The sequence below is a fragment of the Geotrypetes seraphini genome, chromosome 3 (assembly GCF_902459505.1).
Source record: "Geotrypetes seraphini chromosome 3, aGeoSer1.1, whole genome shotgun sequence".
In the NCBI taxonomy this organism is placed as follows: Eukaryota; Metazoa; Chordata; class Amphibia; order Gymnophiona; family Dermophiidae; genus Geotrypetes; species Geotrypetes seraphini.
In genome coordinates this window covers 38211552-38355730 of record NC_047086.1, presented here as the reverse complement: position 1 = coordinate 38355730, position 144179 = coordinate 38211552, and positions in this window count along the sequence as shown.

Below are 144179 nucleotides of genomic sequence, written 5' to 3'. Positions count from 1 at the left end.
TTGTACCGTCTCCTCCTGCTCCCCCAATCTCTTTTCAGTGTCTTCCACTCTGCCCAGCAAGTCAGCAAAGTCCTGCCGGATCTCTTTCACTGCCTCTTTAATTTTTCCTTTTACAGCTGCCACCTCCTCTTTAATCTCAGTAGCCCACATTTGCAGATCGGCTCTTGTAACAGCCGCCGCCGTTCCTGCACGCCGTAGCCGCGGGGAGGCACCGCGCTCCGAGTCATCTTCCGACGCGCTGTCTCCCGACTAGCGCGCGGACATGCCGGAGGTCCCTCGCACGTGTCGGAGGCCTCCCTGCTCTCCTCCGCGCTCCGACGCTCTCCCTGTCTCCATTCTTTTTTTGGACGGCATCTCGCAACCGCGCTGGGCTGCACGCTCTCCCCGCGACTCGCTCACTCTCAAATTGCGCCTCCCGCCATGGGAAAGGTAAGCTTTACAGAGTGGAGAGTCAGAGCAATGTCTCTAACCCTCCATCTTGGTTCGTGACGTCACCGGAAGTGCCAAGAGGCCCAATTTTAACTCTTGGTAAAGGCTTTGATTCTGGGAATATTGCATTACTGTAATGTTTTACATTTGCCATGTTTGGCTTCAGTGATTAAAACAGTTACAGACTTCAAAATACAGCTTTACGGATAAACTTCTCATTGAACAAATTTGATCATATACGGTAACTTCTTTTTATGTTTTCTGTACAGGCACAAACTTTGTTTAAATGTATTTTTATATAAAGTGCTGTATGGGTTAGCTTTCTCCTACCTGGTTGCCCGATTTATCTTGACAGAGGTGGTTAGATCTTGGAGAGTCCAAGGTATCTTTGCTTACCACCTAGTTAAAGGGAAGAAGCGATAGAAGCTTTTAGAGGACCTATTGGCATATCGGGCAGCTAGGTTAGATGATGAGGTCTCTAGAACATTACTCATTGTGAGGGTCTACAGAGCTTTCCAGAGGGAGATTAAGATTTTGGTATTTCATATGTGTGTGGGTATCTATTAATTGATGATTATATGCTTATTATGGTTTAATTATGACACCAATTATGACACATTTTTTTAGGATTTAGTGCCTGGTTTACAAGGCTTTCTATATGAGAATTCCTATCTATCTTTCAGATAAACTTGAAGAACTTGGAGATGTTCAGTTCTCTTTTTTATAAGAACATAAGAACAGCCCTAGTCTTTGTATTTTCGACAGTGTGAAAAATTGATCCACTTGACTTCAATCATATCTCCCTTCAGCCGTCTCTTTTCCAAGCGAAAGAACCCTAACCGTTTTAGTCTTTCCTCATGCGAGAGGAGTTCTGTCCCCTTTATCATCTTGGCCGCTCTTCTTTAAATCTTATATAGAGCCACTATATCTTTCTTGAAATAAGGAGATCAGAATTGAATGCAATACGCCAGATGAAGTCGCACCATGGAGTAATACAGAGGTGATATAACATTCTTATTCTTGTTAACCATTCCTTTTTTAATAATTCCTAGCATCTTGTTTAGTTTTTTGGCCGCTGCCACACACTGGGTGCAAAGGTTCATCATATTGCCTACAAGGACACGCAGATCCACCTAGAACTGTGAGGTTAGGGCATAAAATAAGTCAATAAATGTAATGTAAAACATTGAATGCTCTGATAAGATGGAGCTGACTGAGAACTTGGTGCTGTATGTGTGTGAGTGATTGGGCTATGTATATGACAGACCTCTGCGAATGAATGTATGGACTAGTGCACTTTGGATGGAATTCTGTGTCTGCAGCTAGCACATGGAATGTTTCTGGAAGTGAGGTCACCAGAAGAAACCATTGAGACAGTTGGAGCTGGGTTAAGATAGTAATTTTAGACTGAAAGCTCTTTTGAGCAGGGGTAATCTCGTGCATGTTTAATGTACAGTGCTGAATGTATTTATTTATTCAATTTTCTATACTGTTCTCCCAGGGGAGCTCAGAACAGTTTACATGAATTTATTCAGGTACTCAAGCATTTTTCCCTCTGTGTCCTGGTGGGCTCACAATCTATATACCTGGGGGCAATGGGGGGATGAAGTGTCTTGCCCAGAGTCACAAGGCAGAAATCAAAATGTAGTAGAAGTGAGCCAAGTATAGGACAATGAAGCCATTGTGACATCACTGATGAGGTTGGCTCTCATTGGTGGAATGAAGCATTATGATGTCACAATACCAGCTCTGGTTATCAGAGGCTGAAACTTTTCACACAGTTTATTTATTCAATTTTCTATACTATTCTCCTAGGGGAGCTCAGAACAGTTTACACGGATTTATTCAGGTACTCCAGCATTTTCCCTGTCTGTCCTGGTCAGCTCACAATCTACCTAATGTACCTGGTGCAATGGGGGATTAAAGGGCAAATTCTATAAGAAGCGCCCGAAAGTTAGGCACCTACTTAGGCACTGTTCAGCGCGATTCAAGTAAAATTGGGTGCTGTTTAGTGAATCACGCTAAGCAGCACCTATTTGGGCACATATTTTGGAAGCGCCCAAGAAATAGGCCAGCTCTAGGCACAATTAAAAGTTAGGCGCCCATGTGAGCGCTTAAGCACGCTTAAGAGCAGCGATTCTGTAAGAAGGCGCCTAACACATAGCCACGCCCACACTTAACATGCATAGCACCTATTTTTTTGAAGGCCGCCTAAATTTTTAGAGGCGCCTTGTTACAGAATCGCGCTTTCTTGATAGGCACCTATGTTTCAATCAGTGCTGATTAAAGAAGCCTAATTGAACTTGTTATTCAATTTAGATAGTCGCCTATCTAGGTGGGCGCCTCCGAAATAGATGCCTAACTTTGGGCGCTGGTTACAGAATTTGGGCTCATCACTGTGGAACCACAGGGTGGAAGAGGACGTACACAGATGGATCAAACACTGGTTGGCAGGCAGGAGGCAGAGGGTTGGAGTGAAGGGTCACTACTCGGGCTAGAGGAAAGTCACGAGCGGAGTTCCGCAGGGGTCTGTACTTGGAATGCTGCTGTTCAATGTATTTATTAATGACCTGGAAACGGGGGACGAAATGTGAAGTTATAAAATTTGCGGACGACACTAAACTCTGTAGAAGGGTTAGAACTACGGAAGAATGTGAGGACCTACAAAGGGACCTAAACAAACTGGAGGAGTGGGCGAATAAATGGCAGATGAACTTCAATGTAGGGAAATGCAAGATCATGCATATAGGGAGAAAGAACCCGATATTCAGCTACCAAATGGGGGGATTAGTATTAGAGGGAAGTAACCTTGAAAGAGATTTGGGTGTACTGGTGGACACAACAATGACGTCAACGGCACAATGCGCAGCAGCCGCGAAGAAGGCTAACAGAATGTTGGGTATTATTAAGAAGGGTATTACGACCAGAACAAAAGAAGTTATCCTGCCGTTGTATCGGGCAATGGTGCGCCCGCACCTGGAGTACTGTGTTCAGTATTGGTCACCGTACCTTAAGAAGGATATGGCAATACTTGAGAGGGTCCAGAGGAGAGCGACACGAATGATTAAGGGCATGGAAAACCTTTCGTACACTGAAAGATTGGAGAGACTGGGGCTCTTCTCCCTGGAAAAGCGGAGACTCAGAGGAGACATGATAGAGACCTACAAGATCATGAAGGGCATAGAGAAAGTAGAGAGAGATAGATTCTTCAAATTTTCAAAACATAAAAGAACAAGAGGGCATTCGGAAAAATTGGAAGGGGATAGATTCAAAACAAATGCTAGGAAGTTTTTCTTTACTCAGCGGGTGGTGGACACCTGGAATGCGCTTCCAGAGGACGTAATAGGGCAGAGTACGGTACTGGGGTTTAAGAAAGGATTGGACAATTTCCTGCTGGAAAAGGGGATAGAGGGGTATAGATAGAGGATTACTGCACAGGTCCTGGACCTGTTGGGCTGCCGCGTGAGCGGACTGCTGGGCACGATGGACCTCAGGTCTGACCCGGCAGAGGCATTGCTTATGTTCTTGCTTAAGTGATTTGCAAGGGTCAGAAGGAGCAGTGTGGGCTTTGAACCCCCCCAACCTCAGGTTGCTGCCACACTCTCCCCTGTGTCTGGTAGTGCTATAGAAATAATAAACAGTAGTAGTGGTAGTTAGATGTGTTTGGACACTGTGCTTGAGTTAGGCGTAAAGTTGATGGAAAATTGTTTGGCAGCGCTTAGTTTCATGGTGTTTTAGTGGTTTATATGCCAGAGTAGTCAGATGCCATCTGCTAGCGCAGGGGTGTCAAAGTCCCTCCTCGAGGGCCGCATTCCAGTCGGGTTTTCAGGATTTCCCCAAGGAATATGCATGAGATCTATTTGCATGCACTGCTTTCGTTGTATGCTTCATTGGGGGGGGGGAAATCCTGAAAACCCGACTGGATTTGCGGCCCTCGAGGAGGGACTTTTGACACCCCCGTGCTAGAGCGATGAAAGCTCCTGAATTCGGCTACTAAGAAAAACTGTGGGGGGGGTTTTTCTTTAAGGTTAGCTCAGTTTGATGATAGTGCTTAAAATGTGATGGGCTTGATAAACTCAAGCCGCTAGTGGATTTTGAGAACATATTCCTGAGTCTGGAAAGGCAGAAATCAACTCTTAGAAAGTTGAGCCTGTTGGGGATAGCCCTGAGCAAGTTAACTGGCTAAGGATGAAACCAATGCTGAGATTCAGAATTGTATATTTTATCCTGGGTCTTGCTGACTTTGTAGTAGACTAGTATTTTTCAAACCAGAAACAATCTGTTTAATGTCCAGAGTGGAAGTGAGGCAGACAGAACATCTACAGAGCTATTTCAGCTGCAGAGCTGTCTAAAGTCTGCCTTAAAGGAGAAACATTTATTGAGCTTAATTAATGTCTCTGTAAAGCAGTGGCAGTGTTGGAAACTAACAGCTTTGGGAGTTTTTCAAGTGAAGTGGTGTATGGCAAGAGGTGTGTTAGAGGTTGCAGCGCTACTCCGGTTTGGAAAACAGTGAGTTTGGGTTTATGACTGCGAAGTCTGTTATGAGGGACAAGTCTCTAAGTCAGTGTATCGCAAGCTTTGTGCCGCAGCAGATTCTAGGTGTACCCCGACGAGACGCTGGTAAGGAGGAGAGGCACCGGTGCAGGACGACTGCTTATAGAGAGGCACGTCCTATAGCAGGGGTGTGTCAAAGTCCCTCCTCGAGGGCCGCAATCCAGTCGGATTTTCAGGATTTCCCCAATGAATATGCATGAGAACTATTAGCATACAATGAAAGCAGTGCATGCAAATAGATCTCATGCATATTCGTTGGGGAAATCCAGAAAACCCGACTGGATTGCGGCCCTTGAGGAGGGACTTTAACATCCCTGTCCTATAGGCAGTCAGCCGGTGTCGACGACTCTTCTCGCCGGCATCTCTCCTCCTTTCCCCACACCTCCCCTCCTCCAGGATCCCCCGGCGAAGTGACAGGTTCAAGATCGCAGCCATATGTGCGTATGTTGACGTGATGATGTCACACATGTGTGTGATGTTATCGCATTGATGTTTGCACACTTCCGGGTGCCTTCCAGCCGGGGCACTGAGTTTAGTATGTCTTCCGGCCGAAAGGTTTGCAGGACACTGCTCTAAGTCATGACTCCTGTGCCTAAGAAGACACTGAAATGGGAATTGTAAAAGCCCATTCCTAAACTCCTGGGTCAAAACAAAGAGCCAATGGTGTGCCCTCACCTGGAGTATTGCATCCAGCACTGGTCGCCATACATGAAGAAGGACACGGTACTACTCGAAAGGGTCCAGAGAAGAGCGACTAAAATGGTTAAGGGGCTGGAGGAGTTGCCGTATAGTGAGAGATTGGAGAAACTGGGCCTCATCTCCCTTGAAAAGAGGAGACTGAGAGGGAACATGATCGAAACATTCAAGATAATGAAGGGAATAGACTTAGCAGATAAAGACAGGTTGTTCACCCTCTCCAAGGTAGGGAGAATGAGAGGGCACTCTCTAAAGTTGAAAGGGGATAGATTCCGTACAAACGTAAGGAAGTTCTTATTCACCCAGAGAGTGGTAGAAAACTGGAATGCTCTTCTGAAGGCTGGTTTAGGGGAAAACACCCTCCAGGGATTCAAGACAAAGTTGGACAAGTTTCTGCTAAACTGGAACATACGCAGGTGAGGCTGGACTCATTTAGAGCACTGGTCTTTGACCTGAGGGCCGCCGCGTGAGCGGACTGCTGGACACGATAGACCACTGGTCTGACCCAGAAGCGGCAGTTTTTATGTTCGTATGTTCTTACAATAAGCATCCTTAATCCTTAAATCCCCTGCCTCCCCCCAAAAACACAACCCATAAACCTTTACCATCCCCCTACCCACAGAAATCAGGAGGTGACTTAACTGTTATAAATTCAAACCATTATATTCTTTTCTAGTATAGCAGATTCTTCCCATATTTTTTGAAATGCAGATATCTGGTTTCTTCGCATAGCTGTTAGTTTAGACATATTATAAACAGATTTTACCGTACATTGAACTATCTTAATCAATGGTAAGTCTTTTTTCTTCCAATATGCAGCTAATACCATACGTGCTGCTGTCATTACTAAACTAATCCATTTCCTATGATGAATTAATATCGCTGATGTAACCATATTCAATAAGAGCAGATAAGAGCAGTGACACCATTAGGTTTAAAATTTATTTCCTTAATATCTTTTTGAGATGTTTAAATATTTTAATCTTAACTAGAGAAACAAATTAATTATGTCATTTCCAATAGAGACACTCCGGAAATGATGAAAAAAGTCTTTAAAACTAGAAGTAAGAGGGCTCAAATCCGTTTGCGTTCTAGAAGGCTTTCTTAACGGTCAGAACACGCCGTGGTTGCCTCAAATGGTAGGTAGGTACTTTTACTTTCTAAAATAAGCCTTTTCTGAACGATAATAATAATAATAATAAAGTGTTAAAAGTTCATAGATAGCAAGAACGAGTAGGTCTTGATTCAAAATCCAAAAATTATATAAATATAAAACTATAGTTTTAAGACATGTTTAATACACATTATCGTTCTTTTCCTTTATGTTCCTTTTCTTTATTTTTGCAGCAAGTGCAATCACAAAATGTCTGTTTCCTGAAGAAGCTGTTGTTTTCAAAGATAGAGCAAAACGGAGATCTTCCGTCATATCACTTCCGGATGGCCGGGTAGAAAACTACACCCGAGCTAAGTACTAATAAAATTTAATAGGTGCATATAGAGATAATCGTATCCAAAGAATAAAAAAGAACAACAATATAACAGAAGAATAATAAAAGTTTTCATATAAAATATTGTAAAAGTAAAAATTATAAAAAAAAGAGACATTTTAATCAATGATAGCCCACACGAAGGTTACTAGCCAAGACTAATTCTAACGGAAAATAACCGCGGGCACTTGAGATCTCTAGTCTCTACTATTTATTCCTAATATTGTTTATATAGACATTTCATCACGCGCTAACCCTCGTGGCAAGCCCAAAAACTAACGCCTCGTCAATGGAGGCGTTATCGACTAGCGCGGCAGGTGGTTGAACGCGCGTTAACCGCCTACCGCACCTTGATAAAAGGAGCCCTCAGTACTTGTTCCCAAAAAGTTTGTACCTTAGGACAATTCCACCAAATATGAATGAAGGAACCTTGAAATCCGCACACCACTACCATTGATATAGCATTTTGTAACCATTCTCCACCATATTAGTTGAGATAGATGCACATAATAGGGAACCCAATTGCTTATTCCAGTTATTTTGTTCTTAAGTTTTCCCAAGTATCTCCTCCCCAGCTGCTTTATATTTTGAAGAAAGTAGGACAGTTTGAATAATGGCCCCTACTTGCTCCAGACAAAAATGCCTTCTCTAATAAAGTAGGTGGTTGATTTAATCCTTGCAATACTCTCTTATGATGGAAATCTTTTAATTGTCTATAGTGAAATAAGTCTCGATCCACCAAACCATATTCTGATTTCAAACAGGCAAATGAAATTAAGGCCTCCTTTTACTAAGCTGCGATAGCGGTTTTAGCACACGCGCTAGACGCTAACGCCAGCATTGAGCTGGCGTTACTTCTAGCCAAGTAGTGCGGGTTTAGCGCGCGTGGCAATTCAGCGCGCACTAAAAACGCTTAGTAAAAGGAGCCCTAAGTTTCCATCCTTTGCTAATTGGCCTAAAAATCTTAAACCTTGTTTTTCCCAATAATAAAAAGCCTTATCTATTTTCCCAGAGGCAAAAAAGGGAGCATATCTTATAGCTGACTCATACAAAAATTTCGAGATTCCATCAACTTAGTTCCTAGTTTAGGTTTAGTTTAGTTTAGTTTAATCCATAATGTCAAACTATGCTGTATAATAGGATTGATATTAGAGGCTAACTTTTTCAAAGACTCATTAGGTAGCCATGGAATTACCCATAGAGGAGTTTCTTCTAATTAGTTTTGCTCCAGAGTTACCCAGCCCTTTTGAGACTCACACTTCCAACTAATCAAATATTGCAGTTGTGCTGCTTGATAATATGTCTGGAAGTGAGGAACCGCTATTCCACCTAATTTTTTTGGCTGATAAAGCATATTATATTCCAAATATACTGTAAATAAAAAGTTTTTTCTCCAATCCTTTAAAAAAGAAGGATGGGATTCATACCGGAATTGCAGAGAACAAATACAATAATTTGGGAAGAACAATCATTTTAATAGAATGTACTCTTCCTAATCATGAAATATTTAAATGTTTCCATCTATTCAAATCATTCATGATTTTTTTAAGTAAATCTGGATAATTAGCTTGGTACAGTTCAAATAATGTTCTAGTTATATTCACCCCCAAATAACGCAAATGATACTCTGTCCATTTAAAGGGAAACTTTTCCTTTATATATAATTTTTCCCTCTTATTTAAAGAGAGATCCAAAATCTCAGACTTATTTGCATTGATTTTAAATCCTGAAACATGGGCAAATATATCTAATAACTGCATTACTATTAACAAGGAATCACCAGAACTGGCCAAAGTAAAAAGAATGTTATCAGCTAATAATAATATTTTTTGTTCCACTCTTCCACATTTTATACCTTGTATATCTGAATGTTGACGAACTAATTTCCATAACTATGGAAAAAAGTATCAGGGATAGGGCACAACCTTGACGGGTCTTCCGTTCTAATTGAAAACTTTCTGAGTATATTCCATTTATCCTTAGACAAGCAAGGGGAGCTGAATATAGTGCTTGAACCCAGATCATAAAGGTCCCCATAAAGCCCATTTTCTCTAGTAGTTTAAACAGATAGGTCCAATAGACCCTATCAAAGGCCTTTTCGGCATGTATTCCTAGAATTAAGGCTGACTCCCCTGAATGTTGAACTTTCCACAGTAAATGATATACTCTACGCATATTATCAAAAGTGCATCTCCCCCTTATAAATCCAGCCTGATCATCTTTCACCAGCTGTGGCACATATCGTTGCAATCTATTTTTCAGAATTTTTGTAAATATCTTGTAATCCACTCCTAGGAGTGATATCGGCTGGTATGAGCCACAGTTGGTTCGATCTTTATCTGGTTTCAGGATTAAAGTGATTCCAGCTAATCTCCATGAATGTGGTAATAGAGAACCCTTCTCTATGTCATTAAAGAGGGCTGCAAGTGGTTTAACCAGATAACTTTTAAACACTTTATAAAACTTTGTTGAGTAGCCATCTAAACCTGGTGCTTTTCCAATTTTCATATCCTTAATGGCCCATAAAACCTCCTCTTCGTTAATTGGCATAGACAATTGTTCAAATTCTCCTGTTCAAAAAGTTTGGACAGATTATCAGTTGATGCTTCATATTCCGGAGTATACAATTTCTTATAATATTGTACAAAAGCATCTTGAATCTGAGAAGAAGTTGTAAATTGCTTACCATGCTGATCAGTTATTTTGGTGATATAATTTCTTAGAGTTTTCTTACATAGTTTATACGCTAATAGTTTCCCCCTTCTATTGGCTGATTCAAAATATCCTTGTAATGATTGCAATTTTACACTAATATCCAGATCCATCTCCTGTAATTCTGATTTCAATTGTTTAAGGGCTCCTTTAACAAAGGTGCGCTAGCGTTTTTAGCACACGCTACAATGCCGCGTGTACTAACCCCGTGCTATATGGGGTTAGCACATGTGGCTTTGTAGCACACGCTAAAAACACTAGCGTACCTTCGTAAAAGGAGCCCTAAGTTTCTCTATCCCATTTTTATCTATAGATTCTCTTTTTTTATTATTATTCGTTTTTTTAATACTCAAGTTCTAATTGATAAATCTGAGATAATAGATCCCTCTTTTTTTTCATTCGTGACTTGTAAATAAAGGACCCTAATGAAATAAGTTTCCCCCTTAATACAGCTTTCAAAGCTTCCCATATAATTATCGGACATGTAACCCCATCCACATTAGTCATTAAATAATTTTGCAATTCTTTCCCTATTTGTTCTATATTTTTTTAGAGTCTATCAAAAGGGAGTCATCCATTTTCCAATATTCAACTCCTTCTTTCCTCTGCAAAATCTGGACAGTGTTATCTACAGGAGCATGATCCGACCATGTTCGGGGAGCAATATTTGATCTATCCACACTACCTGAGGAGTAAGTTCCTTACTTACGAGCCAGAAATCTATTCTAGAAAAAGTATTACGAGGTTCTGAATAGAATGTATAATCTTGATCTAATGTTGAAAACACCAAATATCAATTAAATCCTAATCTTCCAGAAAGTTTTTCAGATGTTTCCTATCCTTCTTGCCATACATAACCACACGAGAGGAATTATCTCTCTCTGGTTGTAGGGTTAGATTAAAATCTCCCCCTATTATCAAACTACCCTCGGAATAAGATTTCAATAGATCACTTGGGGCTCCTTTTACTAAGGTGCACTAGCGGTTTTAGCGCGGGCTTAACGCACGCTACAATGTCACGCATGCTAAATGCTAACACCTCCCTAGAGCTTGCGTTAGTATTTTTTGTTTAGCGTGTGGTTAGCGCTTGCTAAAAATGCTAGCGCACCTTAGTATAAGGAGCCCTTAATTTATCAAAAAATTTCCCTTGGTTGGAATTAGGGGCATATAAATTTAAAAGGGTTACATAGTCACTTTTAAAGGCTATTTTCACAGCAATGACTGTTTTCACCTTTACCCCAGTGACATTGGTAGAAATAAAACATTGCTGTACGCCAAAAGTATTCTGATAACAAGTGGTCATCATAAACGATGTTATAATATACAGTTGTGGGGGTGCAGTAAACCTACATATGCCAGTTTGCAGCAAAGACACCCTATTACATTTATTCCTTTAGCCCTTAATTCTGTAGGCCGAAGTCAACCTGTCTTTCCATTCATCCCGGGTCTTTGTTAATCCTTCTACTGGTTTGGTCAGTGGGCCGACTTTATGAATGTAAGCGCCCCTATTCACCCGGTTGAACTCAAATTGCCCTGCTACGATAGAGTTGAGACTAAGTTTTTCAATTCAGAAGTTTTTATTTGGCAGATTTTAATATTTAATCAGTGGTCCAGCGGGTTAGTTATAGAACATTCGAATCCACTTCATACAAATGGGGTGGCGGGAGGAGTTTCTAGTTCAATGAGGAGCATGCGCGGTATATACGTGGGCGTGCTATAAGGAAATTTTTTTACATAAATGCTTTGTTCCCGTGCGTTATACACGTATGCGCGTTATATGCGTAAAAATACGGTACAATCTAACTCCCATTTTCATTTTTAATAAAAATCTACCTTCCTTATCTCTAATAACATCTTCCACTACAGTAGATAGTGAATTTTCCAAAAGAATTGCAACCCCCATTTGATTTAAATTTAATCGTGTTAGAGGCAAAAAAAAAAAATTGAGAATAGTTTTTATGGAGAAAAAGGTTTTTAGAGCTTGGGAGTAAATGAGTCTCTTGGATAAAACCTACTGACATATGCATACATTCAGCTTCTTAAAAAAAATTTGACGTTTCCTTGGGGAATTCAATCCACAAACATTGAAACACAATTTCGATATTTAAAAGACATATTCAATTAAATAAAACCACGTCGCAAATCTCATGTCGCTCATACCACTCTCAACCTCTAATGTCCCCCATGCATACATGTCACCTTCTGACCTCTCCCCCCACCCTAACCCCCCCCCCCACACACACATGTACATACCCTAATGCCCTGTTTCAAAAACCAGAAACAGGGCTCGACTTCAAATGACATAGCCAAAACAGAATTGTCAGGATAACCCCACAACATATTCAAATTATCTAACCCCAATTAAACCTAAATCTACCCTTCAACAAACCTTCTTCAAATCAGATTTATTACTTAGCCAATAGCCCCCATCAGTCAATAACTGCTACTCCGGTTTTCTATATAGCCGTTTCTTTTGATCAATTTGGTGCCACCTCTGACCAGATATTCCCTGAGTCAAAGAATTTGACTGATCCAGCTGTTGATTTTTCTCCTTCCCCAGTCCAGAGTTTGGCTCAGGTGAGTATCTGTTGAGCTTGTATTGCTGAAGTTACTTTATGTTGCTTATTTTCTATCATAAAAGATAACCCAAACGGGTAATGACATTTATAGAAAATGTTATTTTGTTGTAAACATTTAGTAACTTCTCAGCATTCCCGGCGGTGTTTTAAAGTAACTGGGAAATATCTCCAAATTCCACCTTCACATTATCCAACATAAGGTGACCAACTTTTCGTGCTACTTGTAGGACCCTCTCCTTCTGAGGGAAGCACAGAAAGCATGCTACTATATCCCTAGGCTTCTCAGATGGACGAGGGCCCAAAGCCCGATGAACACATTCAAATTTAATAGTAGATAGATTTGTATCTGGATCCTCCACTTGTAGAAACTTATGACACAGGGATTGCCCAAAAGTCACCAAATCTTTAATTTCTTCACTCTACGGGATTCCACAAATTCTCAAATTGTTCCACCTTCGATTTTAAGAAGTAAATCCTCCATCGTCGAATCCAAATGGCTACAATGTTTTTGAATGTTTTTGAATGGTCGTGAGAGATAACTCGCTCTTCAAATTCCTGCAAGTTCTGACCCATATCATCCATTTTCTTATGTAATCCATCAATGTTGACTTTTAATATCTGTTGTAAAAACTGTTAACGCTAATTTGATATCACTCATCCACTGCTGTAGATCTTCTTTATTAGTTAATGCAATTTCTGTGGGGGATGTCTCTAAGGATTCTGTCGAATCTTTACCAAGGGCGTTCTGGTCAGTGTCTGCCTGTATCACCGCCATCTTTGAAATCCATCAGATCTCCAGCATGAAATGCAAAAGTTTTAAGGTCCGGTCTTACTTTTTTTATTTGACACAACTTCGTCTCAGTTCCCAAAGTAGATTTAAAATATAGCAAGTCCGGTTCGAAACCAATGGGGGTAGAAGGCTAATTTCACCTCTTTCAGCGTGGAGCAGGTCCCTGTTCACACACTACCATTCACTTCAGCTACGTCACCGGAAGTCAACCTGACATAACATATGACACTTAATACACACTAAGGAAACACTTTTGTTTCATTGAGTTTGTATTGTAAGGATAGTAGATGCGTTGATCCTGAGTTGCTGGTTCCTTAACTGGAGAGTTCCTGATACCACTGAAGTCCTGGTACCCAATGCAAGACAGCAGCGAGCCAGGGAAGACAGAGATATTTTTATTTTGAAGCTATATTTTTCGTTTGGTGTTCACACTACTGTTTTTCTTCATTTGACCTATAAAAAGCCAGTTGTGAAAATAATGAGAGAGGCACACTGTCCTTTACAACATGTTGTATGATATGTTTTTATGAATGTATCTGCTGTCATTGTTATAGTCCACACAGAGTAAGGCATATTCATGACCTCAGCTGTGCCACTGTTTAAACTACTGGGTTTTTTTTAAACAGACTTAGGCACCAGCCTCTTCATTGGTCATCAGACTCCTTAGTAGTTATTTTCTCAATAAATTATTATTTCTCATTTAATCTTAATTAAATTTTTCAAAAAAAATAAAGCTTATAGAGAACTAGCTGATAACCCGGCGTTGCCCGGATATTTATTTATCCCAAAATGTCCAACCCCCTACATGTCCCACCCCCCTATGTCCCACATGTCCCACCCCCCACGTTACCCCCCCACATGTCCCATATGCCCCACCCCCATGTCCCAACCCCCTACCCTCCACATGTCCCAAAGGAATGTCCCTCTCTATGGGGCTGAACTTAGACTTAAACGGCATCGGGAGTGTCGGTATTCATCTCTGCGAGCCCGAAAACTATGGGTTGGACATTAATATCTGTCGCTTTTGATAATTTTAACATATCACCCCCTTCCCACCCCCACAGTATTTTACCCCGTCCCACCTGCACAATATTTTTCCCCAGATAGTAAGTCATATGTGTACCAAGTTTGGTTGAAATCTCTCCATGCGTTTCAGAGTTATGCTGAGTATTCATGTGTGAGCCCGAAAACACTATGGGGTAGATACTAAAATCTGTCATTTTCAATCATTTTTACATATCCCCCCCTTCCCACCCCCACAGTGTTTGTCCTCAGATAGTAAGTAATAATAATAATAATAATAATAATAATTTTATTCTTGTATACCGCCATACCCAAAAAGTTCTAGGCGGTTCACATTCATTAATTACAGTCCGCGGTGATACACGGATTTACAATATATTGATAAAATTACAAATTTACACAAATTACAAAATATTGACAAAATTACAAATTTACAGAGTTGTAACGAAGTTACAGAACTGTCAAAACTACAAAATTACAGAATTGTAACAAAAAATTACAAGCGATGAAGAGGGGGGGGGCGAGAGGAAAAAAACTATAGCTGAGATTTAGCAGGGGTAGAGGTAAGACAGAAGGAAGGGTTGGTACGCGCTAGCGAGTGTGAGATCAAGTGTGGAGGGGGGGAGAGTGGGAAGGGGGAGAAGCCGGTGGCAAATGGGATTGAGATCCCTGTTCACGGAAGAGGTGCGTTTTGAGGAGTTTTCTAAAACTAAGGTAAGAGGGGGCCTCGAGTATTATTTGGGCAAGCCAAGGGTTCAGCTTAGCCGCCTGGTAAGCAAAGGTTTTGTTGAGAAATCTATTGAAGTGGCATAATTTTATGGGTGGGAAGGCGAACAGCTGGGTTCTACGTGATTTCTTGTTGGTGAGATTCAGCGTGAAATGGTGATTGAGGTAACTCGGTAATAAGCCAAAAACTGTTTTGTAGCAGAAGCAGGCGAATTTGAATATGACTCTGGATTCGAAAGGGAGCCAGTGCAGTTGGTGGTAGAAAGGCGTGATGTGGTCCCATTTGTTCAGGCCGAATATGAGGCGGACGGCAGTGTTCTGGATCAATTTTAGTCTCCTCATGGTTTTCTTTGTGGAGCACAAGTAAATGACATTGCAATAGTCTAGTACACTGAGCACGGAGGATTGTACCAATAAGCGGAAAGAGGAGTCTTCAAAGTATTTTTTTATGGTGCGCAGTTTCCAGAGCACTGAGAAGCATTTCTTGACAGTGAAATGTGTATGTCAAGTTTGGTTGAAATCTGTCCATGCATTGAAGAGTTATGCTGGAACATACATTCATACACACACACACACACATATATTCAAATTATAATGTGAAATATTTGACAAAATGAATACAATACAAATAACGCAAAACTTGATTATAAACAACAATTTTAGTTTCACCTCCAGGAGCAAGAACATATAAATTCTTGGGTGAACCCACCCTTGAGCAAGCAACATAGAGTTGTGGGCTGAGAGACCCCCAGAACATATCACCCCAGGTAGTGAGGGATCTGCATACCAAGTTTCGTTCAAATCGGTCAAGCCGTTTGTGAATTACTGTGAGAATGGCAGCTTTTTACATTTTTTCCATTGACATGAATGGGTGAAATCTGATTTTCAGTTTGTAGCTCCGCCCATGTGTGCAGGTGGGCCGCGAGACCCCCAGAACATATCACCCCAGGTAGTGAGGGATCTGCATAACAAGTTTCGTCCAAATTGGTCACAGTGAGAATGGCAGCTTTTTACATTTTTTCCATTGACATGAATGGGTGAAATCTGATTTTCTGTTTGTAGCTCCGCCCACGTGTGCAGGAGGGCCGCGAGACCCCCAGAACATATCACCCCAGGTAGTGAGGGATCTGCATACCAAGTTTCGTTCAAATCGGTCAAGCCGTTTGTGAATTACTGTGAGAATGGCAGCTTTTTAGATTTTTTCCATTGACATGAATGGGTGAAATCTGATTTTCTGTTTGTAGCTCCGCCCACATGTGCAGGTGGGCCGCGAGACCCCCAGAACATATCATCCCAGGTAGTGAGGGATCTGCATACCAAGTTTCGTTCAAATCGGTCAAGCCGTTTGTGAATTACTGTGAGAATGGCAGCTTTTTACATTTTTTCCATTGACATGAATGGGTGAAATCCGATTTTCTGTTTGTAGCTCCGCCCACGTGTGCAGGGGGGTTGCGAGACCCCAAGAACATATCACCCCAGGTAGTGAGGGATCTGCATACCAAGTTTCGTTCAAATTGGTCAAGACGTTTTTGATTTACTGTGAGAATGGCAGCTTTTTACATTTTTTCCATTGACATGAATGGGTGAAATGTGATTTTCTGTTTGTAGCTCTGCCCATGTGTGCAGGAGGGCCGCGAGACCCCCAGAACATATCACCCCAGGTAGTGAGGGAACTGTATACCAAGTTTCGTTCAAATCGGTCAAGCCGTTTGTGAATTACTGTGAGATGAGCATGGGGCATTGACGCCATTTGTGAAAGCTTCAGGTTTGAAAATAATTCTACATGCAAAATGACACCAGCGCAAGGTTTTAAAATTATAACCAGAATTTATTGAATTATTGGTTCTATTTTCCCATTATTAGATCAAAAGAATAGCATAATTGCTTACGTTGCGCTCATGGGAGATCATCATCGTGGCCAAAGACTGGCCTTCTCACAATGGTCTCGTCTTTCTATCTCATTACAGTCTATTATATAACTTTTGGTTTAGTGACATCATCAAGTTTGACGACCAATAACATTTCTATGGGTGGTCTTAAAGTTTAGACAAAGAAACATTCCTCCATGTTTAAAAGTTATACAAAGTTTCAGATGATTTCTGAATTAACATTAACATTCAAAAGAATTCACAATTATTAACATGGTAAATTCTCAGTCCTTCCATGCTGACAAGTTCTGAGCCTTAAAGGAAAAAAACAAACTCCTAAGCTGACAGTTTCAAATTGCACAGTCTTACACAGAAATCTTACTCAGGAGAAAAAGGGGGGGTTAAATCCCCCTCTCCTCTTCCTGAAGCGTGTTTATGCTTATAAAACCATTTATATATCCACAATCATATTTTACATTCATGTCACCACATATCACATTCAGGGGCCCCAAACATTCATAATTTCATTCATATCTTGGCCATTCATACTTCATACATTTTATATCTCAGTTTGGAATATGGAATTTTCCTAACTAGCCTGAGCACATCTGTTTTCAATTAGAACCACGAGGCTAAAGGCGGGAAGCTGAACAAAGAACAGAAACTATTCACTGGCACAAGATGCTGGCCTAAGACAGGACAGTTATAGTAAAGAACCTAAACTGGACTCCATGTCTCATGTAGTCATGATTTCCACTATGATTTAGCTCAACAGCAAAATACACAAAAAAAACACCATTCTTTTCCTTATATTAATCTTTAGTGTGTTTTTCTTTCTTCTGGCCTTAGCTACATTATATTTAAATGTTTTATTCACCTATTTTTCGTACGCTTCTATTTGGGCGTGGTCCTTAACTAACACAGATGTTTGTCTAACTAGAATTACCCAGAATCATACGAAAAACTACAAAAATACTGCACTATCATGCTTCTGACCTCCATTGCATCGTACCATAAACAGCACGCTGGCCACGACGAGCCACGCGCCACGCGCCACGCGCCATGCGCCATGCGCCACGACTCAGTCCCCTCTTGAATATTTCTGAATTTATGAAGTAATATTCAGAATTGAGCTCGTGGTCTTATCTGTGGCGCTGGGGTTCACTCAGGGTACGGTTCTTCTTATGGATCAGTGTGTCTGTGCAAGTATATTCTTTTAATGCCAATTAGATAGCAAAAGCCAGAAAAATGTACTACCTAGGCCTGCAACGGCAGGTGCCTAGAAGATCTTACCCAAAGCTTACTTGAATTCTCTAGTGAGAATGCAAGCAAATCCCATCCACTATTCTAGATAAAACCCATTCAAGTGTACATTTATGTAAGTTGCTGTCTAAACCATATCATATAGGAAACTTACCATTCCAGTGGTAGTTAGACAGTGTCTGTTCTAGGTGCAAGTACAGTCCTAGAGCAGAGACGTCTGTTGTTTTATTCATAGAGGTATTCATGAAACTCCAGTACTTTTAAAGTTTAAAAGTCAGAAAATTTAGAGAAAGTATAGCTAAAGAAAAATAGAACCCTAGATTTCCCTAAGATAAAGAGAACCTCAGTATTACCTAATTTAATTAGTCCCTATGCTCAAAAGTGTTATGTTATAACATCTTGGAATTATATTAATAAAGTGTAAAATAATGCACAGTGTTAAGAAAACCCAAATATATGCTTAATATGGAAATGTACTCATGTGCAGATAATGCATGCACATTAGATATAAGTTTTCTTTTTCTGTGTGTGTTGCAGGAACTCATTTCTCAAATTTAAATTAAAATCATTAAAAGGACTGATGATATCAGCTGTTAAACCCAATTAAACAATATTGTGGCACTGTGTTACAGCTTAGAAGCTGCCACTGTGTATAGAAATACAGTCATATGAAATAAAATTTAAAATACAGGATAAACAAAATATTTTCTGAGAACAATGCATGAAGACAATGATAAAGAAAATACAGTTATTAATACAATATCAGAATAAGTCTATGAAATTATGCAAAAGCATAATTAAAGTTCAGAAGCCTAATTCAAATGAAGTGATTTAAAGTAACATGGTTTAAGATAAAGTCTGTTTTTTCCGTTCAAAATTTTTTATATGAGTCCAGAAATGTCTTTTGCAAATAGTTTTAGCAACTTGTAAGGTCGGAGTCTCTAAATTAATTTCAGTGAAATTTAAATCATGGCTTTAAAAAGTTCATGCTGCAACGTTTTCATAATTCAAGCTTGGCTTTTCTGTAACTATGGTACAACTGAAAGGTAAGCACAGCTCATTAGTTGAAGACAAAGGAACACTGAAATTCCCGCCGAAAATTCAGCATCGGAATTTTTCTCTGTGTTCTCCACAGCTCTAGTGGTGGTATGTGGTACTGCTGATCAGTGTAAATCCTGGAAGGAAAGCACATGTTCATTAACAAAAGAACAAAGAAAAAAAACACATAGCACTTTATCCCCTCTGCAAACTGTACTAATTCTTGTATTGCAGAGCCTTCTGTGTAGAATTGTTGAAAAGATTCAAAGAAGGTTCTTAACTGAAACACAAAACATACAGATTAAATAGACTTTTTTCAGGGTCCTGTAGTACCAAAATTGGCCACAGGAAAATTTAAACATGCAGACACATTCTCTACATGGTAAAATTAGACTTTCTTTTTTTTTTCTAACATCAGGGAATTATTCTCAATTTCATATTTTTTATTAGGTTCCTATCCTGAAGAGCTTACTTGTAAAAAGTAAGCAAAATTTCAATTCCGAATTCATCCACTTACATAAAAGTTTATTATAATTGTTCTTTTCCCGTTAACCAAGGTAGCAAGCCCTTTGTTTCACATTTATTTCGATTTTCAAAAAAATATAGGTACTTAACCTCTACTTTTGTTAATCTTTTTATTTTAAACTTCCCAATTTAATTTTAAAATGTATTTAAATTTAATTACTCCCTAATCATACATTTCGGACAATGCACAAGGTTAAAAATACTTTATAAACCATGCAGGGGTACAAAAATTCATATTCAAAATTAATTTGAACCCTGAGATAAAAATATAAAGGCAGGGATTTTATTTTTCCCTTATGCACACTTGCCTGCTTTTAAGCATGGTATCTATTTTTTGGAATAAATCTTTTTCTTTTCCACAAAATTATCCTTTCACTGTTGAATACAATTCCCAAGTCCAGCAGAATTCTTTTCTCTTCTCTCATCTTCCCTATCGAACTTCTCCATATCAGATCCCTTACAATCAGGTCATAATTCATAGCACATCCTTCCTTAACACGTCTCACAAAACTTTCTTCCACATTCTTGTACATTCGTTCTACAAACTATCTCCCTGCTTTGAAATCGCCAGACATTTAACTTTCTTTTCCTTTTCACTTATGGCAAAATCCACCTTGTTTAAATATCACATTCTGACCCAACATTTCTTTTCTTGCAACACTCTTATAACTCTTTTAAAAAATAAAAGAACAAGGGAAAAATTCAAGCTACATAACGTCCTTTTTTTTTTTTCTAGAATGGTTCTTGTACAGAGCCCTTAGGCTACAAACAGCTCTGAAGCTACTAAAGTACCTCAATTGTTCTTAACAGCACAGATCTACACTACAAAAACAACATACACAAACTTTCCGGAACTCTAAACAGCATGCTGGTAAAGTTTTATCAGAGAGAGACCACATTGAATCCTGATATTCACATTACATAAGCCACGGATACATAGGATTCAAACTACCAGTTCTCAATAAACCCTTTTAATATGCAAACAGACTTGCTCCGAGACTTCTCAAAAAAGAAGAATCAAATTCGTTAACTGACTAATAAGCAAATACCTGTTGGAAATCTGTAGCCCTGAGACAAAGGACTCCATTGCTGCTATTCCCTCCCCCTCTTTCCTCACGTGATAGCTCTGTGGAAGGCGAGGGAGGAAAAAGGTGGGGGTGAAAATCCCCCATTTGCAGCCCGCTCTTTCAAACAAAGGAACAGCATACGAGAGGACTTCTTGTAAAGAGAACCATTAACTTTTCTTTTCTTTTTCCAGAGACAAGAGAAAAAGTTAGGGCAGAGCAAAAAAGACAGAGAGAGACAGAACTGGAGTTTAGACAGACAAAGCTGAGAAACACAATTTCTTTTTTCTTTTCAAAGTAGTTACTTCAGATAGGCACTGAAAATGCAGAGGGAGACAAAGAAAGAGGGGGTGCCCTCAGCCCGTTTTTTTCAAACAAAGAGACGGGTGAGGGAAACTTTTCAAAGTCAGATTAAAACAGACAGTTTTCTTTTTTCACAGAGAGAAAGAGTTAGTTCAGAGACAAAGCTTAGACACACTAACTTCTGTTATCAGACAAGCAAAAACTTACGTTCACAGAGGAGACCTGCTCTCTACTGCACTGCTCAGTTTAAAAGCCAGATGGAAAAATGCCAGCACTGCAAGGTTTTTTCTTTCTTTTCACAACATTCTTTCTGTGTTACTTTTATTTCTAATTTTTTCCTTTTTCTTTTTCCATTAATATTTAATTTCCACTAACTTCATATAATTATGTACAGATATATACAAGCAGCATGCTCAAATAATTTTTTTTTTTTATTATTATTTTATTTTTTTTTTTTTTATTATTTTTTTAATTTTTAATATTTTTTTTTTTATTATTTTTTTCTTTAAACAGGCGTAATACTCACAATTTTCCAGTTTTCCGGTCCCGTTTTCTCTAATTTCCGCCATATTCCTGCGCAGCCAGTCAACCTGTGACCACCTTTTGTTACACAACCATGCGAAATCTCTAAAATTCCTAGAGGTTCTATGAATAACCTATAAGCTTTTTCAAGGCGTCAAATTAGTTCCCGGGTTTCGGCACCAATTGAGCATGGGGCATTGACGCCATTTGTGAAAGCTTCAGGTTTGAAAATAATTCTACATGCAAAATGACACCAGCGCAAGGTTTTAAAATTATAACCAGAATTTATTGAATTATTGGTTCTATTTTCCCATTATTAGATCAAAAGAATAGCATAATTGCTTACGTTGCGCTCATGGGAGATCATCATCGTGGCCAAAGACTGGCCTTCTCACAATGGTCTCGTCTTTCTATCTCATTACAGTCTATTATATAACTTTTGGTTTAGTGACATCATCAAGTTTGACGACCAATAACATTTCTATGGGTGGTCTTAAAGTTTAGACAAAGAAACATTCCTCCATGTTTAAAAGTTATACAAAGTTTCAGATGATTTCTGAATTAACATTAACATTCAAAAGAATTCACAATTATTAACATGGTAAATTCTCAGTCCTTCCATGCTGACAAGTTCTGAGCCTTAAAGGAAAAAAACAAACTCCTAAGCTGACAGTTTCAAATTGCACAGTCTTACACAGAAATCTTACTCAGGAGAAAAAGGGGGGGTTAAATCCCCCTCTCCTCTTCCTGAAGCGTGTTTATGCTTATAAAACCATTTATATATCCACAATCATATTTTACATTCATGTCACCACATATCACATTCAGGGGCCCCAAACATTCATAATTTCATTCATATCTTGGCCATTCATACTTCATACATTTTATATCTCAGTTTGGAATATGGAATTTTCCTAACTAGCCTGAGCACATCTGTTTTCAATTAGAACCACGAGGCTAAAGGCGGGAAGCTGAACAAAGAACAGAAACTATTCACTGGCACAAGATGCTGGCCTAAGACAGGACAGTTATAGTAAAGAACCTAAACTGGACTCCATGTCTCATGTAGTCATGATTTCCACTATGATTTAGCTCAACAGCAAAATACACAAAAAAACACCATTCTTTTCCTTATATTAATCTTTAGTGTGTTTTTCTTTCTTCTGGCCTTAGCTACATTATATTTAAATGTTTTATTCACCTATTTTTCGTACGCTTCTATTTGGGCGTGGTCCTTAACTAACACAGATGTTTGTCTAACTAGAATTACCCAGAATCATACGAAAAACTACAAAAATACTGCACTATCATGCTTCTGACCTCCATTGCATCGTACCATAAACAGCACGCTGGCCACGACGAGCCACGCGCCACGCGCCACGCGCCATGCGCCATGCGCCACGACTCAGAGAATGGCAGCTTTTTACATTTTTTCCATTGACATGAATGGGTGAAATCCGATTTTCTGTTTGTAGCTCCGCCCATGTGTGCAGGTGGGCCGCGAGACCCCCAGAACATATCACCCCAGGTAGTGAGGGATCAGCATACCAAGTTTCGTTCAAATCGGTCAAGCCGTTTTTGAATTACTGTGAGAATGGCAGCTTTTTACATTTTTTCCATTGACATGAATGGGTGAAATCTGATGTTCTGTTTGTAGCTCCGCCCACGTGTGCAGGTGGGCCGCGAGACCCCCAGAACATATCACCCCAGGTAGTTGGAATTACTGTGAGAATGGCAGTTTTTTACATTTTTTACATTGACATGAATGGGTGAAATCTGAATTTCTGTTTGTAGCTCCGCCCATGTGTGCAGGTGGGCCGCGAGACCCCCAGAACATATCACCCCAGGTAGTGAGGGATCAGCATACCAAGTTTAGTTCAAATCGGTCCCACAGCTTTTTACATTTTTCCCATTGACTTGAATGGGTGAAATCTGATTTTCTGTTTGTAGCTCCGCCCAGGTGTGCAGGTTGGCCGTGAGACCCCCAGAACATATCATCCCGGGTAGTGAGGGATCTGCATACCAAGTTTCGTTCAAATCGGGCAAGCCGTTTTTGCGTGATCGCGGCACATACATACATACATCCGATTTTATATATATAGATGAAAGGCAATACTCATCTTTGACAGATCTAATGGCAGGGGTAGATTCTCCAACACAGAATCTATATTTCACTACTGCTTTTTCAAGGAAACCCCTGTAAACCATCTAATCTTATCTAATTCTTAGTCTTATATACCGAATCATCTCCTTAAAATAGGAGTTCGATTAGGTTTACATAATTAGATCATAAAGAAAGAAGCACTGACATTCATTGGAGCTATTGCCTAAAAAGCGATGAAACATAGTGGTTTTAAGGTTTTGTGAAAGATCTGAAGAGATAAACACAATCTAATTTGAGGAGGTGGTCCATTCCATATCGCAGTTAGTCAGTATGGAAAGGAGTGTAATCACCCAATTTTGAATTCTTATCATAGTTCTCTACAAATGTTTCTTAAAAGCTGGAAATTATAATTAAACATGTATCATTCTTAGCCGTCACTACCACCCTTGCCTCTAGCTTTCAGCAAAGATGGCGGTGATGTTTTTTTACATCCTATCTTTTACTAATGCATAGCATGGGTTTTAGTGTGGGTTATAGCACCGGCAGCGGCGGTAACTGCTCCAACGCTCATATGAATTCTATGAGCGTCAGAGCTGCCAGCGCTAAAACCCACGGTGTGCGTTCATAAAAGAGGGGGGGTGCTTAACGCGCTAATTACTTGATCATTAAGCCTTTAAATAGGGCAAAAAGAATGCTGCCACCATCTTTGCTGAAAGCTAGAGGCCCAAACAATTCAGAACTATTTCAGCAATGAATATTTATCACAGAAACCTTGTAAAATACACGTGCAGTTCGTGTCAGCCTCTTTCTTTCCCTCTGAGCTCTCCATCTTACTTCCCTGTCATTCTCTCACAGTACCTACAGGAATCCAGCAGCAGACTCACTGCTGGGACATATTACATTCAGATGCTCCTTCCTGCCCAATTCTGTTAGATTCCTAATAGCTGGTCACATGAATGAAAGTCTTTATTCAGTATAAAAAGTCGCTGCTCAAAAACAATGTGAAAAAAAAAATCAACTTGGCAATAGTACCCTAGAAATACTCCACGCATTCATATCAATGTATTAGACTCTTAGGTATTTCAATTAACAATAATTGAAGGAATATCTAACAGGGCATCATTTATTGTCAGTAATGATCTTAATGGTCTCAGAATCACAGACAAAGTTGATGATTCAACACACTTTTTTCATAATTGTAATTTTGAAAAATGAACAAAAATATTAGTAAAAAAAAAAAAAAATTAAAATGAAGAGGATGAATCACATACCTTCCAATATTTCTAAGCCAGGCAAAATGAGCCCAGCAACTGCTCAGAAGCAGAAAACACAACAAATATATCAATTAATATCAATAAATAAGTATTCATTATAGATTGGGCATACTGTTCCCTTGAATTCTGCATTCATGTCCTCCTCCAAATCCCTGCCCATTACTTTAGGATAATGACATCAAACTGATTATTAGGTGGAAGTAACACTCATGGATTAAATTCAGATCATAATAACCAACTGGTAATTTTTAATCTTAACCCTTGCGAGAAAAGAGGAAACCTGAACTTTTACAAAGGTACAATATTTTATAAAAAAAAATAAAAAAAATAAGTTCCTCAATGTCAGTATCTTATTGGCCACATTACTAAGCTGTGGTAAGTAGCTAATGTGGGGTTTTCAGCATTTGCTGCCTATTGTGGAAATGAGCTGGATCTGGGAGTGACATGGGTGGAGTCTACACAAAGCAAACTCAGAAGCATGATGGCAGATAAAGGCCACATGGCCCTTCTGGACTGCCCATCAGCATTATCCACTATCTCCTCTTCCTAAGAGATCCCACATACCTGTCCCACACTTTTTTTAATTCAGACACAGTCTTTGTCTCCACCATCTCTACCAGGTGACTATTCCATGCATCTACCACCCTTTCTGTAAAAAGATTATTCCTGAGCCTTTCATCACTTAACTTAATCCTATGTCCTCTCATTCCAGAGCTTCCTTTCAAATGAAAGAGACTCACCTCATGCACATTTATGCCATGCAGGTATTTAAACATCTATCATATCTCCTCTCTCCCATCTTTCTTCCAAAGTATGTATATCTATCTATCTATCTTGACATACGCTTTATGATGAAGACTACCAACCATTTTAGTTGTCTTCCTCTGGACTGACTACAACCTTTTTATATCTATTTGAAGGTGTGATCTCCAGAATTGTACACAATGTTCTAATCTACGTAATCTAATTTTCCATTTGTGAGTCACATAAACCTATACAAGCTCAAGGCGACAGATCAGAGGGAAGAGGGAGAGGAAGAAGAAGGTGTGGGGGGTTGGGATTTAAGGAAGCTGAATGATGCCTCACCAGAATCTTATACAGGAGCATCAGTGCCTCCTTTTTCCTGCTGGCCATACCTCTCCCTATGCATTCTAGCATTGCCGTTACCTTTTTAACCTGTTTGGCTACCTTATGATCATCACATACTATCACACCCAAGTCTTGCTCCTCTTTCCTGCACAAAAGTTCTTCAACCCCTAAATTGTACTGTTTCCTCAGGTTTTTGTAGCCCACTTGAATGACCTTGCATTTATTAGCATTAAATCTTAGCTGCTAAAATGTAGATCATTCTTCATGCTGACTAAAGTAAAAAAAAAAAGGAATCGTTTTGACTAATACGTCAAAATGTGCTCATAGCACTCCCATTTTAATTTCATTTCATTGGCTGCCCATAGAACAAATGGTTATGTTTATGTATTATTTACAAAGCTCTTAAAGGCTTGACCTTACCAGTGTTAGCATCAACTTTGAAACTTTACTATCCATTAAGACACTTGCTTTCTGTGAAAAGACAATTGTTGGAAATTCCTACTTGTTGCTTATTTCATCTTGAGACATACAGAAAATCATTGTTTAGAATTGTTGGTCCAAAATATTGGAATGCATTGTCAGTGGAAGTTCGCACTTTATCCAGTTTTGACCAGTTTAAGAAAGAGCGTAAAACTATTTTTTTTTCACACATGTATATAGTACTTCTCTTTGATTTGTGTTTACAATTATAGAACAATGATATAATGAATGTCCAGTTCGTAATTTGATATATACTTGATACATATTTTTAACGTTGCTATTATTATGGTATTTACACATATCTGTAATTTGATTATGGATGTTCTGTTGTAACCCGCTAAGAACTTTGGGTTGCACGGGATAGAAATGTATTCGTATAAATAAATAAATAAATAAATAAAGTATCTTTAAAAAGAAGTGACAGAGTGGAAAGAAATAAGAGACACAGAAAAATACTGGGTTATAGAAAGGGCTGTTGATCTTCATGTAAAGAAAGTAAATAAAAACAAGAGTTTAAAATGAAACTAATAGAGTTCACTAAGGAATTGGCTACAAAAAAAAAACAAGGTAAAAATGGTAGTGTTTACAAACTGCAGAAGATCACTAAAAGATGAACATAAAGCTGAAAAAGTCCAAGAAGGAGCTCAAGATGTCAAAGGCACAACAGAAGATAAATGGCTAAAGAAATAAGGTGACGCAAGAAGACTTTTTTCATTTATATTGGGTAAAGGAGGAAGACAAGAGCTGGAATGATGAGACTCAAGGATGCTGAGGACCAATATGTGGTAATCGATGAAGTAAAAGCAGAAATGCTATTTATTGCTCACTGAAGAAAAATCTGGAGAAGGTGTCAACGATTCATATGGGGATGGTGTAGATATCACACTGCCCAACCCACTCTTCTGTTCATTTAAAGCATGCAATACAGGAGTGATTATAAACACATCTTATAGTGCTTTACTAAAAGACCATTAATACGTACCATCTCTACATGCCATTGTTTATGACATCACTCGTAAGTCCATTTTCTCTATCGTTGCTCCAACTCTATGGAATGCTCTGCCCATTCACCTCAGACAGCAAGATTATCTTTCAAAATTTAGATGGGAATTAAAAACTTTTCTATTTAAAGATGTTAGGACTCAGCAGGACTTTGATTTGAAGTATTCTTCTTCTTTTTTTAACCCCCTCCTTCTGTTCTTTTTCCCTCCACAGCTTTCCTTTCTATAGATTGTATTTCTCTCCCTTTTCCCCTTTTGTTTCTGTAAAAAAAATCTTTCTATGTATATAATATGTTCACTTGTACTGTTAAATTATTTTTAAACATTTCCCTGCACACCGCCTAGATTTTTTTTGCAGATAGGCGGTCTATCGAAACCGAATAAACTTGAAACTCGAATACGTTTGCATTGTATATGGCTTGTAAAAATTGAAAGTGGAGGATAAAGGCTTGCACAACGCATATAGAAACATAGAAACATAGAAGATGACGGCAGAAAAGGGCTATAGCCCATCAAGTCTGCCCACCCTACTGACCCATCCTCTTAAGTCTATACCTAACGACCGATATTCCAGTTCGACCCTCGTAGGGATCCCACATAGGTATCCCATTTATTCTTAAAGTCCAGCACGCTGCTGGCCTCGATCACCTGCGCTGGAAGCTCATTCCAACGGTCAACCATTCTTTCTGTGAAGAAATAATTCCTGATGTCGCTATGAAATTTCCCTCCTCTGAGTTTGAGCGGATGCCCTCTAGTGGCAGAGGGTCCCCTGAGAAAGAAGATATCATCTTCCACCTAGATACGTCCTGTGATGTATTTAAATGTCTCAATCATGTCTCCCCTCTCCCTACGTTCTTCTAAAGTGTAGAGCTGTAGTTTGTTTAGTCTCTCATCGTACGAGAGAGAGACCCTTTAGCCCCGAGATCCCCCTGGTGGCCATCCGTTGAACCGATTCGATTCTAAGCACATCTTTACGGTAATGTGGCCTCCAGAATTGTACACAATATTCCAGATGAGGTCTCACCATGGTTCTGTACAATGGCATTATGACTTCAGGCTTCTTGCTGACAAAGCTTCTACTGATACATCCCATCATCTTCCTTGCTTTAGATGAAGCCTTCTCCACTTGATTGGCAGTTTTCATGTCTGCACTGATGATTACTCCTAGATCTTGTTCCGCCGAAGTACAAGTTAATGTTTCTCCATTCAAGGTGTAATTTCTGCATGGATTACCGCTACCGAGGTGCATAACCTTACATTTCCCAGCGTTAAAGCCCAGCTGCCAGGTCGAGGACCATCTTTCCAATGTAAGCAGGTCCTGTGCCATACTATCCTGTAAAGTACATTCCCTTACTATATTACATAGTTTAGCGTCGTCGGCGAATAATGTTATTTTACCCTGAAGCCCCTGAGTCAGAAGCCCCTGAGTCAGATCCCCTATGAATATGAATATACGTTTCAGTCCCAGTCTAGAAAACAATCCATGTAAATCAAGGTATTTATCTCAATGTTGAAGATCAACAACACCAACGGTGGCCAGCGTTTCGCCATCGACGCTACATCAGCTTGTGCCACAGTTGATCCAATCCTAGTTAAGTTACTCAGACCGCATACTAGGCAGATAGACTTGCCCCCTTCAAATCCCCACAGATAAGGATTCTCTCTCTCTCATTGATTCTTAAATTCTGATAATACTGTTTCTGCCTCCTGCTAGTTCTATGTTGAGGTGGTCACATTTAACTATTACCATGTCTGTGAACAAATAATTTTTTTGAATCTGACCCTTCAAGCCTTGCACCGTGATCTCTTGCTCTAGAATGTTCCTGCCACTGAGACAAATGCTTGATGTTTTTGCATTATTTGTATATTTGAGGTATTTCAGTGTCTCTATCACCTTCCTACTTTCTTTCTTCTCTCTTAGGGTATAGATAATTATAGAGAAGCAAACCTTGCCTATCATTGCTCTGCAGCCTTTAATCACCGAGGAGTATCTCGTCTCGTGGCCCATAATTTAAACTCTGTTGCTACTGATGTCTTCCTTCTCTCACATGGGAATAAAGAAAGAGGCAGATTGTTTTCAGACAGTCCATTTGTTAAAGTGATCTTAAATCATGAGACCAATGTGTCACCTACAGAGGTTAAAAACTACACGTGCCTATCAGAAGAGACCTTGCAAAACCATAAGAATATCTGCTAAGAGATGCCAAGCAACCATGAAGGCTTCCATCATCTGATTAAGCTTAGATCATTTTTTCTTCATGCACCAAAATACACAAAGACCCAAATTCTCAAAAGCGTGCCTTAAATTAGGCGGTGGTAGTGCCCTACTGCCGTCTAACTTAAATGGTTTGATTGTTTTTTATTTGCGCGGTAATTGACGTGGGCAGCAGAAATGTAGGCCTTCAAAACCCTGACCTAAATTTCTGTTACCTATGTTTGACGGTGGTTGTGATGGACACACAACCAGTGCCGTTTTTGAAGGTGCCAGCCGATGACATAGTAACATAGTAAATGGCGGCAATGCCGTTTGCAGAATCTGGCCCAAAATGCACATACTCGTTTCATTGTCTATAAACAATCTAATTGTTCCTTCGGTCTATACCAATATGACAACTCTTATGCTCTTATGTTCACGAGGAAAACTGTTTGCATCTGGCCATGCAGAAGTTGCTTTACAACTTGGGACACTGTAGTTCCTATGTGACCAGTGGCAATGTTCATTTTTCGATTTTACAAGCTCTGGGTTTTGCTAACATATGCCTGGAAGGGTTTTTTATTTTTAAATTATGCTTGCTAGATTTCTCAGCAAATGACGAGTAATAAAGACATTGTACAAGAATGTGTGCTCATTGAATCACAACCACACGGAAACAACAGTACCTTGTTCACAGCACGCAGAGATCAACTGAAGAGCTGTGGTGCTGATACGGAATTGAATTTCTTTGTTCTGTTGTTGAAAAGGAAAAGTGAAGAGACATTTGAATGTGCACAAAGAGCTTCTGGATGAATCACTAAAATACTAAAGTATTTCATTAACTTTGTACAACCTACCTGAACAACCACCTCATACAAACCATCTCAATCAGACATAGGAAAAGCCACACCCCATTCACTGACCCCCCCCCCCCATCAAAGAAGTTAAACGGGAAAAACTATGGGCTCCTTTTACAAAGGTGCGCTAGTGGTTTTAGCGCACGCTAAAATGCCGCACGCGCTAGCCGCTACCGCCTCCTTTTAAGCAGGCGGTAATTTTTCGGCTAGCGCGCACTATAGCGTCCGCCAATCTTGTGCGTGTGTTAAAAACGCTAGCGCCCCTTGTAAAAGGAGCCCTATATGATGGCCTCCTGGCCTCTCAAGCAGCTAAACTAAACAACCAAATCTCCAATCTACTGATAGCGTCCCCAGCCTACAAAACATTTAGAAAAGAAATAAAGACCATACTTTTCAAGAAGTCCCTGAAAAAGACTTAACACAGCAAATTTAATTCCTTCTTCTCACTAAATCCCCAACCTCAAAACAACCAGCTCTATTCTTTATTTTCCTTGAAAATGACCAGATATCTTTTTATAGTTCATCTTCGATAACTCTTTTGTAATGGCGGAATAGAAATCCCTGATGTAATGTAATGTAAAATTTCACTAGTTCTGGACTTAATTAAAACTAATAGTTTGTGCTTTTTAAATAAATGGATAAAGACAATATGCAACACATATATTGTCATAATAAGTTCCGCAGTCTGATCTAACAAGCAAGGGCACAACGGACAATATGAAACACGACCTACTCCTATTAGAGCAATGGTCTAGGACCTGGCAACTGAGTTTCAATGCCAAGAAATGCAAAGTCATGCACCTTGGCAGTCAAAATCCATGCGAGACTTACACCCTAAATGGCGAGATCCTAGCAAGGACTGTTGCAGAACGGGACTTGGAGGTAATCATCAGTGAAGACATGAAGACTGCCAATCAAGTGGAGAGGGCTTCATCTAAGGCTGGGCAGATCATAGGATTTATACGTAGGAGTTTCGTCAGCCGTAAGCCTGAAGTCATTATGCCGTTGTATAGATCCATGGTAAGGCCCCATCTGAAATACTGCGTACAATTCTGGAGGCTTCATTACTGAAAGGATGTGTTGAGGCTTGAGTCAGTCCAGCGAATGGCCACCCGGATGGTCTCGGGACTCAAGGATCTCCCGTACGAGGAATGGCTGGATAAATTACGGCTATATTCACTCGAGGAACGCAGAGAGAGGGGAGACATGATCGAGATGTTCAAATACCTCACGGGCCTTATCGAGGTAGAAGAAGATATCTTCTTTTTTAAAGGTCCGACGGCGACAAGAAGACATCCATAGAAAATCAGGGGCGGGAAATTGCACGGCGACACCAGGAAGTACTTTTTCACCGAAAGAGTGGTTGATCGCTGGAATAGACTTCCACCTCAGGTGATCGAGGCAAGCAGCGTGCCTGATTTTAAGAAGAAATGGGATAGTCACGTGGGATCTCTGCACAGAGTTAAATAGGGGAGGGTCATTAGGGTGGGCAGACTAGATGGGCCGCGGCCCTTATCTGCCGTCTTTTTCGATGTTTCTACTCTATGCCAATTACATTGGCTTCCATTGTATCTATACTGACCAAGCTTCATCGATCTTTGTCAAAGTCCTTGTCAATTTTTGATTTTCTTTCCCTGTTCTTACTAAAGATGCTTATCTGCAAAGCCATTGGTCACAAATGAACTAAACACTTAGCGGATCGATTTTTAGAAGTGTCATCAGATTGTATATACTATAGATATTATAGTGTCCATACGCTAAAGCCACTTTACACCAATGGCCTTGACTACATTTACCCCCGTTATATATTTGCATTTTATTCTTATCTGTGTCTACAATTTTACCACCAATTTTATTTGAAATCGTAAACTACAAAAATCTAAAATGTAAAGTTTGCCTTTGTAATTTCCCTTATCGGTTATTGTGGATATCCTGAAAACCTGACCTGGCTCTGGCTCTCGAGGACTGGAATTGCCTACCCCTGACGGTTAAAGAATACAAGGTATTTACCTCTACCACATTTGCCTCCTGTGTTATCAAACCTCACTGCTGAGCAGCGTGAGCTAAATGCCGAGTCACCCATTCTAGTATTTAGCTCGTGCTGCTAAGCAGCACAGCTTGATAAAAAGGGTGGTTATTTATTTTATTTATAACCCACCTATTAACTAGGTGGGGAGCAATTAAACACTCATAAAAATAAAATACATAAAACAAGCAAAACAACTTAATACATTCATATAACAATAAAAGCAACAAACAATACAACATTCACCCTTTTCACAAATTCTAATATAAGCAACATCATTAAGGTCCCCTTTTATGAAGCCACGTTAGACTTTTTTATTGCCAGCTACGGCGGTATTAGCTTCAACGCTCATAGGAATTCTATGAGTTTTGGAGCTTTTACCACCAAGGCCGGCGATAAAAAAGCCTAACCTGGCTTCATAAAAGGGAGGGGGGGGGGGGGTGTTTAGTTTAAAGAAAAAAAACAACAATCCCATTCCCTTTTACTTCACAAAATCCTGAAGAAACAAGTTCAATAGGTAAAATTGTAAAACAATTTGAGAATATTTGATATGAAAGACGTGATCTGAAAGGGCATTTTATTGTTCTGCTTCGGTAGAAAGTCCTTGGCTATATGCAACCTACCGCAGCAAACCTTCAGCTCCTTATTGAGAAATCCATATTCAATTCACATGCGCGCTAGCGCTAATGGGGAACAGGGCGCCACATGCATTGACATTAAGAACTGCAAGATGGAACTGGGAATGTAATGAATATTAAAATCACCAATACAATAAGAGCAGGCTAATGAAAGTGCTCAGTTATAAAGCTAAATCTCAATTAAAAGGCAATTACTGACTTAATATTCACAAGTTTTGAAATATCAAATTTAGCTGCTTTGTTACATTCATTTCCCCTTAAAAGATTTTATAATCACTGTCCTCCTCCTTTGCATATCCTCTTTGCAAGGAGACACATTTATTCGGCTAATTGAATAATTAGCCTGTTTTGGTTAATTGTTTTAAATAGCTTCATGTCATGGATGCTGTGTTCTTCCCTGAATGTTTTTATTTTACCTCTGTGGTCTTGCTGTTTCTTTATATATTACAAAGATTTTCCCCTTTCACCCTACCTCTCCCAGATGGTTCAAGGTTAGTTCTAGTTTGAATTTTTCATCTCTTCATCCTTGGTTTGAATCATTTTCAGTGTCCTGCTGCTGCCACTGACCCTGCATTTATACAGATGTCAGAGCACTCAATATCTAAAATCAGGGGTAATGTAGGTAGAATTGCTGACTCTACTTAAATGATGGATTTTTACCCTTTCAGCTGTAGTGAAAATGAGGCATTCAAGGGTCATAACTTACAATAGAAGAGGGGAGGGGAAGAGAGAGAAAACAATGCTTTAACATTTAGGAGTTAATTGGAATGCTTTTATGTTTCACCTGTGCATTTTGATATAACGGAGATCATCATTTGCTCATTTCTGATCTGAAGAAGAAGGTATTATCTTCCAAAGCTAATCAAAAAATGCTAGTACTACTTATCATTTCTATAACACTAAGAACATAAGAACATAAGAAGTTGCCTCCGCTGAGGCAGACCAGAGGTCCATCTTGCCCAGCGGTCGGCTCCCGCGGCGGCCCATCAGGCCTAATTGCCTGAACAGTGTCCCTGACTAATTTTCTAACTGCCTCTAATCCTCTAATCCTATCCCTATAACCTACCTCTACTCCTATCTGTACCCCTCAATCCCTTTGTCTTCCAGGTACCTATCCAAACCTTCTTTGAAGCCCTGTAGCGTGCTCCTGCTTATCACATCCTCCGGTAGCGCGTTCCATGTATCCACCACCCTCTGGGTGAAAAAGAACTTCCTGGCGTTTGTTCTAAACCTTCCCCCTACTTAGACATATGCAGCACTGCGCATTAAACAAGCAAGAAACAGTCCCTTCTCGATGGAGTTTACAATCTAATAAAGACAGGCAGACAGGACAAGGGGTTAGAGAAATCCAGGGCCCGATGCTGTGGAATGCCCTACCTTTGCGCCAATCTTGCATTTCAGAAGAGGGGTAAAAATTTTGCTGTTTGAGCGCTTCTGTGGTGTGAGCCATGTGACCGCTTGAGTCGCTCTGTATTTTGTGCGTTATTTTGTTCCCCGCCTAGATTTGGGGATTGGCGGGTTATAAATAATTTTACATCAATAAAGTTAGTCCAATAAAAAAGGTATCATCTTCTTGCTTTGCTTTCTTTTAATTTGTTAGAAATAATTTTATAATGTGTTTTCCTTGTGTAAAGCCTGTTCTCCAAAGAAGGCAAAGTCTATTTTGTCAGCTGGGAAGGTGATGGCTACTGGTTTGTTTGTTTGTTTTTTGGATTCCCAAGGAATAATCCTAATTGACAATTTGGAAAAGGGTAAAACATAACATAAGAAGCGCCATCTCCGGAACAGACCCTAGGTCCATCAAGTCCGGCGATCCGCACACGCAGAGGCCCCGGCAGGTGTACCCTGGCATAGTTTTGGTCCTCATATCGCTCTAAGCTTCTCGTAACAGAAGGATTGCGAAGACCTACAACGAGACATAAACGCACTCAAGAAATGGGCCGCAAAATGGCAAATGAGGTTCAACGTGGATAAGTGCAAGGTGATGCATGTCGGTAACAAAAATCAAATGCACGAATATAGGATGTCCGGTGCTGTACTTGGAGAGAGCCCCCAGGAAAGAGACTTGGGAGTACTTGTAAACAAGTCAATGAAGCCGTCCATGCAATGTGCAGCGGCAGCGAAAAGGGCGAACAGAATGCTAGGAATGATTAAGAAGGGGATCACAAACAGATCAGAGAAGGTTATCATGCCGTTGTACCGGGCCATGGTGCTCCCCCACCTGAAATACTGCATCCAACACTAGTTGTTATACATGAAAAAGGACATAGTACTTTTCGAAAGGGTCCAGAGAAGAGTGACAAAAATGGTTAAGGGACTGGAGGAGTTGCCCTACAATGAGAGGGTAGAGAAACTGAGCCTCTTCTCCCTTGAGAAGAGGAGACTGAGAGGGGACATGATCGAAACATTCAAGATATTGAAGGGAATAGACTTAGTAGAGAAAGAGAGATTGTTCACCCTCTCCAAGGTGGAAAGAAGGAGAAGGCACTCTCTAAAGTTAAAAGGAGATAGATTCTGTACAAATGTAAGGAAGTTCTTCTTCACCCAGAGAGTGGTAGAAATCTGGAATGCTCTTCCGGAGGCTGTTATAGGGGAAAGCACCCTCCAGGGATTCAAGAAAGGGTTAGATAAGTTCCTGCTGAACCAGAACGTACCCAGGTAAGGTTAGACTCAAATCGGGCACTGGTCTTTGACCTAAGGGCTGCCACGTGAGCGAACTGTTGGGCACGATGGACCACTGGTCTGACCCAGCAGCGGCAATTCTTATGTGCTTATGTCTATAATGCAGCATTGTTGGGCCATTTGAAAGATGAGTTGAAGGGAAAAAAGCCAATATTGGTGCATAAAAAAGTGCTCGTTCACCAGGACACATTTATTTGACAAACTGAATAATTAGCCTCATCACACATCAACCACTGCAATGGCAAAAATTGCATGAATTGGGCTTTGAATTTATTCTTCATTTTCCGTATTCCCCGTACTTGGCCCTATCCAATTGTTTCCTATTCCCAAAATTGGCTCGGTGGTAAAAAAAAACCAATTTCAGTGAATGAGGATGTCATCGATACCAGCAATGAATATTTTGCAGAGTTTGACAAGACCTATTTTTTCCGACAGGATGAAAAAACTGGAAACTTGCTGGACTTAGGCCCTCTTTTACTAAGGTACACTAAGGGGCTTTTAATCGATAGAGAAAAACGTCCAAAAACCGGCCTAAGTCGACACTTGGATGAACATTTCTCAAAAACGTCCAAGTGCCGATAATAAAAATGGGTTTTGGACATATTTCTAAACGACCTAGGCCTTCATAGTGCCGCTGAACGACCAAAGCTAAACGTGGCGTTTCGGGAAGTGTGTCGAGGGCAGGAGTTGGGCGGGACGTGGGCCGGCTTAGACTTAGTCGTACAGCATGTATAACCGAAAGTTTTACAACAGAGCTTAGACAGAACTTGGACGTTGTGACTTAGATCATGTAAAACATGGTCTAAGTCACAAAAAACCACCTAAAGTCACCAGATAAGCACTGCAAAGTTTCAAGTTTCAAGTTTTATTTATTTTTGATTAATCGCTTAATTAAAAATTTTTCTAAGCGAATTACAATAAATAAAATAACATGTAATTTTAACAAAGTATTAAAAACATGTAATATAACAAAGTATTAAAAATATAAAACAAAACAGGTAAAGAAAACAAAAACTAAATAAAACAAAGCATAAAAGAACAATAGATAATAGAGAGAAAGTTAAAGAAAGGAAAAAAGACCTAATAAAGCAATTTACAGGTTAAAAGCATCTGTGAATAAAAAGGTCTAAGTTCTTTTTAAAATTGTCTAGATTACTTTCATCTCTCAGTTGTAATGGTAAGGAATTCCAAAGTTGTGGAGCTGTTACTGAAAATATTTCTTGGCGACGGGTTCCAATAATTTTTAGACATGGAATTACTAATAGTTTTTGATTTGTTGAACGAAGGGAATGTGAAGTATTATATGGGATAAGAACTTTACTAATGAATAAAGTTTCATTGGTATTAAGAGTTTTGAAGGTTAATAATAAAATTTTATAAGTAATGCTATGTTACTATGTAATGCGATGATTGATGGGCAGCCAGTGGGATTTAATCAAAAAAGGTGTAACATGATCAAATTTCTTTCCCTTATGGATAAGCTTAACTGCGGTGTTTTGAATAATTTGTAAGCGTTTCTTTTCTTTTTGTGTAATATTTGTGAATAGTGAATTACAATAGTCAAGTTTAGTAATGATTAATGAATGAAGTAGGATATTTAAAGATTTAAGGTCGAGAAATTTAGAAATTGATCTAATTAAGCGAAGTCTAAAGAAGCATGATTTAACAGTGTTATTTATGTGATCATGATAAGAAAGTTTGTTGTCAATAATAATAACCCTCCCATAAAAATTTTAATCAGAACTTTAAAATTCAGCCTCCAGACCATCATCACCTGGCCGCCTGGCATAAGAAGGCCTAGTCGGTCAGCCCAGAGGCAGCTTAAGTCGTCTTGGGGGTGGGTTAGGGACTCATGGAGAGGAGGACCCATACCCATAAGCCCCTGTAATCACTGCATTGATACTTAAACATGTGCACTCCCCTATGGTTCATAGTTACACCCCCCCTACTCCCCCAACATGGCAGCGTGAGGCAGCGTGATCCCTATTAAGTAGAGTGGGGGGGGTTCTCTCCCACACCCCCCTTTAAAAGAAGGTTTTCCTGTGGTGCAATGAAGTCTTGCGCTGAATTGTCGGCGCTCGTTTGTCGGCGCGCCGACACTTTTGTCCCGTCACCCTCCCCTGTACACTCCCAAAACCCTTTTGTACTGGCATATAAGTGGCTCCTGCAGCCATAAGGGCTATTGGGGTGGTAGATAAGTGGGTCTAGGGGATTCTGGAGATGGTTTGGGGGGCTCACCGTAACCTATAAGGGAGCTGTAGGGAGGAGAAGACATGGCACCCTTTTTGTGAAGTTCACAGTAGTGCCCTATAAGGTACCCCACTATTTAGGTGCCATGTCTGGTTGTGCAGTCCATCACTTTGCAGACCCCTCCCACGTCCAACAGGGCTTGTTCTAGGCGTTTTGGACTTGGACAGAAAGTTGAACGAAAATGTGGTATAAAGATAGATGATTTAGTGGCTTGGACGATCAGATCGGCAGGACGTATAATTAGACGATTTTCAAAACGAAAAAAAAGTTGGACGTATCTTTCGAAAATGTGTCTCAAGCTGTTGTTTTACTTTGGACAACTTGTGAGATGGACGTAAATGGACTTAGACGTCCCTTTCGATTATGCCCCTCCACGTGTTTTAGCGCGCGTTTAGTGTGCGCTAAATCAACACGTGTGCAAACTGCTAACATCCATAGGATAACATGCACACGTTAGCATTTAGCGCTTGACTAGTGCACGCTAAAAAGCATAGCTTACCTTAGTAAAAGAGGGGGTAAGTGTATAGCCATCGATGGGCAGCTCTATCTTTCACCGTTTTGCCTTTGCTGGTCAGCCACTGAATAATGGCTTGGCCAGCTAAGTCCAAGGCAGTGAACTTTGACCCAGATATTCAATCCCTCTATACCTTGAGACAACTAAGACTAATCAGACCATACATTCACCAACACCACTTTGCCTTAGTTGTACAGCTGATGATACTTCCACAACTTGACTACTGCAACTCCATCTACACGGGAATCAACACCACTCTAATTCACAAAATGCAACTCATCCAAAACACCGCTGTCGGACTAATCTTCAACCTAAGAAAATATGACTTGATTACAGCCTTCATCAGGCAACTGCACTGGCTACCCATCCCATCACGAATAACCTTCAAAACTTCATGCATCATTCACCGCATACTTTACGGAAACTCCGCGGCTCCTCTCCAAGGCATGGTCTACTTCCCGCAGAACCCTCAACAGAATAATTCTAAATCTCCCTTCCACAAAATATCTACAATGCAAGCATGTTTTCCACTCCATGTTCACCTTTCTAGGCGTAAAAACTTGGAATGACCTTACTGAACATGGTGTAGATAGGACGGAACCTAACTACACCATATTTCGGAAGAAACTGAAAATTCATCGGTTTGACACCTAATCACTTGTATCCTCTCCTCCTCCTGTATCTTCCTGCCCTCCATTGTCCTCTCTATCCTCTTCTAACCCCTTCCTCTGTAATGTCTCCAAGAGCTTGTATAGGTATGTGCGATGCACAAATGGAAGAAATAAATAAAAATTATGGTGGCTGGATATATTGCTATATTGCTGGATATATGGTGTAATACTTATTCTACAGGAAAAAAAAACCTTTCTGAGCATCTAGTTTCCTCAGATTTTCAATTCAAGCCTCATTATTTTTCTGGGAATGGATTCCACTTTCCCTGTGGTCAGTGCACTATGTGTGATACTTTATACACAGGAGGACAATGGGTACACCCCATCACTTGGACGGTATATAAACTCAAAACTTCAACTTCATGTCTTTCCAGTTTTGTGGTTTATCTAATTCCATGTCCTTGTGGTTTAATCTACGTGGGATGTACGACCCGTACCATTAAAACCAAACTAATTGAACATCGCAGCTGTCTGAATACTGGCAAACTTCCTGCGCCTATGGTTTCCCATAATGTTCAATATCAACATAGCTTTTCCCAACTCAGATAGTGTGTTCTGTAACAGATGCCAACAACATTCAACGGGGACAAAACTACTTATCTTTTAAAGAGGGAAAATTTCTGGATTTTTTTTATTTAAAATCTTATCCTCCATTTGGTTTGAATGAAAACGTTGACAAATGTTTTTCAGGATAATTTTTGCTCACATATTCTGTATATATACTTCTTCTTTTGAGTAAGTCCATAATTTCCTTTGCAACCAATATGTAACATTATGAAACATATCTTTGCATTTATACAATGAAACTGATGTGGTTTTGCTTGACTTTCATTTTCCAATAGCTATTGAGCTACGTCATGACGTCATTGAGTGCAATTATTTTCGCGGGTCTCCGGGGCGTTTTAAATTCCTCAGCCGCCATTACTTTGTTTCTTATCCTGTTCAGCATTGATTGAGTTAAGCTCTGGATGCACCATCGGGATTGATTGTCAAGTCCAAAAAGTACAAAGAGGATTGCTTCTACCTATGTTTTCACAGAAGGACTGATTTGTCTCCGCTCCTGATGAAGAAATCGAAACGGAGCTCTTTCGAGTGATGACAGTATCCCTACGGGTCTCAGATAAGTTGGATCATTTTTTAAGGTCACATTTTCCATTATATCACATTTATTTTGATGATTTTTTCACATTAAGCAAATCATTTGGGCAAATCATTGGACAGTTTGGGGATTTATAACTCTGTCTCCCACACACTGAAACAACACTGTGTGTCTTTTGTGAGAAAAAGTTTTTGGTCAAAGATATTTTGATTAATATTTAAAATAATTCCAAATAAATAAGACTTAATGATGTACGGGGTATGACTTAATTAGACTTATTGTCTGGTGGTAGTCACCTATGAGTTGTCTGCCCGGGGTAAAGAAATTGAAAAACCATGTGTTTGGTCTATCCGTACTGAAGTTTTAGCATTGATGCTTTGGTTGTATGCAGACACCAGTGTTTGTTCTGAGTGGGATTGAAACTTTGTTACCAGTTGACTTTTTAGTTTTGATGTACACATTTTGGCAAATCATAGGGTTTTTCTTTGGGCCTATTATATTGGATATAGCCATGACATTGAATATCGGAGATCGCCGCAGACCACGGGAGATAGTCAGGTTGCCTCCCACGTCTCAATATTGGGCCCCATATATCTAACTTTACTTGATCTGTGTGTAATCATTCCCGGAAGGTATAGTTTGTGTGACATGGGGGCAGGGTAGTGATATATACACATTTTGTAAGATATATGTACTGTATACACACATTTAGACCATCGTTGGCGCATGTTGAATTAATTTACCATGCTCTACATTTTTAAAGGAACACTAAGAACTCACCCCCTAATTCTATAAATGCTGAAAGTTGTGCATGCAGATTTGGGCATGTAGCCAATTTGCATGCACAATTTAATTCAATAACACGCTAATTAGTACCAATGATTGACATTTTAACAAACAATTATTGGAACTAATTAGAATCAATTGCATGCGTACATATGTAAATTTAGGTGCGGAATCCATGCCTAAGTTTTATGAGTCAAATAGGAGATGCAGAAATGGGTGGGTTCCTTTAAGTTATGTGCATAATTATAGAATAAGGGCATTCATGCCTACATTTTGGCATGGGCATTTGTGCTATGTTATATCGGTGCAAATGGCACCCAAAGTTAAGTGCAGCTCCTAGGTCTAAATGCTATTCTATAAACCATATCTAACTTTAAGCATGGTTTATATAATATCACTCTTTTCAGTGACAATTTTTTAGGTGCCATATAAAGAATTTACCCTCAAATTGATACTCGACAAAGGCAGCGATGCCCTACTAGTCCTACTTGACCTCAGTGCTGCCTTTGACACTGTCGACCACCACCTCCTCCTATCCAGACTCTATGACCTTGGAATCAAGGACTCTGCCCTCCAGTGGTTCACCTCCTTCCTTCACCAAAGGACCCAAACAATCCTACTAGGGCCACACAAATCTAACCCTAAGCCTATCAAATGCAGCGTTCCCCAAGGTGCCCTTCTATCCCTCCTCCTATTTAACCTCTACATCAGACCTGTCATTGATATAGCCCAAAAATACAAGATTAAAATCCACTCATACACCGATGACATCCAGCTGCTCCTCCCACTAGGCGAAAACCGATCATCCCAAATCGCCAACCTCCAACACTGCCTCTCCGAAATGAAAACCTGGATGACTAACAACAAACTACAGCTGAACACCTCCAAGACTGAACTTTTATGGATCAGGAAAAAAAGCACCAAATACACATGCCCAACACTATCATGGGACTCCACCTTACTAACAGCAGCAGATCAGGTACGCAGCCTAGGAGTAACATTAGACGGCTACCTGTCCCTGTCGATCCACATATCTCAAGTAGTGTCCACTTCCTTCTACTACCTCTGCCAACTGAGTAGGCTCAAACCCATCTCCACACCTGACCTGGCCCAACTCCTCTACGCCTATGTCCTCTCCAGGATGGATTACTGCAACTCCCTATTTAATGGAGTAGCCAAAAAAGATCTTAAGCGCCTCCAGCGGGTACAAATTCACCAATCCGTCTCCTACACAGCTTCAACTACTACAACCCCATCTCCCCAGCCCTCCGCGAATAGCACTGGCTTCCGATTAACCAACGCTGCATATTCAAGGCCCTGGTAATAGCACATAAAAGAATTTACGCCACCACGCCAGCCTACATAGAATCCAAGCTGACCCTGTACACCTCAACCCGCTCCCTCTGCTCGGAAATGGAGAAATGCCTATGCATCTCCCCCCAGGAAGGTCTCTCCTCTCAGAAACCGCCCGCAAATGCTCCTACAGCCACTGCATCCCCCAACTCTGGAACCAACTCCCCCCGCAAACCAGATTACAGAACTCATTGATGACCTTCCGGAAAGCGGTAAAGACCCTCCTCTTCAAGTAAAATTACAACTGCAATCTACCCTTAAACTCCCCCTTCCTTCTACCCTCCCTTCTCCATTCTGAACCTCTACTTAAATTACTGTATAGTCCATTCTTAACCTGTACTTAAATTGCTGTATAATCCTTTTACCTAAACTACTGTATAATCTTTGTATTGTTCAAATATACTCCACTGTGAATGTTTGCTTGTAGGCCATTCTGAGCTACGGGGAGGATGGGATAAAAATTGAAATAAATAAATAAAATGAAATGTGCACTAGCAAATACACATTTTATGGTGAACATTTGAATCATCTTTTTATTCCCTAAATTCCTGCTCAGTGTCTTCGATCTTCCCAGCAGAATCTTCTGGTCATCCCTTACACTCGACAAATGACATACGCTACCAAATGACACACTATTTTTTTCCAGTTACAGGAATGCTTTGCCCTCTCATCTGCAACTCAAACCTGCTTTAGATAAATTTAAATCTGATTAAAAATATTTCCTCTTTAACGATGCATGTAATTAGTCTTTTTTTCCACTTTTCCTTTTCAGTTAGAGCAATCTGTGCTGACATGTATTACCATCCTTCCTCTCTCTCCAACTTTCCTATTAATTCTTCTACTTCCCAAATTGTTTCCCTTTAACTCTACTGCCTTTTTCCATTTTCTTTCTTCCCTTATTATTATTACTTCAAACCACCAAGATGTCCTCAAGATGGGGTGGTATTTTAAGCCTGAATAAACTTGAAATGTGAAATATCTTTACCAGAAAGCAGTTGTTAAAAAATAGTTGAGAAGTCTTGAAAAAGCTATTGCAGTGGGAGAAAAAGCATTGGTATTTCTAACAGCTGTCATCAGTAAAGGAGACCCATGAGTGGTGAGAAAGCTAAGTCCTTGGACAAGGTCCCCACAGGCTTTGGTACCCCAGATTCAGTGGAAGATAGGGAGGAGGTCTTCTGCCTGTAGCAAATATCTTTCCTACAGGTTGAGTCCTCCAGTGTTGTGGAAAATGGTTCTTCACAGTTTGAACCCAGAATCTGAAGACAGAACCACAATGGAGTCATACATAGTAACAAAGTAAATGACAGCAGATAAAGACCTGAACAGTCCATCTAGTCTGCCCAATAGCCACATACATTATACATTCACTGTTAAATTGTCTTTTTTCTTTTGCATTTTTGGGACTTAGACCTTAGAAGTCTGGCCATTACTATCATTGTAACCAACTGCTGGAGTTGCCATCAAAGCTCACTCTAATCTATCGAATCCATCTTGTCTTGTCATTTTGGGGATACAGACCATAAAGGTCTGCCCAGCACTGTCCTTCACATTCCAAATTACTAGAGTTTCCATTGAAGCACTCCCCAACCCATCCTAAACTGAATTGCAATATATGGGTCACAGATCGTATCGGCCTTAGTTCATTCTATACTACTCATTTTATAAATAGAGATCGTTTGCATTCATCACATGCTTGTTTGAATTCCGCCACCATCTTCATCTCCACCACCTCCCTTGGGAGGGAATTCCAGGTATCCACCGCCCTCTCCATGAAAAAGCAAGCACTAACCAATGAAGATTAAAGTCAAGGTCCAAAAAGGACTGGAACAACATTCACAAGCATCTATCAAGATGAGTAGAATCTAGATAGAAGCTGGCAGCCAAAGCAAAAGACAATACCAAGTAATGGAGATCATTTTCTGGTAAAGAAACCAAATAGTGAGAGGGTTTATATAGGAGTCCAAACAGGAACAAGATGGCCTCTGGTAGGAAACAGCAACCAATGTGTGAACAGATGTAGAAGGGAATTTTCAATAGGAGGTCTAAGTCCGACTTTGGACATTTCGCATAAAACATCCAAAGTTGGAGGTGGAGAAAAGGCCATTTTTGAAACCAACATAGATGTCCACATTTATGTTTTGAAAATTGCCTACTTAGACATCTTGGCTGCCAGGACTTCCAACCTTAGGATGTTCAACTTTGCATTTTCGACCACAAAAACATTCAAGTTCAAAACATCCAAATCCAGACTATTTGGAAGTAGGAGGGTTCAACATTGTAATGGACTGGCCATAAAGACATACCAACCAAACAGAGAGAGCCTCGCCTTATAATAGCAAAAATATAGGATAAAAAGTCAAGGGAGATGTCCTTCTAACCAAGCCAAAACCTTTATTCTTTAAAAGCATGGTCCTAACAAGGATCCAAGTTTCGGCGTCTCTAAATACCTTCCTCAGGGGACATTGGATGAAACAACTGGGAGAATGAAAAAAGCTTGGTGGAACAAATAGCAGCTAGTAAGGTGCTTGACATCAGTGTAGTTCCATCCAATGTCCCCTGAGGAAGGCGTTTAGGGACGCCGAAACTTGAATCCTTGTTGGGACTGTGCTTGTAAAGAATAAAAGTTTTTGCTTGGTTGGAAGGATGTCTCCCTTGCCTTTTTCTCTTGCATTGTTGCATAAAGACATACCAACAGAGCAGTGGGGCACCTTAGAGGGCACTGCTGTGACCTTCACATAAAGGGTGTCAGATGCACATCTCACCATATACACCTTATAATTTATGCTGAGCCCTCCAAAATTCCCCCAAACCTACTATAACCACCAGTCCAGCATCCCAGTAGCCCTTATTGATGCAGGTGGCACCTATATAACAGTATAATAGGATTTTGGTGGTCTCACACATTCCACTATAAATGTAGTGTTTAGAGTGGCTTATGTGCATGGATCCTTCTTTCTATGGTTAACTATCCTACCCAGAAGGCTACTTAAGACACCTGTGTGCAGCTCTACTAGCCTTTCCCATACCAGGTGCTGCTGTTCTAGAGACAGGTATGTACTGTTTCACTCAGATCTTTGTGGAGTGGGAGAGAGTTATTGACCCCTAGAATAGTGTGGGAGGCTCATAATTTAATCTCTCCAGTGATTGTCTGGTCAGTTTGGGTACGTATTTGGCACTTAGATGCTTTTAAAACAGGTTTAGCTCAGAATGTCTAAGTTCCATTCCAGGACGTCTTAGAAAAAGTTTGATTATTACTGCAAGATGTTCAAGTCTAAGCACACCTAAAGCCCACCCTGAACACACCTCCAACTTGACCTCGTTTAGTTTTGCACACAGCGGCTAGGGCACCTCAAAAAACATCCAGAAAAAAGGTTTCAAATATCGGCACTTGGATGTCCTGGCAATTAGGACATCCAAGTACCGATTTATGCCATTTTTTTTTAGACAACTTAGTGTTTTAAAACACAAGAACATAAGAACTGCTATCTCCAGATCAGACCTTCGGTCCATCAAGTCCGGCAATCCGCACACGCGGAGGCCCATCCAGGTGTACACCTTGCGTAATTTTAGTCACCCATATCCCTCTATGCCTCTCGTAAGGAGATGTGCATCTAGTTTGCTTTTAAATCCTAGAACGGTGGATTCTGAAATAACCTCCTCTGGGAGAGCATTCCAGGTGTCCACCACTCATTGCGTGAAGCAGAACTTCCTGATATTTGGCCTGGACTTGTCCCCCCTTAGCTTCAGTCCATGTCCTCTTGTCCGTGTCACATTGGACATTGTAAATAATTTTTTTTTCCTGCTCTATTTTGTCGATTCCTTTCAGTATTTTGAAAGTCTCGATCACATCCCCTCACAGTCTCCTCTTCTCAAGGGAGAACAATCCCAGTCTCTTAAGTCGTTCCTCGTATTCCAAGTTCTCCATACCTTTTATTAGCTTCGTTGCTCATCTCTGCACCCTCTCCCTAACAGCCAGCTTACCTGGTAAGGCACACTGACATAAACTCATAGCAGGTCAGAAGTTAGCCCAAGCAACACTGTCTCGGGAACCTGACAGTATTTGGTTTCATATGCTTATCAACCCAATATAAAAAAAGCTGTCAACTAGGCAGATTGGATGGGTCATCACAGTCTTTAATTGGCATTCTTTTTTTTACATTATTATGGTCTAAAGATGTTTTAGAAAATGCAGATTAAACTTCAAGAGATTCACTCATCCTTTCTGTTAACATGAAAAAAAGCCCAATAACTTTATCATTGTTTTTATAGTGATCGTGTCATCAACATATAACAGGGAAGAATGAAGAAAGTGTCAGGATTATTATGAGTGTCTGTGATTAGAAAGCACACTTACAGGAAGGTTATTTCTAGTATTGATTAGCTGTTGAAAGCAAAATAAAAACAGGTGAACATTTGCTTCTTAAAAAGAATGCAAATTTGTTCTTAAGGTCCTATTGTAGAAGAGATCAGGATAAGTCAAGTACAAGGAAAGGTGATTACTGAACATCTGTGACCATTCAAATGGCTAACAGAGAAAAAATCAGCCAACATCTGCATTACTAGTAAAACACTTGAATGAAACACAAGTGAAGTGTGATTAATAACCAGAGACATATAATGATAGACTGTTACTTTCTCATAATGATTAATCAGCTACAGAAACTATAATTGTCCCACTTCTAGTGGCTTCAAGCTGGGTGTGATGACATCCGTTGGATTTGAGACACGTAAGTAGGTAGGTTTCATATTCCCATACAGATAAGAATGGAGGAGCAGAAAATAGGAGAGAGAAATACAGTGATATCCTGTGCTTTGGAATATCTGTACAGTAGTATAACTAAATTCTGACTGTATACTATGTATGTTAACATATAACCTACTCTGATCTCGTTGGGGAGAACTACTACTTATCTCTTATATAGTGCTGAAAGGTGTACGCAGGGCTGTACATTTTGACATTTATAGACGGTCCCTTGTTCAGAAGAGCTTACAATTAACTTAGACAGACAGACATGACATAGAGCAGGGGTAGGGAACTCCGGTCCTCGAGAGCCGTATTCCAGTCGGGTTTTCAGGATTTCCCCAATGAATATGCATTGAAAGCAGTGCATGCAAATAGATCTCATGCATATTCATTGGGGAAATCCTAAAAACCCGACTGGAATACGGCTCTCGAGGACCGGAGTTCCCTACCCCTGACATAGAGGGTTGGGGATGCAGAACCCAAGGTGAGAGGAGTTAGGAGTCGAAAGCACTCTCAAAGAGGTGGGCTTTTAAACGGGCCTTGAACACTGCCAGAGAAGGAGCCCACTGTAGGGATTTGGGCAGCTTGTTCTAAGCATATGGTGCAGCAGGGCAGAAGGATCTGAAGTTGGCAGTTGAAGAGAAGGACACGGATAGGAGGGACTTAGCAGCTGAGTTGAGCTCACTGGGGAGGGGGGGAGAGAGGGGGGATCATAGGGAGAAATAAGTGAAGAGAGATAGTGAGGGGCAGCTGAGCAAGTGCATTTGTAGGTCAGTAAGTGGAGTTTGAATTGTATTCGGAAATGGATGGGAAGCCAATGAAGGGAGGACAGGCTAGAAAACAAATTAAATAAATAAATAGACAAATTATTATTATTGTAAGTGAAAATTAGTGGGAGTCTGGTTTATGCAAATTGGTCACTGAGGATTTGAATGCTAGTTACTTATTTCTTGCTTGTTTTGATATCTAGAGCAATTCGTGATTTTAAAAAAATGCCAACATACAGTTGTGAAACGTTTGTGTTATGAATTTTAGTTCAAACAGTTCCCACTTATAATCGAGTGTAAACACTATTCTACATACAGGAGTCGGCCTCAGTAGTGGAGCCTACGCGTAGTCAATGACTGAGGTATTCAGCGTAGTTATATTAGCTCCTTTTTCTCCAATTATTGGCCTTACTCCAGTATCTTTTCTTTATTCAACATTAAACTCTACCTATTTTTTTATAAAAGGTTTCAGTTAACTATTTCTATTTTTTGATTTTTTTGATTTTTTGAACAGTTTATTAAAATTCAATTTTCTATTAACTTATAGCATTTACTTTCACTACACTCTTTCATATTTCATGAGACTACATTCTTTCATTTATCCCTCTTTACGGTTGCTATCAATGGATAGTGTTCAGTGCTGTTAAAGGTTACTTATCTTTGGTCAGCGCTTGTATTTCAAAAAAACCAACGTGGCCAGCGTTTCGAGGGCAAAGATTCAAACCCACTGCATCAGGGCCGAATTATCTGAGAGTCAAGCCGCTGTAAACGAAACATAAAGTTAATAGACAGTAATATTTTCCTAAGATTAATTCATTCCTAAGATAATTCGGCCCTGATGCAGCCCCTTTCTCTCACATGCCCCCTTTTGTAGCCCCCTTCTCCCATCTCCTCCTTTTTTCATCCCCAGCTCCCTTCTCTCACACATTCCTTTATAGCCCCCAAACCCAACCCCCTTCTCATACCTACTCTTCCAGCCCTCAGTTCTAGGCCCAGTCTCCTTATCACACCTGTCTTCCTTTTCAGCCCCTTCTCTCACAACTCACCTTTTGCAGCCCAAGCTCCAGCCCTCTTTTCCGAACTGTCTTCTTTTAACAACCTCCTACATCAGGTCTCTTTACCCAAGAGCCCCCCTTTAAAGCCTCTTTCCCTCACATGTCCCCTTTTTACAGCCCCAGCTCCAAACCCCTTTTTAGCCCCCCCCCCAGCCCCCTTCTCACATCTTTTCCCTTTCAGCCTCCAGGCCCAGCCCCCTTTTCTCACATACAGTATGTCCCTTTTTCAGCCTCCTTCTCACACATATCCCCTTTTCTGCCCCCTTCTCTTACACATCCCCATTGTCAGCTTTTGCAGCGGCAGCTGCTGCTGACCACCAGCCATAACTCCATTAAAAAAGATCCTTGGATGGTTGGGAGTGATCTCCCCCTCCCCCCTTTTCTGGGCATCCGATCTTGCTCCAGGGGAGTTTACTTGGGGTGGGGGGGTCACAGCCGCAGGCATCGGGAGGAGTTTTTGTTGTTGCTTGGGGGGAGGGGGGATTCGGGAAATCGGGGGTGCCGCTGGTCTGTTACATGTGGGTGTCGTCCGGCTCCCCTGGAGCTGGTTACTGTTTCATCCGAAGGTGAACGCCAGTCCCAACTCTGAGCGATCCTCCGCCCAAACTGATTCCCCGCTTGACCTTCCTTACCCGGGTTGCGTTAGCCAGGCTAATGTGCGCGAGCGGCTCTAGCACCGGCTTCTCCACCCGGACCCTGAGCACGCGCCGCGCTCCACCCCTTAGCTACCCGGAAGTACCGGGCTTCACTCGCCTGCTCCCAGTAGGTGAAGAGAGAGGAGGGGAGTGGCTGCCGTGGTGATCTGGCCGACTCCCTGGTGACAGGAGCCGCGGTGGCACCTTTAAAGTGAAAAAATAAGCGTGGCAAGGGAGCCGGCCAACTGGCAGTTCAAGTTGGAGCTTTGGTCTGGCCTGCTCCCTGCTCGCCTTGCCATATTGTATTTTTTTAGTTGAAAGACACAGCGGTGGCTCTTCTCATGATCCCCACCTGCGTCGGAAGTCCGACGCAGGCGGGGATCGTGAGAGGAGCCACCGCCGCGTCTTTCAACTAAAAAATACAATACGGCAGGGAGCAGGCCAGACTGAAAAACAGCAAGGAGCAGCAGAGAGCAGGCCAGAGCGAAAAACAGAACCCTAAGCCGCGCATGCGCACTCCTACCTGTGGCTACAGCTCACGGAAAACCGGCGCACGCATAAGGAGTGCGCATGCGCGGCCTAGCGTTTTATTATATTAGATAAAGTAACTGTCGGGTTGATCCAGGACATCTCATTTGCCTCTTTTTGTTGTTTGTATTGTGAGGCAAATTTCTTCTTTCTTCTGTTTTGTTTGAAGCATAGGTCCACATATTAGTCTTAGCATCATATATTTCTCTTTTACCGTCCCTTTTTTTTTTTTCCTTTCCCCGTCCATTTTTGTAAAATAATGTAACCCGTGCCGTCTTCCATTTGTATCTAGTGTAATCTCCTTCATTATTTTAAATTGTTTGTGTTCGTATCCCTTTATATTTCCATTTTAGTAAAATTTTATGTGAACCGCTTAGATCAGAGATGTCCGACCTTTTGGCTTCCCTGGGCCGCATTGGCCGAAAAAAAATGTTTCTGGGGCCGCACAAATGCAGCAGCAAGACAGAGAAGGGAGCCGGCAAGTAGGTAAACATCTGGCGGCAGCAGAGGAAAACACTGCATCACCCTCGACCGGGGCTGCATAAAATACTTCACGGGGCCGCAGGCGGCCCTTGGGCCGCAGGTTGGACACTCCTGGCTTAGATTATACATTAGGTGGTATATCAAATCAAAATAAACTTTAAATTTATAACCCCTTTCTCCTCATCCCTCCCACCCCACTCTCTTCTACTACCAAAGCCCCCTCTATGAGTGGCCTTGCTTTGGCCAATGTTAAGGGCTCTCGTCCACACTTATAAAAAAGCTTCTCCATCTCAAAGTCTAAGAAAATGCGTCAAAAGAAAAAAGTGATAAGGATTCCTAATCTAATACACACAACAGACTAAAAAACTATCCCATTATTGAGGGGTAGAAGCAAAAAAAAAAAGTGAAGACTTACCCCCACTTCTACAAAGGTGCGCTAAACATGTGCTAAACGCTAACACGTGCATGTCCTAGGGACGTGTTAGCGATTAACGCATGTGTTGATTTAGCGTGCGCTAAACACGCCCTAAAATGCTTAGGATCAATTTGTTTGCTACTCAAAAAAGGCAGTACATTGCTGTAGTTTGAAGAAACATTTAACCCCTTGCATTTTAACCACACTGAAAAAAAATAGAAGCAGAAACAAAGAAGGGAAATAAGGAGGGGAAAAAAGGGGAAGGGAGGGAGACAGAATGATCAGAACTAAAAGAGAAAGGTGATAGGTGCCTAGGAAAAATAGGAAAAGATTCAACAGGGAAGGGAAGAGAAGGGTTCTGATTTGTTAAATTAATCAATGGCAACCAGCATAAAGAAATATGCATGTTCAAAAATCCACAGCGGGAGGAAGACTTTATAGCTGTAATAACGAGAGTAGAGTATTCACAACTTCCTGTATTTCGACAAGAAAGATAAACACAGGAACTCCAGTCTCCAGAGTCTTTTCCTCACTGCCTACTAATTGTTAATTATTAGAGACTAACTAAGTCAGTGAAGCGAGGCGTTTGGCTGGTGTCTGAAATGCTGTCATTTACCACACAAATCAGCCTGCTGATAGAGTGTCTTTAAATTAGGTTACAACCATGCAGTTATTGGACAGGGAGTAATTGATAAAACCATTAGTAACACTTGTAGAGATAACAGCTAGCAAAATCATGCAACCATAATTATTCCTAATGGATATATGCTGTAAATTGTGGCAAGGAAAAAAAAAATATAATCTTGCATTATCTTTCAATCAAATGTGACATTTGTGGTAAGAGTACTGAAGGCTACGTTCTCATGAATGAAAAAAAAAAAATGACCTATCGGAAAATTGACCTTCCGCGGCTCTCTCTTTTGCCCCATGCTACGCGTTTAAGTTTTATATATATGTGTGTAACTTCTTTCTGCATTTGTTATGCAGGGAGAAGCATAACACATCGCTTTCGGTGCATTATATTTCTTGCAGTAATTTCGGCTTGCGATCACACACAAGATGCGTGAAGACATTGCATAATGCGATAAGAAAAGAAGTTTGGAGAACAGACGATGTGATAGCTCATATTTTTCCAACAGTAAATTAGTGATATCATACCATAGCTTCCACAGGGAGTTCTGTTTTCATTTTATTTTCAGGAAAAAGAAGCGTCCTACTCTTTTAATGTAAGATGCCACTGTAATTGTTTTTCTGTCTGTTCAATACTAGAAACATAATTCTAGAAAGCATGGAATAAGCACAAAAGAGCCGTTGTATTAAGGAGCACAGAACAAACCTTTTGGTTTGATTTTTCTTTTGCACTTTCATGATTTTTGCTCCTTTGGAAGCTCGTGTAAAGTTTAAGTTCGCCTGCCTCTGTTTTAAAGTTTTCTACGGTCTAACCCCTAAATACATCACTGACCTATTCTCCTTCTCAGCCAACAAACACAAGAGAAGCTCCCACTCGCACTTCGTTTCTCCCCCGGTTAGGGAGAGACTAAACTAAAAAAACACCATGAGCATCTTCTCTCACATCAGGCTGCTCTATGGGGTAAAGACCTAGAACAACTCCTATTGCCCACCACTTATGAGGTATTCAGGAAACGCCTCAAAACCAACCTATTCCCGAAAGACCTAGACAGCTGATCCACTTCCCTCTTTCCCCTCTCTTGCCCTTTCTCCCAATTGTTCCCCACATCCCTTAAGTTAATTCAACTTGTACGTCAACTCAACTTGTACCCCACTAATCTTTTGTAAACCGCATAGAACTTAACGGTATTGCGGTATATAAACTGTTATTATTATTATTACAAAACCTTTTAACAGACATAAACAACTTAACCTGCTTTTAGCATCTCTTAAATTGAGTTAGGCGAGAAGTTAAAAAGCTGTATTAGGACTTTAAGTCATGTTACTATCCCCCTTAGCACAACTTCAAGGGTTCTAACACAGCCTGACATGCCTTATGGCAGAGATACAAAAAACTTCTTCTCTGCAAGAAAGCAGAAGCTAGTTGAACGATGCAACAAATGCGTTATCTTGCATGGGGATTATGCGGAAAAGTGATATGTTCAATTGCTCATAGTTACTTCTTTTAAAGTCGTTAAATGTATTTTGCCTTTACTTTTGATGTGCCCTTGTATTTAAGTCACCTTAAGTTATATATTAATGAGATACAAAACATGCAAAGCATGAGGTGTCTGTGGGGTGCACCCTGCAAATTGTGTCATCAGAAGAAAATTGTGATAAATAAACTGTAACTAAAAGGTGAGGTTATTTTACCATGTTGGGAGAATCAGGCCTCAAATCCACATCCCCTGGACCTGATGAACAAGGGTTACTTGAATGCAGTTGTATCTGCTCTGCTTAGAGTTACAAAGTCGTCAACTGTCTTAAAGGGGCTGACGCCCATCATGACTCCCTAACCCACAATCAAACCCTTTTATCATGATCCCTCTGACCCCCCTCCCTCCCCAAACTCTACCAATGATGACTACTGGAGTTCCTTTCCACCCTAATTCTTGTTAACTGTGTCGAGCTCTGCAAATGTTCAGATGATGCGGTATACAAACCTAAGGTTTAGTTTAGTTTAGTTTAGTTAAAGGGCTGTTTGCCTGGTAGGCTAGTAGTTCAAAGGCAGAAGTGATCCCCGTTCGCTGCTGTCATACTGGCACCTCTATTTAGCATTTTCTAAGTTACAGTATGTGTGTGTGTGTCTTACCTATGCTCCACCCAAACCTCTGCTTATATGTTTACCTACCTATAAAATACATGCTAATTTATAAAACAATACTTCGCTAGAATTTTGGCCTTTATGAATAGAAATGTACACATAACTAAAATATCTATATGCATTTGTATTATATCTACTACACCTGTTAGCCTTACAGTAAACAAACAAAAATATACATAGAAAGATTAGATTCTTACCTTGATAATCTTCTTTCTTGTAGATGTATCTAATAGTCCTGAACTCTAGGGTTTTGCATCTGAACCTGCAAGTTGCTTGCAGAATTCTGTCAATCATCTTTCAATTCCGCCTCCTTTCCAGGGAACTGTTCCTTGCCCCCTCAGTTTGTACAAAAGCAAAGTGGTACTGTAATGACAGGCGTAACTAGGAGGGAAATGGGGAAAAATCCCTGATACTACAATTCTGTTCTATTCTGTAATAAACATATCAATTAACATTATAACATTCAAATAACTGATCAAAACAGATAAAACTGTGTGCAGCCAGCAATAATATCATATAGAGCTCAAAGCTACTCTTATGTCCTGCTATCAAGCAGAGACAGACTAGGCTTTACTTTCTTGAGTAGGTTTTTTTTTCTTCTCTCAGCTTATCTGAGAGACACAGAATTTTCCAAATCCAGACTGATCTTAAGGCAAAAGGCAGGCGAAGCCCACTTCCAGGGCAGGGCTTCAGAACTACTAGATACATTTACAAGAAAGAAGATTATAGAGGTAAGAACCTAATCTTTATTTCTAGTGCAATGTGTCTACTAGTCCTGAATACTAGGGACGTGCCAAAGCATTCCCGTGAGTCTGGGGCAGGTCCACTGAGCCTGCCTTCAATACAGAGGACCCAAAAGCAGCTGCTATGTCTACTGTATATAACCTGGTGAATGTATGAATTATGAATCTGGGCTCCTTCCAATTATTACGTAAGCACCTGAAAACTAGGCTCTTCACATAATTGTAATGTTCTCTTCCCCCCCTGGACTCAACATCCAACCCCTCTATGCTACTCCTTCCTTTATTAAACTCTTGTAAACCGTGCCGAGCTCTATAATTATGGAGAGGATGCGGTATATAAACTTAAGGTTTAGTTTAGTTTAGTATGAAGGGTAGACCATGTAGCTGCTCTACAGATGACAACTCCCTCCTTACAGAACCCCCGAAACAACCTCCCCCACCTGTAATATGCAGGAGGGATGCCCACTCCCTCCTGCCGGCAGCCCCCCTCCCCCATACCTTCTCTAGTTCAGCCGGCCGGAAGGATGCCTCTGGACACCAGGCCCATCCCTTCCCAATGGCAGTCCTTCCCCTTCCTGGTGCATCCTTGGATGCACCGGGGAAGGGTCTAAGGCCCTGATTGGCCCAGGCGCCTCCCATAGGAGGGGTCTTAGGCACCTGGGCCAACTGGAGTCTTAGGCCTCCTTCCCAGTGCATTCTGGAATGCATTGTGAGTTGCCTAACACTCCGATTGGCCAGATGCCAAAGTGGAAAAATAGAACATTGACCTGTGAGAAAGATATTTACCCGCAAGGAATTATACTTTTTAAGACATAACACACATTAAGCTATCTGTAATGGCTTCCTTATTTTTATTTAAAATAGTAATTAGCTAGGCTGCCTAGGAGGAAGAAACTAACAGTGGAAATCACTTTCCTGGACAAGTGTATGTGTCTATCATCTTACGAGGTGATTACAATGTAAAATTTAAATTCTTATTTCTACATTACCCATAGCAGTATTAATAACAATAATAATAATAATAATTTATTTCTTATATACCGCTATACCGTGAAGTTTGAATATTTTCAACCTATATATATACAGTATTATACAGCTATCCCAGGATTTTGTTTGGGAATGGACAGTCTAGTCATTTTCAATGTTGTTGTGCTCTTTGGTTCAAACTCTTATTAGCTAAGCAGCAGAACGATGATAGCCGCCTTCCATGGCAGAACTGGCACTAGCAGAATGATAATGAGAGAAACTCTCCTGCACTGTCACATTAACAAGTGGGACAGAACACCAGTTGGCCATGCTAATGGTTTAATAGCATATTACTATACCGGCAAAGGCCTGTAGGACAATACTAATTAATGTGAGCTAAAGTGTCACCCCCCTACCCCGGCCCCTGCTAGCAGGTTCCTTATAGTTTCTAATAATCTGCTTAAATATGACCCAGCAGCGGCAATTCTTATATTCTTATGATAGCAGCAAAAGACCAAAAAAATTGAAAGGCTATCTATAAATTAAATATACATATACAGAACCATATAGAAAAGTCAAAATGGACAGTAGACTATGTCCCAATTAGTATTTTATTGAATTTTATATATAGGGACAAGCCTCAGATGATGAATTAATGAATTGATAAATTTTATATAGTAGATTTATGATTGGAAGAAGAATGGAATAAATGAAATAAAGTTAGATAAATAAATGAAATAAAGTTAGATAGTAATCAAATAGCTTTTAAGTGTAGGCAGGGCAGGATTAATTCATCGAGGGCCCCTAGGCACACAAGTACACTGGGCCCCCTGCCCCGCCCCACCCCACCATGCGCCCAGGTGGAAACAGGAAGCTGCGTCAGAGGGAAGCTTTGGGCAAGCAGCACCGCTTGCACAATTACAGTTCCCGTTGCCTTTCTTACCCGCGTTGCTTGCTTGTCTTACTTTCTGTCAATGGGGCCGCGTTGCCAATCTGGGGGGGGGGGGGGCCCGCGTTGCTGATCGATGCTGGAGGGGCCCATCGCCCTTTGGAAAAAACAGTGTTGATGCCTTCCTTCATCGGGCCCCCCTGACCATTTTGGCCTATTGGTTAATCCTGCCCTGAGTGTAGGTAATAGATTATAATATTAAACATTAATTAATTTGATAGGGAGGTTAGGACAAAGCCGGTGATGTCACGAGGAGCAAGAGAAGATTGGTTTTCTTTCTCTTGAAGAAACCCCATTATGGGGAGATCTGCTCCATAATCTGAGGCTTGTCCCTATATATAAAATTCAATAAAATACTAATTGGGACATAGTCTACTGTCCATTTTACTTTTCTAAATGGTTCTGCTTATGATAGCAGCGTCACATTTCTGAATATGAATATTTTCAACCTATATATATACAGTATATATCAGGAGCTACTTATCTGAACTTTATAAACGCCCTAATAAATCCTGTCTCGTGGTACAAGCAGTTCTGGTATTGAAATTGATTTTGCAGTAAATCATCTTATGTCCAAATGATCAAAAATCAAGACAAGCCCGCATCAAAGCAACACAGATATTGGCATGAAAGGAAACGTTGTTGATTGGTCTAAATTGAAAGTCCATTTATTAGACAGTGTACTGCATAATACCGCCACTGCCAAATGCATGCAATTAAGATGAAATGGGCCCCTGCAGCCACAGTGGTTAATAAAGACTGAATGCCTAATGGTTTTTCCATTAATTATGATGTCCACAGAACTAGGCTGAAGAAAACCGTGGCCACCACCAAGAAACCTTTTTCATCCGGATAAGACGCCCTCCATAACTGACACTTTAGTGAAATAATGTAGACGTTTCAGCAGCTCTCAATAAAGACTTGCAAAGTAGAGCGCAAGCCTTGTGCACTAAAATAATTTAAAAAGAGAGTTAGCTGTGGAATGGGAACTTGATTTCTCAAGGATCCTTTGTGCCAAATGAGCCCTTATTCTTGATTCATGTTTTATATCATTTCTCATACAACATACTACACAGCGTCTATGTGTGTTATGTACTTCTACACTTCTCCCTCTGCATTCACGGTTCCATTACTTGCAATTTCAATTATTCTCAGTTTTTGGCATGCTGGCTCTTTCCCTCCCCCCTCCTCCCCGCAGCACATTTTATGTTACCAAGAATAATTTTTCACAGCCACATAACGAGAGGAGAGCCAAGGAGTGAGTGAAGACAAAGCCAGCAAACCCCCTGCTCGCCTGGTTTCCAGCAAGATGCCCGGCGATTGCCACGAGTCTGGTTATCATGCATGCCAAACCCACTGAGCCTCTGTACGCTTCTGGGCTGAGAACCAGTCGAGCGCCTACAGCTGTCCAATTAAAGGTGAAAGAGGCTGCGCAGAGAGAGGCTTAAATGCACACATCGCCTAAGAGGTGGGGCGCGTGCGGGGAGGTGGGTTGGGCCTCAGGGCCTGACCGCTGAGGAGGGAGAGTTTTAATATGGAGCGCAGAGTGGGTGTGAATGGATGCGGCTGGCTGCCACAAAGGAAAGTAAAATGGGCTGATCGCATGCTTTTCGTTTGTTTGTAGTTTATGCCCTCTTTTCTCCTCCAATACTTATTCATGGTTTTTCCGTATTCGCAGGACTGTTCATCACCCAATCACCGTGAATACAGAGGGAGAAGTGTACTATTAATTATTTTTAGAGTGCTACCAGACAGTAGCATAATAAGGGGGAATGGGAGCAGGTGTGTGGATCACCTAGGGACACTGGCACCTCTTCTCCTTTCTGCTCCCCTGCTTCTTCCCACCCCTTCCCTGCTGCGTGCCTTTACTTGCCCCTCACCTCCATGCCTCTAGCTCTTCACTGGTGCAAGCAGCAGCTCCAACCAGCTGCTCATGCCAGCCTCGGCTCTCCCTCTGATGTCACTTCCTGGTCCACAACCAGGAAATGATGTCAGAGGGAGAGTTGAGGCCAGCACGGGCAGCAAGTTGGAGATGCTGCTCATGCCAGGGAAGTTAAAGGCGTATGGGGAAGGGGTGGAAAAGAGTTCAGGGGCGTCAACACCTCAGGCGCCTCCCACCCTCGCTATGCCACTGCTACCAGATGTATGCAGCGTTGTACAGAGTTATAAAGGAGACAGTCGCTGCTTGAATCTAATCAATCAAGATGGAGGATGCCAGAGTAGGGGTTACAGATAGTGAGGGATGATTAAATTGTTGACCATGGTAATAAGCAGAGAGGAGAGGGTTATGAGCTGAAGGCAATCTAAAAAAGATGAGTTTTCAGCCTACTTTGAACAAGGGAAGGGAAGGGGCATGATGCATGGACTCAACTAGCTTATTAAGAACATAAGAATAGCTTTACTGTGTCAGTCCAAAGGTCCATCAAGCTCAGTAGCCCATTCTCACAGTGGCCAATCCAGGTCACTAGGCCCTGGCCAAAAACCGAAGAGTAGCAACATTCCATGCTACCAATCCAGGGCAAGCAGTGCAGCGATATGGGGCAATGTTCACATTGTCTTCATATTACCCTATTAACCTGAATACAAAATGGCTTTAAATATAAGACAGTCCTCTAATATGTGTGCCAATATGGTAGACACAGCTTGGTGCAGCTACTGTATATTCCCTACAGGAACCAAATGAGCTTTGATCTCTTTGGTTAAGGCCAGAAAGGATACCGCTGGGATTGGATGGACTGCCCTGCCCTCTCATGCTGTCTATATCTTTATAATGAGGGCTGATAAACAATCCATTCTGAGCACAAAATATGCTTATAACAGATTTTTTAACTGAGAAAGCAATTTTCAAAAGCTGGTATGCCATGTTACTAACCCATGTTAGTACGCAGGTAAAAGGGATGTTTGAAAACAGTTTACCTCATGTGTTGGTGAAATTTATATGGGTTATTCTATAATGCATTTACTTTTTCCTGTTGCAAGGGTAAGCTTATAATGAGGTTGCACAAGATATATAGTTTTGCTACGTGATAAGGCAGTAACCTAATTCCCAAAGATAGTGTCCAAAGATCTAAAGGCGAAAAAACAGTGTGACAAGGCAGTGGCTGCTGCCAGAAGGATGCTGGGCTGTATAAAGAGAGGTGTAGCCAGTAGAAAGAAGAAGGTGTTGATGCCCCTGTCCAGGTCATTGGTAAGGCCCCACTTGGAGTATTGTGTTCAGTTTTGGAGACCGTATCTGGCGAAGGACGTAAGAAGACTTGAAGCGGTCCAGAGGAGGGCGACGAAAATGATAGGAGGCTTGCACTAGAAGATGTATGAAGAGAGACTGGAAGCCCTGAATATGTATACCCTAGAGGAAAGGAGGGACAGGGGAGATATGATTCAGACATTCAAATACTTGAAGGGTATTAATGTAGAACAAAATCTTTTCCAGAGACCCTGCAGATTATAAAGGAAGGGTTGGGTGAGGGGCTACAGGAGTTGGGGATTCTAGTTGGGATTCAATGCTGTTCAGAGGGTTAGAGAGAGGGAGATTGAAATGGGATCGGGCCTGGGAACCTGACTGATACCCTTAAATGTCTTATGTGGGTGGAGGACATAATTTGAGGTTGAGGGGTGGTAGATTCAAGAGCAATGTTAGGAAATTCTACTTTACGGAAAGGATGGTAGATGCCTGGAATGTGCTCCCGAGAGAGATGGTGGAGAGGAAAACGGTGACTGAGTTCAAAGAAGCGTGGGATGAACACAGAGGATCTAGAATCAGAAAATAATATTAAATATTTAACTAAGGCCAGTAGTGGGCAGACTTGCACGGTCTGTGTCTGTATATGGCCATTTGGGGGAGGATGGGCTGAAGAGGGCTTCAATGGCTGGGAGGGTTTAGATGGGATGAGTAGGTTTTAACGGAGATTTCAGCAGTTGGAACCCAAACACAGTACCGGGTAGAGCTTTGGATTCTTGCCCAGTAATAGCTAAAAAGAAAAAATGTAAAAAATTTAAATTGAATCAGGTTGGGCAGACTGGATGGACTATTCGGGCCTTTATCTGTCGTCATCTACTATGTTACTATATGTTACCAAAGGGTGCTAGACTGCATATATAGAGGCATAAACAACAGAAGAATGGAGGTCTTAGTACCCCTATATAAGTTGTTTGCCAGCACCACTTAGGAGTATTGGGCCCTATATTCAAAATGATTTAACCAGTCAGCGAAAGCCAATGACCAGTTACATCACGGATAGCCCTGAATATTTATTGAGATAACCTATTATCTCTGCAAATATTCGCAGTTATCACATAACTGTATGCCAGATATCTTGTTCTGGGGGCATGTCAGGGTCGGCCAAAAGTTAGTGCATAGGACCAAGAAGGGCAGGATTAATTCGTCGAGGGCCCCTAGGCACACAAGTACACTGGGCCCCCTGCCCCGCCCCACCCCACCATGCGCCCAGGTGGGAAGCTTTGGGCAAGCAGCACCGCTTGTACAATTACAGTTCCCATTGCCTTTCTTACCAGCGTTGCTTGCTTGTCTTACTTTCTGTCAATAGGGGGGGGGGGAATGCGTTGCCGATCGATGCAGGAGAGACCCATCGCCATTTGGAAAAAACAATGTTGATGCCCTCCTTCATCGGACCCCCCTGACCATTTCGGGCCCTAGGTATGTGCCTACTTGGCCTATTGGTTAATCCTGCCCTGGGACCAAGAAAGATATAGTGGCGCGAGAAAAGGTTCAAAGAAGAGCGACCAAGATGGTAAAGGGGATGGAACTCCTCTCATATGAGGAAAAACTAAAATGGTTAGGGATCTTCAGCTTTGAAAAGAGACAGCTGAGGGGAGATATGATTGAAGTCTACAAAATCCTGAGTGGAGTAGATGTGAATCGATTTTTCACTCCGTCAAAAATTACAAAGACTAGGGGACACTCGATGAAGTTACAGGGAAATACTTTTAAAACCAATAGGAAGAACATTTTTTTCACTCAGAGAATAGTTAAGCTCTGGAACGCATTGCCAGAGGTTGTGGTAAGAGCGGATAGCGTAGCGTGTTTTAAGAAAAGTTTGGACAATTTCCTGGAGGAAAAGTCCATAGTCTGTTTTTGAGAAAGACACGGGGGAAGCCACTGCTTGCCCTGGATCGGGAGCATGGAATGTTGTTACTCCTTGGGTTTTGGCCAGGACCTGGATTGGCCATCATGAGAACGGGCTATTGGGCTTGATGGACCATTGGTCTGACCCAGTAAGGCTATTCTTATGTTCTTATGTAGGACCATATAAATAGCTGTTCTATATTTAATGTACTAGCTAATTCCCAGTTAGTGCTGACTACCTGCTTAACCATGCATGAGCTAGCCGGACAGTGAAAATTCAGATAATGAATTCCGCTCAATAGAAATGGTCCAGTATTGAATATCTGGGATCAGGCGATTACCATGATGCCCACCACTGACTGAAAATTGTTCGGACTATGTTTAATTCTGGAGGCCATATCTGACTAAGGTAATAAAAAGACCTAAAGCAGTTCAGAGGAAGGCAAAATATATATGTGCCAAAATATATATGAGAAAAGATTTGAAGTCCTGAATATATACACCCATAGGCAGCGGAATGCTTTTTGTTGGGGGAAGGGGGGAGCAAATGCTCTGCCCTAGACCTCACTCTCCAGCTCCCAACTCCCCCACCCACCGCCTCACTGGCCGTTCTCATTTTAAACCTTCAGGCAGCGGCAACGAGTGAGTCTTACCCCAGAAGTCTTCATTCAGCAGCAACTGGATGCTACATAGAGAATGACGCGGTGACAAAATTCATCACCGTTCCCGTCCCCGCGGATAACTGCGGGAAACCATCTTTATGTCATTCTTTAAGGAGAGAGGGAAGAATCAGAGTATAATTGGGCACAACCACTGACCCGCAAGCTTTGCTTTGAAGAATGCTGGTGTAGAAGGACCGAGGTTGAAACAGACACTACAGAATGACAGTCTCTGGTATCTAGAGCAGATATTGTGATGTCATAATGCCTCATTCCACCAGTGCCTAACAGCCAATCACATCAGTGATGTCACAATGGCTTCATTATCCTTGGCTCACATAAGCACAGCCACTGACCCACAAGCTTTGCTTTGAGAAATGCTGGTGTAGAAGGACCGAGGTTGAAATAGACACTAAAAAATGACATGGGATTATTTCCCGCGGTTATCCGCAGAGACGGGAACGGTGATGAATTTTGTCACCGTGTCATTCTCTAATGCTACAGAATGAAAACTTCCAGGGCAGGCCAATGGCAGCAGGATCACTTGTTGCCACTGCCCAAAGATTTAAAAATGAGAGCAGCCAGGGAGGAGGTGGGTGGGGGATGCAGGTGAGCCATCTCTTCTGATCGACCAATTTATTTATTTATTTATTTTTTTTTTGGGGGGGGGGCATAGCTCCTGTGGCCACCCCTGTTCTGACACCCATGTATACACCTTAGAGCAGAGCTAGTCAAATGTTCCATTCTCTGAATCCTGAGGTCTGCAAACTACTGCGTGCATGTCTTATGGTGGGGGGTTTTCTATGTGCTTAGGGCTCCTTTTACTAAGCTGCGCTAGCGGTTTTAGAGCGACTAAGCGCGCGCTACAATGCCGTGTGCGCTAGACGCAAATGCCTCCATTGAACTGGCATTGGTTTTTCCACGTAGCGCGTGCTACCACAGCTTAGTAAAAGGAGCCCTAAGTATATAGAAAAGTATATTGTAATTCCATCTATCTAAGTCTAACCAATAAAAATCTTCAAAGACTTCAGCGGATCCAGAACACTGCGGCTAGGTTGATCGTCGCAAAAAGAAAATTTGACCATGTTTCCCCGCTTCTGTCAAAACTTCACTGGCTTCCGGTGATTTCTAGGATTCACGTTAAATGTACCTGCTTCACTTTCAAGAACCTACATGGCATTCTTCCTCCCCTAATCCCACTATCCTGGAATTCTTCGAGACCTGACACTACCAGATCTGCCCACATACTCAAACTATCTTTCCCCTCGTTAAAAGGTGTCATGTATGCAGGTAAATTAGGGAAATCCCTTTTCTTCAAATTCACTGAGCTTTGGAATAACCTCCCTGCCCCGCTGCGGAACCTAGGCTCATTCCAATTATTCCGAAAGCATCTGAAAACCTGGTTTTTATCCAAAATGTAAAGCTATCTATTTAAAATGTAACGCTAGCTATCCTCTTCACATTCTCTAATTTCTTATTATGTCCTTCCCTCATTTATTGAATTACCTGTAAATCGTGCCAAGCTCTATCTTTATGGAGATGATGCGATATACAAACTTAAGGTTTAGTTTAGTTTAGTTTAAAAGGAGCCCTTAATGATGTAGTGTTAGTAGCTTAAACATGTAATCATTACACAAACATATGGGCTCATTTTCAAAGCATGTAGATAAACAAAGGCTTTGAAAATGAACCCCATAATCTTTTTTTTGCAAAGAAGGAAATTAACCCATAATAACACATAAAAGGCTGACAAACATATAAACGGGCTTTTATAAGATTTGGTGATGCCTAGAAATATGGACAGTGCAAATCAACATGTGCTCAGGAGAGATATTTGAATAAAGCATAAATAGAATTCCGATCATTATGCTTATATGATAAGACACTGAATTGTGCAAATTGAAAATGCCTTGGTTTATACATACTCTAAAAAATAGGCTTAACGCCTGCACCTTCAATCTGCATGCATTTTCTACAGAATTTGTAGCAGCATTTTATAAAGACACATATGGTCATCTATATATATAAAATCGGAGGTATGTATGTGTGTATGTATGTATGTGCCGCGATCACGCAAAAACGGCTTGACCGATTTGAACGAAACTTGGTATGCAGATCCCTCACTACCTGGGGTGATATGTTCTGGGGGTCTCGCGGCCCACCTGCACACGTGGGCGGAGCTACAAACAGAAAATCAGATTTCATCCATTCATATCAATGGAAAGGATGTAAAAAGCTGCCATTCTCACCGTAATTCCAACTATAAAACACTTTCTATGACACTATAACAACTAGGGACATCGTTTCTATTCTACCACGGACACCATACATATAGAGTTTGTATGTTCTAACTGTGTTTGTAACTGTTTCCTTCATGCACCCCAGTTCATAATGTTATTACATTACATGAGTACTCACATATGCTGAACTAGGAACACAGGTTCCATTCTGAACCGGGAAAAAAATGCATGGAGTTTCTTTTCAACCTGAGTTTCCACATATTGAGTTGTTTAAATCAATACTGGAACTTTTGGATGCCACTTATTCCAACAGATCTTCCTTTTCAGTTTAAGAGATTGCAAATTCCAGTGAGACTTGCATTCTCTATCACAATCAACAAATCACAGGGACAGACTTATTACATACTGTGGAGTGGATTTAAGATCCCCCTGTTTTTCCCATGGACAACTCTATATTGCTTGCTCAAGGGTGGGTTCACCCAAGAATTTATATGTTCTTGCTCCTGGAGGTGAAACAAAAAATGTTGTTTATAATCAAGTTTTGTGTTAGTTGTATTGTATTCATTTTGTCAAATATTTCACATTATAATTTGAATATTGTACTTTTTATAAAGCTGTAAAAAAAATATTTTCATTCACCACTATAAAGTATCTTTATTTGAATCCATTTACAGTGTTATTGCTATAATTAAATACCCGTGCAACGCCGGGGCATCAGCTAGTATTCTATAAATGGCGCCCTAGTTAGACGCCACTAGGCACCCTAATCATGGCCGCCTAGCGATGCCTAAGTTCAGGAACTGCATCAAACATATTTATTTTAATTGGCTTAATCAGTATGGTAATTGGCCATGCTGGTTTTCAGCCAATCAAAAAACAACGATTTAAGAGTTTGGTGCCAAACTCTTAGGACGCCTAGCTATGTCTAAGTGGAGGCACCACCCAATGCCTAGGGATGCCTAACGATGCCTATGTTAAAAAGTAGGTGTGGTAATGGTTGGAGAATAGGCATGGTTTCTTAGGCATTGTTAGGCATCTGACATAGGCACGGACAAATTAGGCGCGTGAAAAGTCTGGCCTAATGGAGTGGCGCCTATGTCTAGCGACGCTTAAGTCCACTTAGATGCCTTTAGGCATGATTCTATAAACAGTGACTTTTTTTTGATTAACAACCTACATTATAGGCACCGCTCAGCACCGTTTACAGAATATGGCCCAGAGGGCATACACATCTCAGGTAAAGAAACAGGCCCCTTCCTGCTCTATTAATATGGACACTTTATTACAAAATTACCTACGTAAAGCTTCCTCTTTTAAACACTATTCATTTTGTATTAAACATTTTTCTGGATAAAGGCTAATGAGTACTCAATAATTTGATTTATTAACCATTGTAACATGACGTGTTGAATTATTGATTTTTGATACCAGCTTTCTGTGAAATTAGAAGCACAACTACACAAGATAAGTTTGGGGTCTTTGCCATGCATTGTTTTTCTGTTTCATGCAAAGCATCCTCATCGTGTTAAAGTTAATAGACAAATCAAGAATTATTATTACTTTGTTCCTTTTTTGAAAAGTTTTAATTCATTTTCCTTTGATTAGCCCTTATTTTACCCTCAAGGTTAGATCTGCTCTTTCAGTACATTATTGAGGTAATTAAGCATAAAAGATGAACTCATAGCATCTCCCCATACATCCATGGCTTTGTCATCCTTTGTCCGTTTTATATGATAACTCAATTAAAGGTCGCTAGGCTTATTCAGTTCTCTCTCTCTGTCTATGGCCTAGACAGAGAGAGAGAGAGAGAGAGAAACCTGAATAAGAACATCCATCCAGAAGAACATCCCTGCCTTCTATTCAGATATGGGATTATGCGTTAAACTTTTGACCATACTCTATTATGCACAATAATCACACAATGACAATAAAACCTTTCTGAAAATGTTTTGCATATTGTGTTTTTAAATAAGATTTTCAGGTAAAAAGCATGCTGGGCTTGGCATAGTACAGTATATGCTTGGTAACATGATGATCAGACAGCTGATGCTTAGCTCTACTGTAATGAAGAGAAAGTATGGCGTCAACTGGAGAGAGGATTAAAGAGAGAAGGGCAAAAGCAGCTTCTGTGAGTGCTCAGGTTAGTAAATTTAGGGGAAGAACAAAATATAAATGCCTTAAGTTCATCTCTGCTATGTAGTGGAAAGTTGATGCACGTGAGAAGAGTTTTTTGTGGGTTTTTTTTTTTTTTTAATTCCATGGGAAATTAATATAATTTTGTTTTATTCTACAAGTAGATGATCGCAAAAAGTGATTAGAGAAAGAGATCATCAGAGGAAAAGTATATGCCGAAGACGGAAAGAAGCCTCAAAAGGAAACAACAGGAGACAAGCGACAAGGTATAAGGGAAGGAAAGGAGGTGCATGTGCAGTAGTGGGGAGGGCAGAGAGGACAGGTGCTGACTCTTCCAAGAAGGCACCCGGGGCGCCCCATCCCCCACCCCTGCCCCTTTAACTACATCATTGAATGGTGGTTCACCATTATAGAATTGTCCACTTAGTTCTTCAAAGAGCCATGTATGACTCGTGAGATGATGGTTAGCTACCCTTGACCTAACTAGTTCTAAAACTCATGCACAGCATCTTTGAATAATTCCTATGTTCTTCCCAAGAAAGAGATCATAAGTTGCAGTGAATCTACTTGGCTCCAGGACCCAGATGACTGTTAGAACTCTGCACTACTCAAATTAATCAAAATAGATTTTCTGTCCCTATTCATTTTCTTTAGAACAAACTCATAAAGAGATACAGGGGAGGGCGGGCCTTCTAGGCTTTGGAATTACTCAAATTCCTTTTTTTAAAATTTCTTTGCAGAGTGCCTGAAAAAGCATATTAGCCCTACTTATAAATTCAATGAACGTCTTAGGCTGAAAACAGGTAATATCTAATCAGGGCCTTACCACACACCAAACTGCTAGGTTAGGTAGATGTTAGCTTCACATACAAGATCACCTGGGTGATTTCACTTTACATATGGCTGCAATTCCACATCCGTTTCTTTCCCCAGCAGTCTTATTTAGCATGTCCATTAAGAATGGATTCAATAATGGCCCTATAATAATATTGGTTTTTACATTTTAATAAAAGTACTATTTGGTAGGAATCAGTCCAACAGCTGAAGGAGTAAGAGGCTTTCCCTCTTTGCAGGTTTAAAAAAAATTCAAATCTCAAAATCATCATCTCCAAATCCAGCTTTTAATTCAAGTGGGAGGCACCCTCGCAGTCTAATGTTTTTCCACTAAGGTTAGACAGTATTTAAGATTTTTGTGGCAGGTAAATATTAACTGGTAATGATTGCCTAAATCACCAATTTTAAACTTCCCTTGAGCATCATTTATACAAAGTTTCCAGTACTATGTAGTAAGATTAGGAAACCCTGCTATCATAGCAGCACGCATGCAGTTTGAGCCTATGAGAAAAATGTTTCCTGCATGGTCAGGTTCCTGGAGCAAGGAGGGAGAGCAGAGAGAAGGGAGAAAGGAGAAAGGAGGAAAGGGATGCCTTCAAAGTTGGCTAGTCAGAGTAAATGGGCTAAACCTGGGGCAATAAGGACCCCAAAGTAAATGCTGGGCCAGGAATAAGATATCTCTGGAATAAGGACAATCACTGACTAACTCTTGACTAGCAAAGTCTGGCCTGTATCTAAATGGCGCCATTTTTTGTAGGCTCTGGTAACCACCCAAGCTCAGTAAAAAAAAAAAAAAATGCCATTTAAACAACATTTTTAATTGTTTCGAGGTGCTTACTGACGCCTACAAATTTGCCACTGGAATCATGCCTTTGTGGGCACCTTAGGCCACCTAAAGCCACTGTAGTTGTGGCCAATGCCCAAAGTGGCATTAGGCAGCCTAAAGCGCTCACAGAGGTGCGATTCACATCAAAAGTAGGTGCCAGAAATGCGGTCCCGGAAAACCCTGGCCTACTTTTCCGGCACCTACCTTCGCAGGAGGCATGATTATGGAATCGGTGCAGGTGTGTGATTGACATGTGATCAGGGGCCTGTTTGAAGGTGTCAGCCGACAACAGCACCAGTTAGAGAATCTGGCCCTCTAGGTTCATTCTTGGCCACGCTCAGAAAATTCTTTCTTGGGGAGTCAACAGAAAATCTCAATCCAAACGAAATCCCACTAAAGGGTATTTGAAGGAGATCGTGGAGCAAAATGGTCTCAGTAACCCACTTGGATGGGGATAATTCAATCCCAGGATATCTCAATCTGCATGCCAAGTTTTTAAGGTTTTAAGATTACCAAGATTATTGACCAAATTACCTCCACTTCCTTTTACTTGTGTAGCCAATTTTAGCTGTGTCATAAATTAATTATTCTTTTTTACTTTTTCTTTTTATATGCAGCAAATTATAACATCTTTAAAGTGTGCAGAGTATTGATATGCCCGACCGAGACCCGTTTAGCCACTAACCGCGGCTTTTTCAAGGGTTTTCAGGACACTTTCTTTGCAATCCCAATATGCTTGGGGCTTTAGTGGGATTTGGTTTGATTGAGGTTATTCCTGAAAAATCCCACTTTTGCATCTTCTGTGTTTTATTGAGTGAGTCAAAAGAAAATCCCAATAGTCTTCAGCAGATTTCTCAGAAATCCCTTGCCGAGGGAGCATTATTGATCATCCTATATAATAAAACCTTACCCGCGCATGCGCTTTTAAAACGGCGTGATCCCTGCCGCCATGATTTCTGATTTGTGGCGGTATTCTACAGCACGCAGCGCAGCTTCCTAAGTCTTCAGGCACGAGCGTTGGCTTGACTCACGCGCCCCGACGTCCCAATTCTGAGTGGTGGCTTGCCACACATGTCCTGGTTTTGAAAATCTTCCGGTGCGAGCGGCATCTTACCACACGCGCCCCGACGTCCCAATTCTGAGTGGTGGCTTGCCGCACATGTCCTGGTTTTGAAAATCTTCAGGTGCGAGCGGCATCTTACCACACGCGCCCCGATTTCTCAACGCCAAGCGGCGGCTTGCCGCATGCGCCCTGGCTTTTAAAATCTTCAGGCACGAGCGGCGGCTTGCCATACGCACCCCGACCTCCAAACCCCCTGCCAGCATCTATTTCTCTCCCTGCTCACCCGCTCACAGCGTTTAACTGAAAAGCGTTGCGCTGTGCTGCCACTGGCCTCACCGTCTTCTCTCCACTGCGGCCTGCCCTCTCACAACTTCCTGTTTCTGCTAGGGCTGGCCGCAGTGGAGAGAAGACACCTAGGTCAGCAACAGCGTGGTGCAGCGCTTTTCTTTGAGGTAAGTAGATTTCTGCGGGGGTATGCACAGGGGGAGCAGGAAAGGGGTGCTGCTGGACGGGGGAGGGAAAAGGAAGGGAACAGGGGGAGCAGGCAAGGGGTGGGTGCACAGGGAAGAGGGGAATGCTGCTGCTACACAGGGAAAGGGGGAATGCCGTTGCTGCTACACAGGGATGGAGGGAATGCTGCTGCTGCTGTACAGGGAAGTGTGTGGGAATGCTGCTGCTGCACAGGGAAGTGGGGGGGGGGGGGAATGCTGCTACACAGGGAAGGGGGGGAGGGGAGAGGGAAAGGGGGCCAGGAAGCAATCTTGGTTTGCTTTGGGGGGGAGACAAAAGGGGGCCATGGAGAGAGACAGAAAGATAGGCAGGCAGCACACGAGAATGAAAGACAGACACGCAGAAAGACAGCAGGCAGGGAGAGAGACAGAAAGAAAGACAGACAGACAAAGGGGGCCAGGGAGAGAGACAGACATAAAGAAAGGCAGACAGTGGGAGGGAGAGAGACAAAGAAAGGAAGAAAGAGACAGGGGCAGGGAGAGACACAGAAAGAAAGAAAGACAGACAGACATATTCTAGCACCCGTTAATGTAACGGGCTTAAACACTAGTAAGAAACATAAGAACGAAGTGGAATCCTTCTTCCTCACACCAGCGTCTCATCCATGTGTTGACTGCTTGCATTTCCGTCTGCCTCTTCCCGTCTGCCCTGGGTACCGGCAAGATCTCCAAGAAAGCTACCCTCGGCGTTCTGATCTTCAGCTTCCTTCCTAGCATCCGGAACTGGTCTTTCAATGTTTCCCTGCTGTAGTTCCTGTTGGTCACATTGTTTGTCACAATGTGGATCACCACCGCCGTATATACCCCTTCCTTGCTGTCGCTGATCCTGTCAATGCGGCTCACTATATCCTCTACCTTTGCTCCTGGTAGGCAGGTCACCAGCTGATCCTTTCTTCTTCCTTCTATCAAATGCTTTTACTTGTTACGTGCAGGTATACTATTTGCACGGGTATTTCTTGCATGAAATTTTGCTTTCCTTGATACAAAAGGAGCAGGAAGGGACACAAAACTCTATTAGGCACCAAGATACAGAATTGCCCCTTAAATACCTTTGTACTGCTCTAAATAGGGAAAAGCTCCATATGCAGTCAAGGAACACAATACTGCCTAGAACAGGGCTGCCCAAGTCCGGTCCTCAAGATCTACTGGCAGGCCAGGTTTTCAGGATATCTACAATGAATATGCATGAGAGAGATTTGCCTGCACTGCCTTCTTGATATGCAAATCTCTCTCATGCATATTCATTGTGGATATCCTGAAAACCTGGCCTGCCAGTAGATCTCGAGGACCGGACTTGGGCAGCCCTGGCCTAGAATGTTAAGTCAGAATAGACTATAAATCTTTTCAATAAACACAATAAAAAAACAAAAGCAGACTGAAACAGGCCACCACAAAGCACTGAGGCTTATACACAGTAAACCTTATTAGTTTCAAGAGTCTCTTTACAATTTAATTACAGAAACCACTGTAGAATAGCCGCCAACATGAAGTTATGCAATACTGCTCTAAAGGTAATCACAAAAGAGGCAAAAGAATGGTATAGATCCAAGAAAAACTACAAATCAATTATAAAAACAAAAACAAAGAATTATCCCTGCACAAATGATTACATATTGTTTGAAGTGCTGAATACTTGTTAAAGCAGTAAAACTAGATTAAGCCTGCCTTAACAGTAAACTATTACTGAAGCAACAATTTATGAGGCAAAGAACAAAAGGGACATAAATAATTGAAAAAGTGCTCCAAGACGAGAGTCCTCAAACCTTAGACACAAAAAGGTTGTTGGTACCGTAGCTGAAAATATTTGTACCACATACTGACAGGCTTAAGCAGCGAGCCCTTTGATCTTTCAGAGAAAAAAACAAAACAAAGCAGAATGCCAGAGAATCAAAAGGAGATGAGGGTCTCAAAGGGAAACACCATGTTTGAGTCACCTGAAAAACAAAACAAAACATCAGTCCTTTAGAATCGCAGATGCCAGAGGAAAAAAAAATAAAGGGCTAGATTCACCAACCGGGCAGGTCCGACAAATTCTGCAAACTTAAATATGCAGATGAGAGCAATCAGAGGAAAGCCCTCATCTGCCTGCCCGGATCGCTGGTGTGCGATCCCCGCGCATGCGCAGACCATCTGCTTTCCCTGCAGATGGTCTGCGTATGCGTTTTGTGCCCTTTTTTTTCCAGGCCACGACTCTCCTCCTGTTATCTCCGCCGGCAGCAGCCTCTTCCCTCCTTCCCTTCAGTGCGAGCCCGCGGGTTTAAAGCAGGCCTGCACTGCGGCGTGCAGCCTCACTTTAAACCCACAGGCTCGTACTGCAGGGAAGGCGGCAGAGATCAGTCTGGGATGCAAGAGGAGCTATTTCAAATTGTCAGGGAGCCAACAGGCACTGCTCTCCCCACTGCCCCAGGGCTTCTGCAGCCCCTGAAACAGGCAGCGAGATCGGGGCAGCAGAGAGCAGGGCAGAGTGCAGGGTGGCAATGGAACAGGAGAGTCAGCAGAGAGGTGTGCGACTGGTCCCCGGTAGTCGCTTCTTGAGTTGATTGGCCAGTCCAGTCGGATCAAGAATTTTGTGTTGTGAATCGCTGCCTTTCCTACTTTTGAATGTCCCTCTCCTCATTTGCATGCGCGGATCGGAGGATGGTCGGCAGAGAGGTAAGTGAATCGGACCGGAGGGAAATTGGGTCGCTAAGGAGTCGCAAAATGATCAGTACACAATCAGTTTCCTTTGCGAATCTAGCCCATAGACACCAGTTGACAACTTCTCAGTCCATTACTGCAAGCAAAATGGACAACAGCCGCAAAACATCTACGCAACCAGTGGCATAGCGAGGATGAGCGGCGCCCGGGGCAGTGGTGCCCTTCCCCCGATCCTTCCCAACCCCCCCACTGCACGTGGGCCCCCTTTCCTTCCCCAGTACCCTTTTAATTTTCCAGGCGTGAGCAACCTCATGAACTCGTTGCCCGCGACGTGTCGGCTATCCTTCTAACGTCACTTCCTACGCACGGGGCCTGGAAGTGACATCAGAGAGAGGCAACACTGATGCGGGCAGCGAGTTCATAATGCTGCTAATGCAGGGAAGATTAAAAAGGTACGAAGGAAGGGAAGAGGCGCCCGCACGCAGGGGGCGGAATGGAGCAGGGGAGAGGGCAGAATCAACAGCGTGCTGATCCATAAAATGCAACTCATACAAAACACAGCTGTAAGACTAATTTTCAACCTGAAAAAAATATGACTTGATATCAGCCTACATCAAGCAACTACACTGGTTACCCATCCCATCACGAATAAAATTTAAAACTTCATGCATCTTATACCAAATAGTCTGCAGAAACTCAGCAGCTCCACTCAACCAGCTCTTCTCAAAGGTATGGTTTACCTCCCACAGAACCCTTAACAGGATACTACTAAACCTTCCTTCAACAAGGAATCTCCAATACACTTCCCCCTCCCCATTCGCGGTTTCGGCAATCGAGATTTCACATATTCGTGATTTTTTGGGGAGGGGGGAAAAAAAGAAAAAAACCATACTTTAGCCTTCCCTCCGGCATCCCGGCCTTACCTGGTGGTCTAGCGGGCTTTCGGGGCAGGAGCAATCTTCCTACGCTCCTGCCCCATGTAGATCGCCAATAGGAAATGGCTGTGGGGAGTTCCCATCGTAGTCTCTGGAGGGGCCCATCGCCGTTTGGAAAAAACAATGTTGATGCCCTCCTTCATCGGGCCCCCCTGACCATTTCGGGCCCTAGGCACGTGCCTACTTGGCCTATTGGTTAATCCTGCCCTGAGAATGATGACTCGCTATACAAAGATAAGCTTTAGTTTAGTTTAGGATGGATGAGCAGGGCACGCTACGGGGGTTCAAGGAAGGTTTAGATAAATTCCTGAAGGATAAGGGGATTGAGGGGTACAGATAGAATTAGAGGGTACAGATAGATTTAGAGATAGGTTATAGGAAAAGGCAGGGACCACCTAACAGGTCGTGGACCTGATGGGCCGCCGCGTGTGCAGACTGCTGGGCGCGATGGACTGCTGAGCGCGATGGACCTCTGGTCTGACCCAGCGGAGTCAACTCTTATTTTCTTATGTTCATAGAAGCCCTTTTAAGCTGCAATAAACACATGCTCATACTTGCTGTAGCTCAGCTTAGTAATTCACCTCAGTAGCAAAAAAGGTGGGAAAATGGCAAGGCTTCATGTCTGCTTTAATTGCATAGAAACATAGAAAAGTGACGGCAGAAAAGGGCCAAGGCCCATCAAGTCTGCCCACTCTATTGACCCACCTACCCTCCTAGCTACCCTTCGAGAGATCACATTCTGATGTCCCATTCCCTCTTAGAGATCCGACATGAGCATCCCATTTGTTCTTAAAATCTGGCACGCTACTGGCCTCGATCACCTGTGCTGGAAGCTCATTCCAATTGTCAACCACTCTTTTTGTGAAGAAGTTCTTCCTGGTGTCGCCATGAAACTTCCCGCCCTTTATTTTCAGCGGGTGCCCTCTTGTGGCCGAGGGTCCTCTAAGAAAGAAAATATCATCTTCTACCTCAATACGACCAGTTATTTACTTAAACGTCTCAATCATGTCTTCCATCTCCCTATGTTATTCAAGAGAGTATAGCCGCAATTTGTTTAGCCTTTCTTCGTACGATAGATCCTTGAGTCCCGAGACCATCCTGGTGGCCATTCGCTGAACCGACTCAACCCTCAGCACATCCTTACGGTAATGTGGCCTCCAGAATTGTACGCAGTACTCCAGATGAGGCCTCACCATGGTTCTGTACAATGGCATTATGACGTTGGGCTTCCGACTAACAAAGCTTCTCCGGATACAACCCAACATTTGCCTAGCCTTGGATGAAGCTTTCTCCACTTGATTGGCAGTTTTCATGTCTTCACTAATGATTACTCCCAAATCTCGTTCTGCTGCAGTCCTTGCCAAGGTTTCTCCATTCAGTGTGTACATTCTGCACGGATTATTGTTGCCAAGGTGCATGACCTTGCATTTTATAGCGTTGAAGCTAAGCTGCCAGGTCGAGGACCAATGTTTCAATAAAAGCAGGTCTAGCGTCATGCTGTCGGACAAATTGCTGTTACTTACAATGTTACATAGTTTGGCATCATCGGCGAATAAAGTTATTTTACCTTGAAGCCCCTGAGTTATGTATCTTATGAATATGTTGAAAAGGATCGGGCCCAAGACCGAGCCACACGCAGTGAAGTTTGGTTAACATTATCTTACAATGTTAATGTTGTTTTGGCAGTTGTTGCTTTGTAATGGTTTGGTTATCACCTATTAGCTGGATTAATTTGGGTTTGTGCACATTTTGGGTACACTTGCTGTTTATATATGTTCTGTATTAGTGTGGTGTGACCTTGTGTGTATCCAACCAGTGTCAATAAAGTATATTAAGAAAAAAAAAAAAAAGCTGTCACATTTTGTAACCCTTAAATTGAAATATTTGCTCCTTGTGGTTGTTATCAAAGTTCAGTGATCCAGGCACTTCCCCCACCCTCCATTAAACAAAATTTTGCATCGTGAATTATGTCTGGCTCCCAAATTATGAAGTGAGGATTGCTGTTATCACTAAGGCCCGTCTTTTATCAAGCTGTGTTAGGGTTTTCATCGCAGGCTGCGGCAGTAAAAGCGCCAGCGCTCATAGAATTCCAACCCTAGCGACCCCGTGATTAAAAAAAACCCTAACAGAGCTTGATAAAAGGGGGCCAAAAGAAGGGCTGAATAAATATGGAATGTAAATAAGAACCTACATATGAATGCTATGGATGATAAACCCAGCAGACCTGGAATGAAAGCGTGGATTGAAAGCCGTGGTTTTGTATTCTTCATAAACTAACACAGATCCATCTCTCAGCAGGCACTATTTGAAAAGAGAAGTGTTTTTCCTTGCAACACCACATTATTCTCAATTCATTCTATGTATTAAATTATCCATAGTGATAGCAATCTACATATTAGCTCACCCTTAAAGTGTACATCCACGAGAAAAATCTCAGATAAGACATGGTTTAGCTTTGTTATTGAAATTATGGTCCATAGTAGTTGAACTAATATAACTGTGTCCCTGACTCCACTGGGACAAGTCAGCTGTTGCAGACATGGCTAAGGAAGGTGTAATGAGTTGTGGATCCTACGGCTAGGGGAAAATTAGTCTGCTTTCTCACCTAATTGATATTCAGAAACTGGCTTCAGTTCGCTCGATCTCTGACCAGCTCACACGTTCGCCATATGGCTCCACGTTTGTGAGCTCAGGAATACGAACTCTTGCAAATCTAAGCTGCGTGGCACTCAGAGCAGCCTCGGCTAATTTAAGTTCATTTCTCTATGATTTGGTTCAAAACAGGCCAGCAGGGAAAATTGCAGAGCCCCGCAGAAGGACGCAAAAAGAAAGAAAACACATCCAATGTCATCCTTTGCGCAGTGAAATTGTTACCAATTCTATCCCACCGGGGAATTTACGGTCCAAATTGGATTATATCTAGGGATGCTGCTACAGGAAGATATTAGCCTAGAATTAATATTTTCTTCATTTGTTTTCTCAACATGGGACTTTGCTGAACATTGGGACTCGATGTTCTGTGTATCTGAGATGTAAAGCATGATACAAGTTCCAGCTGTGTGAATAAACTTTGTTCAATTTTGAAATAAATCTCTTCTTTTTTTTTTTTGTTCTTTCTTTCGTTTGACAAGACACATGAAATCTAGGCCTAAAGGATTCTGAGGTCCACTGGATGCTTACGCATTATCTCATGCCATTATGGCTAAAAAGGTGTCTGAATGGCAGAGGAATCCCAAACCTCCAATGGGAGAAGATTCTCTAGAGTTGCTGGGCCATGCTGTCTGGGTTTTTCCGACATAGGATAACAACGACACATGCTTCCTTCATCTATTCTCCATTAAAAGATTGTTTTCAAACTGTTTACTTTTAGGCAAAGTTCTCAGATGCTCTTTACTAAGGTTACCAAATGTCTCCAGAAAAACAAGGACAGATTGACCCATACCAGGGTTACTGCCTCATTCTGTCCTCCTTTCCCTAGGGTCATATGGTAAGTCTACCATGACTAAAGCAACAAAGGTAGTGAAGACGGGAGGTGAGGTAATGAGTAATGTCACAACAAAACAAATCCTCCCTCATCAGGGGTAAATCTTCCAAAACTTTCACTGAAGAATTTCTTCTCATTCAAAAATCCATACAGACAACTGTGATAATTCTTAATCTTTATCTTTATTGTATTCAAATATTGCTTGCCCCAACTTTAAGGCCCTGAGAGTGAGAGGACGTATGAATGAGTGCTCCCCTTGGAACCCTTGAAAAAGCCTTTCGAGGCGAAACGGGTCCCGTCGGGCCTTAAAGTTGGGGCAAGCAATATTTGAATACAATATAGATAAAGATTAAGAATTATCACAGTTGTCTGTATGGATTTTTGAATGAGAAGAAATTCTTCAGTGAAAGTTTTGGAAAACTCTATCATGACCCCGGATCAGAGCTGGCTTAACCTATGGAGCAGGTGAAGTTCTGGACCAGGACCTATAGGTTAAACCAGTGGTTCCCCCCACCGTTCCCTCCCAGCATGGATTGAGAACTTCTTCCCTTCCTCCTGCCTCTAGTCCAGCGCTTCTTCCTCGGCTTCCTTCAGCATCCTCCAGACCAGCAAACCTGTTCCTCACCAACAGCAGCAATGGTAACACGCTGCTCAAGTCAGACCAGTTCAGTCCCTCTGCAACGTCACAAACTGCAGATGGAAGAAGCTGTCTCATCTTGGGCAGCATGTTACCACTGCTGCTGTTGCTGAAGAACAGGTTTGCTGGTTAGAGATGCTAAGGAAGCCAGAGGAAGAGGCACTGGCAAAGAAGCATTTGCTGGGTTGGGGGTGGTGAACAGAAAATCTGGTAACCCTACCTGCAACCTATTGGTCAGACATTCCTTAGCCAGCCAATAAGCTGCAAAGGAGGCATGTCCAGTAGCTTAGGAACAATAAATACTTAGCCAACCAATAAGCCACTGAATAAAGAAGGACGGAATGTTAGTATCTCCCAAGATTCTGGTCCTACCTCCCCCTGCAGCCTATTAGCTGGCTAAGGAACGTCTGAGCAATGGGCTCATAGCAGGGAGCAGAGGAGAGCAGCAGTGTAGGTTAGACAGGCATCTTCTCTTTGGTCTACCATAAAGAAGGGAAGAAGTGCTAAGGGAGGCCCTGGGAAAGGAGTGAGGAATTAATAGAAAAGAAGGGAACAAGTAGACACAGGCACGGGAAAAAATGCTGAAGAAAGAGATATGGACTGTGAAAGGGAGAACATAGATGAAGTGAATGTAAGCTGGAGGAGGGGGTCACGGACTGTGATACAAAGCGAAGCGGGCGAGAGATAGGCGACCATTTATTTTTTTCATCAAAAGGGGACATCCATTAATTCTCAGTCCTGCCCCCAATCCCACCCTAGCCCCACCCAAACCTTCCCTAGCCCCGCCCCTAATCCCACCCCCAATTTCTTCCATTCATTTTTCATGTATACATAATATCTTCATATTAATTCATAATGGTAACCTTAAAATTAAAAAAAAACCTACAAAGCACACTATACGCAGAGAAAATGTTAATTATCATTTATATTTGTGGGGTTTCAAAGATGTCAAGGCAAATGACTTTAAAATATGCAATGTCACCTCAGTAACTATAGAAAAATAGATAAATATAGTGCAAAATATAGACAGCAGATATAAATTCTCAAAACTGACACATTTTGATAACTAAATTGAAAATAAAATCATTTTTCCTACCTTTGCTGTCTGGTGATTTCATGAGTCTCTTGTTGCGTTTCCTTCTGACTGTGCATCCTTTCTTTCATTTCTTTCTTTCTACACTCAGACCCAACAATTGTCCCTTTCTATTCCCTCCTTCCTTCCTTCCTATGTCCTCAGTGCCTCCTTCCTATGTCCTTAATGCCCCTTCCTATATCCTTAGTGTCCTCGGTTCCTCCTTCCTATGTCCCCATCACTGCCTTCCAGTCTTTGTCTCCACCCCCTCCCCTATGCTCTGGCATCTCTCTCTTCTCCTTTCCTTCCCACTCCACCTCATGGTCTGGCATCTCTATCTCCTTCTGATCTCTCTCCTCTCTTTCCATCTCCCCCTCCCACTCCATTATCTGGCATCTCTTCTTCCTTTCTCTCCTTCCTTCCTCCTGGTCTGGCATCTGTTTCATCCCCCTCCCCCCATATACCCTGACATATCTCCCTCCTCCATGATCTGGTAGCTCCTTTCCTTTCCCTCCCTCCCATGGTCTTGGTATCTCTTTCCTCTCCTCTCCCTTCCCTGGTCTTCCTTTTCCCCTCTCTCTTCCCAGTTGGGTGCAGCAGCACTTCTCTTCCCCTATCCCCTCCCCAATTGGGTGCAGTAGCAGCTTTTCTCTTCCCCTCTCCCCCCCTTGGGTGCAGCAGCAGCTTTTTTCTTCCCCCTTTGGGTGCAGCAGCTTTTCTCTTCCCCCCTCCCCCCCCTTGGATGCAGCAGCAGCTTTTCTCTTCCCCCTTCCCCCCTTGGGTGCAGCAGCAGAAGCTTTTCTCTTCCCCTCTCCCTCCCCCTTGGGTGCAGCAGCAGCAGCTTTTCTATTTCCCCCCTCTCCCCCCTTGGGTGCAGCAGCATCATTTCTCTTCCCATCCTTCCCATCGGCAGAGTCACAAGCTTCCCTCCATCGCTGACCTATCTTCCATAGGTCAGCAATGGAGGGAAGCTTATAACTTGCTGCTCTTCCTTGCTTTGGGCCTTCCTCGTTGCTGGGTCCTACCTTCGCGGAAACAGAAAGTAGGCAGGAGTCAGACCCGGCAGTGAGGAAGGCTCGAAGCAAGTTGTTAGCTTCCCTCTGTGTCTCGCTTAGCTTCCCTTCGTCGCTGCCCATAGTGAACTCCTGCTCCGAGGCTCTAACGTGTGCATGCCAGCTTCCCTTCTCTTCTCCTCCCCCCCGGGACGTAACTTCCGGTTTCGGAGGGAAGAGAAGGGAAGCCGGCACGCACACGTTAGAGCCCAGAGCGTGGGTTCAGTTTGCATGCTGAAGTCAGCTCGGGAAGGAGCATCGGCGGCAGCAGCAGGATTAGCTGGGTGTGTAGAACACTGCAGGGGTTTGGCGCTTGACCAACCGTCCCCTTGTCCCCGCGCACAGTTTCGGGATGCTGTCCCTTAAAACAGGACATTTCGGCATCCCGAAGTGGTGGCTCGGGACAACGGGACGGTCGGTCCAATACCAGGACTGTCCCGTTGAAAACGGGACATATGGTCATCTTAGTCATGGGGCTCATCAGGTGATGAGCATTGGGCCGGCAGGGAGCCGTGCCCAGTGGGTCAGGTGACCCAGATAAAAGGGGCATGAGGGACATGCCACCCCTCAGACCCTTGCTGTGGTGACGGGGTCGTGGGCACTGAGACTATGCATTTTTTGGGTAGCTCGGGAGGAGCTCTTTTGATATGATGTTAATTGAAGTTATGTTTTATGTATTATGGTTAATAAACTGAACTGTGGCTAATTTTACCATCACAAAGACTGTAGTGTATTTGTGGTAAAAGTGGGTGGGGAAGGTTATGAAGGCAATGGGGGTGTGAGTATATAGGCGGACAGCAGGGCCTATCCAGATCCCGCTGTTATGTGTATAAGTTGTGTTTGTTTTACTTTATGTATGTTACTTCTGTAATGCTGCTTGTCTCTCTTATTTTTCTGCTTTACAAATCTGACTATGGGGCTCAATTTCAAAAAAAGATAGACGTCCAAAGACAGCATAAACCAGCACATGGACGTCGTACTAGTCCAAGTGGGCATTCTCAAAACAGACGTTCTAGACCAGTGGTCTCAAGCTCAAACCCTTTGCAGGGCCACATTTTGGACTTGTCGGTACTTGGAGGGCCGCAGAAAAAAATAGTTAATGTCTTATTAAAGAAATGACAATTTTGCATGAGGTAAAACTCTTTATAGTTTATAAATCTTTCCTTTTGGCTAAAGAGATATGATCAAGAAACTGTTTTATTTTACTTTTGTGATTATGATAAACATACTGAGGGCCTCAAAATAGTACCTGGCGGGCCGCATGTGGCCCCCGGGCCGCGAGTTTGAGACCACTGTTCTAGATGTATTTCTGGTCGTTTTGTCTCCAGTGCGTCCAGTTCTTAAGGGGGCGGGTTAGAGGTGTGTTTTGAGCAGGTTTAGGACTTGGACACTCGTCAGACATACACTTCCCCTTCCCTATTCACAGTTTCGGGGTTCACGGTTTCCATTATCCGTGATTTTTTTGGGGGGTGGATAAGCATAGTTTAAGGCCTTCCCACCTCCCTACAGGACTTAAAATGTCTAGTAGCGCTATAGATTACTCCTTACCTGGTGGTCTAGTGGGCTTTTGGGGCAGGAGCGATCTTCCTATGCTCCTGCCCCGTGTAGATCACCAATAGGAAATGGCTGCCGTAAGCTCCCGTCATAGTCTCGAGAGATTACAGAAACTCACGGCAGTTATTTCCTATTGGCGATCTGCACAGGGCAGGAACTTAGGAAGTTTGATCCTGCTCCGAAAGCCCGCTAGACCACCAGATAAGGCCGAGATGCTGGAGGGAAGGTGGGAGGGAGGCGGGGGTGGGTCAGAGCCGGACGAGAAGTTATTCGCGGTCCGGCTCTGCCCCTATCCCCCGTGAATACCGAGTGAGAAGTGTAATTGAACTTTTTTAAAAAAATGTTCAGGGCTTTTTTTTAATTTTTGGAGCTAGACCCGTTTTAAAAGCATCTAAATGCTATAAAATTGCCCAAACTGATCTGATAACCACTGGAGGGATTAAGGCATAACCCCCCCTTGGTCACAACCCCCTCCCACCACCCAAAGATGTCAACAAACCCTAGTCCAGGAGTGGGCAACTCCAGTCGGGTTTTCAGGATTTCCCTAATGAATATGCATTGAAAGCAGTGCATGCAAATAGATCTCATGCATATTCATTGGGGAAATCCTGAAAACCTGACTGGATTCCGGCCCTTGAGGACCGGAGTTATCCATCCCTGTTCTAATCTGTATTATGAGTGGGTGCTGAAAAATTCTCAGCCCAAGCATCTTCGGATGTTGACACAGACATCTGAGCACTCTAAGAATTACTTCAGTGAATTTTACATTTAAAGTTCCAGGTAGAGATGTCGCTATATCTTGCTTCTATTGTATGGTGAGCCCTCCAAAACCTACTGTACCTACATTAAGATGACACCCGCAGGCATAAGGGCTATTGTTGAGGTGTATAAGTGGGTACAGTTTACCTAAACAACCGCCTAATCCAAACTACCTCAACCAGACATAGGAGAACGCAGAAACTGTTCACACATCCCCCAATCAGAGACGTCAAAAGAAAAAAAAAACCTGTACGATGGCCTTCTAGCCACACAAGCAGCAAAACTAGACTGCCAACTCTCCAATTTACTGATAACGACCCCAAACTACAAATCATTCAGAAAAGAAATAAAAACCATGCTATTGAAGAAATCCTTGAAGACAAACTAACAACCGCAAGACTCGTCCCAATTCTATGAAGCAACCCGCTCTACTCTTCAATTCCTCTGGAAATGGCCAGATAACTCCTTTTGTAATCCGCCTTGAACCGCAAGGTAATGGCGGAATAGAAATCACTAATGTAATGTAGTGTTTTGGAGGGTTCACTATACTATGACATCTGTACCTGGTGCTTGTAATGTGACATTCACTGCAGTACTTCTTAGAAGAGCCCCTCTACTATGCTCAGTTGTCTGAACAGTTTACTAAGAATGCAGGCAGCCTAGAGGAAAATTTGCTTTTGTACGCTTTCATGTGGACTTATTTATATTCGAGAATGGCCAGGAAAGAAAGACGCCCTAAGGTCTACATAGGTAATTTTTTAAAAAAAGATAGATGCCTTGCTGTTTTGAGAATGGATGTTTTCTCTACTGGATTTCTGGACATCTTTCCCAAAATGTCCAGATTCAGACTTAGACGCCCTATCGAAAATGCCCCTTCACATGTTTATGAAAACACTTCCACTTTGCGATCTTATGGAAATTAAGAACTATAAAAAAGTACTTTGATTTAGCTTCTTTTAGGATATTAGTACAATCCACCATTTTATCTACCTTAGATTATTGTAATATCATATATCTGGGGGTCAACCAAGAAAACATTGGTACAAAACGCAGCAGTACGTTTGATCTTCGGCTTGAGAAAGTTTGACCATGTAAGACCTTTCTATTTGCAGCTTCACTGGCTTTGTTTTTTAATTTGGTTGCCTCCGTTTTAAAGCACTCTTTGGTTTATTACCATCATATTTATCTTCTCAATTGAAATTATTCATGTCAAGTAAGAATACCAGAAATTCTGGCATGTTTCGGTACCCTATCTCAAAAGCCTGCCGTTTTGAAAGTTTCTTGGACAAGACACTGGCTTTTCAAGCTGGAAAAATGAATTCTTGGATGTGCTCCTTGATCGCTCACTCACAATCTTATTATATATTTAGAAAGTCGATGAAAACTTACCTGTTTGATAAATTTGTATGATACCGTATTTTCACGCATATAACGCGCGCGCTATACACGGTTTTTACAAACCATGCATAATCTTGCATGTTATACACGTGAGCGCGTTTTACAAATTTTTTTTACATAGTTTCCCCCCCGATGTCCGATTCACCCCCCCGCAGGACCGCTCGCACCCCCACCCCGAAGGACCGCTCGCACACACCCGTACCCCCACCCCGAAGGACCGCTCGCACGCACTCCCACCCGTACCTGCACCCCCACCCTGAAGGACCGCTCGCACCCCCACAGCCTCCCGACCCCCCCCCCCTCATCATGTAGAAGCTCCTACCGGTGTCCTGCTGCTTCCTCTTGGCGGTCCCGGCCCTTCTGTGAGCCCTGCGTCTGCGCTGCTTCGTCTTCCGGCGGTCCCGCCCTTTCTCTGACGTCAGAAATGTTTCAGTTTTCTTGATGTGAACCGCCCAGAACTATTGGTTGGGCGGTATTCAAAAACATAAATTATTATTATTATTGTATTTTCTTATGTGCATTATTCATACCAAAATCTGGGTACCAACTTATAGAATTACCCCCTTAGACTATACTTGCCATTAGTGGATCTTATTTTCTTATTCGATGGTTAGTGACACTTCCTGACCTTCCAAAATTTAATGCAAGCAGTATTATTCATTCTGCAAAATTTAGGCCCCCTTTTATCAAGCTATGCTAGGTTTTTTTTTTTTTTTTTTAAATCGCCCGCCGCTGCGATTAAAATTCCGCTGCTCACAGAATACCTATGAGCGTTGGACCTTTTACCACAGCAGCCGGAGATAAAAAACCCTAATGCAGCTTGATAAAAGAGGAGGCCTTAATGCAAGTAGTATTATTAATTTTGCATAAAGTGATTCCCCCCCCTTATACTATGCTATTGGACATATACATTATTGCCCATTAATATGTGTATATTTATTTAAAAAATTTATATACTGCATATGACCTACACGGTTTACATAATTAACGTACGTAAAATTTCACAATACACACATAATTATTATTTTTTTAAAATCCCACGCATCATAAAATAACATCAAAAGTTTCAAGTTTATTATAAAATTTGATTAATCGCCTATTCCAAATTCTAAGCGATGAACAAATCAATAAAATTACAAAGTTAGGGGAAACAAACATAACTAACAAAAAGACTAAATCTACGAAACATAATCAAAGCCAGCTTTACAAACATAATAAAACACAAGGAAAGAATAGTAAAGAAATACAATCTAATTAATAAAAAGAAAACATTTAAGGTCAAAAACAGTAGGTAGGGGAAGGAGAAAAGCTCTCAAAAAATATAAAGATACAGTGAAACTCTTAAGCAATTCATTTAGTCATTGAATGCATCTTTAAAAAGAAAGCCCTTGAGTTTGCACATGGCTTCATTTGAAATCTCATTGTATGACAATTTTGGCTATAGAAACCCAACCATGCTGGTTATGTAATGCCATGTGTATTTCATCTGCGTCTGGCAGATTCTCTTTGGGCTCCTTTTACTAAGGTGCGTTAGGGCCTTAACGCGCGGCATAGCACGCGCTAAATTGCCGCGTGCACTAGACTTTAACGCCAGCATTGAACTGGTGTTATTCTAGAAGCATACCGCACGGTTTAGCGCTAGCGTTAAAAACGCTAGCGCACCTTAGTAAAAGGAGCCCTTTGTTGTAAACCGCTCTGAACTGTTAAGATATAGCGTGTTATAAATAAATTATTATTATTTCCTGATCACATTCGTATTCCATTACATAAATGCATTGATAAACAAATAGGTTTTCAATAGTTTCTTAAAGCCCAATCTAGGTACACAAGATTCCAGTCAAGCTATTCCAAAGCTTGAAACTCCCCCCTCCCCCCTACTAACACCATGGCATCTCCTGATCCTTGAATGTACAATAGACTGTCTTTTATTGGAATTTAATTGCATGCTTTTTTTTTTTTTCAGATCTATAGCGCAGCTTACTAAATAGAGTGATGCACTTTAAAATCAAAGAATGTTCTTCCGCAACTTTCAAAATGAATCTCTATTATCGGAAAAAGGGCGTTCTGACATATCATTTCCTTTAGGATGACGAACCGGACAAATTAATTTTTGCTGTCACTTTACTTTGTAGCATGGCGTTCCTTTCTAAAGGTTAGCAAAGGCAGACGGAGTGAGCAGACAGCTTAAAGTGCTGTTGGGCTAAGGCGTCTCCTGGATGCAATCCTGGCCGCAGACCACAAGAGACACCTGCTTCCTAGGGTTTCTCACCACACCGCCTTTGATCGGAAACTTAGGGGCTGTGTACGCTGTTTGAAAGGAGGCAACGGACGGGGCAGGCCTCCCCTTGCTGTGGTCCCCATCACTACCTGCCTGTCCGTGTCCTGTCTATTAACGAGCACTACCATCCCATCGCAAGATGACAGCTGCAACACTTAGTCCAGCGCAATAAACAGCTAAATGAGGCACACAGCAATTCTACTTGTCACCGAGGCCCCTAGGCATTACCGGCTGCACAGGCTGATACATAAATTCATGAGGGCTGTTGCATATGATGGAGTACACTGCTTGAGAGAGCTGATAGATAGCAGGGCAGCGAAAAGCGGCCATCACCTTGACTCTGCCAGGACATTTTTTTTTTCAAACCGTCCCCGTCAGCCATCTTTTGTTCAGAATACAGAGAAGGCAGCTTTTCAAGGTATTTAACGGAAACTTAGAGCTAATAAAGGAGAAGCTCCTTTATATGGAATCGAGCTTTGAAACCTTAACAATAAAGTTTGTCGATTTCACGTATTGCCAACCACTTTCTAGTCCTCACACACGTATAATCTACAAGGCGAAATATTAGGAGAGCCTCCCAATTCGCACACAAAATTCTAACGCATGCAGTTACGAGTGAGAATGAACCCCCCTCCCCCCCTCCTTTTACTAAACCGCGGTTATTAGCGCAGGGAGCCGCGTTGAATGCTCCGCACTGCTCCTGACGCTCATTGGAACTCTATCCCCCCCTCCTTTATTAACGTGTAGCGTGGGTTTTAGCGCCAGCAGTGGCGGTAACTGATCTGACGCTCATATGAGCGTCAGAGCAGTTACCGCCGCTGCCGACGCTACAACCCACGCTACGTGTTAATAAAGGGGGGGGTATGTGCGTCAGGAGCAACACAAAGCATTCAGCGTGGCTCCCTGTGCTAATAACCGCTACCGCGGTTTAGTAAAAGGTTGGGAGGGGGGAAATTATTACACTTTCCTGTTTCCTAAAAAGCTGCAAAACTAAGCATACAATTGGAAATTCTAAGAAGATTAAACTCGCCCACTCCCCATCATCCCTTGATAAAGATCTCATTCCTTATGCCTCTCTTCGGGCTCTGAGATCCGCTGATCAAAATCTAATCTAATCTAATCTAATCCTTAGGTTTGTATACCGCATCATCTCCACGTTCGTAGAGCTCGACGCGGTTTACAGTAGGAGAAATAGGAAGGAACTACAACAGAGGGTTAGAGGTAGAAGTGTGAAGAAAATTTAGAGGACTTGGGATGCCAAGATATAAGAGTTTCTTTGATTCCTAAATTGGAGGGAGACTTACATTTTTTTGAGAAAAGCCGTTTCTTAAAGAACTTTTCTACACTTGAAACTCTATTTTCTCCGTCACAGCCCCTTCTCTCTGGAACGCAATTCCATCTCACCTCCGATCGGAAAACTTACTCGACAAATTCAAAACCAAACTAAAAACCTTTTTATTTCAAGACACCTACCAAAATTCTGGATAAGATCCTTTTCCTTCCATCTTTAACTGTTAAAAGAACTGCTTTTAAGAAGTGACTCCCCCACCCCTATTCGTTCTCTCCTTTCCCCTTCCTACCTCCCTTTTATTTTCATTTTGGCTTCGATGTAATTTTGAATCTTTCCCTCCCCCATTGCCTATTGCATCAACTTTGTCCATGTCTTTGCCTTTGTCAGGTTTTTATGCTACCCCATTTTACTTTTTTATTATTACTATTTTTTTTAACTCTAATTTTAACAATTGTAAACCGTCCAGATATTTGTTTGATGGTTGGTATATCAAACTGTAAATAAACATGGAAACTTGGAAATAAACATTGGGGCATCTAATAAAATAAAACTCTAAGCGCGCATGCGCATTCTTACCTGCGTGCTTCTGTTTTCCGTGAGCTGTAGGTTCCTGCAGGTAGGAGTGCGCATGCGCGATTGGCTGTGGCAGTGGCCGGTTGACAAAGGCAGCAAACACGCGCGACTCCCCCCTCCCGCCCTCACTCACCCACCCACCGCCAGAGAAACATCGCTATGGCTGCCCGCATTGGACCGCGAGGAGGTCATTGGGAGTGCTGGCGATGGTCACATGCACAGAATTGGTGCTCCAGACCTCCATCCAGGAAAAACGGCACTACCGGTAGAAGTTTATTTTTAAGATTAAAGGTGCTGCGGCGGCTCTTCTCACAAGCCGCACCTGCGTCGGAGAAGGCTTCCGACGCAGGCAGTGATCCTGAGAGGAGCCGCGGTGGCACCTTTAAACTTAAAAATAAACTTCTACCGGTAGTGCCGTTTTTCCTGCTGTGCCCTCTCTTTCAGTGAATGAAGCATTGCGGCAACAAACAGTTTTGATGAAGCAGCCAATCAGTGTGTCTAATCTGGAGGAGGGCGATCTCTTTGACCACAGTGAGTGCGATGGTAGGCCAGACCGGAAGGGAAGGGGCGGGGTTGGGGGAAATACTGCTGCTGCTGCTGCTGCACAGGGACCTGGAGGGGAAGGTAAATACCGCTGCTGCTGATGCTCAGAGAAGTGGACGAAGAGGGAAATACTGCTGCTATTGCCACACAGGAAAGTGGGGTCGGGGGAGGAAAATGCTGCTGCACAGGGAAATGGAGGGGGAGGGAATGCTGCAGCAGCTGCTGCACAGGTTAAGTGGGGGGGGGAGGGAAATGCTGCTGCACAGGGAAATGGAGGGGGAGGGAATATTGCTGCAGCTGCTGCACAGGGAAGTGGGGTGGGTGGTAGAAATGCTGCTGCACAGGGAAATGGAGGGGGAGGGAATGCTGCTGCTGCACAGGAAAGTGGGGTGGGGGAATGTTACATAGGGAGCAGGGAGAGAGACAGATAGAAAGAAAGACAGTCAGACAGCAGGAGGGAGGGAGACAGAAAGAAAGGAAGAAAGATACAGGGGCAGGAAGAGGGACAGAAAGACAGACAGAGAAATACAGCAGGAGGTAGAGAGACAGAAAGACAGACAGACATCTATTCTAGCACCTGTTAATGTAACGGGCTTAAAGACTAGTGTTAGTATAATTTGCAACATGCAAACATGTTTTAATACAAAATTGAACTCTAAATAGTAAAACAGCTTCCTTTCCAGCTGCTTCTGGCAAGGAATGACAAATGCTGGTCTTTAAAGTAGGCACGCATCCGAGCGTATACAGCTCATCTACTCCTCCCTCCCAAAATCAATGTAACCCATTTCTTTTGCATCCCAAATATCAGCCAGGGCTCCGGGTGCCTTGAAATCTCCGTTATGCATCCTCCACCTCTGTTAGCTGAAGTCACCTAAGGAAGACAAATACAAAAGCGGCGAAATCAATGAAGCAAGTTTCTATAAAGCGTTGCGCATTAATCTCTATCACAAGAGAGAAATATACAGCAGTAGCAGGAAATGAAAACACTCGTCGGCCAATAAAAGAGACAATTCCTGCTACATAATATGTAACTAATAAAGTTGTCACAATTAGTTAACGCAGCTATGTGAACTGAAATTTTCTGAGGGCTCGAGCAAACGAAAGTTGACACTTACCCCTCTTTTACAAAGGTGCACTAAGCTTTTTGGCGCGTGCTACCTATTAGCGAGCGCTAAGCACGCGCTAAACGCTAACACCTGCATGTTATCCTAGGGATGCGTTAGCGGTTAGCGCACACATTGATTTATCACGCGCTAAATCCGCACTAAAACGCTTAGCGCGCCTCTGTAAAAGAGAGACTTAGGGTCAAAAGTAATTTTTCCTAGGTTAGACAAAAAAAAAGAAAAAAAAAGAATTGAAACAATTGAAAAAAGCCTGCTTCATTAGTTTTTCTTACCGTTGGATTACAACTTGAAATCATGTAATACATCATCGTTTCGTTAGAGTTTGAATGGTTCTCATTGACCTTTATTGTATATGTGCTCACTCTCTTTGATGACCAAGATTTGGAACTGGGTGAAAAGGTGTGGTAGCTGTGTTAGTCCCCTTTTACTAAGGTGCGCTAATCGAATTAGCGCACGCTAAACGCTAATGCGTCCATAGACTAACATGCGGCTACTTTGTTGATGGATAGTGTTGCAGACGATGGCGTTATCTGCTTTTGATGGCTGTAGTCTGGTGTTCTTGGGAGCACCAGAGTCAGCTTTGTGTGCGCTACAGGTGGCTCCGAACTCGGGGATAAGATGTTTGTTCAAATTGGGGAGACGTGAGCATGTGACAGAATACTTTATAAAGCTGTATTGGTTGAAGGTGAGGGACAAGATATGTTACAAGCTATTGGTAAATGTCTTCATGTGTTTACAGAAGCTGGCTCCCAAACACCTGGTCCAGAGTATCGTGTCGTGTGAGTCGTTGCGATTGCTTCGGTCTACTGACCATTCTGATCTGCTAATTCCATCTGTGCGAGACTTGAGGCTATCATCATCCAGGAATAGTGTTTTCCATTGTATTGGTCCCAGGGAATGGAACAACCTTCCAGAATATATTCGTCAACAGCAGTCTAAACATAATTTTAAGAAAGTACTTAAATTTGTTCTGCCAAATGAAATATAGGGTCTGAGATTGGTTTAGGGAGGAGGAGTGGAGACTGTTGAGTACAGGGTGCTGGTCACTGATGTATTCTATGGTCTGGTCAGTTTTATTGAGGTGACTTGTATGTTATGTCATTTTATATTTTGTATGTAAGCGTGTATTTTGTTTGATAGTGATGTTTGTTGTCGATGTGACTTGTATGTTAAATGCAATGTGATATTTTGTATGTAAATGTGTAACTCTCCCTGGATATGGGCGGGGGATAAATAAACAAACAAACAAAAAGGAATAAAGGCCCGCTTTTATCAAGCTGCATAAGGTTTTTTTTTATCAGGAGGCACTGCAGTAAAAAGCTCTGATGCTCATAGGAATTCTATGAGTGTCGGAACTGTTACCACAGCAGCCGGCGCTAAAAACGCTAGCGCGGCTTTGTAAAGGAGGGGGTTATTGCATTGTTTGATGAGTTTTCGAGGATAACCCTTCTTCCTCAGACCAGAGGGTGACGTAAGCATATTGTCTGATCTAAGCCTATGGTGTCTTCATGAACTAAGGGCCAAATTCTATATATGGTCCCAACTGGAACGGTGCTTAGTGTGATTCTATAAAATGTATGCATGCCTTATAGGATCACATTAAGAGCATAAGAACATAAGAATTGCCACTGCTGAGTCAGACCAATGGTCCATCATGCTCAGCAGTCCGCTCAAGCGGCGGCCCTCTGGTCTAAGACCAGCACCCTAACTGAGACTAGCCCTACCAGCGCACGTTCTTGTTCAGCAGAAACTTTTCTAACTTTGTCTTGAATCCTTGGAGGGTGTTTTCCCCTATAACAGCCTCTGGATGAGCGTTCCAGCTTTCTACCACTCTCTGGGTGAAGAAGAACTTCCTTATGTTTGTACGGAATCTATCCCCTTTCAACTTTAGAGAGTGCCCTCTTGTTCTCCCTACCTTGGAGAGGGTGAACAACCTGTCCTTATCTGCTAAGTCTATCCCCTTCAGTACCTTAAATGTTTCAATCATGTCCCCTCTCAATCTCCTCTGTTCGAGGGAGAAGAGGCCCAGTTTCTCTAATCTTTAGCTATTCGGCAGCTCCTCCAGCCCATTAACCATCTTAGTCACTCTTCTCTGGACCCATTCGAGTAGTACCGTTTCCTTCTTCATGTACGGCGACCGGTGCTGGACGCAGTACTCCAGGTGAGAGCGTACCATGGCCCGGTACAGTGGCATGATAACCTTCTCTGATCTGTTCGTGATCTCCTTCTTTATCATTCCTAGCATTCTGTTTGCCCTTTTTGCTGCCGCCGCACATTGTGTGGACAGCTTCATCGACTTCTCAATCAGAACTCCCAAGTCCCTTTCCTGGGAGGTCTCTCCAAGTATCGCCCTGGACATCCTGTATTTGTGCATGAGATTTTTGTAACCGACATGTATCACTTTACACTTATCCACGTTGAACCTCATCTGCCATGTCGATGCCCATTCTTCAAGCTTGATTATGTCACGTTGCAGATCTTCGCAATCCCCCTGCGTCTTCACTACTCTGAATAACTTCGTATCATCCGCAAATTTAATCACCTCGCTCGTCGTACCTATGTCCAGATCATTTATAAAGATGTTAAAAAGCACGGGTCCAAGCACCGAGCCCTGCAGCACCCCACTGGTGACGCTCTTCCAGTCCGAGTATTGTCAATTTACCCCCACTCTCTGTTTCTATGCTCCAGCCAGTTTTTAATCCACGTGAGTTTTTCACCCTAAATTCCATGGCTTGCAGTTTTCCAAAGTAGTCGTTCATGCGGAACCTTTGTCGAACGCCTTCTGAAAATCCAGATATACAATGTCAACCGGATCGCCCTTGTCTATCTGTCTGTTTACTCCCTCAAAGAAGTGCAGCAAGTTCTTCAAACACGATCTGCCTTTGCTAAAATCGTGCTGACTGGTCCTCATCAGCCCGTGTCCGTCAAGGTGATCAATGATGCTGTCCTTTATCAGTGACTCTACCATATTTCCTGGTACTGAGGTCAGACTCACCGGTCTGTAGTTCCCCGTATCTCCCCTCGAACCTTTCTTGAAGATCAGTGTAACATTCACCACCTTCCAGTCTTTGGGAATTTTTCCCGATTTGATTGACAGATTGGTTATTAGTTGAAGCAGTTCAGCTATGGTCCCTTTCAGTTCCTTGATGACCCTCAGATGGATGCCATCCGGTCCAGGGGATTTATCACTCTTAAGCCTATCAATCTGTCTACATACCTCCTCTAGACTGACCGTCAATCCTGTCAGCTTTCTGTCTTCATTTCCAGCATATAGCCTGATGGGTTCCGGTATGCTGTGTATATCTTCTTCGGTAAATATAGATGCAAAAAATGTGTTCAGTTTGTCAGCGATTGCTTTGTCCTCCTTTAGCGCTCCCTTTATTCCATGGTCATCCAACGGTCCCACCACTTCCTTTGCGGGTCGTTTCCCCTTAATATATCGAAAGAACAGCTTTAAGTTCTTCGCCTCCTTGGCTATTTTTTCCTCATAGTCGCTTTTGGCCCCTTTTACTGCCTTATGGCACCTGCGTTGATGTTGTTTGTGCTTATTCCAGTTTTCATCCGTTTTTGACCTTTTCTATTCCTTAAATGAAGTTTTCTTGTCTCTGATCGCTTCCTTCACATCTTTGTCCTTTTTCCTCTTGGATCCCTTGTTGATACGCAGTATATATAGATTTTGCGCCTCGGTGACTGTGTCCTTAAAAAGGGACTAAGCTTGCTCTAGCGTTTTTACAGTGCTTATCTTCTTCTTAATCTTCTTCCCTACCATGAGTCTCATCCCTTCGTAATTCCCTTTTTGGAAGTTCAGTGCTGTGGCTGTCACTTTGGACCGATGTGTCTCCCCTGCGTCCAGATCAAAGCGGATTATATTGTGATCACTGCTTCCTAGCGTCCTTTCTACTTCTACATCTTGTGCTGGTCCTCGCAGGCCATGTAGAATTAAGTCCATAATTGCATTTCCTCTAGTATTTTCCTTGACAAGTTGTTCCAGAAAGCAATCGCCTACAGCATCCAAGAACTTGGTCTCTCTAATGCAGCCGGAGGTGCCTAGGTTCCAGTCTATTCCCGGATAGTTGAAGTCACTCATGATAACTATGTTGCCTCCCTTGCAGTTGCGTTCAATCTCGTCTGTCATTTCTCCATCAATTTCTTTGGATTGCCATGGGGGTCGGTAGTAGGCCATTTGTTCCTGGAATTTTGACCCTTAGAGACTCTAACTTATCCGTCAGTTGTGGCGTGTTCTCTCCAGCAGATTCAATTTCCTCTTTGACGTATATGGCAACGCCCCCACCTTTTTGAGCCACTCTTTCTCTGCGGTATAGTTTGTATCCCGGTAGTACAGTGTCCCAGACGTTTTCCTCAGTCCACCATGTTTCCGTGATGCCTATGATGTCAACGTTATCTTTTTGTGCTATGGCTTCTAATTTACCCATCTTATTTGTAAGGCTCCTTGCGTTTGTGTACATACACTTGAGTTTGCAGCTTTTTCCTTTCTTGCATTTCCTTCCCTCTTGTGTCCTTTTTGATCTCTCTTGCCTGTAATCCGGTGAGTCTTTCCCTTTATCTTCTTGCATGGTATTCTTTGGGTATACCGTTTCCCGAACCATTGACTCTCTCTCTCTCTCTCTCGACTGTCGGCTTTCCCCTTCTTCCTACTTCCCCTTCTTCCTTCTTCCCCCTTCTTCCTAAAACTTGTCCACTTCTCTCTTAATGTTGCTTGCAAGTAGCCTCATTCCATCTCTTTTACTAAGGTGCGCTCACCGATAAGCACGCGCTAAATGCTAATGCGTGGATGTTAGTCTATGGATGAGTTAGCGTTTAGAGTGCGCTAATTCGATGATAACGTACTCATCGGTGAGCGCACCTTAGTAAATCAGGGGGTAAGTGCCAGCGCATGCCGTAACTTTTAGAGGCAGCCGTTTAGGCCAAGGAAAACCAGGCCTAAATATCTGTGTCTCACTTGTGCGCAGACCAGGTGTATTCTATTACAGTGCAGCCTGAAGGTGCAATACGATTGCCGTTGATGGACTTCTCAAACATGCACTGTGAGAATACGAGATCTTCCACTTTTTCTATCATAGGTGTAACTCTGTGGAACAAATTAACAGGACCGCAAAAAGCTCTCTCTGATATTCAGAAGTTCAAGAAAAGGCTTGAGACTACACTTTTTATGGAAGCATTGCAATGGATGATGATTCAGGTTTATTCCGCGTTTTGGACTAACATTGTTTCCACCGAATGATTTGCAATATTTGTTCTTTGTGTAAATTTTTTCTTTGTGTGTTTTTCCTTTATTATATGTATGTTAATAAAACCAACACTTTACTCTTTCCCTGGAAAGAAAATCACAAAATAGCGGTTTCTATTAATATACAAGGAGTTATGCTCAAACAAGTAAATAAAATCCGGATACTAGGTATCATTTTAGATGAAAATCTTACTTATCATGACCACATTAGCTATGTGGTCAAGAATACTTTCTACAGGTTACGTCAAATCCGCTCTATTTCAAAATTCCTCTGTCCCAAATCTTTAAATACATTAATTCATTCATTGATTATTTCAAAAATTGACTACTGTAATGCTTTATTCAAAGGAATGGCCCAAAAAGAAATTAGAAGATTACAAATTATCCAAAACACTTCCATCAAATTAATTATGGGGGCCAAAAAGTTTGATCATGTCACCCCGTTACTTCAAAAGGCACATTGGCTCCCTGTGGCACACCGCATTCTTTATAAATTATCTTTACTCACCTTTAAATCATTGCTATACAAAACTCCATCATTTATTTACAAAGTTTTAATTCCATATTCTTCTCAAAAAACTTTAAGATCGAATGAACAACTTTTATTGGTTATTCCCACCCTTAAAATGATTAATACACGAAGGCAATATATTTTTACCGTTACAGCACCACAAACTTGGAACTCTCTCCCACTTTACTTAAGACAGGAGAAAAATTTTGATAAATTTAAAAGCCAACTTAAGAGCTTTCTTTTTAAAGACGCTTTCAATATCTAATTGAAATGCCAATTGCTCTTTATAGCTGCCGTTCATTTTGTTCAATTGTGTATTATACTCCCAATAAACTATTTTGTTTTCCCTTTCCCTTTGTATATTGCCCTTAAATGTTCTCCCTTACCTATCATAAAATGTATTTCGTTCCCTTCTATCCTAGTGTTTCCTGTTGTAATTTGTCTATTTTTAAAAGATTTTTATATTTTTTATATATTCTTGTTATTGTTTACCTTATATTTATAGTTTATGTACATCGCTTAGTAACTGTGATAGGCGATCAATCAAATAACGAATAAACTTGAAACTTGAAACTTGTTGCTATTTGTAAAACCGCCTAGGAATAGGCAGCTGAGAAATCTTTCAAATAAATACTAATAACTAGGGAATCCTTTTACTAAGCTGCGTTAGGGCTTTAACGTGCGGAATAGCGTATGCAACATTGCCACGTGCACTAGACCTTAATGCCAGGGTTGAGCTGGCATTAATTCTAGAAGCGTAGCGCACGGTAATTTCCTGCATGCACTAAAACGCTAGCGTATCTTAGTAAAAGGTGCCCTAGGACTAACAGTCTCCTCTTCTCCCCCACCTCCTTAAAATCAATAGAACTTATATGTAGTGAAAATATTTTGTGTCTAAGAGGAAAATACTTGGACCCTCCCCCCCCCCCCCATTGTCCTGGGCCATCATTCCAGTTCTTCTTTCATGCATAGAAGTACTTCACCCCCCACACAATATCATTCTCTGGGAGTTTGCATCCCAAATCTATGACTCTGTATTATTTAGCAATAAATCTTAGCTGCCAAATTCTAGACCATTCTTCAAGCTTCACCAGCATCCTCTTCATGCTATCTACAAATCTCTAGAAACGGGAGTGGTTCCTGAGGATTGGAGAAGAGCGGATGTGGGCTCTATACACAAATATGGTCACAGAGATTAAGTGGGAAACTACAGGCCGGTAAGCCTCACTGGTTGTTGGAAAAATAATGGAAGTGTTGCTGAAAGAAAGGATAGTGAATTTCCATGAATCTAATGGTTACAAGATCCGAGGCAATATGGCTTTACTGTAGGTAAATCGTGCCAAACGAACCTGATTGAAATATTTTGATTGGGTGACCAGAGAACTGGATCACGGACATATGCTAGATGTAATTTACTTAGATTTCAGCAAAGCCTTTGACACGGTTCCTCATAGGAGGCTCTTGAACAAACTTGAAGGGCTGAAGTTAGGACTGTAGGGGTGTTTCCTTATTCACACCTGAAGGTTAGGCCTCTCTGACGTCATAAAGCCTGAACCATTGTCTGCAAGAAATATTTCCAGCATGAACCATGCAAGAAGAGAAAGAAGAAAACAACTTTGCCTGCCAATGCATTCTGGGTATGTACTAGAACTGTATTCTAGTCAAGGACATCCAGTATGCCTACATGCTCAGCCTGTGTGAATCTTGGGGGAGGCATTGCTCCTGTGTCTCTCCGAAGGCGCCTCTGTTACACAGCCTGTGCGAGACTCTATACAGAAAGGCTATTCATCTAAGTTCTGTTTCTGGATTGGTCCTGAGAGGTCATCTGACGAGAACCAAGTAGAAGGTGCCTAATTAATTGATTAGTCTGTGTTAGGATGTAAGGAAGCTTGCATCTTATCATAGGTTTCTCTGCACATCTTGGGGTTAGGTGAGAAACTAACTGCATGGGTCAATGATTGGCTGAGTGGAAGACTTCAGAGGGTGGTGGTCAATGGAACCCTCTCTGAGACATCGGAGGTGACTAGCGGAGTGCCGCAAGGATCAGTCCTGTGACCATCCCTTTTCAACATATTCATAAGGGACTTGACCCGGGGGCTTCAGGGTAAAGTAGCACTGTTCGCCGACGATGCCAAACTGTGTAATATAGTAAGTGAAAGCAATCTCAAGGATAGTATGACGCAGGATCTGATCATGTTGGAAAACTGGTCCTCGACATGGCAGCTGGGCTTCAACGCTAAGAAGTGTAAAGTCATGCATCTCGGCAGCAGAAATCCATGCAGAACATACACCTTGAATGGAGAAGCACTAGCTAGGACTTCAGAAGAACGGGACTTGGGAGTAATCATCAGTGCAGACATGAAGGCTGCCAAACAAGTAGAGAAGGCCTCATCCAAGGCAAGGCAAATGATGGGATGTATCAAGAGAAGCTTCGTCAGCTGCAAACCTGAAGTCATAATGCCACTTTACAGAACCATGGTGAGACCTCATCTGGAATACTGTGTGCAATTCTGGAGGCCACATTACCGTAAAGATGTGCTTCGAGCCGAGTCGGTCCAGCGGATGGCCACTAGAATGGTCTCCGGACTCAAGGGTCTCTCATATGAAGAAAGACTGGGCAAATTGCAGCTCTATACTCTAGAGGAGCGCAGGGAAAGGGGTGACATGATTGAGACATTTAAATACGTCACAGGTCGTGTCGAGGTGGAAAACGACATATTCGTTCCCAAGGTACCCTCGGTCACAAGGGGGCACCCGCTTAAACTCAGAGGAGGGAAATTTAGTGGTGACACCAGGAAGTGCTTCTTCACAGAAAGGGTGGTGGATCACTGGAACAAACTTCCGGTGCAGGTAATCAAGGCTACCAGCGTGCTCGACTTTAAGAATAAATGGGACATCCACGTGGGATCCCTACGAGGGTCGAGCTAAGGAACTAAGTCATCAGCACTCAGACTTAATGGGGTGGGTCAGTAGAGTGGGCAGACTTGATGGGCTGTAGCCCTTTTCTGCCGTCATCTTTCTATGTTTCTATCTTCTATAATAATTAAGACTTGAATAGTTACCTCTTGTGACTCTCTGCCTGAGAGAGAGAAACCGGACTTTTATACAGATCTGGATTTCATCACATAAAGGAAACCTTTGCTGCCAACCTAATTTACAGCTGTTCCAGTGACTAACGGACTTTGTTCCTGACCGGGGAATCCATATCTTCTGGGCTGAGAAGACGGCTTCCTTTTCCCCTGATTCTGTGCAAAGGCCTAATCGGATGGTGAGAAAAGGAAATTTATCTATCTTATTAGCTGGGGTTAGATAGAAGAATTCTATTGCGGTACGGGACAAGGAAGTGAGTACCTGGGGTGATAAGCTATATTTTTAGAGTTGCTGCTAATCAGGAATTATTATTATAAGGAATTATTTAGTGTGTAAGATTTAGTTTTGCTCATTTACTTAGGGATTATTGTGTAATAATTATGTACTGAGTTTCATATATGTATTTGGATATTTTGTGAACAATAATTAGTTATTATTTACAGCTGGCTTATGATTTATATTTTTATATTTCTATAATAAAAGTATCTCATATAGCCTTGGTCTCTGTGTCGTGTAAGTAGGCAAAGCTTGCTGAACCTGGATGAGGTATTATGGTTTTCCCTAGCACCTAAGATAGGCACATAACTTGTTTATGTAACTAATTAGTACATCCATAATCTACCTACATAATCCCCAAGGTGGACCATAGCATCCGGTAACTGTGATTCAGGTTATTATTCCCAATGTGCATCACTTTGCATTTGTCCACATTAAATTTCATCTGCCATTTGGATGCCCAGTTTTCTAATTTCCTAAGGTCCGCCTGCAATTTTTCACAATCCACATGCGTCTTAATAACTTTGAACAGTTTAGTGTCATCTGAAAATTTAATCACCTCACTCGGCGTTCACTTAGTTTATTTATAAATCACTTATGCAGAATCATGTGAAAGTCTTTGCTGGAATTGAAGTACACAACATCTACTGCTCTTACCTAATCTAATTGTCTGTACACCAGGTCAAAGAAATGAATCATATTTGTCTGACAAGACCTACTTCTAGTACAATCATGTTGCCTTGGTTCTGCAATCCACTGAGTTCCAGAAAGCTCACTATCTTCTGTTTTAGAAGTATTTCTATTAATTCACATACTTGTATCACATGAATAACATGAAGAAAGACCTGGCGAAGCTTGAAGAATGGTCTGAAATTTGGCAGCTAAAATTTAATGCTAAGAAATGCAAGGTCATGCATTTAGGGCTGCAAAAACCAGAGGGAACAGTACAGTTTAGGACAGTGGTCTCAAACTCGCGGCCCAGGGGCCACATGCGGCCCCCCCCAGTTACTATTTTGAGGCCCTCGGTATGTTTATCATAATCACAAAAGTAAAATAAAACAGTTTCTTGATCATATGTCTCTTTATCTATAAATTACAATATTATTATTAAGACTTAGCCAAAAGGAAAGATTTATAAACTATAAAGAGTTTTACCTCATGCAAAACTGTTATTTCTTTAATAAGACATTAACTATTTTTTCTGCGGCCCTCCATGTACTTACAAATTCAAAATGTGGCCCTGCAAAGGGTTTGAGTTTGAGACCACTGGTTTAGGAGGTGAAGAACTTATGTGCATGATGGATGAGAAGGACTTAAGTGTGATTGTATGTGATGATCTTAAGGTGGCCATGGACGGGCTTGGCACTCGTCCGTCTGGCCAACGAATCTTACAGGTATGGGGAGGGGGATTGGGGGTCAAGGGGGGGGGTCGAGGGGTCGGCGGGTCGGTAGTTGGGGGGCCAATCGGGGGTTCGGGGGTGATCGTAGGAGGGTGGTGGGGGTGAGAGATAGGGAGGTCGTCTGGCCAGGAGGGCTCCCTCCTGGCCTGATGTCGTGGGGGGGAGTCGCAGTTTGACGGGGCAGAAGGGCTTGGGCTCCCTCTTGCCCTGATGTCAGTGGGGGGGGGGGGTCACACTTCGATGGGGCAGGAGGGCTTGGTAGGGGGGAGTGGATTCTGTAACCGGTGTTGGGACTTAGGCTTTTTTTAGGTTGATTACATGGTGTAAATTTAAACATAGTGATGGTCTGGGCGTTTAAACAGCTGAATGTAGAGACAGGACGTTTTTTTTTATAATGGACATTTTCCCTGGTTCTACTTTCAATGTTTAGAGCCTTAGGCCAAAAGGGGACTTATACTTTTTTTTTATTATGCCCCTCCACGGGTCAAATATTAATATACACAATATACAATTGCCAGAGGATGTGGTAAGAGCGGATAGCTTTGCTGGTTTTAAGAAAGGTTTGGACAAGTTCCTGCAGGAAAAGTCCATAGTCTGTTATTGAGAAAGACAAGGGGGAATCCACTGCTTGCCCTGGATCGGTAGCATGGAATATTGCTACACCTTGGGTTTTTGGCCACCGTGAGAATGGGCTACTGGGCTTGATGGACCATTGGTCTGACCCAGTAAGACTATTCTTATGTTCTTAGTAATTTCACTTATACCTTTTCCAAACAAAATGTAATTAAAATAATTAATCAATAAAAAATAAATAAAATAAAATGTACTCATTGATAAAATAAAATAAATGCTCTCCTTGATGTATTTTCTCTAACTCCACTGTCAGAGTTGAGCATGATCAGGGAATAGGGGAATAGAGAGGGGTGTGGGTGAAAAAGATGGAAGTGTCTATGCGTGGAGTGGAGGGGGTGGGGGTGTAACGGAAGGACAATATATAGGAAATGTTTTTGTATAGAAGAGTGGGAATGCATGAATAGAATATGTATTTGACTAGTTGGGAGGGTTCTGTGTGTTTTGGGGGGAAAGGAGGTGAGGGTTGTATTTTGTGTGTATGATCATTGTTCATGGACTATAAGCAGAAGAGTATAAGGAGCACAGAGAGAGAGAGAGAGAGATCAGTGCTAGGAATGATCAAGAAGGGGATCATGAACAGATCAGAGAAGGTTATCAAGCCGCTATACCGGGCCATGGTGCATCCTCACCTGGAGTACTGCGTCCAGCACTGGTCGCCGTACATGAAGAAGGACACGGTACTACTCGAAAGGGTACAGAGAAGAGCGACTAAGATGGTTAAGGGGTTATAGGAACTGCCGTACAGTGAAAGATTAGAGAAACTGGGCCTCTTCTCCCTCGAACAGAGGAGATTGAGAGGGGACATGATTGAAACATTCAAGGTACTGAAGGGAATAGACTTAGATAAGGACAGGTTGTTCACTCTCTCCAAGGTAGGGAGAACGAGAGGGCACTCTCTAAAATTGAAAGGGGATAGATTTTGTACGAACGTAAGGAAGTTATTCTTCACCCAGAGAGTGGTAGAAAACTAGAACGCTCTTCCGGAGGCTGTTATAGGGGAAAACACCCTTCAGGGATTCAAGACAAAGTTAGACAAGTTCCTGCTAAACTGGAACGTACTCAAATAGGGCTAGTCTCAGTTAAGGCGCTGGTTTTAGACCAGAGGGCCGCCGCATGAGCGGACTGCTGGGCACGATGGACCACAGGTTTGACCCAGCAGCGGCAATTCTTATGTTCTTATGTACGAGAAAGAATGTGTTCCTTATATTCTTCTGCTTATAATCCATACACATACTAAAACACACACACACAAACAAAACAGACACTACCCTCACAGAAATATCCTTTCCCCATAAAACAATGATGAGCCAGAAAACAATACACCCTAATGTTTTGTTTTGTTTTTTGGAGGGGGGAAATTTGTGGGGGCCACAGTACTCGGCCAGAAGACATGTCAAAAAAACATCAAGGTGTGTGGGTTTTTTTGTTGTTGTTGTTCATAGTGTATATTTATATATGAGCAGAAGAGAAGTCCAGCAAGGTGAGGAAGGTCCAGAGAGTCCAACGGTGATTCAAAAAGAGGCAGAGCTTAGGTCAGTCTTCACCTTTTATGGGCTATAGAATTTTGGGTCAGGTAGTGTCCAATCATAATTCAGGAATAGTTCAAAATTGGTTTCTTTCTGGGTCTTGGAGATGGGCTGATTTGACCTGGTTTATCTGGTCACATGTTTACTGACTGGGGAGAGTCCTGATAGATATTTAAGGTCATTGTCTGGGAGTGTCCAGTGGCTCACGTCTCTTTTGTCATATCCCAGCCTCTGGTGGCTAGTTATTGCGCATGGAGATTGTAGGTCGCTAACACTTCTGCTCCAACCTGGCCTCTGTAATTGTTGTATACCACCATGACTCGTTTGTTCTCTGCTGATTGAACACTTAACTCCTTTTGTTTCAGGCTTTCAATGTTCTGAGGCAAGCCAAATTCAGAAGGTAGTCCAAGAAATAATTCTTAAATCCAGATATCCAGCGAAATTAATCAAATTATTCTACACAACAGTTCTGGATATTTCTCCGGTACTGCACGGCACAGTTGGTACTGCAGAAATGATTTGTAGGACTGTACATTCACAGTGTGTCCCTCATTAACCGGACAAGTAAGTAAATACCCCAGTCACTCCTCAGACATTGGCCAATATTTTATACCCAGTATCAAAGGACAACGTCTCATCTTTCTTATCAATCTTTTATCAATTTTTGGGGGCTTCAGACATGCCGTTTTGGTCGTCTGTTTTTTCGACGACACAAAAAACCTTAGTGGCTATGGCTGTTGGCTTCTTCATTTGCCCACTCAATAAAAGTTTTTAGCATTTTTTTATATGTATATATTTTTTTGTTTTTCTTATATAAAGTGCATAGTGCTCTCATAAATACTTGCAAATAAATAACTTATCTTAAAAGGTGTTATTTCCTTGATAAGATCGGGTCAGGGACCTGTCACATCGACATGTTTCGCTGTGAGGCTTTTTCAAGATTAAGTCCCCCTTACTCAGTTTTAACAGACCATCCCGATATCCAAATTTTCTGATCTAACAAAGACCCGATCTTATCAAGGAAATAACACCTTTTAAGATAAGTTATTTATTTGCAAGTATTTATGAGAGCACTATGCACTTTATATAAGAAAAACGAAAAAATATATACATATAAAAAAACGCTAAAAACTTTTATTGAGTGGGCAAATGAAAAAGCCAACAGCCATAGCCACTAAGGTTTTTTGTGTTGTCGAAAAAACGGACGACCAAAGCGGCATGTCTGAAGCCCCAAAAAATTGATAAAAGATTGATAAGAAAGATGAGACGTTGTCCTCATGAACCGGACGACACACAGGACAATCTGGGAGACTATTTTGAAGGATGTTAACAGTTAAACAGTTTGTACTTGTACGTTGTTGTTCATATTGTACACAATATGACATAATAAAACAATGATTTCAAATGTCTTGGGTTATTTTTGTTTGTTTGTTTCTCCCTTACTAGAAACCGCTGCACTCATCCCTCATCTGGGGGCAACATTAAGAAGTACATGTCACACATTTTCAAACTTATATATTCAATTTCCAGTGTTGGCACATTTTCGAGAGAGAAAAAATAGTTGCCGTGACTAATGAATCAACCCTTGTGTGTATGTGTCCTGGAAAAGTAACCCATGGAGCTGCACCAAGTTACCTAAACAACCGCCTATACTGCAACCTCACACACAGAATAAGGAAAACTCAAAGACTATTCACCTACCCACCTCTCAATGGTACTCGACGCAAGAAACTTTACGACACCCTTCTGGCGACACAGGCAGCGAAAATTGACCCAACCATCTCCAAACTGCTGACCAAAACAACAGACATTAAAGTGTTCCGAAAAGAAATCAAAACTCTTCTATTCAAAAAACACCTCCCATAATTCTAACCTCCATCCTACTCGCACACGCATACTCCATCATAAATACCACCCCTTTAGTATCTCCTAGCCAACTCTTCAAACCTTACCCCCAAAATCATGATCAGAAACATAAACAATCTACCTCCAAATGTAACCAGACTATTTCTCCCTTCAACGCTATGTAAGCAACCTCCATCTGTAACCAGAATGTTTCTTCCCTCAACGTTATGTAATAATCTTCCTAACCTGAATGTATTGCTATTCTTACCAAATATGTAAACTTGATATGTAAACTTCCTGGAAATGTCCAGTTTTCTTCTAATTTGTAATCCGCTTAGAACCGCAAAGCACAGGCGGAATAGAAATCTCTAATGTAAATGTAAATGTAAAAGGTACAGTATATGTTTATGTGTTAGTGTGTGGGGTATAGGTGGGCTAGATTTGTGTATATGTATGTGCAGGTTTATGCATGTAAGGAGCTGTGAGCTCTAAAAAAACAATTTTACCCCCTGCATGTAATTTTCCTTCCTCTCTCTCCTTTTAACTCATCAATTCCAACTCCTTTCTTCCTCCCCCACCCCCAACCTATCTCTATATAAGCCACTGCAACCACTGTTTCTACTGTCTCTACTATCTTTGAATGCTAGGGCCAGGGTTACATTATCTGTCACCCATGTGGCTCCATCTATCTACCAACACAGCTGCTTCCATCTTCAGTCTTTGAGACTTGGATGCATCACCTTACACACCGCTTGCTCCAGTCCTCTGCTACATTTTAGAGGCCATGCACACACACACTTCTACCAACCTATATGCATACAGGCAATCAGATAGACATCAACACCTTGCATTCCTTCTCAAGTGAAATGCAAGTAAAAACAGTATAAATACATTCAAAATAAAATGAATGAAAAATATAGCCACAAAAATCAGTGATTTGCATTGTATAGACCGAAAAGTGTTGATTAAAAAGTCAAGGGGGGGGGAGGGTATATCTTTTGTCTTGGTATTATTCTTTTTTTTTAAATTTATATATATTTATTGAATTTTTTCAATATAATCAAGCATAACTTGTACAGAAAGGAAATTCAGCAAAAGAATTAATAATTAAACATATACTTCAATCAAACATCTAATATAAGCTAAATCTCTACTCAAGTCCACAATTAAGATCCAAGGTGGATGATGGGCAAGTAATACAAAGAAAATTTAAATTAAGTAAATTATTACTAGTAGACTGGAAATACACCTTTCCTTAATCTAAGCACTCATGTTCCATCTTTCTCCAAACATGAAGTTGATAGAAAGGTTGTCAGTTGAGATGGCTCAAAGAAGACAAATTTATGTGAACGATAGTTAATTACACATTTACATGGATATCGCAAATAAAATGTAGCCCCTAGAGCCATAACACCAGGTTTCCTTAGCAAAAATTCACGTCTCCTCCGCTGGGTCTCCTTGGCCAAATCTGGGAACATCTGTATTTTACAACCTAAAAATTATTTTTGTTTATTCTTAAAGAAAAGTCTCAGCAGCCAGTTTTTATCTGGCGCGAGCGCTACTGTTATAAGTAAAGTTGCTGGTTCCGCCAATTCTTTATCCGATGTTTCCAGAATATTAGATAAATTCATAGAGTCCTGTCCCATATTCTGTTGTTGTTGTTGCTGTTGCAATTTCTTATTTGGAAGGTAATAAACTTTTGTAAATGGTGGTAATGTTTCTTCAGAAAGCTCCAATATTTCAATCATATAACGCTTAAGCATTTCTCTAGGGGCTATCATAGGCACCTTAGGAAAATTAATCAGCCTAAGATTGTTATTCTGGGAAAAATTTTCCATTACCTCCATTTTCCTTCTTAAATCAGTATTATCTTTAATTAGTGTCTCAATAGTTTGTTTAGAAATCTTTATATCTTGAAATGCATTCTGTATTGAGGTCTTAGAGTTCTCAATTTCACTTTTTAAGTCTTTAATGTCAGTCTCATATTTGTTAATTTTATTTTCAAATAGTTGTAATTGTGGACTTATAGACTTTGCCAAGTTAGCCACTAAATCCCAGAGAGAGTCCAATGTTACCTCCTGGGGCTTCTCTATTTGAAGAAAGTGTAACTTAGGTTTATTTAGCTCACCCACTGGCAAACTGTCTCTTCCAACGTCGTGTTTGGTTCCTGCTTCCCCCTCTGCTTCCTCCTCAGTCTCCGCATTCGGGCTTCCCTGCAGCAGCAGGGGCCCCGGCAACACAGTTCCCTCGTTGATCTCCTGAGCCTCTGGGAGGAGGTGAACTCCAACTTCCAGGAGTACCTCCGCTCGCGGCGAACTGGTAGACTGAGGGCGTGGGGGAGGTGCTCTCACGTCGGGGCTTAAGGATGTTTCTGGCCCCATGGAGAACGACGCAGACTCGCCGCCACTGCGCGCCTCCTGCAGGGAACTCCCCGACGATATTGTTGGCGTTTGCTGCATTCTCCGAACAAGCTCCTCGATATTGCCGAAGACAGCCGTTCTAGAGCGCTGTGAGGCTCCACCAGCGCTCCTTCCTCTCCTCTTCGGCATGGCTAAGCAGGTAAAATTTTTACCAAGAAAAGTCAAATAAGTAAGACGAGCTTGGGGAGAGTGTGCTCAGACCTACTAGCATTCGGCCATCTTGGATCCGCATGAGTCTGGTATTATTCCTTATGGCAATGATGGGAGCTCGATGCGGTTTACAGTAGGAGAAATAGGAAGGAACTACAACAGAGGGTTAGAGGTAGAAGTGTGAAGAAAATTTAGAGGACTTGGGATGCCAAGATATAAGAGTTTATAAGTGCTTATTTGATTATTATTCTTCAAGAAATTCCTGAAACAGCCCTAACTTCGAACTTACCGTCCTTCCTCCCTCCTTCTTCCCGCCACACAGAAACTACATAACCTACTCTTTACCTCTCCAGAAAGGAAAAATGTTCTTCCATTGTAACCCTCCATTTTTTATTTCTTTTGTAATCCGCCTTGAACCGCAAGGTAATGGCGGAATAGAAATCTCTAATGTAATGTAATGTAATTATTATTTGTATGTAAATTGTTGTTGGCATTAAAAACTAAATAAAGTTAAAAAAAGTCATGTTCTCCATTTTTACAATAAAATACCTTTTAGACAGTAAATTTCAAAGAGAGAGAATTGTGTGAGGCTCCATGAGAATGTTGAAAACTGCTTCCTTTGGAAGAGCTGATAAATCAGTGTTTCTCTCTACAGGATGTCTGCATTTCTACAAAATTTCCATGCATATCTTTTTCTCTCTTAGATGCAAATCTCAGGATCTGGGGGAATTTGGAAAACTGTCCCCCTTAGAAAACGTGAACAATACATTACGTAGATAGAAAGATAGATTGGTGTACGAATTAGGGATGTGTAACCAATATAAAATGAGCTCACATATTTCCATTCGTTAGGGTGCATGTAGGGCCAGATTCACTAAGCTCACCGATCGTGTCCCGACCAGTTTGCGAGCGTTTCCCGACCCCGAACCTTCTGACCGATCAATCTCTCACCCAGAGATTCTCTTTCTCAAAGGACCCTCAGCCACAAGAGGGCATCCGCTCAAACTCAGGGGCGGGAAATTTCATGGCGACACCAGGAAATATTTCTTCACCGAGAGAGTGGTTGATCCTTGGAACGAGCTCCCGGTGCAGGTGATCGAGGCAAACAGCGTGCAAGAATTTAAGAGCAAATGGGATGCCCATGTGGGATCCCTTAGAGGGTTAAGCCAAGGGAACCTGTCACCAGGAGTAGGATCCCTAGGATAGTAGACTTGGGGGTGGGTCAGTAGAGTGGGCAGACCTGATGGGCTATGGCCCTTATCTGCCGTCATCTTCTATGTTTCTATGTTTCTATGATCCGATCCGCCCATGCAAATGAGGGGAAATGGCATGCATAAGTAGGAAGCCCTCGACTCACTAAACAGAAGAAGGAACACTGATTGGGCTTGTCAAGCCAAAATGAAGCAACTGCTGAGGACCAGTCGCTCACGTCCTTGTCGACTGTCCTGCTCTCTGCCGCCCTGAAATCCCAGTATCAAAATAAAAAATAAAACATTTTTGGAATGTCTTAAAACACATCTCCCTTGTGCAAAAAGCGCAGTGTGAGCCCGTGGTTTTAACCCGCGGGTTTAAAGCGGGGCTGCACAAGGCGTGCTCTGTTCCGTGTTGTTCCATAGTCTAGCTGCACAAAAAATGGAAATGATTCCTGAATGTCCACTCGTAAGGCCAGTGAGTTCAGCCACCCCTCCCCCTTTTGTTTTGACCTCAAGCTTGTGCGGCGAGCAAGCGCATGCGTGGATTGTAACTGCAGGCAAAGAGGAGGGTCTGCGCATGCGTCTGGATCGCTCTGCAGCGATCTGTCGGGTTGCTGTGGGGGCGTGCATCCGATCACTTAATTTGCATGAGGACTCTGTAGTGAATCGGTCGCCCAGCAAGACTCACCCACGGTTCGCCCAACAACGATGAGTTTAGTGAATCTAGGCCTTAGTTTCATAGTGCTCCTTCAGAATATAGGAACAGCCAGACTGGATCAGACTAATGATTCATCTAGCCCAACAGTGGCCAATCTAAGTCACAATTACCTGGCGGAAACCCAGCAGTGCCTTTAGACATGCAAGATCATTTTCAAAGGGAAAGCTTTAAAAATTGGACCTACATAGTCTAGAATTGGCTCTGTGAACTTTGTACCTGCATTTGATCGGTGTCAGGTCAAAAGTGCGCCGGGATAAAGGCGCGCCCAGACAATTGAGCGCAGCGCAGAGGCTTTACTGTTTTTAGGGCTCCAAAGGGGGGGGTGTGGGGGGGAACCCCCCACTTTACTTAATAGACATTGCGCCGCATTGTGGGGGCGTTGTGGGGGGTTGTAACCCCCCACATTTTACTGAAAACTTAACTTTTTCCCTGTTTTTAGGGAAAAAGTTCAGTTTACAGTAAAATGTGGAAGGTTACAACCCACCAAACCCCCCATAACGCCAGCGCAATGTCTATTAAGTAAACTGGGGGGGCTCCCCAACAAAAACCCCCGTCGGAGCCCCTAAAAACTGTAATTTTGTGCGGCGCGGCGCGCACTTTTGTCTTTCACGCCGTTGTCTATGAACCCATTCGATCAACTAGCATTTAGCAATCATAAGAACAAAAGAATTGCCGCTGCTGGGTCAGACCAGTGGTCCATCGTGCCCAGCAGTCCGCTCTGGCGGCGGCCCTTTGGTCAAAAACCAGTGCCCTGACTGAGTCTAGGCTTACCTGCGTACTTTCTGGTTCAGCAGGAACTTGTCTAACTTTGTCTTGAATCCATGGAGGGTGTTTCCCCCTATGACAGACTCCAGAAGAGCATTCCAGTTTTCCACCACTCTCTGGGTGAAGAAGAACTTCCTTACATTTGTACCGAATCGACCCCCCCTTGCAATCAGATCTCAGCATGCGCTTCCATGCCTCATGATGACCCTTCACCCACGGGAAAAGGCAAAAAATAAATCTGGAGTTACAGCAACAAATACAGATTCATAGAAATCCTCTGCATTTTAATTTCATTTTATCATTACTGATTCTGCAAATGTGTCACAAGATTCTTTAGTTACTTTCAAATAATGCAATGATACGGACTTACCGTATTTTCACGTAGATAACGCGCACCAGTGTAAAACGCGCACACGGGTATAGCGCGTGGGAAACACAAATTTATGTAAAAAAAATTTAATATAGTGCGTACACGCGTATACCGCGCATGCTAAAACCTCCTCCCGCCTACTCCGAACCGGCATCCTCCCCCCCCCGCTCACATCACCCCCCTTCCCCCGCGATCCTACATCCCCCCAGCACCAAACATCTCTTACCCGATTGGGCACCGGCACCAGCACCAATGCACAGGACGTGCCAGTGCCAGTGCCCGAAGATCCTCCCTCGTTGGTTTGGGCTGGGCTGGGCTGGGCTGGGCGGTGCGGTGCAGGAGAGATCCTCCTTCCTGCGCCGGGCTGGACTAGGCTTTGAGCATTTGCGCATGCTCAAAGCCTTCTGGTCTCGCTCTCTCCGAGATAGATGTAGGGGGGGGATGTAGGATCGCGGGGGAGGGGGGTGACGCAAGCGGGGGGGGGAAGGATGCCGGTTCGCAGGGGGGATGCCGATCGGATTGAAAAAAAAAGTTGTAAAACGCGCTCACGCGTATAACGTGCAAGGTTATGCACGGTTTGTAAAATCGTGTATAACGCGCGCGTTATATGCGTGAAAATACGGTACTTTCTACTACATATTATTCTCTTCTGTTTACGTGAGCTATTTCTGACGTACTATATCCACTTGCTTTAGCCTCTTTCTCTCTCTTTTCAATTGTTCATACAAATGTTATCCCTCAAAAGGCGAAGGTATTTTATGGAAATATATTTCCATAACTAAAAATGGTATTTCCCCTCAACTGTTTCACTTATCCTTCCTCTGTCTGTGTTTTTTTTTTTTTTTTTTTTTTAAATTTCTCTCTGTCTCTCTTCCATTATTCCACCTTTGCAAATTGGTTTATCTCAGCCAAGACATGAATCCAATTAACACAAGTGGCAGGCATGCTTGACGTGAGGAAAGTGAATAGAAGGAGGGTCAGCAGCAGTGAGGCTATGAAGTAGAAACACTTGTTCATCTCTATGATCTTTCAGTTTGGTTCTGAGTCGGAGGGATACCTGCTCATAACCATGCAGACTCGGGGCTCCTTTTACTTAAGCTGCTCTGCGCTAGAGGCTAACGCCACCATTGAGCTGGCGTTAGTTTTTATGCGTAGCGCAGGGGGTAGCGTGTGCTAAAAACGCTAGCGCGCCTTAGTAAAAAGAGCCCTTACTCTTGTCCTGCTTATAACAAAAATGGAATGCTCTCCCAGAAGAGGTAATTGCGTAATCCACCATTCTAGGATTTAAGGGTAAGTTAGATATACATCTCCTTATGAGTGGCATGAAGTGACATGGGTAGGGGTAGGCTAGATGCACTTCTCTTTACGAGAAGCTTGGAGCGATATGGGGACCAAAACTATGCCAGGGTACGCATGGCGGGGCCTCCGCGTGTGCGGATCGCCGGACTTGATGGACCTAGGGTCTGTTCCGGAGATGGCGCTTCTTATGTTCTTATGAAAAGAGAGAGAAATGGCCTAGTAGCGGCAATCTCAATATGGAAAATACAGCAGATCCAGGAACCATAAATCAGATACCAAACATGGACATGTTTCAAAATGCCTTCATCAGGGGTAAAAGTCTAACAATTAAAAAGATAAAAATGACAGAAACTCATATAAGATCTATATCACATAGATTACATATAGAATTGCAATTAATAAAAATTATATTAAAACTCAAATGAATGCTAACATGCAAACAATTAAGCACCTATACTTAGGCTTGTCTTCAGACCCTCAGAAATGCCACCATCCACTCCATTATAGTTTCAATAGTGGTTGGATTTACACATTAGATCCTCACCGGGTCACTTATAATCTATTGTGAAGATAGAACTTTGCTCTGACTATTTTGCCAATAATCCTATATAATAAAAGGCTAACTCGCGCATGCGCAGTCCTATTTTCGTGTTCCGTGCGCTGTAGGTCTGTGGCCGAAGGAGTGCGCATGCGCGCGAATACGTCACAACCAGATCGCCTCCACAAGCCGGACCGCAGCCAAACGACGTTCTCCGTTTCTCCTGTCGCCGCCGCCGATCTCCGTTTCTCCTTTGCCGCCCACCCCCTTCTCTTCCCGCGGGTCCGAATGGCGATTCAAGCAGCGTGTACATCAGTCTCCACACGCTGCTTCGGGCCCTTCTACTGCCCTGATTTGCTCTGCCGCGTCTCTGATGATGTCATCAGGGACGTGCCAGAGTAAATCAGGGCAGAAGGGCCCGAAGCAGCGTGTGGAGACTGATAAAAGCGCTGCTGGAATCACCACCTTTGTAGTCCGGCCCGCGGGAAGGGGAAGGGGAAGGGACAGGGGCGGGTAGAGGAAACGCTAATGCTGCTGCACAGGGAACTGGTGGGGGGGGGGAGGGAAATGGAGGGGAAGGGAATGCTGCTTTGGACGGACAGACAGACAGAGAGAGGAAGGGAAACACAAAGAAAATAAGAAATACACAGGGGCAGGTGCTCAGGGAACTGGTGTGGGGGGAGGGAAATGGAGGGGGATGGAATGCTGCTTTGGACAGACAGAGAGAGGAAGGGAAACACAAAGAAAATAAGAAAGACACAGGGGCAGGTGCACAGGGAACTGGTGTGGGGGGAGGGAAATGGAGGGGGATGGAATGCTGCTTTGGACAGACAGAGAGAGGAAGGGAAACACAAAGAAAATAAGAAATACACAGGGGCAGGTGCTCAGGGAACTGGTGTGGGGGGAGGGAAATGGAGGGGGATGGAATGCTGCTTTGGACAGACAGAGAGAGGAAGGGAAACACAAAGAAAATAAGAAAGACACAGGGGCAGGTGCACAGGGAACTGGGGTGGGGGGAGGGGGATGGAATGCTGCTTTGGACAGACAGACAGAGGGAGGAAGGGAGACAGAAAGGAAAGAAGAAAGACACAGGGTCAGGGAGATACACAGAAAGACAGACAGGCAAAGGGGGCCAGGGACAGAGACAGACAGAAAGGACAGCGGGAGCCGCGTCAGGAGGGGTGCGGGATGCGGCAGTGGGAACTTTTCCAATGGGTGCAACTGGGCAGCTGTCGGGAACCTCTGATCAGGGGCAGAGCAAGGTAAGAGTATCATAGGGATAAGAAGGAGGAGGGAGGATAAAAAAGGAAGGGATGCCTACTGCTGGACAGGGGGAGAAGGAAAGAGATGCTGATGGACAGGGGAGGTGAAGAAAAAAGAACGGAGGACTAATGTTGGACAGGGGGAGAAGGAAAGAGGTGCTGCTGGACAGGGGGGAGGTAAAACAAAGGGAGAAGGGCTGCTGCTGCATAAGGAGAGCAGTGAAGGGGTGGTGGTGGACACAGTGGAGGTAAAAGGAAGGGAAAATGGACAGGGGGAGCAGGCAAGGGGTGGTGATGGACAGCCAAGGAAAAAGAAAGGCAGAAAGAAAGAAAGCGGCTAAGGAGAGAGAGAGAGAAAAAAAGACAGACACACACACATATGTTCTAGCAACCGTTAATCTAACGGCTTAAAGACTAGTCTTCTTATAAAGCTAATACTTAGCTGAGGTGGTGCATTCAAAGGGATCTTAATCTTCTTATAAAGCTAATATTTAGCTGAGGTGGTGCATTCAAAGGGATCTATCACCAACATGTTTCACCCTATACAGGGTTTAGTGGTCACGTTGTGGGTAACCAATTCAAACTTAGAGGGATCGGAGCTCTGATGAAACCCAGTATAGGGTGAAACATGTTGGTGATAGATCCCTTTGAATGCACCACCTCAGCTAAGTATTAGCTTTATAAGAAGATTATTGGCAAAATAGTCAGAGCAAAGTTCTATCTTCACAATAGATTATAAGTGACCCGGTGAGGATCTAATGTGTAAATCCAACCACTATTGAAACTATAATAGAGTGGATGGTGGCATTTCTGAGGGTCTGAAGACTAATTTATTTGAGTGGATTGACTGGTGTTGGTTAACAGTTACCATCTCCTTTGTGTATTGGACTTACAAATGGAAGCCATGTTTGGTTTTGATATCAATATGCCACATATCCCAAGCAAGAGCTAAGAGCATCTACAATTAAGACATGAATTAATTTGCTTTGCAAATTCAAAGCATAATTTAGGGTTAATAATTAGTGCTATTTAGTTGAATTGAACCATTTGCAATGCACTGTTTGAGAGAAAGTTGGCTTATAATGTTCCAATAATAAATTACATTTTTATATGGTAGAATTGTACTTTTCCCTTTCTGGCGCAACAGAATAATTAAATATTCCATTTTCTGAAAAGAGTAGTGCATCCAACAATAACATCTATTTGTCAGAGCGCTGTTCATTGGCACCATTCAATAGTAGAAGTTAGACTCCTGCATTGTGATTAGATAGAGCAGAATTTCATTTGACAAGTCTTTATATAAATAACCATCCCTGCATTGTTTCTGAACCGAACAGAATGTGGCGATGTTCACAAGAATGTCTGCTCTTTCCCTGAAGAACTTCTATACAGATTTTATTCTTGTCATAAGCCCGCTTGAAAGTAAGACCTGCTATCTCTATTGAACATAAATTATATCCTTTTTGGGTTAGCATCTTCTTTCTGTTACTGCCGCTGTAAGTGCTCAAGAGGGACATTTTCATTTTGAAAGAGAAGGTCTGCAAAGACAATTAAAAAGTGACTTGGAAAGCCCAACTAAGGAAGCGATATTAATAATAATAATTTATTTTTATATACCGCTATACCAGAAAAGGTTCAAAGCGGTTCACAACAAGATAAAATACATACAATCAATAAAATTGAAATGACATAATAAAAACAATCAATTAAAATTGGAATAAATCAATTAAGAATCAGTTAGAATTGAACTACATCAATTAAGAAACAAAAGTGAGATAAACAGTTATAATACTAGGATATAGGCATGTCAAACAGACGGGTCTTTAATGTTTTCCTAAAATCAAAATAAGAAGTGGCCTCTAATATAGGTTTTCCTAGCCACATATTCAGTTTGGCGGCCTGGAAGGAAAAAAATTTGTCAAAAAACTTCTTATATTGGCAGGATTTTAAAGGGGGATAGTTGAATAGATTTATTCTACGTGTACTCTTGTTGAGATAATTCAAAGAGAAATGGGAAGCAAGATAGTCTGGTAACATCCCCAAAACATCCCCAAAACTAGATAATCTTATCACAATACAAGGGTAAATCAAAAAGTAAAGACAAAATACATTTAACGGCTTTAATAGAAGTAACTGTGAGCAATTAAACATATCACTTTTCCACACAGTCCCCATGCAAATCAACACATTGATTGTATCATTCAAGTAGCTTCTGCAGGAAAGACTTTTTTGGCTGTTCCCAAAGCCAGGTGAGCACCACTTCCTTTATTTCATCATGCTTTGCCTTTTGCTCTCCGGGTCACAGTGATGCACCCGTGTCGCCAGTGACGATTCTCTCCAGAATACTCGGATCTTCGTCATACTGTCTCAGGAACTGGGTTGCAACCTCCACACACTGCTGCTTGTGCAGATCAGTAAGCTGTTTGGGAATCCATCGTGAGCAGAGTTTCCTGGATCCCAAGTCGTCATGCATTTATGGCAAATACAGATCCATAGCTGATATCCAAATCTGCAACCAGTTGAGACACTTATCCATCGTTTTTCTCTAATCAAGGCATCCGCCTGTCAATGTGCTCTTGTGTGTGCGATGTTGATGGGTGACCGGAACGACCTTCGTCAGTTACACCTGTTCTTCCCGCTTTAAACCTTTTTACCCACTCATAAACCTTTCGTTGGTTCATGGTGCTTTGTCCATACTGAGTCTATATCCGATGGTGAATTTACACGTTTCACTCCCTCTGCCCAAAGAAAGCGCACTACTGCACGTTGTTCTTCGATGGTGAAACCTTGCAATGGAGCGTCCATGCTTCTGACCTCATGGCTGCCACACGACTAAAGGCCAAGTGCTGCACTATGCGTGGATGAACTATCCAACAGGCAATGTATGAGTACATAAGTTTCAAGTTTCAAGTTTATTTAACTCTTGATGTATCGCCTATTTTGAATATTCTAAGCGATGTACATAATATAATAAAACATAAAAACATTAATATAAACCTAAAAACATCAATTTTCGATATTAACTAACAAGAAAGCGAGGGGAATGGGGAAAAGTTACATAAAGGCATAGGAAAAAAGGGAAAAACAAAAGGTTAGGTAAATAATTACAAGGCACTCTTTGTGAATATTAATTTAAACAAAATAGATAATTTAGAATTTTTTAAAGGTCATAGGCATCCCTAAACAGATAAGTTTTTAAAAAATTTTTAAAAGCTGAGAAATCTTGTTCCATTCTAATGTACTGGGGAAGGGAGTTCCACCATTGTGGACCTGCGACAGTAAAAATATCTGCTCTTCTTGTACCGTTGCATTTCACTAGCTCTGTTCCGGTTATCGTGTAATTTAACAATTGCCTTTAATTTTTTATTCACTCTCATATCAAATATTTTCTCCCTTACTTTCTCTGTCAATCAGTCCTGATTATGAATTTATATCCAGCAAGACCCATGAGGCAAATTGCTCTGGAGTCTCAAGGCGTAGATAACACAATAGTGGAGGAAAAATAGAGCTTTTAGGCCCCCTTTTATCAAACCACATTAGGGGTTTTGATCGCCAGCTGCTGTGGTAAAAGCTTCGATGTTCATAGGAATTCTATGAACGTCGTTGCTTTTACCGCAGTGGCTTTAAACCAGCTCATGGGGGAAGTCAACAGTTATTGGGAAGGAAATGATTTATAAAGAGATACAGTCAAACCTCGGTTTGCGAGTAACACGGTTTGCGAGTGTTTTGCAAGACGAGCAAAACACTCGCAAATCTTGGCTCAAGGCCCAGCAGAATCAGCAGCAAGCGGCAGACGGCAGGCTCTTTGGGCATCGGCACGTCCTGTGGGTCCTAGACATTTTATTATGTGGATTTTTTGATTGTATCTTCAATAAAGTCTGCATTTTGGACACCTTTTCCACAGCGTTTTGTTTTTGGTTAATAAAAAAAAGCTGACATACAGAAATTATTTCAGTTTACTCCATCAACTATGTGACAAGTTGTAAACTGAAAAGAAAAAAAAAATCATTAAATTGTCTGTATGTGAATGCCAACAGCTTAAACAAGATTAGAGAGTTAGAATTGATGGAATTAAGGCCCCCCTTTTATGAAACCACATTAGGGTTTTTTATCGCCGGCCACTGCGGTAAAAGCTCTGACACTCACAGTATTCCTATGAGCGTAGGAGCTTTTACCGCAGCCGCTGGTGATAAAAAAAAAAAAAACATAACGGTTTGATAAAAGACATAATAGGCATTTCAAAGATCTGTGAGACACTATGGGGTGGTGGTGATGAAAAGTTCTCTCAAATTCTAAGTCAAACAGCTCTGAAAAATCTAATTTCACATTTATCCTTTCTATTATTAGCTCAAATGACCAGTAATCACATTATATATACATTTTAAATATCTGTTTCTGATACTCATTGGCCTTGTTTTCATACTTCAGCTTCTTTACCGACTCTTTTAAAAATAAATGCTTTTTAAATATTTTTCTCAACAATATTTAAATTTAGATAAATATTTTATAATTATTCCTCTTTCAGTGCTATAGAAATGATAAATAATAATAGTAGTAGTTGTAAGAGCATGTCTTATAAATGACCACAGTTTCCGTAGACTGTAGTTGAGTGGCCTCTGTGGCTTAGCTGCAAGTCTCAAGCCTCCAGCAAGCCTCACTGGTAGAAAGGTCAAGAATGGTTATAAGAACATAAGAATTGCCGCTGCTGAGTCAGACCAGTGGTCCATCGTGCCCAGCAGTCCGCTCCCGCGGCGGCCCTTAGGTCAAAGACCAGCGCCGTAACTGAGACTAGCCCTACCTGCGTACGTTCTGGTTCAGCAGGAACTTGTCTAACTTTGTCTTGAATCCCTGGAGGGTGTTTTCCCCTATGACAGACTCCGGAAGAGCGTTCCAGTTTTCTACCGCTGTCTGGGTGAAGAATAACTTCCTTATGTTCGTACGGAATCTATCCCCTTTCAACTTTAAAGAGTGCCCTCTCGTTCTCCCTACTTTGGAGAGGGTGAACAACCTGTCTTTATCTACTAAGTCTATCCCCTTCAGTACTTTGAATGTTTCGATCATGTCCCTTCTCAATCTCCTCTGTTCAAGGGAGAAGAGGCCCAATTTCTGCAATCTTTCACTGTACGGCAACTCCTCCAGCCCCTTAACCATCTTAGTCACTCTTCTCTGGACCCTTTCGAGTAATACCGTGTCCTTCTTCATGTACGGCGACCAGTGCAGGATGCCACGTTGAACCTCATCTGCCATGTCGATGCCCATTCTTCAAGCTTGATTATGTCACGTTGCAGATCTTCGCAATCCCCCTGCGTCTTCACTACTCTGTCCAGATCATTTATAAAGATGTTAAAAAGCACGGGTCCAAGCACCGAGCCCTACAGCACCCCACTGGTGATGCTCTTCCAGTCCGAGTATTGTCAATTTACCCCCACTCTCTGTTTCTATGCTCCAGCCAGTTTTTAATCCACGTGAGTTTTTCACCCTAAATTCCATGGCTTGCAGTTTTCCAAAGTAGTCGTTCATGCGGAACCTTTGTCGAACGCCTTCTGAAAATCCAGATATACAATGTCGACTGGATCGGCCTTGTCTATCTATCTGTTTACTCCCTCAAAGAAGTGTAGCAAGTTATATATAGTATATATAGTTGGAAGTGTCAGAGATTATATGTGTTTGGGGAATGCTGGGGGACTTTGAGAGAGAAAGGAAATGGTGTGGTGGTATACATATACAAGACTTACTTATAAGAAATATATGTTGCTTTCAATATGTTTAATTATATGCATAAAATGTGTCACGTATCATTAATAATAACATGCTTTTTATCTATTATTGATGTTCTTTTATTGTTCATAAGGTGCTTTAAGTTTTTGTGTCTATCGGTTTATTAATTTTTTTTTTAATATCACTTTTATTAAAGAGGCAACCAGAGAAACAGGTGTGACACAATGTGCATATATACAAACAGAAAGAGTAATACAAACTTACAATGGCCGTCAACTACAGCGCAAACTGTACCAAAATGCATAGGCAATAATAAACAGATGCCATGCGGTTTATTATAAAGTCAAGATTTTATATTTGTAATCTAATGCCTGTCTATGTTTTTATTAATTAATTTATATCTATATTTGTAGACTCCTGAAGAAGGCCTTTTCAGCCGAAACATGTACATGTCGAGTCATAGAGCTATTGGATGAATAAATGAATGCAATAGATTGCATAAACCAGTCTAGTTAGGACAATTCTACCATTTGTTCCGGGTATACATATACTGCATCATTCTGTCACTGGCAAGGACCGAGAACCTTTACCTCTTTTTGCAAAATGATGCTACTCTAAGAAAGACTTTTCTGGGGCCGGTGGGGATCAACATATCGCTTGTAGCGTTGCAGGTTTTTAAAATCTTCTTGAACCATGGAGATTGAGGTCTCCGCAATATTGACCTCTTTCTCCCGATGTTGCTCTGATGGTGGGTCTCACCTCACCAGCATCTTGCCGCTAGCAGCTCCTTCCCTGTTTTTTTTGGGGGGGGTGTCGGTGCACACAATAGAGCCATGCATATGGACGGACTCTCTGATAAATGGACTGAGCTGTGTCTCTTTAGGAGAAAGGCATAAAAACGGGCCACTCATCATCCTCCCAACACCAGTAACTGGACCACTTGTAAGAACATAAGAACATAAGAAATGCCTCCGCTGGGTCAGACCCGAGGTCCATCGCGCCCAGCAGTCCGCTCACGCGGCGGCCCAACAGGTCCAGGACCTGTGCAGTAAATTTCTATCTATACCCCTCTATCCCCTTTCCCAGCAGGAATTTGTCCAAACCTTTCTTAAACCCCAGTACCGTACTCTGCCCTATAACGTCCTCTGGAATTGCATTCCAGTGTCCACCACACGTTGGGTAAAGAAGAACTTCCTAGCATTAGTTTTGAATCTGTCCCCTTTTAACTTTTCCGAATGCCCTCTTGTTTTTTTATTTTCTGAAAGTTTGAAGAATCTGTCCCTCTCTACTCTCTCTATGCCCTTCATGATCTTGTAAGTCTCTATCATATCCCCTCTTAATCTTCTCTTTTCTAGGGAAAAGAGTCCCAGTTTTTCCAATCTCTCAGCATATGAAAGGCTTTCCATCCCCTTAATCAGTCGTGTTGCTCTCCTCTGAACTCTCTCGAGCAATGCCATATCCTTTTTAAGGTACGGTGACCAATACTGGACGCAGTACTCAAGATGTGGACGCACCATTGCCCGATACAGCGGCAGGATAACTTCTTTCGTTCTGGTTGTAATACCTTTCTTGATTATACCTAGCATTCTATTCGCTCTCTTAGCGGCAGCTGCGCACTGTGCTGTCGGCTTCATTGTCATGTCCACCATCGCCCCCAAGTCCCTTTCTTGTGCACTCTCATTCAAAAACTTCCCTCCCATCACATAATTATACCTCGAGTTTTTGCTTCCCACATGCAATACTTTACACTTCCCAACATTGAATTTCATCTGCCATCTCTCTGCCCATTCCCCTAGTTTGTCCAAGTCTCTTTGCAATTCTTCGCAGTCCTCCTTTGTCCGAGCTCTACTAAATAGTTTGGTGTCGTCCGCAAATTTTATTATCTCACACTTCGTCCCTGTTTCTAGATCATTTATGAATATGTTAAAAAGCAGCGGCCCGAGCACCGAGCCCTGCGGAACACCACTCGTGACCTTTCTCCAGTCTGAGTAGTGGCCCTTCACCCCTACCCTCTGTTTCCTACCTTCTAACCAGTTTCTGATCCATCTATGCACATCTATGTCCAGACTTAAGGATGAAAACTGATTTTGGTCATCCAATTTCATATTTCTTCACGGCTATTTTAGCACAGGGCCCATTTCATGAGACCTAGGGCTAGATTCACTAAGCCCACCGCTCAAGTTCCGACCGCCCTTTGCGACTCAATTTCCCTCCGACCCATTCACTAACCTCTGTCCCAATCATCCTCCAATCCGTGCATGCAAATGAGGGGGAATGGCATTTAAATGTAGGCAGGACGTCCTTGTACGTGGTGAGCGTGTTGTCAGGGGAGCGGCTGCCTTAGGAGAGGAGAGAGAAGTCGCGTGCATGCTCATTCAGGATGGCCAGTTTAGATGGGAGCCGGGAGAGCGCTGACGGACGGCAGAGGCATCGCAAAAGCAGGAGGGCAGCCGCATGGGGACCCCGAGGAAGGAAGGCAACACTTTGGAATCGCTGTGCAGCACCCGCAGGCAAGTTCTCACCCCTGGGCCACCATTGCAAACTTCGATTGTGGAACGAATCTTCTGAGTTTGCATTAAAGCCTATGGGGAACTTTGCTTTGAAAAACAAGCATTTTGGATTACGAGAATGATCCTGGAACGGATTATGCTCGTAAACCAAGGTACCACTGTATTTGGAAATGAATGGGAAGCCAATGAAGTGACTTTAGGAGAGGGGTAACGGTACGTATAGTGGTTCTCACAGAATATGAGTCGTGCAGCTGAATTCCGGATTGATTAAAGGAGAGAAAGATGGCAGCGCGGAAGACCTGAGAGTACGATACTACTAATTATGCTTATTATGTCTTCTATAAGCACTTCTTTTTTAAAAAAAAAAAAATCTTTATTCATTTTCAAATGTTAACAGTGCCATACAATAAATTTAAACATAAACACTACACAGAACGCACTTTAAATATACAAATAATTCAAAAAAACAATCATTTTCACCCCCTCACCTCCCCATAATTAATAAAAGAAGAAGTACATATTTAATTTCAGTAATAAAGATAATTAAGTATAGCAAACAATAATACATTCCCTTCCCTCCACCCACCCACCCTGGATGGGTAAGGAAGTCAAATAAAAGGAAAGGTACATGACAGTTATTGTGACTCAATAAATGCAGTCAATGGGCTCCACACCTTTTTGAATGCGTTACTATATCCCAAACATTCCGCGTTCATTCTTTCATACTTATGATTTGCATTGAGAAATGCACAGTAAAACTATAACCGTGGCCCAGTAAGGAGTGCACTCCTGTAAGGCAATTGTAACGATGCATTCCTCAGCTATTGACAGAAAGAACTGGAGATCATATCATTATATGTCCTCAGGGCAAAGCCCTTTTAACTTCCACAGCCCCTTAAGTCCTCTATCATCCAAGCTGTAGCACTCTTCCCACCAATGATACTATCTGATAAATGCAGCGCTTGGTTCCGTAGCCTTCATCGCATTCAACTTTCAGGCACTGAGCAGTTATTTTTCATTTCCTCTGCCTCTTTTCTTAATTTCTTCCTTCTAAAATAGGACAGAGCCCCCAACAAACACAGCATGCAGCGCATAATAAGCCTGCCACCAATAAAAATAGCGGTAATAATTCCAGATCAGAACACGAAGAAACCTGCCGACTCTTTAAATAATTACATTGTCATCTCAGTAGATTGCATACCTCTTATTCATATTTCACAAACGCACGTTTTTATTTATGGCACTTTAACCATGGAACTATGTAAACTAATAATAGGAATGAGAGGAGTAGGTGGCACCTTATAGATTAACTGATTTTATTATTATTTTTTTTTGAAATGTAAGTCTGTGGTGATCTTCCTGTGGTACGCAGTTATTGCAGGTTGTGGCTTCCAAGGTAGACTAAACTGTGGTAAATGGCCTCATCCTACCACAGCTTAGGGCTCCTTTTACAAAGCTGCATTGCCGCATGCGCTAGACGCTAACGCCAGCATTGAGGTGGCCTTAGTTCATGGCGCGTAGCACGGGGTTAGCGCACACGGCAATGCAGCGCGTGCTAAAAACGCTAGCATACCTTAGTAAAAGGAGCCCTTAGTGACTTTCACCCATAGTGCTTTAAAATATAATGGAGAATTTTATTTGAGATAAATCTGAAGAAGATTTATTTTAGGTATTTATATACCACCTATCAAGCTTATCTAAGTGGTTTACACTCAAGTAGTCAAGCATTTTCCCTATTTGTCCTGGTAGACTCACAATGTATCTAATATACCTGGGTCAATGGAGGATTGAGTGACCAAGGTCACAAGGAGCAGTGAAGGATTTGAACCCACAACCTCAGGGATTGAAGGCTGTAGCTCTAACCACTAGGCCACTCCCTTTTACTAAAGGGTGGTGGGTTTTGCAGTTATCACATGTTTAATGCACTATTCTCACAGGAGAGCTCAGAATGGTTTACAAGAACTTATTCAGGTAAGTAAGCATTTTTCCCTGTCTATTCACAATCTATCTAATGTACCCGGGCCAATTAAATCACTTGCCTAGGGTCACAAGGAGCAGCACCTTGAACCCACCACCCCCGGGGGCAGCGGCTGTAGCTTTAACCACTATGCCACACTCTCCTTAGGAAGGTGAAGTGATCAGCATCTACCTTGAATTTACAGAAGGCTATCAGAACCTCACCCCCACACCCTAACATAGTAACATAGTAGATGACGGCAGATAAAGACCCGAATGGTCCATCCAGTCTCCCAACCTGATTCAATTTAAAATTATTATTTTTTTTTTTTTCTTCTTAGCTATTTCTGGGCGAGAATCCAAAGCTTTACCCGGTACTGTGCTTGGGTTCCAACTGCCGAAATCTCTGTTAAGACTTACTCCAGCCCATCTACACCCTCCCAGCCATTGAAGCCCTCCCCTGCCCATCCTCCTCCAAACGGCCATACACAGACACAGACCGTACAAGTCTGCCCAGTAACTGGCCTAGTTCAATCTTTAATATTATTTTCTGATTCTAAATCTTCTGTGTTCATCCCACGCTTCTTTGAACTCAGTCACAGTTTTACTCTCCACCACCTCTCTCGGGAGCGCATTCCAGGCATCCACCACCCTCTCCGTAAAGTAGAATTTCCTAACATTGCCCCTGAATCTACCACCCCTCAACCTCAAATTATGTCCTCTGGTTTTACCATTTTCCTTTCTCTGGAAAAGATTTTGTTCTACGTTAATACCCTTTAAGTATTTGAACGTCTGAATCATATCTCCCCTGTCTCTCCTTTCCTCTAGGGTATACATATTCAGGGCTTCCAGTCTCTCCTCATATGTCTTCTGGTGCAAGCCTCCTATCATTTTCGTCGCCCTCCTCTGGACCGCCTCAAGTCTTCTTACGTCTTTCGCCAGATACGGTCTCCAAAACTGAACACAATACTCCAAGTGGGGCCTCACCAATGACCTGTACAGGGGCATCAACACCTTCTTTCTTCTACTGACTACGCCTCTCTTTATACAGCCCAGAATCCTTCTGGCAGCAGCCACTGCCTTGTCACACTGTTTTTTCGCCTTTAGATCTTCGGACACTATCACCCCAAGGTCCCTCTCCCCGTCCGTGCATATCAGCTTCTCTCCTCCCAGCATATACGGTTCCTTCCTATTATTAATCCCCAAATGCATTACTCTGCATTTCTTTGCATTGAATTTTAGTTGCCAGGCATTAGACCATTCCTCTAACTTTTGCAGATCCTTTTTCATATTTTCCACTCCCTCTTCGGTGTCTACTCTGTTACAAATCTTGGTATCATCTGCAAAAAGGCACACTTTTCCTTCTAACCCTTCAGCAATGTCACTTACATACATATTGAACAGGATTGGCCCCAGCACCGAACCCTGAGGGACTCCACTAGTCACCTTTCCTTCCTTCGAGCGACTTCCATTAACCACCACCCTCTGGCGTCTGTCCGACAGCCAGTTTCTGACCCAGTTCACCACTTTGGGTCCTAACTTCAGCCCTTCAAGTTTGTTCAACAGCCTCCTATGAGGAACTGTATCAAAGGCTTTACTGAAATCCAAATAAATTACATCTAGCATATGTCCTCGATCCAGCTCTCTGGTCACCCAATCAAAAAATTCAATCAGGTTCGTTTGGCACGATTTACCTTTTGTAAAGCCATGTTGCCTCGGATCCTGTAACCCATTAGATTCAAGGAAATACACTATCCTTTCTTTCAGCAACACTTCCATTATTTTTCCAACAACTGAAGTGAGGCTCACCGGCCTGTAGTTTCCTGCTTCATCCCTGTGACCACTTTTATGAATAGGGACCACATCCGCTCTCCTCCAATCCCCAGGAATCACTCCCGTCTCCAGAGATTTGTTGAACAAGTCTTTAATAGGACTCGCCAGAACCTCTCTGCGTTCCCTTAGTATCCTGGGATGGATCCCGTCTGGTCCCATCGCTTTGTCCACCTTCAGTTTTTCAAGTTGCTCATAAACACCCTCCTCCGTGAACGGCGCAGAATCTACTCCATTTTCTCGTGTAACTTTGCCGGACAATCTCGGTCCTTCTCCAGGATTTTCTTCTGTGAACACAGAACAGAAGTATTTGTTTAGCACATTTGCTTTCTCCTCATCACTCTCCACATATTTGTTCCCAGCATCTTTTAGCCTAGCAATTCCATTTTTTATCTTCCTCCTTTCACTAATATATCTGAAAAAATTTTTATCTCCCTTTTTTACATTTTTAGCCATTTGTTCTTCCGCCTGTGCCTTCGCCAAACGTATCTCTCTCTTGGCTTCTTTCAGTTTCACCCTGTAGTCTTTTCTGCTCTCCTCTTCTTGGGTTTTTTTATATTTCATGAACGCCAACTCTTTCGCCTTTATTTTCTCAGCCACTAGGTTGGAGAACCATAACGGCTTCCTTTTTCTTTTGTTTTTATTGATTTTCTTCACATAAAGGTCCGTAGCCATTTTTATCACTTCTTTCAGCTTAGACCACTGTCTTTCCACTTCTCTTATGTCCTCCCATCCTAACAGCTCTTTCTTCAGGTACTTTCCCATTGCATTAAAGTCCGTACGTTTGAAATCTAGGACTTTAAGTATCGTGCGGCCGCTCTCCACTTTAGCCGTTATATCAAACCAAACCGTTTGATGATCGCTACTACCCAGGTGAGCACCCACTCGAACATTAGAGATACTCTCTCCATTTGTGAGGACCAGATCCAATATCGCTTTTTCCCTTGTGGGTTCCGTCACCATTTGTCTGAGCAGAGCCTCTTGAAAGGCATCCACAATCTCCCTACTTCTTTCCGATTCCGCAGACGGAACATTCCAGTCCGCATCCGGCAGGTTGAAATCTCCCAACAGCAGAACCTCCTCTTTCCTTCCAAACTTTTGGATATCCACAATCAGATCCTTATCAATTTGCTGCGATTGAGTCGGAGGTCTGTAGACTACACCCACGTAGATAGAAGTTCCATCTTCTCTTTTCAGAGCAATCCATAACCCTGATGCTATTCATAACCTCCCTTCTGCATCCCAGATGATAATCAGAACCTCACCTCATCACCCCTGATGGCAATCATTAGCCCCCTTCCCCCCCACTCCCAATCCAAATCTGAAGCCTCCCCAATGACCTAGAACTCAGGATACACAAATCTTGCCCCCTCCGGTATAACAGTATCCCTTGCCAAGAAAATCTCACCCCCTCATTCTCTCCTACTCCCTTTCCCCACACCCAGAACTCAATCTAGGGATCATCGTCAGCGGCCACAGTCCCCCAGGTAGCTGAAATCCTCTTTTGATACTATCTTGGTAGGCATTAAAATCCAAAATCCTCCCATATAAGGGAGATTCTTCCTTACGTGCAAGGATGATCCTAGTGGCATTACTACCGGACTACTACTAGGGGTCACCAGTGCCATTTTAGATTCTGTCACCTATCCAATAAGCAGTGAAAGAGGATCCCTACTACCTGGGGGTCCACTGATCACTAAGGAGTAGGGTTACCAGTACTGTGGAATTTCCTGAATCCTATCTAACACGACCAGTTCCTTCCCAAACTCCACCTACCACACACTCCACCCATATCTAATCTAAAATGCTTCTAATTACCCAACATGTATTTCCTTAACTTCTCAACAATTCTTATGTAATTCTTACGACAATTCTTATGTAATGTTACAATTCTTGTAACATCCTGACAACTCTTGTGTAATCCGCCTTGAACCGCAAAGTAATGGCGGAATAGAAATCACTAATGTAATGTAATGTAATGTAATGGATAGGGCTCCTTGTTTGTCTAAGAAGGAGTGTAATTGGTTTAACACAGGTTTTTTCCAGGATTTTGAAGATAAAAGGTAGGTTGGAGACAGGTCTAAAATTGCCGGACACGTTAGGCTCTAGTGTGGGTTTTTTCAAGATCGTTCTGATGACTGCTGACTTCCAGTTTGTGGGCTTTATGCCTGTTTACACAGCGGTGTTGATGAGAGAAAGGATGGAGTCTACAAGGGCATCTTTCACAGCCACTAGGAGGTGTGGCAGACAGGGGTCTAGGTTAGAGCAGGAAGTATCTAGGTGATGTCATCGTAGGAGACGGTTTTGAAGTGAGTTAGGTTCCCAGTTGTAGTTTTAATTATCTTGATTGAGTTGTGGGTGGATGATGTCTGTAGCACGGTGAAGTCAAGGTAAAGTAGTCTGAGAGTGTTTCACTGTTGAGTTCGGTGTTAAGGCATTGGTTGTCTCCTTGTGATGTTGTGAGTAACTTTTTTGTTAGTTTAAAAAGGTTTTTTGATCTATTGGGGATCTTTAATAATTTCTGGGAGCCTCTGGAGTGGTTTTTTTATAGTCTTCATTCAGTTCCTTCCATTTGGACCTATCACTGTTAAGCCTAGATTTGTACCATTTCTTTTCCACTTTCCTTAGTTCTTAAGTCATCGGTAAACCAAGGGGAGGAGTATTTGTGGGGATAGTATTTGATCTCAGACTGGCGCTAGTCCTTCATATAGGGTTTTTACCTCATTGTGCCAGTTCATGGCAGCCTTATCATTAGATTCAGAATTGGGTTTTAATGTTCCTAATAGATTGGAAAGACCTGTGGAGAGATTTGTTGTTGTATATCTTCTTATGTTGGGTTTGCTTCCTGGTTGATGGTTGATTCATTCTGTAGGTGTGGTTGAATGTGATCAAATGGTGATCAGACCAGGGTACTGGTTTGGTAAAGCAGCCAAGAATTCCTGTGGTGAGCAGCGCATCTTTTTGAGTAAAGATTAGGTCTAGCATGTGGCTTGCAGAGTGAGCCGGTGAGGGGACCATTTGCTGGAAGCCTAGGTCTGATACTGAAGTGATGAAGTCTGCCGGGGATCCAATCTCATTGGGTAGCATATGAAGTTGAAGTCTCCAAGTATGATGACTCGGTTGTACGTGATGACAAATTTACTAAGGATGGATAGCATGTCATCTAAGATGGCCACTGGAGAGTGGCTTACTAAAGTTTAGCTGAGGAGCCTGGTGGCTATTTGGCAACCTACCAAAATCATGGATAGGTAAATTATGTTGTGGTTGCCAGAAACCTCAAGATTTCTATTACAGTGCTGCGGAACATCACTGTTTACATGGCCAACAGGAAGATGCTGGACTGGGGAGCTAAGGCTGACTGAGAGCCAAGTGTTAAAATACCTGCATATATTTCCAGAATACTGCAATGACAAGCACAATACACAGAACTCTCGAAACAGTAGCAACATGGATGACAGAGCACAAACTAAAACTTAACCTGACAAAACAAACTTCATCCTCCTAGAAAACAATAAAACTCCTACCTTAACAAATCTAGTAATAAACTTGATCTCATACCCTATTCAACCCACACTAAAACTTCTGGGAGTACTAATTGACAGAGGCTGTACCATGCAACCACAGATCAACAAGGTAATAAAAGTATCATTCGTGACCATGAGAAATCTAAGACAAATCCGAAAATTCTTCGACAGGAAACAATTCCTACTGTTGGTACAATCCCTTATCCTTGGACTAATAGACTACTGCAACATGCTTTACCTCCCATGTACAGCAACCATGATAAAACAATTACAAACTATACAAAATACAGCCCTAAGACTCATCTACTCATTGAAAAAATATGACCACAGAAACATGCCATGACTCTCACTGGCTCCCAATATAGGCAAGAGTACACTTCAAATTCTACTGCCTACTATTCAAAGCCATTAACGGAGAAAGCCCAACCTACTGGAATAATCGACTAACTCAATCCTCCTCATCCAGGCACAGGAGAACCCACTCACTTTTCATACACCCACCATCCAAAAATGTCAAACAAAAAAAACTATATGACAACCTAATAGCCACCAGAGCAGCTAAACTGGGCAGACAAATCACCATTCTGTTGTCATCGACCACAGACTACAAAACCTTAAAGAAAGATACTAAAACCCTACTCTTCAAAAAATACATAAAACCTATCTAACACGACCAGTTCCTACCTCAACCCCACTTCTAATTACCCAACTAATGCTAAAATGCCTCTCTTTACCCATCACTTACTACCTTAAGATCTTGACAACTCTTTGGTAATTCTTATTACCCAACATTTATCACCTTAAGATAACGACAACTCTTTGGTAATTCTTATGTAACTCTTATGACATCTCTTATGCTATTCCTGTAAATTTTTATGTAAACTTTTTATGTAATCTCTGAAAACTTTTATATAATCCGCCTTGAACTGCAAGGTATTGGCGGAATAAGTACCTTCTATAATCACAGCTCAACTTGCAATAATATTGTATTTAATTAAATATTGTGAAAACCTCAGACCCAAAACCCGTGACTGGTGAAAACACCAAACTGGGGTTCATTGGGGGACCATCATCGTTTTTCACTGTCCCCTTAGCATCCAACTAGATATTGCATTAAAAACCCAGATTGAAAAAATTTATCTGTAAATCGGATGGTATGATCCCAATAATGATCCTCAGCGGTGAATAAATTATCTCGTGCTTATGGTGTGCTAAAAACAACCACTGTTACTCCTCCATAATATGTCCTTGTCCCCCCGACTAGAGTTTCGAGGAATGTCTTCTTCAGGGAAGGACTCTATTAGAACAAACATACAGTGAAGGAAATCAGTGTGAAATTATTAAATGTACTAAATCTTAAAACCAGTATAAACGGGAACCTCAAACTTTATTTATCTTACAAAACGTAAATATATACCATACTGTGTCTATCTTTAATTGCCAATCTCATACCTGTTACCGGCTCCACATTTCGGCTTGGGGCCGAGAGCTGGGCCTGTCTGTTCCTCAGAGGAGGACTTTGACATTCAGGCTTCCATCATGTATAACAATTTTCTGGAGAGAGGTTATCCACATAAAATCATTAAGAGGGCATGGAAAAGGGCTAAAAATTGCCATCGCCCATGGGTTATGACAACTAACAGTAAGAGCAAGAATCTTAAATACCAACAACAGACGGTATGTGTAATGCCGTATTCCAACAACAGTAATGATATAAGAACATAAGAACATAAGAACATAAGAAATGCCTCCGCTGGGTCAGACCTAAGGTCCATCGCGCCCAGCAGTCCGCTCACGCGGCGGCCCATCAGGTCCAGGACCTGTGCAGTAATCTTTTATCTATACCCCTCTATCCCCTTTTCCAGCAGGAAATTGTCCAATCCTTTCTTAAACCCCAGTACCGTTCGCTGCCCTATAACGTCCTCTGGAAGCGCATTCCAGGTGTCCACCACACGTTGGGTAAAGAAGAACTTCCTAGCATTTGTTTTGAATCTGTCCCCTTTCAACTTTTCCGAATGCCCTCTTGTTTTTTTATGTTCTGAAAGTTTGAAGAATCTGTCCCTCTCTACTCTCTCTATGCCCTTCATGATCTTGTAAGTCTCTATCATATCCCCTCTAAGTCTTCTCTTCTCCAGGGAAAAGAGACCCAGTTTCTCCAATCTCTCAGCGTATGAAAGGTTTTCCATCCCCTTAATCAGTCTTGTCACTCTCCTCTGAACTCTCTCGAGTAACACCATATCCTTCTTAAGGTATGGTGACCAATACTGGACGCAGTACTCAAGATGCGGACGCACCATTGCCCGGTACAGCGGCAGGATAACTTCTTTCGTTCTTGTTGTAATACCCTTCTTGATTATCCCCAGCATTTTATTCGCTCTCTTGGCAGCCGCTGCGCACTGTGCCGTCGGCTTCATTGTCATGTCCACCATTACCCCCAAGTCCCTTTCTTGGGTACTCTCATTCAATAACATCCCTCCCATCGTATAGCTGTGCCATCGTATATTATCCTCAAGCACTGGCCTATAGTGCAATATCATAAAGCCTTGCAAGACAAACCCAAATTTGCGTTCTCCAGGGCTTCTAACCTTGGAGAAAAATTGAAATACAGACCAGCCACACGTGAAATTCATTCAGGGCTTCCACACAAAGCTTGTGGTAAATGTAGGCTGTGTCAGTACGTATGGGATATTTCTCAGATTAACATTCCAGGGGTGATGCGCAATAATTTTTTTTTTTTTTTTAAATCTTTATTTATATTTTGAACATATTATCAAGAATAATCTTCTTGTACAGAATATGATTGAGTCAACATAATATAAAACAAATGAAGTAACAATTATATGACAAAATTACTATTTACTCATCAAAATTAAAGTCCCAAAATTAAATTGAGATCCAAGATGTTCCTGAGTGAGAATTATTAAAAGAAAAAGAATAAATTCAAATTGCAATTAGGCGGTCAGATGAGAGTGGACCAAGAGTAAATTTATACATTGAGATCTTTTTTATCCCCTTCAAGGCTCTTCCTGGAGAGAAATCCTGTTAACTGAGAGGGCTCAAAGAAAATATAATTACAAGATTTATACTTTACAATGCATTTGCAGGGATATCGTAAAAGAAATGATGCCCCCATTGCAGTGACCCCCGGCTTAAGAAGCAAAAATTCCTTCCTTCGTTTCTGAGACTCCCTTGTCACATCTGGAAATATTTGATATTTATGTCCAAGAAATTCTTTATGTCTGTTCTTAAAATAAAGCTGTAATATCCAATTTTTATCTGGTGATAAAACCACCGTAGCTAATAGGGTAGCTGGAATAGCTACCTCCCTCATTGAAGATTCCAATAATAATGTTATATCCATTTGTTCACCCTGACCTTGTTGTTCTGGTGGTCGCTGTTTTTCCAAATTTTTTGATGTTGGCAAATAATAAATTTTGGAAAAGGGAGGAAAGGCATCATTAGGAACATTAAGAACTTCACAAAAGTACTTTTTCAAAACTTCTTTTGCTGATAAAGAAGGGATCTTTGGAAAGTTCAAAAATCTAAGGTTATTCAATCGCATATTATTTTCCATCATTTCCACCTTTTTCCTAAGGTTAAGATTATCCTTAATCAGTGTCGTTTGGATTTGAGTTACATGCGCAATAATTTTAAACTCAATTCTGGGACTGACTGTGATTCTGCGGGAGTGGTTTATTGCATTAAATGTCCTTGCCACAAATTATATATAGGACAGACCTCCCGCAAAATCAAAGTCAGGATATCGGAACACATTAGTGGTATTCGCAATCAAAGAGTTTCCGCTCCCCTTACTGCTCATTGGTTGGAGAAATCGCATTCAATCCATGACTTGAGGTATACTGTGTTGATACACATTAAGAATTTTGACAGTGACCTCGCAAGAAGCTTGATCAGAAAAGAACAAAGGTTCATTTACGAATGGCATACTTTAATGCCCAATGGATTGAATCACGAGATCGAGTGGTTGTCCCTTTAAACTGTATTGTCTTTCTTCATTTTCTCCCTTCCCCCCTGGTGACATCACTTCCGCTGTTGAGGATGGCGTCTTGCCCGTAAGAATCCTATTTAAGGTCAGTTTCCCGCGGTCTGAGTTCACTTCAGCCCAGCTCTCGGCCCCAAGCCGAAATGTGGAGCCGGTAACAGGTATGAGATTGGCAATTAAAGATAGACACAGTATGGTATATATTTACGTTTTGTAAGATAAATAAAGTTTGAGGTTCCCGTTTATACTGGTTTTAAGAATTAGTACATTTAATAATTTCACACTGATTTCCTTCACTGTATGTTTGTTCTAATAGAGTCCTTCCCTGAAGAAGACATTCCTCGAAACTCGAGTCGGGGGGACAAGGACATATTATGGAGGAGTAACAGTGGTTGTTTTTAGCACACCATAAGCACGAGATAATTTATTCACCGCTGAGGATCATTATTGGGATCATACCATCCAATTTACAGATAAGTTTTTTCAATCTGGATTTTTATGCAATATCTAGTTGGATGGTAAGGGGACAGTGAAAAACGATGATGGTCCCCCAATGAACCCCAGTTTGGTGTTATCACCAGTCACGGGTTTTGGGTCTGAGGTTTTCACAATATTTTATTAAATACAATATTATTGCAATTTGAGCTGTGATTATAGAAGGTATTTGTTTAAACAGAGTATCACAGTATGGTAATTAATATATCTCTCCATATAAAAGTGACTATTGGCGGAATAAGAACATAAGAAGTTGTCTCCCCTGAGTCAGACCGGAGGTCCATCGCACCCAGCAGTCCGCTCCTGTGGCGGCCCATCAGGTCCATGACCTGTAAGGTGATCCTTGTCTAAAACCCTTTAGTCCCCTTTATCCTTCTATCTATACCCTTTCATAGCCTATCTCTACCTCTATCTGTATCCCTCAATCCCCGTATCCTTCAGGAATTTACCCAATCCTTCTTTGAAACCTGATAGTGTACTCTGTCCTATTACAACCTCCGGAAGCGCATTCCAGGTGTCCACACCCTCTGAGTATGGTTTTTTTTCAAAAAAAATCTTGTTCTCCTTTTTATGGAGCCATATGGTATCCCTACTTTAGCCTATCCACTGTGAAAGGGTGGATCTACTAGTGTTCCTCTCTCCAGTGTGCACAGCTAGTTGTAAATGTAGTGCAGTGGGTTATGTTATTACATTATTAATTGAAGATAGAAATATAGTAAGGAATCCTGAATACTACAGGATGAAACTGAGTGGCATAGACAACGAGACATGTAGTTATTCCATAAATAACCTCTTAACAGCTATGATTTCTAAAGAGCATTATATTGAACATAAAAATTATTTAGTACATTGTAATATTTTCTGGTTTTCACTGACTACTTTAGAGAGCATGCACTCTTCAGAATCCAGTACAGGGGTGTAATGTAGATTATTGTTATTTTATCAGCTAGGAGAAATGAAGCAGAGAATGACAAAGATTGAGCTTTGTTCTGAGTATGGGGACATTTTGCATTCTCTTTCTGAGCATTCACAAGTCCCTACTTTATTAAATATATATATATATATTAAATCTTTTGTCTGGCAAAATATCTACAGCATTTTACTAAAAAAATAAGCTATATTGTTCATTAACCATAGGCAAGTTGATGTTAATTAGAATAATCTTGAACATGCGATAGAGAAGTTTTTATCAACATCTAGAGTAGCATATAGGGATGGCCTTGGTTAGCAAAGTTTGAAATATAAAGAGCAATTATCAAACCATTTTCATAAGTTCAAACAAGATGTTAGCTTTGGAAATGGACTTTTGAAAAGTGCAAGTAAAAGTCTGTGCGTTGGTCCAGTACATACACACATTCACCCATAGAATGAATAATAATAGATAAGAACATAAGAACATAAGAAATGCCTCTGCTGGGTCAGACCCGAGGTCCATCATACCTAGCAGTCCGCTCACGCGGCGGCCCAACAGGTCCCGGACCTGTGTAGTAATCCTCTATCTATACCCCTCTATCCCCATTTCCAGTAGGAATTTATCCAATCCTTTCTTGAACCCCAGTACCGTACTCTGCCCTATTACGTCCTCTGGAAGCGCATTCCAGGTGTCCACCACACGTTGGGTAAAGAAGAACTTCCTAGCATTTGTTTTGAATCTGTCTCCTATCAGCTTTTCCAAATGCCCTCTTGTTCTTTTGTTATTAGAAAGTTTGAAAAATCTGTCCCTCTTTACTCTCTCTAATAATAATAACAGTTTATATACCGCAATACCGTTAAGTTCTATGCGGTTTACAATAGATTAAGCGAGGTACAAATTGAATGAATTTAAGGACCGGAAATGCGTTGTTGAGGAGAAAGAGATTAATAGGACAGAGGAATCACTATGGAGGAGAGAGAAGATGAGTGGGTCAGTTGTCTAGATACTTAATGATAATGACCTAAACTAAACTAAACTAAATCTTAGGTTTGTATACCGTTTCTTCTCCGCAAGCGCAGAGCTCGGCACGGTTTACAGAAGTTAAGAGGAAAGGAACTACAATGAAGGGATAAAGGAGAGGGACTAAGAAGATTGAGAGGGACCGGATGCTAGAGAACGGGAGGTAATTAGATTTTTGAAAAGAGCCAAGTTTTCAAGTGTTTGCGGAAGGATTGGAAGGAGCTTGAATTTCTGAGCGGGGGCGAGAGGTTGTTCCAGAGTTCTGGGGTCAAGGTTGGGGTAGGGTTTGAAGCTATGCAAGATGTTTTTCGATTTGCAAAAGCGCGATCGTATGTTCAGTCCAAAAAGTGCCCCCACCTATTATTAAGTGTCAATGGGTGCCGAAACTTTTCCGTGAGCAATTTCCAAAACGGACGTTTACCCCCTGTAGTTACCAAGCTAAATTTGCAGCTATCGGTCGGTAAAGTCTTAGGTTGAACTGCCATTTAGAAAAGGGTGTACAACATATTACAGTTAGAGCAACACAGAATAATGATTTCATGAGTGCGCATCTGAAATTTAGGGCTCCTTTTATCAAGGCGCGCTACGGGGGTTAGCGCGTCGGACATTTCATCACGTGCTAACCCCCGCGGCAGCCTACAATCCTAACGCCTCGTCAATGGAGGCATTAGGTACTAGCGCGGCAGGCGGTTTAACGCGCGGTATTCTGTACGTTACACTGCTACCGCGTCTTTGTAAAAGGACCCCTTAGTAGTAATACCAACTGTCAAGGCTTCAGCCTGTTTGTTTGACATACGAGGGCGGTTTGAAAAGTTTAATTAAAAAAAGCAAGTTAAACAATGCAATCTCCAACGAGGGCTATACACTTAAGGGCAAATTCTATAAGAAGCACCCAAACGTTAGGCGCCGATAGAGGCGCTGTTCAGCGCCATTCAAGTAAAATTGGGTGCTGTTTAGTGAATCGCCCTGAGCGGCACCCATTTTGGAGGCGCCCATTAAAAAGGCCAGCTCTAGGCACAACAAAAAGTTAGGCGCTTAAGCATGTTTAAGTAACACACACTAATGTATGTCAACTGATGTATATTCAAACAATTGTTCAATTCTAAGTCTTTCTTTAGATCTTAACTCCAGCAATTTCACTTGTATTATTATGAATCACTGTTCACAAAGTCATATCTACCATTTATTTATATGGACCTTCTGACTGCAACTGAGCACCACACTGCCTCAGTTGCTACATCCTTCATCAGTCCAGTCTTTATTAAATACTTTTTATTTTTCCTTTTTTTTATATACAGGTGGTACCTTGGATTACGAGCATAATCCATTCCAGGAGCATGCTCGTAATCCAAAATGCTCGTTTATCAAAGCGAGTTTCCCCATAGGAAATAATGGAAACTCGCTTTGATGCGTCCCCCCCCCCAAAAAAACTGGCATTGCTCCCCTCGAAAGCCCACCCCCCATGATCAGGCACCCCCCCTGCGATCCGGCACCCCCCTGCCTCGAACCAGCACTCCCCCCCGCCACGATCCAGCAGAGGCCCAGCAGAGGAGAAGGCCGATTTTCAAGAGTGCCCAGATGAGGGTAAGAAGCGGCGGGGGGTGCCCAATTGTGTCGGGGGGGATGTCGGATCGTGTCGGGGGGGTGCCCAATCGTGTCGGGGGGGGTCGGATCGTGGCGGGGGGGGTGCCCAATCGTGTTGTGGGTGTCAGATCGTGGGGGGGGTGCCAGTTCGAGGCAGGGGGGGTGCCGGATCGCAGGGGGGGGTGCCGGATTGCGGGGGGGGTGCTCGTAAATCGAGCCATACTCGGTTTCCGAGGCACCGATTTTGCAAATGTTTTGCTCGTCTTGCAAAACACTCGCAAACCGGTGCACTCGTAAACCGAGGTACCACTGTATATAAAATATTTGTTAACTTTTAGCGTCTAATAGTCTTCATATTCCTATTAGTACTACTTATAAGAGGAACGTCACTTAGCTTAATAGCGATTAGTTCATCTTTCACCTCTCCCGACATGCATGTTTCAAAAAAGGAACTTTTCTTCAGGGTCAAGGTAAACGTTTGACTGAATTGCTCTCACAAAAAGTATTTAATAAAGACTGGACTGATGAAGAATGTGAACAGTGATTCATAATAATACAAGTGAAATTGCTGGAGTTAAGATCTAAAGAAAGACTTAGAATTGAACAATTGTAAGCATGTTTAAGAGCAGCGATTCTGCAACAAGGCACCTAATACGTAGCCCCGCCCACGCCTAACATGCATAGCGCCTATTTTTATGAAGGCCGCTTAAACTTTTAGAGGCGCCTTGTTACAGAATCGCACTTTCTTGATAGGCGCCTAGGTTTCAATCAGTGCTGATTAAAAAGCTTAATTGAGCTCGTTATTCAATTTAGATAGGCGCCTCTCTAGTTGGGCGCCTCCGAAATAGATGCCTAACATTAGGCGCCGGTTACAGATTTTGGGCCTTAGTGCCGGATTCTGTAACCAGCACCAATATCGGAAGTCACCTTAAAAGCACCTGCCGATCGCGTATGAATCATGCATCGGCACTGGTTTCGGAATTGCACCTACGTGAGAGAAAGGCACTGGAAATGTAGGCCGGGTTTTCCGGGCCTACATTTCCGGCACTTATCTTTGCATGAATCACACCAATGTAGGCATTTTAGGCCACCTAACATCACTTCTGGCACTGCCCACGCCTACTCAGGTGTTCAGCAGCCTAAAGCGCCTACGTAGGTGCAATTCTGGCGCCTTTTATTTAGGCGCTGGTGGGCATTTCTATCTCACTGTTTTTTTGACATATCTAGCAGCGTTCTTCAATTAACTTAGGCGCCGGTTTTAGAATTTCCTCCTTCGTTCAGCAACTTTCCAGTGTTTTCGTATCACAGCAAAAATAGCTCACAAAAAATTAAACAAAAAGCTAAGAAACTCGCTGGACTAAGGGCTCCTTTTACAAAGGTGCACTAGCGTTTTTAGGGCATGCACCGGATTAGCGTGCGCTAGCCGAAAAACTACTGTCTGCTGAAGAGGAAGCGGTAGCGGCTAGTGCGTGTGGCATTTTACCGTGTGCTATTTCGCGCGTTAAGGCCCTAACACACCTTTGTAAAAGGAGCCCTAAGTGTATAACCCTCGATGGAGACTATTGGGTCCTTTTACTAATGTAACATAGAAACATAGAAGATGACGGCAGATAAGGGCCATAGCCCATCAGGTCTGCCCACTCTACTGACCCACCCCCAAGTCTACTATCCCAGAGATCCCACACCTGATGACAGGTTCCCTTGGCTTAACCCTCTAAGGGATCCCACATGGGCATCCCATTTGCTCTTAAATTCTTGCACGCTGTTTGCCTCGACCACCTGCACCGGGAGCTCGTTCCAAGGATCAACCACTCTCTCAGTGAAGAAATATTTCCTGGTGTCACCATGAAATTTCCTGCCCCTGAGTTTGAGCGGATGCCCTCTTGTGGCCGAGGATCCCTTGAGAAAGAGAATCTCTTCTTCCATCTCGATACAGCCGGTGATATACTTAAACGTCTCGATCATGTCTCCTCTCTTCCTCCGTTCCTCGAGTGAGTAGAGCCGCAAATTTTTCAGCCTTTCTTCGTACGTGAGAACCTTGAGCCCCGAGATCATCCTGGTGGCCATCCGTTGCACCGACTCTATTCTCAGCACATCTTTTCGGTAGTGTGGCCTCCAGAATTGCACACAGTATTCCAAATGAGGTCTCACCATGGTTCTGTACAATGGCATTATGACTTCAGGCTTCCTGCTGATGAAACTCCTGCGGATGCAACCTAACAACTGTCTTGCCTTAGATGAAGCCTTCTCCACATGATCAGCAGTTTTCATGTCTGCGCTGATGATCACTCCCAAGTCTCGTTCTGTTGAAGTTCTAGCTAAGGTCTCACCATTTAAGGTGTAAGTTCTGCACAGATTTCTGCTGCCGAGGTGCATGATCTTGCATTTCTTAGCATTGAAGCCCAGCTGCCAGGTCGAGGACCAAAGCTCCAACAAATGTAGATCCTGTGTCATACTATCAGGTGAATAGCCGTCGCTCACTATATTGCATAGTTTGGCGTCGTCCGCGAATAACGTTATCTTACCTTGAAGCCCCTGAGTTAGGTCCCCTATGAATATGTTGAAAAGGAGCGGGCCCAAGACTGAGCCCTGCGGTACTCCACTGGTCACCTCCAATGTTTTAGATAAGGTACCATTAATCACCACCCTCTGAAGTCTGCCACTCAGCCAGCCATGTAGTTAGTGTGTCTCCCAGCCTCATTGATTTCATCTTGCTCAACAGCCTGCGATGCGGGACACTATCGAAAGCTTTGCTGAAGTCCAGGTATACGACGTCCAGAGATTCTCCTAAGTCCAGCTGTTTTGTTACCCAGTCAAAGAAGCTGATGAGATTGGATTGGCAGGACCTACCCTTGGTGAATCCGTGTTGACTGGGATCCCGTAGATTCTCTTCATCCAAGATTGTGTCTATTTTACATTTGATTAGTGTTTCTATGAGTTTGCATACTATTGATGTGAGACTCACCGATCTGTAGTTTGCAGCCTCTGCCCTGCAACCCTTTTTGTGCAGTGGAACGACGTTAGCTGTTTTCCAGTCTATGGGGACTCTCCTCGAACTTAGGGAGAGATTGAAGAGTCCTGATAGCGGTTCTGCCAGGACATCACGCAGTTCACTGAGCATCCTGGGGTGTAGAATGTCCGGTTCCATGGCTTTGTTCACCTTGAGTCTTGCCAGTTCGTGGTAGACGTCGCCAGGTGTGAACTCGAAATTCTGAAACGGGTCTTCCACACTGGCCCTTGCCTGCAACTGCGGACCGTGCCCCGGTGCCTCGCAGGTGAAGACCGAGCAGAAGTATTCATTCAGTAGTTCTGCTTTATCGGGGTCTGATTCTGCGTAGTTCCCATCTGGTTTTCTAAGGCGTACTATCCCGTCTGTGTTCTTTTTCCTATCACTAATATACCTGAAGAAGGATTTGTCCCCCTTCTTCATGTTCTTTGCCAGAGTTTCTTCGACTCGAAGTTTGGCCTCCCTGACTGCCGTTTTGACCGCTGCAGACCTCACCCTATGTTCTAGTTTAGCTTCCCTATTCTCCGTTTGTTTGTAGGAAATAAATGCTTTTTTCTTCTCCTTGACGAGGTGCGAGATTTCTGCGGAGTACCATTGGGGTTTGTTGTTTCTCCACCGTTTGTGTACTGATTTAATGTAGAGGCTTGCCGCTTCATGTATGGTAGATTTCAGGGATGACCACATAGCTTCCACATCATTGGTTGTAGCTTGGTTCTGCAGTGTCCGGTGGACAAAATCTCCCATGCGTTCAAAGTCAGTGCCTCGGAAGTTGAGTACTTTTGTTTTCGTGTTTGATCTAGGGAAACCTTTCCTGAGGTATAACCATACCATGTTGTGGTCGCTGGAGGCTAGCATATCTCCTACTGAGACCTCCGAGACGCTATCCCCATTGGTGAGTACCAGGTCCAGGATCGCCTGGGCCCTAGTGGGCTCCAATACCATTTGTTTGAGTCGTGCTCCCTTTAAGGATGTTAACAGCCTCCTGCTGTCGCTGGTTGTTGCTGAGTATGAGTTCCAATCTGCGTCAGGCATGTTGAAGTCCCCTAGCAGAACAACATCTCTCCGTAGAGTGATATTCTCTATGTCTCCAATTAATTTTGAGTCTTTGTCTTCCAGTTGTCTTGGAGGTCTGTATACTACACCAAGATACAGGCATTTTTCCCTGCCTCTGGCCAGGTTCACCCAGAGGGATTCCCCGGTGTACTTGACATCTGTGATTCTGGTAGTTTTGATGTCTTCTTTAATGTATAGTGCCACCCCTCCCCCTGACTTTCCCTCTCTGTCCTGGCGAAATCAGTTGTATCCCGGTATAGCCATATCCCACCCATGAGAATCCGTGAACCAAGTTTCGGATATTGCCACCACGTCTAGGTCGGCATTCATTATTTCAATCTCTAATTCTAGAATCTTATAGCCTAAACTGTGTGCATTAACATACATAGCCCTCCATACCCCGTGATTGCTAAGTCCCTGTGGGGAGTTTCTCACCTGGGGTAGTGTGACTCCTAGAGAATTGTTTGCAATGGGGTCACTTACCTTGGACTTAGAATCGGAGTGTCGACTCACCTCGTCAGGATCGTTCCTTACTGCACTTGTATCTGAGTGGGTACCCTCTCCCGACTTACCTAGTTTAAAGTCCTACGAAGCAGGCGGGCTAGTCGGTGTCCAAAGACGTGATTACCCCTACTGGTCAGATGGAGTCCGTCTGGTCCCTGAAGTCCTTGCAACGCCTCTCCTTGGTTCAGGAATCTGAAGTTCATTTCCCGGCACCATCCTTGAAGCCACTCGTTAGTCCTCAGTATATGCTCATCCCTGGCGCTTCCTTTGCCTCTAACTGGGAGGATCGAGGAGAAGACTACCTGCGCTCCTGTCTGCTTCAGCCTCTCACCCAGGGCTCCAAAGTCTCTAGTTATGTTCTCTGGGGAGTTCTTAGCAGTGTCGTTTGTGCCGATGTGGATGAGGACCATGGGGAAGTGATCTTGGGGCTTGAGAAGCCTATCAAGACAGGCGGTGACCCTGGCTCCAGGCAGACAGCAAACCTCCCTTAACTGTATATCCGGTCTGCAGATTGGTCCTTCGGTGCCCCTCAGCATGGAGTCCTCAATGACTATTACTCTGCGCTGCTTTGGGGGGAGTCTATCAGTTGTCCCCGGAGTTGGAGCCATGCGCTGGACTACCTCCTGCTCCTTGTCAGCATCCTCCTGCTCCTTTTCGACATCCTCTTCCTGTAGGATCTGGAATCTGTTCCTCAGGGTGAGTTGTGGGGTGGATGTAAAGCTGCCCTGTTGGTGAGAAAAAGAAGAAGGTGAAGAGATTGAAAGAGGGGGTTGAGATCTCCGGTGTTTGCCCGTGGAGGAGGTCACCAGCTGCCAGGAGTCAGCGTCTTCAGCCATCTCCTGTACCCCAATTGTTGGTTTCAAAGCTGGTGATTTGGGTGACTCGAGGGAGAACATGTCTTGGGCCAGCTGGGTGATTTGGGACAGCTCCTGGGCGACTGCGTCAATGTAGGCCTCATCCTCTCAGATGCTTCTCAGGTGTCTCACCTCCTCCCTGAGACTCCTAAGTTCCTGCATGAAGTCTCCGTTTGGCTGGTCGACCTCCTCTGTCTGTGTAGAGACTGTGGAGAACTGGGGGGGGAGGGGGATGAACTCGGTCTGCACGAAGACCTCTGTCCACCGTCCTGGGTCCTCCTCCCTCTGCACGCATACCATGGTCGCCCCCTGGATCCCCTCAGTTACCGGACAGTTGGTCTTTATTGCAGACATGGCGCTTCTTGTTCTCCCTGCCATAACCAAGTTGTAGCTGAGGTCTGTCTGATAGTGAGTAAGTTAGAGAGTTAGAAGAAATATCTGTCTGTGAGTTAGGGTGAGAGATTGAAAGATCAGAGTGATAGTTGGAAAGATTAGGGTGTTTGAGAGGGTGTCTGCTTGTGACTTAGCGTGAAAGTTTAGGATAAGGTTTAAAGAATAGAGTTTGAAAGATTAGGGTATTTGAGAGGGTGTCTGCCTGTGGGTTAGGGTGAAAGTTTAGGATAAAGTTTAGGGTTGAAAGTTTAGGATAAAGTTAAAAGATAGGGCTCGCTAAGGCGAGCGCCTTTGTTGCGCGCCTTCGCCGCGCACTGAACGACTGCGCGCCGTTGGCTTTCCTCCCTTAATGGAGGAGCCCGGTCGCTAGCTGCTGACGCGGTGGGGGTGGGCGGAGCTACTCTCGCCACTGCCCCGATTGCCTGCTCCTGCTCTCCTGGCTTGTTCTGCCTTACCAGCGCCTCTCCCTCACCTTCACAGCGCTTCTCAGTGCTTCAATTCGCTCTTGCTCGCCTCTCTTCTCCTCCTCTTCCTGCCTGCCTGCCTTGAGTAGCTGCGCCTGTTGGCTCTCCTCCTTGGACGCGAGGAGGATGGCAGTTTGAGTGCAGAGCTCCTCTCCCTGGACATTCTCACTAAAGATTTTATAACTATTTAATCTCTTCAGTTTAACTAAAGTGATTTCAGATGGCTTCAAGAAAACAACTTACATTGGATACTGTATTTGCTACAGATGGGAAAAGTAAAAGAACAAAACCAAACCCTGTAACACCATCTAACACCATTCCAGCAGGGGAGAGCCAACGGAGGAGGGCTGCAGTCCGGCCATCGGACCAACGGTCGGCTTGGGGGCCCGTTCTAGCGGGGCACCCGACATTGTCTTCGCTCCTCCCCCATTCCAGCAGGGGAAAGCCAACAAAGGAAGGCTGCAGTCCGGCCATCGGACCAGCGGTCAGTTCGGGGGCCCGTTCCAGCAGGGCACCCGACACTGTCTTCACTCCTCCCCCATTCCAGCAGGGGAGGGCCGACGGAGGAGGGCTGTAGTCCGGCCATCGGACCAACGGTCGGCTCGGGGGCCCGTTCCAGCGGGGCACCCGACACTGTCTTTGCTCCTCCCCCATTCCAGCAGGGGAGAGCCAACGGAGGAGGGCTGCAGTCCGGCCATCGGACCAACGGTCGGCTCGGGGGCCCGTTCCAGCGGGGCACCCGACACTGTCTTTGCTCCTCCCCCATTCCAGCAGGGGAGAGCCAACGGAGGAGGGCTGCAGTCCGGCCATCGGACCAACGGTCGGCTTGGGGGCCCGCACCCGACACTGTCTTCGCTCCTCCCCCATTCCAGCAGGGGAGAGCCAACGGAGGAGGGCTGCAGTCCGGCCATCGGACCAACGGTCGGCTTGGGGGCCCGCACCCGACACTGTCTTCGCTCCTCCCCCATTCCAGCAGGGGAGAGCCGACGGAGGAGGGCTGCAGTCCGGCCATCGGACCAACGGTTGGCTCGGGGGCCCGTTCAAGCTGGACTTCAGTTTTGACTGTTTTGATTTTATTTTCACTTCTTCTTTTTAGTTTATGATATATTTTTAAATCTCACTTATTGTTTTACCACTTATTTTGTTTTATTTTATCATTCAAATTTCATTTAAATTTCTATTGCTTCAACGGTTCTCCCTCTGCATCTATTCTTATCTCCCCTCTTTTTTCAATCTTTCAAAGTCCTTTAGATCATTGTAGTCTTATTAGAATGTTTATTTTCTTATTTTTCTCATCTATACTCTATTTTATTTCTTCATTACTCTACTAATTGTCATTTTTCCAGGTACTTTAGTTAGATTGTGAGCCTTCGGGACAGTAAGGGAATTTCTAAGTACCTATTTTACTTATAATTTTAATGCACCCTATTGTCTATTTTTCTGTAAACCGCTTAGAATCCTAACGGAGTTTAGCGGTATATAAGAAATAAATTACATTACATTACATTACTAGCTGCTGACGCGGTGGGGGTGAGCAAAGCTATTCTCGCCGCTGCCCCGATTGCCTGCTCCTGCACTCCTGGCTTGTTCTGCCTTACCAGCGCCTCTCCCTCGCCTTCACAGCGCTTCTCAGCGCTTCAATTCGCTCTCCCTCGCCTCTCTTCTCCTCCTCTTCCTGCCTGCATACCTCAAGTAGCTGCGCCGTTGGCTCTCTGTTGCACCCTTTTCGCCGCCGCCGCCCATTGCATGGACGGCTTCATCGACATGT